General features: G+C 40.6%; 1 protein-coding gene and 1 long non-coding RNA gene across 2 annotated transcripts; one reads left to right on the top strand and one right to left on the bottom strand.

Moving 5' to 3' along the window:
• Positions 1-33,273: 33,273 nt before the first annotated feature.
• IGFBP5 (insulin like growth factor binding protein 5) lies at positions 33,274-75,664 on the bottom strand. Its single transcript, XM_034421893.3, has 4 exons — positions 75,088-75,664; positions 43,404-43,633; positions 40,465-40,584; positions 33,274-39,537 (listed from the first exon to the last, which is right to left on the bottom strand). The coding sequence occupies exons 1-4, from the start codon at positions 75,416-75,418 to the stop codon at positions 39,406-39,408; spliced, it is 813 nt and encodes a 270-aa protein (XP_034277784.1). The 5' UTR covers positions 75,419-75,664; the 3' UTR covers positions 33,274-39,405.
• On the top strand, positions 72,445-118,369 carry LOC148116554 (uncharacterized). The gene is made up of 2 exons (XR_015731097.1): positions 72,445-74,257; positions 115,600-118,369. It is a non-coding gene; the product is annotated as an uncharacterized LOC148116554 (long non-coding RNA).
• Positions 118,370-144,179: the final 25,810 nt, after the last annotated feature.

Genomic DNA, 144,179 nt, shown 5'->3' with positions numbered 1-144,179 from the left:
GACATATCCCAAGGAGGTTTTAGATCACCCCTTCCTCATTGCTCTTAAAAGATGGTAATTGTTTAAATAATAGATTCATTTTATGTTTTTTATGTTTTAATTTATTATTAAATAATTCAAGATGGCAAACGTGCCTAATATTCCTTCATCCTCCTATTTCCTTCCAGCAACAACAGTGTGAGGTGAGTTGGGTTGAAAGAGAGTGATTGGCCCAGCTGCTTTCTTGCCTAACGTGGGACTAGAACTCCCGGTCTCCTAGTTTCTAGTCTGGTGCCTTAACCACTAGAGCAAACTGACCCTTGTTTCATTATCTTAGAAAAGGGATTTCTTGATTAGGATTAGGATGGAATAAAGAAAAGGAAAGAAGAAGGCTCCTTTGAAAACAATACTACTATAGCATTTGCAAGTTTAAAGAATTAAGTCATCATTGTGCATTGATAGGGTTTAATTTTAATTACTCCTTTTTATAATATATGCAATTAATATGACCAAACTATCAATTGAACCTTGCAGATCTATTTCTTTTTATTTCCTAATATTTTAGCTTTTCCTTACTGCAATTGATCTACATATTGAATGATCTCTCCACAAGGAAACAGAACATTTTAATGAAGGAAATAAAAGCATTTTCCTTGTTCCAAATGCTACATGAAGCTGAAGTTAAGATATTAGTTATATTGAAATAGGCAGATTGATGGCTAGATCTCTCTCTCTATTTGGATCTTCTGATGGTTCTCCTTTTATTTATTTATTACTAGAACCACATACTCCACAGAATACAATAATGCTTGGGAAGTCTCCTATATATTCAGAATTAAGGTCTAAGGTGTTTCTGAGCACATGCTCATCCCAAAAACGTGTTGTTAGAACCAGAACTGTGTTCCTAGTTCTTTTAACATACGGTAGGTAGATGTATAGTAGGTTTTTCTCCAAATTTCCCTGGGGCCATTAAATCAGAGGAAGGGAAGATATAGTAGTTACTTACCCTGAGATTTAGTAGTAATTTCTAATTTAACTTCCATTTACCATGTTTCCCCCAAAATAAGACCTTGTCTTATATTTTTTTGAACCCTGAAATAAGCATTTGGCCTTATTTTCGGGGGAGGCCTTATTATTTTGGGGCACATGGAGGAAACCAGAGGAAATGACGGGGACCGGCTGCGCATGTGTTTAAATATTTTGGGGAGGGCTTATTTTCAGGGGAGGGCTTATTTTAGCGCATATGCTCAAAAGCCTGATTGTGTTTATTATCAGAGGATGTCTTATTTTAGGGGAAACAGGGTAGTACTGAAGCATTCTAAATAAAATCCCCCCCCCTTTTGAATGCTGCAAATAATTAGAAAACTCCTAATAGTGCTTTGCTTGACTTCAGATAATGAGGGATTTGAGAGCAAGCCAGGACAGGTTGCATGAAAGAGAAGTCCAAGAGTTGATGGGCTGATGGAGAACTGAAAACAAAAGTTACTTTTCAAGTGTTGGTGTGTTACTTACTAGGATAGGCATAGCTCAAAGGCATTGAGTGGGTTCTAAAAGAGACTGTTCTCCTTAAATGAATGGGGTGTGGCAGTTCTTTTCTTGTCATTCACATGAATCTGCTCTCATGTCACGGAATGCTTAACCAGTTTTTGGCTGGGCAAATGAATGAAATGAAATAAAGCACGGGAACAAAATGCAAAATTAATGTCAGCAAGCAACTTCTTCTAATTAAATAGTCTATGTCTTACTAGATGTCTGGAGAGCTGTACTGAAGGATTAGTTACAGAGCCTTGGATATCAACACATTGATAATGTTAAAAATGTTTTGAATTCTTAGTAAATTGGAGACGTTTAAAAAAAAAGGCAACAGAATCTGAAAAATAATAAAAGGTGAAGTATGGCAGCAACTGAGATCATACTTTTCTCAGTGATTGTTACTTGATGAGTTACTAAAATGAAATCAGTCAGAATCAGGAGTTAAATGTAATGCCCACATATCAGAAGCATTCTCATTAATGGATAGTTTAATTCTGCTATTATCCATTCAGTAAGGAACTCATTCATCAGGATTTTACCTGCATAGCATTTACCAAGCTATCTTATGATCCACACTGGCCCGATTAAAGCTGCTTTCTGAGATATCTATATATCTGAAAAAAGTTCTGTTAGGTTATTTCACATTGACATATGATTGAATTAAGTCTTGCAGTTGCTGCTGAAAACAAAATATTATTTTCTGTGATCAATAATTATCATATTTGTTCATTTGTTTCAGTCAAGGCATAGTGAACTGGTTAAATTGCAATAAGCAAATCTTCCAATTTCGGCTAGCACTATAATAGCGGTTACCAGTTGCATGTATGAATTTGAGTGAAATTCTAATAGCAAGAAGTTTTCCTACGGTCTTTCAGTGATGGTAAAAGACTGCACCCTCTGCAAAGCTTTTACAGATAGGCAACACAATATCCTCCAAATGATTACATTTTGGGGATTAGTAAACGCATTAAAATATAATAAACTGACTTTGCAAAGCTAAGAAATACTGTACTTTTTTAAAAAAGGCTCAAGTTAGTATATAATATATGTATGTGCCTTAATGATGATGATGATCATCATCATCATAGTGATACTATTCCTTCAGTTGTGTCCCATTCTCAGTGATTTTATGAACCAGTTCTCTCCACATTTTGCATTCTTCTACAGCTTCTTTCATTTGTTGTATGCTCTGAACGGGGTCAGCTTTGATGGTGTCAGGACACTGTATTTTTTCATGACCTCAGTTTTTTTTTTTTTTGCTGCTGATCATTCTGAGCATAACCGCCTTTTCAAATGTGTTTGACCACATGACATAGTCAAAATAAGTAAGGCAGAATTGTGGTTTTGTTTTCCAGGGATATGTCTAGTTTTGTACAACCAATATTTGCTTGTCATCTTCGCTGCCCAAGGAATGCACAACACTATAGCTTCAACACTATAAGAAATCTATTTTTCTCCTGTCTAATTTTTTCATGGTCCAACTTTCACAATCATAGGTAGCTATGGAAAACAGAATAATGTGGATTAATCTTCATTTACTTGCTAGGCTGATTTTCTTGCTTTTCCATACTTGATTCATGTGTTTCAATACTTTATTTCTAGACTGCATTCACTGCTTTGATCAATCCATGATCCTAGGAAAGTGAGTTCTTACATGCATTTGATGTCTTCATCATCAACTGCTATTTTTATATTTCCATTTTTCACAGTAGTCATGAACTTGATCTTGTTAACATTTAGGAAGAGGCCAAATTTCTCGCTTTCTTCTTTAATCTTTTATATCAGATGTTTCAGGCCTTCCTGAGAGTTATGTCATCAATGTATCAGTGATTGTGGATGTTCCCTTCTAATCTTTACTCTCATTTTTGATTCTTCAGGTTTCAGCTTCTTCATGATCACTTCATCATACAGGTTGAATAAAAAAGGTGAAATAATGCAACCCTGCCACACTCCTTTCTCTATCTTGAACCAATCAGTGTCTCCATATGGTGTTCCCACAATGGCTTCCTGATTTGGGAATAGCGACTGCACCAACTTCTACAGAGGTGTTGGCACTCCTAGCTCTTTGAGGGCTCTTCACAGCTTGTCACAATGGACAAAAGCAAAGGCTTTCTTGTAGTCAATAGAGCAGACATATACTTTATATACTTTAGATTTTTCTGTGATCCAGCATAGTTTTGGAATATGGTCATAAGTGCCACAACTGAAGCCAGTTTTAACATCTAGTAAATCCCTTTCAATGGCCAGCAACAATTGTTGTTGCAGGGACCTTGCTAATGTGAGGGATGAGAGCAAATATGCAGTAATCCTTGAAGTCACCTTTTTAAGGAATGGAATTAACACCGATTGTTTCCAATCCTGTGGCCATGTGTTTGTTTACCAAATGTTTTGACTGTGATGGTTATGGGTGGGTTCAGGCCTCAGCAACTCTGCTGGAATGGTATCAACACCTGGGGCCTTGTTCTTTGGCAGTTGGCTTATTGCTCACAAAACATCTTCCTGAAGGATGACTGGTTCTTTTTCTGCTGAGCTTCTTTGTTGCTCACAAAAAACTCTTCTGTATGTTCTTGCCATCTGTTCTTGATACCTTGCTGGTCAGATCATTCTTCAAATCCCTTTGACTTGCACAAATGCACTCCTGGTATAGTCCTTCAGGCAGTCCTCTTCTAGCTGTTTGCAATGCTGGTTCCAATAAACTTCATTGTCTTTCCTCTCTGCTCTTTGGAAATCTACATTCGATCTTATTGCTTCCTCCAATTTGACAGGTCCTTAGTGCTTTCTGAGCTTGGTTGTTTTCTTAATAGATATTTCATTACCCAAACTAGGTAACATCATCAGTACTAGCAAGAAAACATCTGCAAGAAAACAACCATGCTCAGAGAGAATCAAGGACCTCTCATTTTTTAACCCTGAGCTACAAATATTCTCCTTTATTGGCTTCCTCCAGCTTGTTTGCAGCTTTGGCTGCTTTTCTTCGCTTGGCGATTCTGATAATTGATAATTTTGATCATCTTGATGAATGTCTTATTAATGAACAACTTTTTTTGTTATAAATCCCTGAATTTTCTAAATATGAACACCAAATCATTCCTCACATCAAGTGATTATTTCCCTCCACAACAGCATGTTTTGCTTTGGGCATTGAGTACATCTTAGCAATAGCTCCTGGCAAGGAAATATTATTTGAAGTTAATTTTCCCCCCATGGTATAGATAACACAGAAACCTTTATAAATCATGGAGAAGACATAAAGCAGTGCCTTGTACAACATGAGATACTTTGGAAGCTTGTATTCTCCTGCCATAAAGAACAACATATTGTGAAAAGCAGTTAGAACCTTTCTATTTCATATATATTGATTGGCAATTTTTATAATGAAAAATAAATCATCCTAAATTTGTAGAGGTACAGTATCTAGAGCATCTAAATGAGTCCATTAGTATTCTGGTTCTTTTTTTTCTCACTCCCATTCATTCAGTTCCTGGATACTTAAAAGTTTCTGAGAACATAACATAAAATTAAACACAAAGGTTCTAACTGCTCTTCACAATATGCTGCATATTTATATATTTATATTTATTTAAAAAGCATTGCTGCTTTATTGAGCCTGCTTTTATTTAGCTGAAAGGCTGAGGCTAATAAGGAATTATCCTTCTATTTGGATTCATGGTAGAGCAATAAATGTTGTCTCTCTAAATACTTTATAGATTATCCATAAGGAAAAAAATAGGCTTGGGGGTTGGGGGAAGGTCAAAATGTGGGCTTTCTGTTGTAGAGGCATAAGAATGACACAGGAGGAAATTGGTGATGTAGTTAGGACAATGAATGCTTCAGTGAATTGTCCAATCCAATACATAGTAAATGTCTCATTTGGCAATAAAAGAAGCTTTTAAATGTCTTTCCACAATAGAGGTATTATTAACATAAAAGTATATGACATTCCAAAATTACATATAAATATAGCAGCCTAAAAAAAATAAAACACAAAGTTAGCCTATATAGTAATATGCAGCTAAACTAAACAAAACTAAATACACTAATGTTAAAAATTCAATATTGGCTTCCCATCAAAGCCCTCAGCCTTGGGCCCACTTATTAAAAATATTTTCATATTTAATATTTACACACAATATTAAAAATATTTCTTATCTACCTGATTCCTCATAGCTCAGAGACTCTAGAGGCATTGGAAAAAGCCTTTAGCCTGAAACTAAAGTATTATTTTAAAAACAATTACCATAAATCAATAAATAATATACAAGGAAGATTGGAACAGAGATTGGCCTATATTTAATAGTTTCAGGTTTTAGGGAATATTAAATTCACATCTCATGACCTCAACATCCATGTAATTCAGCAAAGAAAATCTTTAGAGTCTATTGAATCCTTCAAGGAATGTTTTTAATAAGTTGGATCTCCCCCTTTCTTTGTGGGAGAGGTAATATATTGAAGGAACTTTGGTGTATATGTATGTCCATTGATAATTCCTCATTGATTAAATATTATCATTATGGTGATCTAGTTTCTTGAAAGGCAGTTAAGGGATAAAGGTGTTTCTGTTTTCTTAAATTATCTTTCAAAAATCTAGATTTTTTCAGTTTATGACCTAAGTTATACTTTTCTAATGTTTTTTTCTTTATGTTTTTTTCTCTATATATTTAGAGCTACATATAATTAATCTTTGGGGTGTCCCCTCCCCTTTTCATCTGGAATTTTTAGTATTGATTAATTATTTAGATTTTTTTTTGGCTTTGTTTAATAAAAGTTTATCAAAGAAAAAAGTTGGCTGGCCTAAGATTTTTCTCCCTGTATAGGCATATCAACATGCGTAATTAATATTGATTAGCAGGGAAAATGATCCTAATCTGTTCAATCAGTTTGCTAACCAGGGATAAAGGTCTTCTCAGGTATGACCTACATTTGGGTCTTAAATAGCTCAAGGTACCCTAATCTTTTACATTCAGGATTGGATGGTGCCTGATGAGCTATAAATCTGATTTATTCATGGTACCTTATTTAATTTGATTCTATAACTGTATTCATTGTTTTATCTAAAGATGGCAGGACATGCTTTCCACTCTTTGCCTTTTGTTGTTGCTTTTCCAAGTTCTAACTTTATTCACTGTCTCTAGAAATAGGAGAATGACCTTAAGTGATCCAATATTCTAGAGCCAGTTTGGTGTAGCGGTTAAAGCATCAAGCTAGAAACTAGGAGACTAAGAGTTCTAGTCCCATTTTAGGAGTAAAGCCAGGAGGGCAAGTCATTCTCTCTTACCCCTATAAAGCAGGCAAGGGCAATCTACTTCCAAAATCTTGCCAAGAAATCTATAGGAACCTTGTAGGCAGTTATCAGAAGTCAAAAACTAACTCAAAGGGGGGGGGATCCACTTTCTGTGGGTTAGTAAGAAGAACAGCTTTTGATCATGTACTTCTTTGATTCTTACCTCTGACTGATGTTATTTTTCATCTATCTATTTGTTCCTGGCAGAAACAACAATAAAGTGGTCCAAATAGAAGATTCAGCAGACATTTCTGTGATAATCAAAAGAAAACAAGAATTCTTCTAAGTACATGTTGGGAGAGGGGAGATAAAGGGGGGAAATGCAGCTGTTTGGAGGTGTTCCCCTTCCCCCAATTAGGGTATGCAGCATAGGCCACAGTTCACATGAGTAGATTAGAGAATAGCTTTACTGATGAATTTAGGCTATATAACAAGCAAGGCTCTGTTCCTAAATGTTTACCCTCCATTTAAGTTGAGCCATTTGTTGCCAGGGGTTTATTTTACCATAGAAATCCTAGCATTGCAAAACAGATGTAGGCTTGTTCCTAGAGGAGGAAAAAAGTTTTTCTTTTAAAGTCATTATGATTGTACCTCCCTAAGGCATCAGATCCTGCAGCCGTCTGCAGAAAGGAGCCCTTTCAAGGCAGCATTTTCCCACAGACATCCATCCTTGATTATTTTATAGCTCTCAGCTTTGTCAATGAAGGATGAAGCAAAAACAAATGGGCACATCAAAAAGCAAGAAACAAAGAGCAGAGATCTTTTATTTTGTTCAACAACAAAAAATAAATAAATAACAAATCTGGAGAAATGGAACAGGGATTAATTTCTGACATTCTCTAATTCTCTTCCGCACCTACTATATCTTTAGAACCAGAATAGACCTTATTCTCTGCTTTCCAAATTCTGCACCTACTTTCAGTAACATTTACAGTTGACCGATTAAATGCATTTCTCTATTATGCGGCATCAACACAGGATTAGATTCCCATCTCTCCTTTTCTCTTGGGGTTCAAGGTTGCATCTGTACCACTATTGTCTCTCATTTTATCCCATACAGGCCTACATTTATTGAATAAGCTTCTGTGGTTGAAGACCTAGATCTGCATTTAGTCTCATACATTAATTTTCACTACAGAACTGATGTCAATAAGATATTTTATGGCAACAAAATTGCACCTTCCCCTTAATGCTAAACATTAAGGAGGCTATGGGTCTGAAAAAACCTGGTGCTCTCACTATTCTTTAGCTGGAATCCTGGTAGAATTGTCTACCTTGGCATGAAAGCAAGCTATTCCCCTGGTTGGTTCCTCTCACTGTCAGAAAATTTCTCCTTATTTCCAGGTTGAATCTCTCCTTGTTTAGTTTCCATCCATTATTCCTTGTCTGGCCTTCAAGTCCTTTGGAAAATAGGTTGATCCCCTCCTCTCTGTGGCATGAACATGCATGCTCAAAAGTATGGGAAAAGGACTCAAAGCAGCCAGGCCAAGCTTTTCAGAATTGTGGCTCACTTGGTAGTCCAAGTAGGGAGCTTTAAGGGGCATTTCAGTTGCCCTGCAGATTGAGCTTTAATGTAATCCAGTTACCCCTTCCCTTCCCATATAAATACACATACTTTTTACTCAAAAAAGTCACAAAATCTTGTATATAATATCATAAAATCATAACAGTTTTCTTCTGCTAATTATACTGGGCTTCTTCTTGTTCTGGAGAGAAAAATGCATCCTTCTGTTGCTCAGCCAAAGGACGGAGCAGACAATTTTACTTTGAATACATGCCTAAATCAAGAGCAAAGGTGATTATTTCATTAGGAATTTGCCTGTCTGCAATGGGGAAAATCAACAAAGGCTTCCTAGTTATTCTCTCACGTTTTAGTCTTATGTAGTGCTGTTGGATAGGAACTTTCTGAGGATGAAAGGGCAATGCAAAGATACCATATGATGAGTAAGCTCAGCCTCGTATTTTGTTTCTGGTGTATGGTGCTTATTCTGTTCCTATTATCCTTAGGGTGCAAATCTTGATATGTCTCTGTTTGAATATTTAGAATATGTTTGTTTGTTTGTTACTATGAATGCTAGCTTGCATATTCTCACAATCTGATTATGCAGGTTCTTAACATCAGAGATGGCATGTGTGAACCACCCATAGTTATGCTAATTTGCAAAACTAATTTTTAAGGAACCATAAATAATAGATATACAATTTAAACCAAGAATTGCTCTGGTGATGCTTTCAGATGTAAAACCATAACAGTAAATGAGTTATTTATATACAGACATAAAGCTATAATTGTAAATGAGTTGTTTATATTTCACTTATTTGGAAAAAAGCAGTGTTCCAACACAATGCCATTTTGGAATTGCAGCCCTGTTCTATGGATTCAGGATGGTATTTAAGTTGACTTCTGAGATCTTCTCTGTTCTCTTTCTTTTAGCCTGTCTTAGTTAGCTTGATCAAATGAAGGTTTCCTAATAAATAGTGATTCCATCATCTAATTTCAAGGGACATATTGTGGGGAAGGGTTGGGGGGAGAAAGTCAGTGGTTCCCAGCAGTTGTTGGACACAGGAGCTAAGAAGGCTCTCTGTTGATATAATAAAAGCAGAGTACATAAATCTTCCTTTCTCCGCCTCTTTCCTCCATTAGGTTTAAGTCACAGTCTTAGGAAAACACCGCCTTTTCTAATGGAGCTATTCAATCAGAAACAATGCTACTAATGTCTCTCTGGAGAAGGCAAGGCAGACACATTCCACATAAGAAGCAATTAGTTAAAAGACTACATCATCCTTCTGTCTCATCTGGGCACAAAATCAATGATAGAGCCTGATATCATAGTTGGGTAAAATGAAAAAAAAATGGGGGATGATGTCAACGATCTTTTACACCATTGTCAGCAACCAGTCAAGATTTGCCACTATAAAGAGATAAATCAATCAGCAAGAATATAACCTGTGATCAAACCATAAATAGCAATGACAATAGCACTTAGACTTATATACTGCTTCATAGTGCTTTACAGCCCTCTCTAAGTGATTTACAGAATCAGCATATTGCCCCCAGCAATCTGGGTCCTCACTTTACAACCTTGGAAGGATGGAAGGCTGAGTCAGCCTTGAGCTGGTGTGAATCGAACTGCTGGCAGTGAAAAAGAATTAGCCTGCAATACTGCATTCTAAGCACTGCACCACCATGGCTCAAATAAAAAATGTAGGATGAAGGAGTTGCATTTAGGTGAGTCTCAAAATTTCATATCGGCCGACTTTTCCTATTTCCCTGTGTTGAAGATGATGTGAGAATTGTGGGCAATGAAATGTACCGAATTGGAAGGGAAGGCTGGTATGGGACATAATGCCAGCAATTCAAAAAGGACTCAAGAGACATGGTTAAAATGCCATAAAAATACACAGCCAGACACAGTAATACTAATGCATCAGGGAAAAGTAAAATAAGAATATTCCAATCATGTATCATCAGTCAAATTGCCCCAACCTTTGACCTGTTTAAAAAGCCAACATTTCTAATTCAAGGTTTTCTAAAGGATAGCAAGGTCAGAACCAATTGATCTGAAGTGTTTGCAATCAATATTTCTCTTCATTTGGATATCAGTAAAGTAACTCTCACAATAGACCTATTACTTTATAAGTGCAAAGAAAAATTATTAAGAATATGCCCGAAACTGGAATGAAATATTCTGTGTTTAAGGAAATGATAGAATTAAGATTCTTTGGAGTATTTATAACCATACTGGTTCATGCGTGATTTTCCCATGGATATGATTTTTGCCCCAGAAACATTGTGTAGAACCAGATAAATAGTCAATGAATCTGCTACTCGCATTGCAATCTCAGACATTCAATTTGTCATTCAATATCAATGATCTATCTATCTATCTATCTATCTATCTATCTATCTATCTATCTATCTATCTATCTATCTATCTATCTATCTATCTATCCATCCATCCATCTATCCATCCATCTATCTAGCACCTATCATTTTTATATGCCACCCAAACAAGAATCTGAGTGGTGTTCAAAAAACCCCATAAAATAATAATTGCAAAAATACTAATTGCTCTAAATAAATACTCTAAAATTAAAGCATAAATATCATCATGTTTCCTCGAAAATTCTTTTAGGCCCTGAAAAAAAGCACTGGGGCTTATTTTTGGAGGTGTCCTAACTTTTTTGAGTGCCACTGCTGCGAGGTGGGGGTGTGCGGAACTGCCCAACATGCATACCGGCTTACCTCAGGGCCCTGTGACTCCACACGCCGACAACATGGTCGCAGGCTCACTTTTTCCAGCACCAGCACGGCACCAGAACAGGAGGCTGAGCTACGCAGCCAGGAGAAACACTGACTTCCCAGGCAACCCATAGGCACCCAAATACTTTTTGCCTAGATGGAGAAATGAGGGAGACTTGAAGCTTTATCTGCTTGCAAATGGGACGCTTTGAAATGGAGCATCCCATCTGCAAGCAGACGAAGCTTTGTCTCCCTCTGGGTGAAAAGTGTGCAGCAGAGCCAGGTGGAGGCTGAGACATGTGAGGGGGGGGTATGAGGCAGGCAATCCCAACACACTGCCCACTTCATCCCACTGACTCTCAGCTTACCAGGCAGGTAGACGCATGGGACATCAGGATCACCTGCCTCCTCCCTCCCCTGTGCCTCTGCCTCCACCTAGTGCGGATGGCACCACACAAGCCTCCCGCGAGCCTCCTGTGAGCCAGGCATTTGTGCAGCACATCCGGATTGCCTGTTTCCCCCCCCCCCATACCTCTGCCTCCCCCTGCTGCTAGTAACACCACACAAGCCTCCTGTGAGCCAGGCATCCACACAGCACGTCCGAATCCCCTGTCTCCCCCCTGCCTCTGCCTCAGCACTCTGACTTATGGACCACGCCAATCCCCTGGGCTTATTTTCATGGTAGGGCTTATATTAGGCTCACCCAGTGGTGAAATCTGAACCGGGTTGCTACTGGTTCACTGTCCGTGCATGCGTGCTGCACGCCAAGCATGCACTGCATGTGCACATGTGCAGTTCACACCCAAAGGAGGCTTGGGAAGGTAAGTAGAACAATGAGGGGGGGGATCAGTTGTGGCGCGCGATCTTGGGAACCTTTTTAAAAAAAAATTTAAAGCATTTTTTAAAAAATTTTTTAATTTTTTTTTATTAACATAGACAAATGTAAAACACAAATACATACAAACATATATACATTAACACAGTACTAAAACAAAAAAGAAACAAGAAGTCTATCGACTAGCTCTTAAGAAACTCTCGCATCAGTGGTTAATTTCTATTTCCCTTATTTTTCCCGTATCTTACAGTTTTCAGATTAGTTTGCTTTCACTTTGATATATTTATACATTTTGAGCTGTATCTTTCTACAGCCATGTTAACCATTTATTTATACCATCATACAACTCTTCTCGTGTGTCTAGTTCTATGTTTCTTAATTTAAGTTCTCCTAGTGTCCTATGTTGTTGGCCCTATCCTTCCCTCTAGCCATAAGTACCATCTTTGCCAATTTAAAGCATTTTTTACTACTGGTTCAGGCGAATAAGTAGTAAAAAAATGCTTTAAAAAAGTAAAAAAAAAAGGTTCCAACAATCACAGCTGTGCCACACGATCATCATTTTTAAAAAACTTTTTAAAAGCATTTTTTTACTACCTATTTGCCCAAACCAGTAGTAAAAAAATGCTTAAAAAGTAAAAAAAAACTTCCGACGAACATGTGTCGCTCAGCTGATCATCGGAACTTTTTAAAAACATTTTTTTACTACCGGTTCGGCGAACCAGTAGCATTTTTTTACTACGGGGTCAGGCGAACTGGCCCGAACTGGTAGCATTTGATCCCTGGGCCCACCCCAAAAAACCAGGCTAGGGCTTGTTTTTAGGGTTTGTCTTATTTTCAGGGAAACATGGTATTTTAATAAAAATCTAAAAACCCTAGCATATGGAAGATTGTAACTGTAAGGATAAGTAGCAAAGAATATGAATTAACAAATAACAAACATGAATAATGTTGTAATGCCTTCAAAATAAGAGAAAGAATAAGGATGCTCTGGATGGTGTGCAGATCTAATTTGTCCTACTATGTCTTATTTATTTTCTGTGCTATTTTCTGTGATACGTTTGCCCTGAAAGGGAAAAACATATTAAGTACATCCAGTAAAGACTCACAAAGTACAATTTTAGAAGAGTATTGTTGCCCTTGGACAGACTAATACTGCCACCTTCTGGGTTTTCACAATGAAATAGTCTAATTAGATTTTGTATATTAGTAATAACTTTACACAAATGTTTATAACATATAAGTTGTTCATACTTGTAATGTAAAAGTAATAATTGCTTTTGTACTGATTGTTTTGATACTGGGATTTTATTATACTCTTTTAATAATTAGTTCTATTTAATCTTAATTTCCCATTCTCTTAAAAGATGAGATAAAATTCAATATTAAAACACCTTTTTAAAAAAATAAAAACATCCTCATCTGAACTTGCCTGAATGAGTGTTCTTTAATTTTAATAATCAAACCAGTTATTACTTATATATAACATATATAATTGTATATATATATATAATATATATACTTAATATATAACTTGTTCTAAAGAAAGCATCTCTTTTCATCCTCCAAAATCAATATGGTGGAATGGTTAGATCTACCAGACTGGTTTTTTCTACTCAATTGTTACAGTCCGGAGGCCATCTGAATTTCTACAGTCCAGATCTAGTAGCAGTAGATTTCTTCTCCCACTTTTATGCAGAATCTCTCTCTTACTTTAACATTTCTCAGATGGGAACTAGTTCTTATTTCAAAACTAGGCCATGTTTCATTGTTTCGGACTGAACCTTCATGTGGGTTTCTGGAAAAGATTAAAAACATAAAAGAGGGTATTTTTTTTTTAAAAAAGTGTTTTTTTTTTAACAAACAAACATTTAATACATCAGTCACTCCTTCCGTGTGATATGTCGGTGTTGTCTCCAATCGTTCTTCTTTTTGTTACTTCTTCTGTCTTCATTCTTCTTCATTTACTTTTAGAAGAGGGTATTTGATTTGCATGGAGAAGACCCAGCTCCAGTCTCCGATTTCTTAAGTTGAAAGCATTGTGAAGATGTGGATAGGGAAGACTTCTGAAAACAGGAATAGGCAATAATTAACTGGTTGGCAGACAATCAGGTTGGTTTGACTTAATATCATTTATGAGTAATTGCTTTCCCCACCCAATGCCAAGCCAGAAAGTGAGCTCAGGAGATCAGACTATTTTACCAGTTCTGACTCTTGCATGTGTTTTGAAGAGAGAGACCATACTGGAAACCATATCTTGATCCTCCTGTCATGCTCTGAGTGGCAGTTGAGTGGTTAAGTTGGCAGAAAACAAATTATTCATTTATCTCTGTGATTTCACTTTCACTTGCAGAAGACAGTGATGCCATGAACTCAGAGGTGCCAATGAATCTCTTTGTATGGGACAAAAGCTGGGTAATGAAATGTCTGAAAGCCAGTAGTGGGTTTCAAATTCTTTCACTACCGGTTCTGTGGGCGTGGCTTGATGGGCGTGGCTGGTGGGTGTGGCAGGGGAAGTATACTGTAAAATCTCCATTCCCTCCCCACTCCAGGGGAAGGTTACTGCAAAATCCCCATTTCCTCCCGATCAGCTGGGACTTGGGAGGCAGAGAATAGATGGGGGCGGGGCCAGTCAGAATTTTTACTACCGGTTCTCCGAACTACTCAAAATTTTCACTACTGGTTCTCCAGAACTGGTCAGAACCTCCTGAAATCCACCTCTGCTGCAAGCAAACCACCAAGGTCAGAGGGCACCAAGAAGCCCACAGTACAATCTAGGGCTGCAGATGCTCTCTTGTAGTGGGAAGGCAGACTGTTTATATGAAGAGAGGTTGTTTTGCCCATGGGTTGTCCAAAGCATTTCTTCCAAATCATCTGGGAAGCATTTGCAGCTCTCATCTATAGCACAGGTCATATGTTATTTTTAAAGTGGGCTTGTTTTTCATCTACTGCAATTTTCAGACTGGCTGTTATATCCAAAGGACAATGGGTCTTCTCTAAGAATGATTGTGGCTTGTCTGTGGGCAAGTAAATCTTGTTTGTGGGTGTTCCATTTGCCAAATAAAGGAAAAATATCTCCTAGGGTTTTTTTTTTTAGTCGGTTGGTTTTTATCTTTTTTAAAAACATGATTTTTCTATTGTATTATGTTTTCTTTGAGTGAGTTTAGCTGTGGAGCGGGCTTGGTGGGGTATTTTTTTCTTCAAAATTTAAAAATATTTGGGTTGGTAGTATTTGTTTGTTTTAGATACTTGGTAAAATTCACTTAATAAATTCTTTAAATTCCACATAAAACTTGTTTTAAGCCTTCTTTTCAAGAGTTTTTCCATCTGCTATTAAAACTCTATTTTACCATTTTTATGTGTTTAGTCTAAACTGTTGTGAGTCATATTCTCCCGGTGAACAAATGTTCCTTTTAGGGGTCCTTCATGAAATACAAGTGACTGCATTTATAGCTTTTGGGACTTCAAGGCAGCATAACAGGGTGGAGTGAAATGGTGGAGATGTTTTTGCTTATTATTCTATAAAAGATCTAAGAGGTAATTTGTAACTCCAAGGTCACCCAGAGATTTATTAATTGCAATGAGTGTTCCATTCCTTTGTACAAAATCTCTCATCCCGTTTTTTCTGAAATTTAGAAAGGACCCCAACAAAAAGGGTTATTGCTGTTACAGATTTCATCACAATGTTTCCACAGATGGAATTTACTGTTCTGAAACTTGTAAGTGTATCTTGAAAAATTCCTGCAATAAATTTTATGAAATTTTATGAAATATTTTCCCCTTATAAATTTAAAGCCAGTCTCTGAACTATATCAGACTTTGCTAAAGAAACAAAAACATGGATATCTGCTTGTGTTTTTCCTCCTCTAGGAGTGCAGAGTATGGAGATCCATTTTCTGATTCCTTCCTGGGATCTAGAATCAAGTTAAATCAGATCACCTTTCAAGTCACTTCATCTGGATCAGATTAATTCTAGAGCTTCAGGTGCTATTCAAAACCAAAGAGGATATATTCCTTGATACATTTATTGATGGAATGAAACGAATTCCCAGTGTAATCTGGAAATCATGTGTGAAACATATATAATAAGAAAATGTTATTGGTTTGGGACAATTGTATTGAATGGGTTATGGATGGCTACCCCTTTGTGATTTATTTTAGATCTCGGTAATATTTGCCCCAGTAAGAATATGGCAACAATAAGAAGGGAAAAGACCTCCTCACATTAACACCAACTCCTTGATGATGATATGGATATACGGTAACTTATGTTTAATTCCAAGTAATGTAATAGAAGTGGTTTGCTATTTCTTTTTTCCTGAATGTTTTTCCCCCCATCCTCAGAATCCAACCAAGTATTATTAAGGCTGAACTATTTGGCTTTTCTACAAAATCAACCCAGGTCAATTAGTGATGCCTCCGGTCTGATAATTACCGGTATACCTCCTCAATCCCATTTGTGACTTCTAAACCTCATTGGCTTTCCATTACCATGAAAGGTGCTTTTTTTCAAGAGGCAACTGGACTTTCTGGGTTTTTTCTTTGAAGACGTTTCACTTCTCATCCAAGAAACTTCTTCAGCTCTGACTGGATGGTGAGGAATGGAAGGATGGGGAATGGAAGAAAGTCCAGTTGCCTCTTGAAAAAAGCATCTTTGGGACAACCATGACCTGGATGACTGAGAATCTCCATAGACATTACCAAGAAAGCAACTATCATTGCTCTTGGCAATTATCTACTCCTGGATTAGTGTTAATGTTGCTAGCCTATGTTACATATCTTCATGAGATAAAACTGTGTCATCCACCTGGTAGACTGTTTCAAAACTCTCTTTTAGGCATATTTAGTTGACGTTCTCCTCCAAACATGTGTTGTGACCCCGACTCCCGAGCCTGTCCTAACAGAGCAAGAGGACTCAGAAGGTGATGGGGAGGAACTGATAAGGCCTCCCTCTCCAGGACCCTCCTCTCTGGCAATGCCTCAGGTTCCATCTGAAGGCCAAGAGGAACAGCCTGGGATATGCCAGGAGGAAAGCATATCGGAACAACAACAGATAGGGAGCGAGGATGATGAATCCTGGCTTGATCCCAGGCAGCGTCAGAGGGAGAAGCATGCGCAGCAATGAAAGAGGCGTGGGAGGGCCAGAGATTGAGCTGAGGCACTGAGCCACACCCCACAAGGAATAAAAGTGGGTGTGATTGCTCTTCAGGCTTTGTGACGGTCAAAGTTAAAAACCTGAGAGTCACATCATGTTACTTGAAATCTGGCTTGTGCATATTTGAATTGGACCTTGGCTAACTCTTGCTTCATGGATTACTTTTTGCTACTGAACTGGACTGAGAATAAACTCTCTCTTGCTGACTGTGAGTGAAAACTGATTTGGCAGGCATTTCAGAGTTTACTGCCAAAACTCTTACCTGCAAGGGTTTCTAGTCCGATTGCTTAATAAAATCTTGGCAGGCGTGCCTGGTTGTGTGTTTGCCTGTGTGGATAAGGGGGACAGAACAACATGAGAATGTTGGCAAAATGAAATGTAGACCTGCTGATACCCAAGAAACCCCAAATCACTGCAGGATTTTTAAATTCACAGAGCTGCTGGAGCTGAGAGAGACTTCCAAATCAAGCCAATTGTCCAGCTTTTCTGGACTTTGAGCAGCCTGAGTCCTACTACCTGCTTCCACTCAAACATTTCTTAAGTTTGAGATGCTGAAGTATAATAACATTTGACTGTCTGTCATAATTTCTGCCATTCAAACAGAAATGATGAACCATTTCTCCCCTTTTTTGATGTAGTGGAGCTAGTTTGTGTTTTTCATGTGAAATATTGCAAAGCCATTTATTTGTTTTTCAGGCTAAATGGGTCTCACCGAGCCAACTTCTTTCTCCTTTGTGTCTCTCTGCTTTTTTCTGCCAATACACAGGAAGGCTAGAACATTGTGTTTAGAGCCTGGAATTCACTAGCCACCATTTTATGGTCTCCATCAATTAAGTATTTATGAACAATAGTTTGATTTCTATCACTTAATTAATCCAAGCTGTACAGAGGGTTTAAATGTTATTTTCCCTGTGTAATGTTATTATTATGAACACTGACTGGTCTCTTCATCACTCAAGTCTTAAAACAGTTGGGATAGGGAGGGGCAGGGCAGGGGGCAATTCTCCAAATATATGGAAAGGGATAGTGTGCCGTTTTAATGATAGCAGTCAAGTGCTAAGCTTGCCTTTTGGTTAATGGCCCCTTGATATTTCTAAAATCCCTATTGTTAGTCAACTTGGTCTCCCCTGTCAGCCAGCATGGGGCCAAGAGGCAAATAATACATGACAATCTTTTGAATATTTTGCCTCTGAATATTTTTCGTTTTTTTTTATCAAAGCCTAAAGTAACTGGATGGGAATGGAGAAACAAGCAGTTAGCTCTTTCCTTATGGGTTATTTTCCTTAATAGACTTTCCAGCCTCTAAAGGGCTTTTCATCCCTTTGAATACTAAAGTAAATGTTGGGTCATTTGTGCAAACAGAAAGGGACAGAGAAAAAGAGAAGAGTTTTCACTTGCAAAGTACTGGTAGATATTCCCAGAGAAACTGTTCTCAGCTTTTGCCATTTCTCTAGGAAGCTCCAAATGAAAGAGGAAAATGAATAATGCTTTACTGAGTACCTTGAATGAGGTACATGATTGCTACCATTGCTTCCCGCCAGTGTGGAGCCCAAGAGTGATGAGGCTTGTAATCTGACTACCTGGGAAAGGTATCAGGTTGAAGAAGAGTAGAAGAAGACTGCCTAGGTATCTTATCTTTGGAAAGCTGGGGGGGGAGGAGGGGGGACCATGAAAAACAAAAGGGTGAGCAAATGTCACATTGATGCCCTTGTGGTCAAGCTGGCACCAGGAATGGATGTCCTTTGTATCTAAGGAGTTATGCAGTCTTAAAATCCTAAACTACAGTCAGCAGAAAACTATACCTGTGAGAAAATTGCTGTCCTGTTGTCTATCTCTATGGCCTTTGTTCCTAGTCCCTTCAGGTCACCTGGTTTTCCCTCAAGATGATTGGCACCAACATTTATGGCTGGAATAAGGCAGAGGTGGATTCTACTTACCTTTACTACCGGTTTGCAACGGGATCGCTCGCTTCACTCGCGTGCGCGCCTTGCTTCTGCACATGCCCAGAAACTTCTGCACATGCCCAGATCGCCGATGATGACATCCGGGGCTGTGGGTGGGGCCTCCTGCCAGTTTTACTACCAGTTCTTGCGAACCGGTCTGAACCAGGGGCAACCCACTACTAGAATGAGGGGGAAAGAACAGCCTTAACACTGGTGTAGCTAAGGGTGGCTTATACTTGTCTTATCATAAAATGAAGGCAGTATATGGACACATGGTAGAAAAAATGCTGCCATGGTTAAGTATTATTTAGGCAAACAAGCACAGATCAATATCCCATGACATGCTCTGACTAGTGAGTTAATTAAACATGGGCTAGATGGCATGACAATTAGGTGGATATGTAGCTGGTTGAAAATTTGCTCATCAAGGGTTCTTCATGAAACAGTTGGCATCCAGTTGAGCCCTGGCATCTCTAGTTTTTACTTTTTTTGATTCATGGATGAAGAATAGAAGGAATGCTTTTCAAATGTTGATGTGATAAACTTAAAATATGAGTGTGGTTCGAACTCTGGACCCAGCTGTCATAAAAAATAAATAACTGGATTAAGTCTTAATCCATTGGGGAAAGTATCAATCATTTTGACCTGAAAACCACAAATTGTTAAATGAATAGCAGATTGATAAAAGATGTTATTCTGATTATCGCTTTCCGCTTTCTAGTGCATAACATGCTGAAATATTGTGGCCCATGCCAGGCCCCATTCCCCTCCCCCACTTTCCCAATAATTTTTCTCTTTAGATCCTGGTAACAACTAATCTATTTAATAATACAAGAAGGGTGAGACCCAAACAGGAAGAAAGTAGAATTCTTGGAAAGTACTTGCCAAAATTCTGGTTGTAAAACACTGATTTAGATGGTTGGAAATAGTTGACAAGCCAGAAATGATTGAAGAATTCTTACTTCCAGACTGTGTCCTTAGGAACGTGATGTTTTAACATTTTGAATGATCACCATGTTCTGGGAGAGAGATTTTTGGGACATTCTCAGTTTTCATTAATGGCTGTTTCCTGGATGCCTAAGGTTCTCTTTGATTACTTTTCAGAAAACATTTAACCTGTTAACATGGCCCTGCCTTCCACTTTCTTCGGGTTAATGCTAGTTGAAACCAGATAGTTTAATTAATGCTGTGTTTTAACATTTTAACATTCTCAATCTTGATTTACAGATTGGATTAAGGCATTGTGGTTTTTGGCTTTTGATTTGGATTGGTGCATGAACCTCTTGCCACTGTGATTTGAAAACCATAGCTTGTGACACGACTTTAAGTATGGCACAGACCATTATGGCTTGTTTGTTAAACTGTAACGAAAGTAAAGCATAGTTTAGGGTTATGTATTATTATCTTGCAAAAATGTTTATTTCTTACAATGAAAAATTTCATTGTAAAATTTCTTACAAGCTACTACAACATATTCAAAAAAACCAATAACATTAAATCAAAATATGGCCTGGTATGATATCTGAACCAGGGGTGGGTTCTAAATTGTTTTACTACCAGTTCTGTGGGAGTGGCTTATTTTGTGGGTGTGGCTTGGAGGTCATGTGACTAGGTGGGCGTGGCTAGCTGGTCAGAGTCATTTCTGGAAGGTCCTCACACTTACGACCAGTCCTCGCACTTACGACCTGACTCATTTGTTTGCTTTTAACACTGATTAGCTGTAGGACGGCCCTTTGAAGCAAGAGTTTAAACAGTTTTTTTCCCTCTAGTCATCAGCTGGGACTCAGGAGGCAGCAATAGATTGGGGGTGGGACCAAATAAAAGGTAAGAATAACATGGGTGGGTGGGGGGGGTGGGAGGGTGGGGGGAGGGGAGAACCAGTTCGGTGACGTCATATCGTCACTGCTACCGGCTCGGCCGAACCGGACCAAACCGGGAGGAACCCACCACTGATCTGAACCCAAAGGTGGATTTTTTTTGGAGGGGGGGGGAGAGATAAAGATTCTTATGGTTACATTGTTTTCTTGCATAGCTTTTTTATTAGTTTGCAATGGTTAGAATATGTGGCTTGAATATGGAGAGCAAACCCCCAATTAGGTGGAAAATCTTGACCCAAACAGTTCAATACCTAAGAACTGTTCAGCACAGATAGAGCTGTGGTATTTAGACCAACAGTAGAAATCTTACCTAAAGATTTGTGTTAAATTAATGGGAAGGAAAATAAACCAACTTTCCTGGTAATTGCCAGTCAGTACAAATCTAAAGCATGGTTTAGTTCACTTGGAGTTGTAGTAGTTGAGGACCTATGCCCTAGAAATGAAAACCTTTGTTGGGTGTAATTATTGTTGCTTTTACCCTGTCTTTACTTCTTTCAATTATACCTTTCAGCAATTTTGCTGAGTTACTACTTAACACAAATGAATAATTAGTTCCTACCTGATATTTTCCTAACTAAACCCAGAGTCGGGGGGTACTCCATTACAAAATCTAAGAAATAGTATGGCAACGGAGAAGAAAATAAGTTAACTCTTATTTTTTATTTTAGCTGAGTAACTGAACAGCTGAGTTGCACAGAGGGTTAAAAACAACCAATACGCTTTCTCTCCATTAATTTTATTTCATTTTTCTTAAAATCACCAAGTATTCAATTAAATCATGAGATCTAGATCAGGGCTGTCAAACTCCCGGCACGCAGGCCGGATGCATCACCCTCTGGCCACGCCCGGTTTAGCGAAGGGAAAAAAGTCCCAATACATCACATGACGCCATCGTGATGACGTGAGTTTGACACCCCTGATCTAGATAAATAAAATCTTATTTTATTTATCTCCATTCCCACCCTACTCTGGGGCCATCCAGAGGTGGTATTTGCCAGTTCTCCAAACTACTTAAAATTTCTGCTACCGGTTCTCGAGAACCTGTTAGAACTAGGGCAAAACTTTGTACATGGAAACAAAGGACATATATTTTATTTCCTGGAAAAGAGAGAGAACAATACCATTTTGTAAGTCCTAAACAAACATATGTAATTTAGCAGTAACTCTGAGGCAGGGATGAAATCCAAATTTTTTCCCTACTGGTTCTGTGGGCGTGGCTTGGTGGGCATGGCAGGGGAAGGATATTGCAAAATCTCCATTCCCATCCCACTCCAGGGGAAGGATATTGCAAAATCTCCATTCCCACCCCACTCTGGGGCCAGCCAGAGGTGGTATTTGTCGGTTCTCCAAGCTACTTAAAATTTCCGCTACCGGTTCTCCAGAACCTGTTAGAACCTGCTGGATTTCACCGCTGCTCTGAGGATCATTTTTCTACAGATGTTTTTAGTGGCAATATCTCAGTCAGTGACTCTCTTAAGAGCAGACCACTGCATGACAATCAAAGGCCTTGTAACCTTTCAGAACCAGGATGCTATGAGGTTCTCCTAGACCGTGATAGTGAACCTATGGCAAGCATGCCACAGGTGGCATGCAGTGCCCCCATTGTGGGCATGCAAGTCATCGCCCCAGTTCAGCTCTACCACACATGCGCATTTGCCTCCCACTGGCCAGCTGTTGTTCAGGTTTCTGCCATGCATGCATGTGCACTTGCATTTTGGGAGTTTGGGCATGCACGCGCATTCAGGCTCGTGCGTGCACGGTTTGGGCACTCGGTCTGGAAAAGATTAGCCATCACTCTCCTAGACTCATAGCTCCTGCTTAAGGAGCAGTTGGCAACCGCGGTCAAGATCATCTTTGCATAGCTTCATTTTGGGTACCAGTTTCACCCATTTCTAGATTGGGAGTTGCTGGTAATTATCACTCAAGTGGAAGTTGTCTCTTGTTGGATTTCTGTGATGAAATGAGGGTGTCCTTGAAGACCTTTCAGAAGCTGCAATTGGTAGAGCAGTGGAAGTAGTAATGGGTGCATTACTATATGCCCATGTAACTACACTGCAAACTACACTGGCTTCCAGCAGTGTAGCTTTCAGGTACAATTCAAGGTGCTGGTTATCATTTATAAAGCACTAAATGCTTTAGTGCATTTAGCACTAAAGCACTAAATGCACTAAAATGACACAGCAAGCTTATTTGCAGTAATGCCTATTTCCCATAGATATGTCTCTTTGAAGTTGTCCCTGCCCTCCCTGCCCTCAAAAGCCTTTTGTAAAGCCATGAAGCCATGATGGTAGATGACCCTATTCTATTTGGGAGAATGAGTGATGTTTTTATGACTACAGCTCTGATATTCTCTGGCGCCCCCCACCCTTACAAATACTAATCAGGATTAACATTACTTCTTAGCCCAGATACATTCATCTATATCCTTCAAAATTTTATGGTGGAAAATGATTTGATTTCATGAAAATAATTTCTAATATAATCCCATAGAATTTAGCACACTCCATCCCCTTAGGTCACTTTCAGACTGGGATGAAGGTATGATAAGAAACTGATACACTCACTCTGTCCCTGTTTCTGAACAGTCCCTCTTGCAGACCATATGATACTGTAGAAGAAGGCTTGCAAAAATTACGAATTCCAATCTTACCCAGGCTTTCCAGTCACTGGAAAATAGGAATTATTTGCAGTGAATGCTATTGTCTGAATGTCTGTAGAGATTCTCAGTCATCCAGGTCATGGTTGTCCCAAGGTGCTTTTTCAGGAGGCAACTGGACTTTCTTGTTTTTCCTTTTGAAGACTACAGGAACAAGGAGCACTATTTAGGTGACCCTGAGGACACAGATAAACTTCCAAGTGCTTCAATGACCCTCTAAAAGGATGCAGATAGAATAGAATTGAATAGAATAGAATAGAATAGAATAGAATTTTTTATTGGCCAAGTGTGATTGGACACACAAGCAATTTGTCTTGGAACACATGCTCTCAGTGTACATAAAAGAAAAGATACGTTCATCAAGAATCATAAAGTACAACACTTAATGATAGTCATAGGGTACAAATAAGCAATCAGGAAACAATATCAATATAAATCGTAAGGATACAAGTAACAAAATTACAGTCATACAGTCATAAGTGGAAGGAGATGGGTGGTGGGAACGATGGGAAGATTAATAGTAGTGCAGACTTAGTAAATAGTTTGACAGTGTTGAGGGAATTATTTGTTTAACGGAGTGATGGCATTCGGGAAAAAACTGTTCTTGTGTCTAGTTGTTCTGGTGTGCAGTGCTCTATAGTGTCGTTCTGAGTGAAGGAGTTGAAACAGTTTATGTCCAGGATGTGAGGAGTCTGTAAATATTTTCACAGCCCTCGTGCAGTATACAGGTCCTCAATGGAAGGCAGGTTGGTAGCAATTGTTTTTTCGGCAGCTCTAATTATCTTCTGAAGTCTGTGTCTGTCTTGTTGGGTTGCAGAGCCAAACCAGACAGTTATAGAGGTGCAGATGACAGACTCAATAATACCAGCTGGTATTATATTATATTATATAATCTGGTAATACCAGATTACCAGCTGTCTGCAAGGAATACAAATCCTTCCATTCCCCACTATCCTGTCAGAGCTGAAGAAGCTTTTTGGATTAGAAGCGAAACGTCTTCAAAAGAAAAAAAACAAGAAAGTCCAGTTGTCTCCTGTAAAAGTACCTTTGGGATATTGTCTGAATGGTTTGATTTAACTTTTCTAAGTGTTGAAGAGATGATCTGCCTTTTACTTTTTTGAAGAGTGGAAAGATGTCCGGCCACAAAACTGGCTTATGTTTGAATACTGATTGGTTGGCAATTCTTCGCTCTTTGCTGTTAGTCCAAAGGAAGTAGTACTGGAGGTTTCCTGCATGTAGGCATGCCAATCCTCAAGTTTCCAAAAAAAATAATAATCCAGAAATGGCAGAATAGTGTGGAGCAATAATAATTGGATAAATTGGAATCAGAAGTGATTGGAGACTGAAAGGCTGGTTGTTTGAAAGCTCTTTTTGCATCCATTGATTGCAAATGTTTGGACCTGCCTTCTGAGACAGGTGTATACATATACTAACCTCCTGCTATCTTTAAACGAAGTAATGGAAAAAAAAAAAAAGCTACAATCCCAAGTTTTTCTGTTCGTGATCTTTCCCCTGCCCTTCCCAGGGTTGTGGAAAATTTACTCAGCCCACTCCAAGTAATTCTTTTCCTGAATCCCAAGATTTCAGAGTTATGAAAAAACATTTTCTCCACTTCAAGACTTGGCAGACATAGAGAAATGGAATTTATCAACCGAAAATGTTTTTCAAGGGAATTTCCATTCATCTTTTTTGAGTATGTAGGGCCTAGTTTACCAAGGAATATTTCATCTTCTATTGCTTCTTGGATCCTGAAGTAGCATTTGTATTTAGAAAAAGAAAAGACAAAGAACTGGCAATTTCAATGCAATCCATTTCCATCTAAGTAGAAGATGTACTTTTTAAAGGTCACTGTGTTCCTTCCTGTGCCCTGAAGTGATGAGGGCCCAACCCGGCCCATTCAGGGAATCAGACTGTTTCTTTATCAAAAATGTCTCTGTCCCACCCATACAATGCCTTCCACAAATCAGAAGAATGTGCAATCTATACAATGCCCTGCATTGCTTATATACAGTAGTGGCCAAAATTGTGGAAACCTTTTGGGGAAAGTGTATTTTCTAAAACTAGTTAATAACACCACTTTTTTTTTGAGTAGTACCATAAAACTATATATCAATGGAAAGATAATTTAATCAAGAATGCAATGCAATAACTTCTATGAAGGATTTGCTATTAGAACAGCAGTTACAGTATAAAGAAGAAAAGCGAAACATGTAGAAAAAAAAAAGAGATATACAAAAATTATCACCATAGAAAAAAGTGATTATCATGCCAGTTAATACTTAGTTGGGTAACCTTTAGAATGAATTACGGCCTTACAATGTCTTCCCATGGAGCGAACCAAGTCTTTTAGTTCTGTGAAACCAAGATTGAATGATTGTTTCTATTAACTGGGTTTTATTGCTGAGTCACTTCTGATTAACAAGTTTCTTTAATAGGCTCCATAGATTTTCAATTGGGTTAAGGTCTGGGCTATTCCCAGGCCATTCCAGCAGTGGAATATGATTATCTTGAAACTGCCCCCCCCCAAAAGTGGTGTTATTAGCCATCAAACCTCAAAAATACAATTTTCCCAAAAGATTTCCACAATTTTGGCCACTACTGTAATGGAAGCACCAAGAAAGATACATGAAAAAAAGTACTGAGGACTTGGGGGATCTGTAGATTTATTGAAGCATTATGTAGCAACTTGAATGAACAGCCATGGATCTTCAAGACATCATGGTCAGAACTTTCATATTCTTTCTCTCCAACCCAAATATTTGAGCATTCAACAACTTTGAGTGCTGAATAATTTATTTTTATTTATTTGTTTCCATTTATATACCGCCCTTCTCCAATAGGACTCAGGGCGGTGAACAGCCGAAATAAAAACAGAACATACAAAATTTAAAAGCAGTTTAAAATGATTAAATATTTTTTGGCCGTAATTTAAAACAACCCAATTTAAAATCAATTAAAATTTAACTCAAAACTGTGGATCAAGCCATAATAAAATGCTATAGCATAATGTGCCTCTTACAAATGTTACATTAATTCCTTTTAAATAGACTGAAATATCAAAAGTACAGTTAATGGATGTCTATAGAGATTCTCAATCATCCAGGTCATGGTACTTTTCAAAAGGCAACTTAATTTTCTTGTTTTTTCCCCCCTTGGAAATGTTTTGCTTCTCATCCAAGAAGCTTCTTCAGAGATGGCTTTCAAAAGGCAACTTGACTTTATTGATTTTTTTCCTTGAAAATGCTTTGCTTCTCATCCAAGAAGCTGCTTCAGTTTCTCCAGAACTGAAGAAGCTTCTTGGATGAGAAGTGAAACATTTTTTCAAAGAAAAATAATAATAAAAAATGTCCAGTTGCCACTTAAAAAGCACCTTTGGGGGACAGTGTATGGGTTATACACAATGTGAGTGTGTCTACATAATGCAAATATAATTTTTAATCCCTTTAAATTTGGGGGATAATTACTTCCTTTTTTTCCAGATCATGTTCAGCCTGTCTGGAGGTTTACAAATGTTTTTTCTTTCACAAATAGAAAGGGCTTCAGTGCAGGGGTGAAATCCAGCAGGTTCTGACAGGTTCTGGAGAACTGGTATCAGAAATTTTGAGCAGTTCAGAGAACCGGCAAATACCACCTCTGGCTCAGAGGTGGATTTCAACAGGTTCTGACCAGTTCTGGAGAACTGGTAGCAGAAATTTTGAGTAGTTCAGAGAACCGGTAGTAAAAATTCTGACTGGCCCCGCCCCCATCTATTCTCTGCCTCCCAAGTTCCAGCTGATCGGGAGGAAATGGGGATTTTGCAGTAACCTTCTCCTGGATTGGGGAGGGAATGGAGATTTTACAGTATCCTTCCCCTGCCATGCCCACCAAGCCACACCATGCCCACCAAGCCATGCCCACAGAACCGGTAGTAAAAAAAATTGAAACCCACCACTGCTCTGGCTGGCCCCAGAGTGAGGTGGGAATGGAGATTTTGCAATATCCTTCCCCCAGGAGTGGGGTGGGAATGGAGATTTTGCAGTATCCTTCCTCCAGGAGTGGGGTGGGAATGGGGATTTTGCAGTATCCTTCCCCTGGAGTAGGGTGGGAATGGAGATTTTGTAGTATCCTTCCCCCAGGAGTGGGGAGGGAATGGAGATTTTGCAGTATCCTTCCCCTGCCATGCCCACCAAGCCATGCCCACAAAGACACGCCCACAGAACCGGTAGTAAAAAAAAAATGGATTTCAACACTGCTTCAGAGGCTACGTGTACTGTTGGGACTGAGTTTGCCTAGCTCTGTAGTCAAGGCCTTGTTGCCCTATCTCTCAACAGGGTGGAAAGTTAATTGCAATCCCTTCTGCAGTATGCAGTACAATAGTGTTTCTAGGATCAGCAGAAAAGAGGCAAAATATGTAGTCTATACTTAGCTCATTCTGCTGCTCACCATTTGGAGCCAACATAGAAACTGTGATTTATAATGAATAACAAACACACTTTGTGAAGAAAGAAGCATCGAACTTAGAAAAACCAAGTAGAGATTGGTTTAGTATTTCAATGGGAGACCAGCAGATAATCCTTGCTTATAGGCTCTATCAGTAAATGGGGACAAAATTCCAAAAGGCAACAATGGCAATGAATAACTGGATCACATCCCCATTAAAACTCTACATGGATGTGTCCAGGAAAGCTACATTCAAAAAGAGACATTTTCTTTAGTAAGTCAATCAGCAGAGTGGTAAAAGGCACAATGATATAATTGGCCAGCAATCATTTTTAGCACATTTCTCCACCCTTTAGCTAATTTCTAAAAATTTTAAGGGATGGACATACTAACTTAATTCTTTTGTAGCCTCCATGCATTGATAGCACTTAACAATAGCACTTAGACTTATAGACCGCTTCATAGTGCTTTTACAGCCCTTTAAGCGGTTTACAGAGTCAGCACATTGGCCCCCAACAATCTGAGTCCTCATTTTACCCACCTAGAAAGGATGGAAGGATGAATCAACCTTGACCCTGGTGAGATTGGATCTGCCAAACTGCAGGCAGCTGTTGATCAGCAGAAGTAGCCTGTAGTATTGCACTCTAACCACTGCGCCTCCACGGCTCGTGATCCAGTGCTGAAAGACCTGAATAGATGGGATTTCTTTAAAAAGTATCTGTTATACAACCCCATATATAGCCTGTCCAGGATTAAATATTTCTCCTTATTTTCTGTTCCCCCAACTCTATTTCGGTCAATAAATCAATCTAGATTCCTGATCACCTGTCCTCCTTAATAATTATTCCCCTTTACATATCAAGATTAATGAAATCAGAAACTCTCAGATGTCCTACTGTAGCCTTAGGGGAATATATATTGGTTTGGGGAACAACTTTCCCTGTTGGTATTATGTCCCATGTTTGGGGTGGTGTTGAGGGTGCTGAGAAAGCAAGTTGCTTTCTGTCTGACTATAAGAAGAAAATGTTCTTTTCTTGGTATTAGAATTTAACCAAAGGAACAGAGTGGGATAATGGGACACATTCTTGACATCAAAAGCAGGCATTAGAAATAAATATGCTTTGGCTAGCAACAAGATTCTTTTGGAACAAGGACCAATGAAAATATTTCAGTCTGCTGGATGCTTGAAAAAGTACCATACCATATTATTAATGTGAAACAAGTTTTGCCCTGATCCTATCTCAATGTTTGCAAATCAAGCCTGCAAATCCAGGGAAGTAAGAAAAAAGTCATAGGAACTGAAAGAGATTTTTGTGGGCAGAGATCCCACCAACACTGATTTATTGATTTATTGATTTATTGATTTATTGATTTATTGATTTATTGATTTATTGATTTATTGATTTATTGATTTATTGATTTATTGATTTATTGATTTGTTGATTTGTTGATTTGTTGATTTGTTGATTTAATGTATATTGCTGCTTATTCACCCATGGCAACTCAAGGCGGCTTACAGAATATAAAATCACATTTAAAGCAATAAAAATAATAAAAAGAATCAAATAAATTAATATACTCCCTGCTCTGGCAACAGCAGATCACACAAGCCATTTAATGGGCTCCATCCTGCTCTGGATTACCCAGGCCCGCTGGCAGAACCAGGTCTTCAGTGCCTTCCAGAAGAGTGTTAGAGTGGGGGCCATTCTAATCTCTGTGGGGATGATGTTCCAGAGAGAGGGAGCCAACACGGAGAAGGCCCTTCTTCTGGGTCCTACCAGCTGTATATCCCTCAGGGATGGGACCCACAGCATTCCCTGCCTCCCCGCTCTGATGGGTCGGGTAGATGTGACCAGCAAGTAACGGTCTCTCAGATAACCTGGTCACAAGCCATGAAGGGCTTTAAAGGTGACAACCAGCACCTTGAATTGCACCCAGAAGCAAATCAGCAGCCAGTGCAGCTCCCGCAGGAGAGGTGATACATGTGCACACCGAGATCTGCACAAAACTATGTGGGCCGGTGCATTTTGCACCAACTGGAACTTCCGGAACTTATTATCATTTTTAAAATTTATCTCAAGGATAGGATCAATTCTTTTTTTTTTTTTCTGTTTGGTGCAATTTTTTTTATTGAAAAGTTTTACAAAGAAAATCCCCCCCCAATATTCTCCCCACCCTTTTTCCCTCCCCACCACCCCCACACCCCTTCCCCCCTTCCCATCCCACCCTCCCCCCCAGACTTCCAGAGCAAAATACAGGGTATTTCTGTTTGGTGCAATTTTGATAGTTTGGTGGGCTACTGAGTTCTACTTGGCTGAGCTGCATCAATAATAGCATCTTTTGAGGCCTTTAATTGCTCTTCGTTTTAATGATCAAAAATAAATTAAGCTTAGGAGATGCTGGTGTAGGATGTGCTATCAAATCATCTCTAGGTGGCTGTACCCCCTGCCCCTTAAGAAGAGTATGAAAGATGGCAAAAGTTGCAAACACAATGAACCATAGACTAAAAACTTCAGAGAAAAAGATGTTGTGCAAATGTTGGTCTAGGACAGTGATGACGAACCTCTTCAGCACCGAGTGCCCAAACCGGAACACACGTGCATGCGTGTGCATGCGCTGGAGTGCCGGAAACCCAAAGACCAGCTGGCTAGCTTGCGCATGCCTGTTTTTTGACTGTTTTGGGGGCCATTTTCAGGCTGGTTTTGGGGATGTTTTCAGGATGTTTTTCGGGCTTTTGGGGGGATGTTTTCCGGGTTGTTTTCTGGGTGTTTTTTGGGCCGTTTTCAGCTCAAAAAACAGCCTGAAAATGACCTAAAAATGGCCCAAAAATGGCCTGATAATGGCCCGGAAAATGGCCCGGAAAACAGCCTGAAAAAGTCCTGGAAACTGCCTGGAAAACAGCCTGAAAATGGCCCCAAAAAGGTCCAAAAATGCCCCGGACTGTTTTTTGCCTGTTTTCCAGGCTGTTTTCAGGCTGATTTCTGGCGCTCTGGTGCCCGCGACGACCAGCTGGCCAGCATGCATGTGCACACCGGAAACCAGAAGAAAAGCTGATGACAGCGCGCGTGCCCACAGAGAGGGCTCTGAGTGTCATCTGTGGCACGCGTGCCATAGGTTCGCCATCATGGTCTAGGAGCTTTGTGTGTTGGGTTCTTAGCAAATCTGTAAAACAGATTGATAGCAGTGGTGGGTTGCTACTGGTTTGCCCCGGATTTGGGCAAACCGGTAGCAGCAGCGGCGGCGGTGGGAGGTTCCGCCCACCCGCCTGGACATCTCTGTACATGCGCAGAAGCATCGTGTATGCACGCACGCCCACAAGTGAACCAGTAGCGGCCAAAATTGAAACCCACTACTGATTGATAGGTATATTTCACCCCCCTCTGTAATTCTCTTAATATTTATTCAATACTTCAAACCAACCAGGGTTAGATAGATGTACCAGATAGGTATGCATGTTAAAAATAACCCCTTGCTAATGATTCTTGCCAACTCTTTAAATTCTTATGTGAACATCTGTAGATTCCCTGCCCCCCCCCCCCCCCCCGAGGATGTAAAAAGAGCTGCAGTGATAGATAGGACCAGAATTTGTGCACATTGTGTGCATTACCACGTCACATTGTTCCATTTCTCTGATAGGTATACTCTGTGGTTGTTATATTTTATGATGGAAATATAACGTAGCACTTTTATGACCATTTGTGCAGTAACTCTGTTCTCTGGGCAGTAGCTCTGTAACTCATTCTTTTTTTCACTTGTAATTTTGTATTGCCAGCTGGATACTTGGCTGGATAATCTGTGCTTCCCTCTTGTGGACAGAGGTGAAGTAGCAGACACTATGCTCCCCACCCCCACCCCACCCCCCGCCGGCCCCTTTTAAATAGTGGTGACTTATGGCACCATAGAGATTATTTTCAAGGAAAGTTTATGTCTTCCAGATTACTCAGACTTTAAGGTTCCCCAAGTCTCTTTGTTGTTATGACAGAAATGATTGTTTCACTGATTTTTTAAAAAAGGGACAGTTGAGTGTCGTGGTTAAGGTGTCGGTTTAGAACAGTGTTTCTCAACCTCAGTAGCTTGAAGATGGGTGGACTTCAACTCCCAGAATCCCCCAGCCAGCGCTGCTGGCTGGGGCATTCTGAGGGTTGAAGTCCACCCATCTTCAAGCTTCCAAGGTTGAGAAACACTGGTTTAGAAACCAGGAGATGTGCATTCTTCCTTCAAGCACAAAATTATTCTCTTTCAGCCCAGCCCACCTCATTGTTGGTGGGGAAAATAGGAGACTGGGACATTATGTATGCCATTTTTGAGTTGTACAAAATGAAGAATGAGAAGTAAACTAATCATAATAGTGGAATACAGGAGATGTATTCAAAAGCAATTGTATTCATGGGAAGAAGTGAAACTACAACTCTTTAGCTGGGTAAATGTAGTGTGCATTTTTATCTTCCGCACCATGCACATCAGAAATAGTCCAAGATTTACACTTGAGCTATGTTGACAAGAGTGGCAGCTTGATGGATGTCCTTGAATCTCCTCTATTCCAATACTAATAGGACAATGCAATTTGTTACGGATCAACAGCAAAATACCCAAGTAAGAAAAACAAGGCAATTTTTTTTTGTCATGAGGCAGAAAGCAGAAGCACACACATGTATGTGCATACATGTGCGTGTGTATGTATGTTGAATCAATTTTCCGGTCAGTTTTGACACTTGGAAATTACCTGGACCAGTCCCTGCAGTTTCTTTTGGCAAGATTTCAGAAATGATTTGGCCTTGCGTCCTTCCTATGGCTGAGAGAAAGGGACTGGCCCAAGGTTACTCAGCTGTTTTCTGTGCCTAAGGTAAGACTAGAACTCCTGGTCTCCTGGTTTCAAGCTTGATAACAATAGCAATAGCTATTTACATTCTAGCGAATTAATCAATATTCCATCTTGCAAAATGTGACTACACCAAAGAGGACAATAGAATAGAACAAATGTTTTCATGGTCTAGTTAGGAATAATTTTGATTCACAATATCTGGCCTCATCATGGTGTAGATCTGACTTTGACCTAATGATACCCTAAACTCTTTATCTTGTCTCCCATGAAAAAGCAGATGCTATTGACTCTTAGTGGAAAAGTGACGTAAAACAGTGGGGAACCCTGATGAATGAAGGATAATTCCGATGCTCAGCCCAATATCCTCCAAGACTTGTGCAATAATAGGTCTTTAATCCATCTCCATTTCTATGTAGCTCTTTTGTCCACGGCCATTAATACTTTGCTAGTTCCAAAGACTCAAAAGATTCTCCATTGTCTCGTTTAATAACTGGCTGGCCAGTTTTAATCCAGCGTATACTGAACACACAGACTTGTTTTAGGCCATGCACGCAGACTTAACTGAATGCATAACTTTATTAAATAAATGCTTTGTCATAAGAAAAGACAAAGATCAAAGAGTAACATAAATTATAAGTTGAATAAATAGTATACAGCAATCTTCACCTTTTAATAAAATGTGAGATTCTTTTTTTTTTTTAAGTACAAAATGCTAAACAGAGCATTACACTCCTCATCCATTGTCAGTTTCTTTTTTTTTTTTCACAAACTGCATTTCCCCCCCACTGGTAAGAGTATGAATATTCTTGTTTACTGCAAAGGAAAACAAAAACAAAACAGCCACAGAACTAAGGTACTGTATGTATGTATGTATGTATGTAAAGCTATTAAAAGCTACTGTAAAATGTGTAGTGAATAAATGGTGTAATGAAAAACAAAAACAAAACCAGGCAGGAATCTCGGAATCTTTTTCTGTTCACTGTGCTATCGTGGGGTGTAATCATTGCATTGGAAGGGCTTAAAGGGGGGGGGGACAAGGTTGGAAATGGAAGGACTCAAGTTTTGGGGCATTAGCCAAGCAGCTCCGAACAAGAAGCGGGGAGGGAGCTGGGAACTGGGGTGACTGGCTAACTGCGGAAGTTATCTAGGCTCTATTAAAAGTGGAAGAAGGAAGGAGAGAGGGATGAAGTGGAGAAATAGTGCAGTTTGAACTAGTGGTTTCAAAATACAACTGTCCACCACAGCACTGACAAAGGATCTCTGGCTGCAAATAGGTTTGGGCTATTCTAGAAGCTGCCTGCTTTTGAATATTATCAGCTGCAGTGTGACTCTCTAGAGAAGCCTTCTCTGACTTGGTGCTTTCCAGATGCCTTGAAACTCTAACGTCTGGCCAGGGTGGCTTAGGATTTGGAGAGTGTTAAGACACATCTGGAGAGTCCTCAGGTTGGAGAAGGCTGTTAGAGGCCTAGGTGTGCTCCTAATCCCAACTGGCTGATGATGCTCTTGGAGTTCAGAATTTACTACCTTCGGTGCCTCCAAAGCCTCCTTCGCACTTCCATTGTTTATACTTCTGAAGGGAGCGTCCCCCACTGCTTTGTCTTTTATCATTTTTCTTACCTCCTCTCATTGTGATTTGCTCCTCTAATGGGAGGAGGGTCATTTATTGTTGGGGAGGGGGAATAATCAGGGGAGCTTTCTCCCTTTGGTCAAGGATAAAGATGGGATTCAAAGCAGCAGGGTTGTTGGCCAAAGTGACTTGCTTCCCTTTTCCTCCACTTAGGGCAGGTCTGATCAAATTATTTTGGAACTTGGGCAGGAAACCTAGAAAGACCTCTCCTTTGCAGGAAAGAAAGATGATCTTTACCCAGAACCAACTGCCTGAAGCAATTTCACCTTCTTCCAAATGGCTGGATTTGAAGGTAAAGGAGTTTAGTAGGTGGAGAAAGAATAAAGGTTAATTCTCATGATAGCTGCCCTCATGGGGAAGAATATTATCCCCAAATTTGCTATATTCATCTTTCCTAGAATAATCAAAGCTTGCAGGGATGGCTTAGAAAAAGAGCTCCGTTGCATTTCTAGTGAGATTTTAGTTGGGGCAAGAAATCCAGTGAAGACTTCTATGGGTTGAAGTCTACAATGGTGACCTATCCCCAGGCTATTTAAGTCAAGATTAAATAATACAGATGCAAGGGAGATTCTACTCTAGCTAATGTACTTGGGTTGGTTTCTCTTTCTTATCTCAGTCAGCCAAATAGCAAGATGAAGGGACTATCCTTGGAGGCAATCGATGAGCTTCTGAAACAGCGGTGGCAGAAATATTGCATTGGGGCTGACAAGGGAACAATTATATGGGGAAATTATCCCCTCCCCAGTCACTTCCCTTGACAGTAGAATTTGTCTTATGTGTCTCACGGATAGGAAGACCAGTGATCTTCCTCAAGTCTGTTTATGGAGGAAGAAAAGCTGGTATTTTCTATGGGTAGGGTAATGTTTTCAAGTGTCAGGAAACAACAGATACATATCAAGAATGGTGGGTGAGGAGGAAAAGGAAATAACATGGTTTGAATTAAAACTAGGGAAGGAAGAAGCATTTGAGTTACATTCTTTCGTCTTAGGTAATTTAGGATGAATTTGTATCTCAGGCTGACACTTAACAATATTTTTTCTTTCTAAATAAACGATTATTTCTCTTTCTAGGAAACTTAGGAAATTCAGTCATATAGTAGGATTCTGGACACTCATACTTTGGAAAGAGCTAAGCAAAAATTATATATATATATTATAGTAAAGTAATAGAAACCCAGCATGACCTGTAAATTTGCCTCACTTACTTTTCTTATGTGCCTAGTGAATTTCCTCCCACTTTATGTTCTAGGCAGATGTACCTGCAGATGTATATACCTCACCTTCTCTTCTTTAATGCTAGCTCCATGTGTGCATGGAGACAAATGGTTTTGTTAAAGAATCCTTGCCCTATAGAAAATAAAGAGGCTCCAACCCATCCTTAGGCAGGGTCAGTTTCATTCAAAAGGGGACCAAAGTCAACCTCCACCATCAAATGTCAGACGTTAGCAGATATGACATATATGAGAAAGACCATTCTGTTCCTCTAGTCTACTCTACTCTAGTCTAGTTTACTCTAGTCTAGCCTAGCCTAGCCTAGCCTAGCCTAGCCTAGCCTAGTCTAGTCTAGTCATAACTGATGGAAGGCAAAGGGGTTTTCTAAATGAGCTTCCCCTGGAAATGTCAGGCCCAGAGTAAAGATAGGAATAATTACGGCAGCGATTGGTCATTTGAAGGAATTCTAAGACAAATTATTCTTTCACAATATTAGGTCATCCCGACTGGGAACACTGGCCATTTTTCCAAAGAGACCACTGACTACCATTTGGATATCATTCGAGAAGAAATTCTGTCCTCAGGGCTTGAGGAGGCTTTGTGGTTTAGCAATAATTGATGGGGATTGGATTTAACTCTTCCCAACTCCTCATAGAAGACCTGACAGAAAATCTAAATCACATACAAATCTCTTGCTTGGGCATAAGTTACCACAGAGGCTGGCAAAAAAGTGCCTCAAGTTGCCAACAGCACACATAATCTTCCTCCTTTCACCATCACATTGATATGTACTCTTTTCATGCATCATATACTTGGGACGGAGAAGTCCATTCATACAATTTCTGGATTTATTATGTAGACCAACCTTCTCCTACTTGATGCCATTGATGCCATCCTAACAGAAGAGCTTTTCCCTGGGGGTTTTGAGGATCACTGTCCCAACACTTTTGAGAGTTGCCAAGTTGGAGAAGCTGGCACAGAATTCCTAAAAGAGCTACACTGTCATTACTTAGCATTAGTGGTCTCTAGCATTTTATCTATTATAGAATTTGAAAGGAGGGTTTAGGGTTTTGACTAATTATAGAGCCAGCAGAATACTTCAGGGCTTTCTTAGAACAGAAGAGGACAGAAACAATTCAACCAGCTACCAGCCCAGTGGAGATAGTAAATTTAGGCATATTATCCTCTTCCTAAAGCAGGATGGGAACGGGGAAAGTACTTGGATCCAGCTGTCACAGTAGCAAATATTTCAATCAAAAGTTCAGTTCAACCATTTGTTTGTATGAAAGCTCATGGTAGGCTGAGCCTCAACTCTTAGAAGAATAGCTATGAAACCACTGCTGCCAAAGCCCAGGGAAGATGACAGATGGAGCACTTAGAGGTGACAATTTCTGGAAATAACAAATAATTGGATCAGATATCAAGATGTGGGACAAATGGATAGAGCTGAATTTTTCTGTTGATAGTAACCAACAACTAATCAGACTTGAAACATGTATACCTACTGAAGAAATAAATGTTTGCATCCATCCTTATAAGGAGAGGATTTTGCCCATCTACCTTCTGCTTTCATAGTGAGGCCAAATATCCCAGTTTTTTCTTGCCAATTCCCATATCCCTGCTAATGCCAGATATTCATTAGCTTTCCAATGTAGTTTTTGAACCTAGTTGAATATTAGTGGTGAAGGAGCAAAACCCACCACAGTCACTCGGATGCAATAGCCAATCCTGTCAGGAGGATTTCTCATTTCCTTTCATCTGTGTTAGCTGTGAGTATTGTGCATCATGGGTGTCCTTCTGGTTCTCCCATCAGTAGCACCCTTTCTGGATGCTGGACAGTTGTGAGTTTGTTGTTCCTGCTCCTAGGAAGCCAGCTTTTTTTCTCCATGTTTCTGATCAGTACTTGGCTTGGAAGTACTTGCAGTCAGCCCCAGCAAGATCCTCAAGTCCTTTAGAGTCCTCTCTCGGAAGGGAAATATATTCAGGACTGTCTTATATTGGCTAGTTAGATCATGGTGGGCCAATATTTCTTGCCAACTGCTATTTCAAGAATTCGTCCCACAATCAGAATGGGAGCTGTTCCTTCTTGTTGTGGCCTTGCCTTTCATTCATTGTTATGGGCATTGGGGAAAAAACAACAACTTTGTTATGGCAGCATCCATGGAAACATAACAAAGAATTAAAGCAACAATTATAATTACAAAGAAATTAAACAGCTTTAGTGGTCTGCCCAAGCCTGAATGCCAAAGCTGTTGAATCAACCACTCTGCAAGTGGTTGTATGGGTTTGGTTTCTCTTCCTTTCCTGACAGGGTCCCTAGGTTTTTCACAGTGGGGCACTGTCAAAAATTAAATAGATACAGCTTCTCCCTGGGACAAATAACACATTAGTGTAGTAGGTCAAATCTTCACTGTTAAATTTCTGTTTACTAAGCAGTTGTTAGAGATGCCGAAGTTCTGTCAGGAGAGAGAGAGGCAGGGGAAAAAAGGGATAACCTCTTTTCAGCCAGTCACTCAAATAGGCTTTGAAATAGTAGAGGCCTTTGCTGACAGAGACTTCTCTGAATGTTGTAGATATGGGGAAATGGTAAAACATTGGCCTTATTACAGATCATGTTTACATTTCTAGTATGGGTAATTTTATGAATCATCAACCAGCCTCTTGGAATTTTCATTGTAAAGGGCATTTGGGATATCGTAGTGAAGAATCAGGTGTCCTTCCAGAGTTTAAAAAAAAAACAAAAGCAAAAAAGCAAAGGGATCTTACTATTTTAGCCTGTCAAAAGATGGAAATCCACAGGTGTGTTTATAGAAGCAACAAACATTTCAGGCTTTAAGTGCCTGCAAGATGTCTGGCAAACCATGTTTCAACTTGGGCACTGTTCCTGCAAATACACCAACTCTGAACACCTTTGACTTATGCATGTAGCCCTGAGCAAGTTGCCAGGCCTTCATGCACAATTAAAATCAAAGGGCTTTGCATGTAAGGAAATGGGATTGTTCAATCGAGAACAAAGAGTAAACATCTGTGCACACATCTGTATTTACATAGGAAAGGACTGTACAAGACACTTTAAATAATCAGGTTGAACCCTTTTGCTGTCCTGGGAAAGAAACCCACTGGGAACAGTAAGTTTTTAATTCTTAATTTTGCTTCATCCCACTATAGGATTCTGTTGTCATCTGACCTTTTGCTTTTTAATAAAAGGGAAGTCATAGAGGGCAAGGGCACCAACATGCTTTTAGTCCTTGTTAGGGGAAAGAGAGAAGAGATTCCAGAAATGAACATATTTTTTTTTTAAAAAAAGAAGAAAGAAAGAAAAACATGCCCAAATAGATAATAGATAACCAGAGGCCTGCTTGTCCTAAGAGTTGTTTGTTTAAACTAAGTACTTTTTTAAACTGGAAAGGCTTTAAACTGCAATATCAAAGAAAGGAGAACAGAAATTATTATTCAAGTGCCTCTGAGAGCTTCCTAGGTCAGTGCTTCTCTGGGTGGCAGGCTAGAGTCAAGGGCAAGCATGGTGGCCTATGAGCTTCTTGATGGCCCTGTCCCATGGAGGTGGTCATCATGGTCATCTTCCTTCCTTCCTTTCTTCCTTCCTTTCTTCCTTCCCTTCCCTTCCCTTCCCTTCCGCCTTAATGGGTTGCCTTTTCTCCTTCAGTCTCTGTCATGGCCACTGAGAGAAGCTGATGACATATGCTGTAGATTCCGAGGTCCACAGTTCCTTAAATGAGATGAAAGGAATCAGTCTTTTGGGGCATCGTGAGGTGTGGGTGGGTGATGGGTGGGGGAAGGGCTCTGGCAGAGAGAGGCAACCGGGATCTTCATTCTGTGTTTCCGCTGTCAAAGTTGTGACACTGCAGGTCTCCAGCTACATAATCAGTTCCTGGCAGCTTCAATCCATACTTGTCCACACACCAACACAGGCCACGTTTTCGGCCCCGAGATGGTTTGCACTAGAGAGGGGAAGGAAAAGGATCAACAGTGAGCAGGAGGATAGCCAGGCTGCCATTTCTAACACCTGATTCATCTTGCATTAGCCAGATGGAATTAACCTGAACTTTCAACTTATCATCAAGCTATCAGGAGAGGAGGACAGAAGGTAAATCCAGCTCCTTACTTAGCTCAGCAGGGCTGATCTTACAGAATATTCCTCCAAGGTCAGAAATTCATTTATTTGGGGTTCATTTATTTGGGGTGCAGGAGAAGGCTATGCAGTGCACTCCTGAGATGGTGACTGGCCTCCCCTCTAATACAGGGGGAAAGCTGCTGTGTTTTCCCCAAAATAAGACCTCCCCTGAAAATAAGTCCTCCCCCAAAAATAAGTCCTCACCCGAAAATAAACCATCCCTCAAAAATAAGGCCTCCCCGAAAATATTTAACCGCATGCGCAGTTGGTCCCCGCTATTTCCTCTGGTTAGGATTAGGGAGACAGAGTTGGAAATCAGGTAAGATGGCAAGAGGATCCCTGTCTTGCTTCATGTGCCCCAAAATAATAAGACCTCCCTGAAAATAAGGCCAAGCACTTATTTCAGGGTTCAAAAAAATATAAGACAAGAGTCTTATTTTGGGGGAAACACAGTATCCTATCTGGAACCATGCATATACAACAATTTCAGGGATTCTGGATCTAAAATGAAGCCTTCTCCTCATTGTTTTTTGGGGTATTCTCTAGCCTTCCTACAATTGAATAAATTTAACTTCTGTCTCAGCTATGGCCTGAGATTCAAAGCTCCAAAATGGTGGTAGGGCAAGAGGTTTCCCATTGGTGGAAACTCAAATCTGGTGTCTGGATTGACAATGAAAAAAACAGGGCAAATTTTTTCCCTGCTCCTTATCTGCAAAGCATACATGTTTATTCTGAATCCAGCAGGAAATAATACCTGTTTCCTTTTATAGAAACCTTTCCTGTCACAGTTGGGAAGATGAACAGCTCGAGGAATCATTCGCTGGCTAGATTTGAGCTCCTGTAATGACGCCTCCATTTGCCGACGGCAAGGGCCCTGAAGAAAGAGAAGCAACCACAGAAAGGTTGGTTAAGGAATACCAAGAAACTCAAGGCTAGGTGTGAGTGAACACAGAGCTTCCCAGCGTGGGATCCGATTAACCAGAGTATACTCATAGGGACAGCAATCTTGACAATGGCTCAATTTATCTGAGTGTGAAGACTGATATTGTTATTTATTTAAACATATTGGACACCCAATGTCAGTGGTACAGAGCCTTGGTAGTACAGGGGTTTAAGGCACCCTGTTATTAAGCTGGTTATTAAGACCAGCTGCCTGCAATTACTGCAGGGTTCGAATCTCGCCAAGGCTCAAGGTTGACTCAGCCTTCCATCCTTTCTAAGGTAGGTGAAATGAGGACCCAGTTTGTGGGGGCAATAAGCTGACTTTGTATAAATATACAAGAGGATGAAGGCTATTGCTGAGCACATTGTAAGCCGCCCTGAGTCTTCGGAGAAGGGCGGCATATAAATCAAATTAAAAAAAAAAAAAGTGGACTCTGGGCCACTTTTTACAAAACTGAAAAACAAACAAACAAACAAACCAGCTCAAAACATAAAATCAGACAGACAAGTCAGACTAAAATGATCTGATAAACAACAAGATGAATAAAATAAAACAGAGGGCATTGAACAAATAATAAATCCCAGGCTTGGGGCCAAAATCAGGTTTTTAAAGCTTTCCAGAACCTCAGCAAAGAAGGTGCCATCTTTATCTGGGGGGACGGGAAAGGGATTCTGTTTGGGGGCTACAACAGAGAAGGCAGCTTCCTAAGTCCCACAACATGGCAATAATTAGTGATGGGGACTTGGAGTGCACTCATTCTGCTGGAACATACTTGAACGATTGGAGATAAGTTGTTTCTCAGGTATCCAAGCTCTACGCCATACAAGGCTTTATAGGTAACAACCAGCACCTTGAATTACACTTGGAAACTAACTGGCAGCTTGCATAGCAGTAGAGACACAGGGGCACATTAAGAGGTGCCCGTTAATGCTTAAAATGCCACCGCATTTTGAACCAGCTGTAACTTCCAAGTGATCTTCAACGGCAGCCCCATGTTAAGCACATTGCACTCATCCAAAGTGAGGTGACCAAGGCATGAGTAACAGTCTGAAGGGTCTCCCGATCAAATAAAAAGCACAGCTGGTACACAAGATGAACTGTGAAAGGCCCTCCTAACCGCAATATGCCAACTGTTCTTTTGCCTTCTCCAAATTTCTTGAAATATGATGATTGTTCCTTTCGGCACATAAAAGCGGCAAGAGACTCCCTCTTACTTTGACTACTGTAAACATGATCCAGAAAGCCTACTGGTTTAAGTTATGAAAACCTGAGGATCCAAACAAATTTCTCTGAATGAAATTCCAAACAGAATTCACATCTCAGCAATTTTTAGCAGGAACAAAATTACAGAAACTTTCTGATAGCGCCTGCCCAGTTCATAGAAAAGGCTACTAGAAAAAGCAAGAGAGAAAGAAAGCTCCCAAAATGGTATGGGTCTGTAAAACGGGAATTTTTATCTGAAATTCGGCAGGTCTGATAACCTCATAGAAATTGGAAAATGCATTGTTTGGTTGGAAAGCATGTGTGGTGCCAGTTAGGATCCTGGTTTGTTCCTCCGCTTAAGCCAATTGAAACAATGCAAGCAACGTGACAAAAATGAAAAAAACCCACAACACCTGTCTTTTTGTAAAAATATCAGGAGAAAATGGAATATGGCTGATTCATGTGCAGCTTGTTGTCAAGGGCCACAACCATGTCCTTCTCAGATGTTATGTTTCGAAGCTATGAGTCTCCTATCTTGTATATGCATCCTGTATTTTTTCTCTCTAAATATAATAACTTACATTTGTCCTTGTTAACAGACATCATGTTCTTCTCAGCCCAGTCTTCCCACCTAACCAAATTAGACTGAAATCTTGTTCTGACATCCGAGTATTGGCCATAATGTTACTTCTGGTAACTCCCAATGTTGTTCTCCAAATATTTGATAAGTAGCTAACCAATCCTATTGTTTATTTATTTATTTTTAATCCAACATTTATTATTTTTATAAATAACTCAAGGTATCAAATCCACACAATACCCCTTCCTCCTCCTGGGCTGAGAGAGAATGACTGGCTCAAAGTCACCCAGTTGCCTTTTATACCTAAGGCCAGACTAGAACTCACAGACCTCCCAGGAGAAACTTCTCCTCGTTATAAGCCTAGAGTCTTAACCACTAGACCAGCAGTGGGATTCAAATTTTTTTACTACCAGTTCTGTGGGTGTGGCTTGGTGGGCATGGCATGGCTTGGTGGGCAGGGTTTGGTGGGCAGGGCAGGGGAAGTTACTGCAAAATCCCCATTTCCTCCCCACTCCAGAGGAAAGTTACTGCAAAATCCCCATTTCTTCCCGATCAGCTGGGACTCGGGAGGCAGCAAATAGATTGGGGTGGGGCCAGTCAGAGGTGGTATTTACCGGTTCTTCGAACTACTCAAAATTTCCACTACCGGTTCTCCAGAACTGGTCAGAACCTGCTGAATACCACCTCTGCGCTAGACCAAACTGGCTCCTATCCAGATAATTAATAAAAATGTTGAACAATACTGCCCCCAAAACAGTTCTGATTACTGTTTTCCCACTTCATATTGAGCTTTTAATGCTGTCTCGCTGGATGTCCACCAACTCTGTCTGCCTCACAGTATTCCAGGCTCTTCTGGTTAATGGCCTCTACTCAAAATAAAGGTAGCAGGAACATGAGAGAGAGAAAAGCAAGAAAAAAAGATATAGAGAAAGGAAGACTTAGAGGTCTTTGGAAGGATGGCTCTTACCAATTCGAATTCTGGTCTTAGCTCCGGAGCAGCAACTCGAGGGTGTGCAGTATTTTCTGCCCCACCCACAATCTTAGATAAGGTCAATTTCTTCTTGCGGTCTTTCTTCAATGCCTCTACCTTTAGCTCAGAGTAGCGCCCGAGCCCCTTGTTTCTGTACATTTTGGATGAATAGGTTTCCTCAGCCATCTCAGAAGTGGTTGGTTCTTCATGCTCCCGGGATTCCCTTTCTAGATGGGAAAAACAAGAAAGAACATTTTCAATTTGTGTTTGGACTTGTCACCATGTTCACCAATGTACTGGATTCCAAATGGCGATCACATGATTTTGGAATACTGCAATTGTCATAAATATGCCGATTGCCTAGCAGTCTAATTTTGATCACACGTTTGTGGCAATGCTGTAATAATTGTAATTGTGAGGATCGGTCCATAAATCATTTTTTTTCAATGCTGCTGTAACTTCAAACAGTGTCTTTGTGACCACTGGACCTCATTCAAACCCACAGATGAAGCCTCACGGACAGAGATTTATGCACTCAGCTTTGGTAACAGAAAGTTTTGGAGATATAGTTTAGATGAATTGTTTTGACAATAGTTTAGGCAGTAATTTAGACAAACTATTTAAAATAAAGACAACTGTAAGACTCAGGACATATTATATACAGCATACCAATCTTAGCTATAGGTCTTTTCCTCCTATCCATGCACTGTGACACACTTCATTTCCATAATGCATTGTTACTGTGATGACTCATTTTGATCATCAACTCTTTGTTTCTAATTTTGCCCACTTTAGTTCTCAAAAAAAAAAAAGGGAGGGGGAAGGGATCCTTAATTTAAGGTGAACTTAAATCAGAACTTCCTTGCTAAATTTGTAATGAGGATTCTTCCATTTTAAAGGCCAATTATTGCGGCGGGGGGGGGGGGGTTGTTTCAGAGAAGAATCACTGGCAACTAACATCTGGAACTGCTGCATTTTGCACCAAGTACAATTTCTGAGTTGTCTTTAAAGGGAGCACCATATTAAAGTGTACTGCAGTATCCAAACAAATGGCAATGAGAGAGGGAATTACAACTGCATGGTCCTCCTGCTTCAGGAAGGCCTACAGCTGGTAATCTAACTGAGGTTGGCAAAGTCTATTCTGCCCCATCCAGCAGTAGCTGTGACCTTGGAAGACACCCTAGATCAGTGATGATGAACTTTTTAGGCACAGAGTCCCCAAACTGGAAAGCACGTGCACCTCAGAGTGCCAGAAACCCAACTACCAGCTGGTTGGTGCGCATGCCTTGGAAACCCAATGACCAGCTGACTGAGCTGGGGCAATGGTGCGCATGCCACGTGTGCCACAGGTTCGCCATCATGGCCCTAGATCATGGATAGGCTCCCTTCAGGATAGTGCCATCCCATCAAGAGGTCAGTCCTGGGGTGCCCATCATATTTTGGCTTCAATGGACATTCCCCAGCTGAATTTACTATTAGTGAGAGTAATGATCATTTTTATCAACATTGTCTATAAGTGTATATTCTGACAAAGGGATTAAAAAATCTGGACCATCAGAATTTTTTTAGGTCAATATTTCTTTTTTAGATCTCTCAAGACAAGCCTGAAATGAAGACAAATAGCAACATGGATCACATCTGAAAAATAGATTTCCTCTCAAATGTGTATTAGATAAAAGTATGCAAAAAAAAAAAAAAAAAAAAGAAAGAAAGAAAGAGAGAGAGAGAGAGGGAGAAGAATTTTACTACTGGAAAAATATTTGCATTTAAAAACAAATGCGTGCGCAGAAGTTCATATGTTAGGAAAAGTCTATGGAAAACTGCATTAATTTACATTTGTCTGTGTTTTTGTGTGTGAGAGAGTGTATGAGTGGGAGAGAGACAGAAAGAGAGAGGGAAAGGGAGGGAACAAGGAGGGAGGGAGGAAGGGAGGGAAAGTTAAGTAATAAAACTGTAACAAATTAACGACAGAATTACCTGCCCCTGTTCTGACGTTGGCTTACTGGCTGGCCCACGAAGTTTCAAAGCAGACAAATTGCTCATACCAGCCTCTTGCTAATCCTCAGTATTTGATCACTAAAAATACATTGCCACTTAAAAGGAATTTTACTTGTCTGAGTTTCATAGTCTAATTGGCAGTTGTTTCTTGTCCAGGTATTTGTTTTATTATATTTTTTTTCCGGAAAGCAGTTCACGTTGGTGGTTTTTCCCATGCTTTTGTGGCAGTGAATTCCAGAAGAAAAATACATCCCACCTCTTAAGTTTTCTACCTGATCCCTGCCAATATGATCTCTTTAATAGATGGTCATTTTCAGAGCTCCAGGGTGGTTTATATATAGGAGCAACTTGGTGACAGCTATACTTAGCTAACTTATGACCTTTAATATGGCTCTTAAAGCAAAAGAGGGTTATTTTTGGTTCCCAATTTAAATGAATCTTAACTCCCAGAGTCTATGGAATCCTCTACTGACCATGTCTACTACTAGAACAAGGAAGAGGGGCACAGGGAGCACAAGCTGGTAACAGGGAAGAAGAGTAGAAACATGTCTTTCTGTATCTATATACCCAAAGAGATAAGAGTTTTCTGAACACTCTCTAATCCCCAATTGGTGCCAAGCTTGCTTCTCATTTCCAAAAGAACTTTCTTTCCATGCCCACCTGACCAATGGGCATTTGATGTTTGGATCTGCCTTTCTCAGGTTGGCGCCTTCCAGATACGTGGGTATGCAACCAGTGGTGGGATTCTGCCAGTTCCCACCACTTCGGGAGAACCGGTTGTTAACTTTCTGAGCAGTTTGGCAAATTGGTTGTTGGAAGAAATCATTAGGGCAGAGAACCAGTTGTTAAATTACTTGAATCCCACCACTTGATGCAACCCCTTTCATTCTGAGGCAATAATCTCTTCAGGCAGAGAATACTGGAATTTGCAATCCCAGTTTACCTCAAAAGTGCAACCTGGGAAGTATCCAAGATGTGGAACTTGAAAATCTTTATGGAGAAGAAATGCTCTTGGTCTCAACAAGATTATCTAAGTACGTAGCGGCAGGGTAATCTGAAGCAATTAGACATTTCTTACTGTAATCTTGAGAATTCTAGGATCCTGCTGGGGAAAATCCTAGCAGGGAACAAGCCAGTTTTGAGCAGTTCAGGCTTAGCTGGTATGCCAGCTATGGCCTGCCTTGAAGAAAGGTAAACTGACCAGCATTTTTGTTATTTTCTGATAACAGTTAGCATTATAGCACATGGTCCATTAAGTAGTCTTTAGAGACACCAGTTAATTCAAAATACTGTATACTGATGGGCTAGAGGCCAGGAAAATATTTTCCTAATACCAAAAATACTTCATTGGCTTCTAATCATAAAAGGATGTTCCTTGATCATATTTGTTGTTTTTGCAGTCTGGCATTTGGGTTATTTTTCCCTTCTTGTCTAATGTTGTGCTTTTATCAGAAGCAGCTTTATATGGAAATTTAGTAGGCACTTTTATAGGCACAAAGATAAAGTGGTGAAAGAATACCTCACTTGTTCTTTCTACACAATAGGTTTCTGGTAAAGGCACAAAAGAGGGATGCGGTGGCTCAGAGGCTAAGATGCTGAGCTTGTCGATCAAAAGGTCAGCAGTTCAGCGGTTCAAATCCCTAGAGCCTTGGTAGTACAGGGGTTTAAGGCACCCTGTTATTAAGCTTATTAAGACCAGCTGCCTGCAATTACAGCAGGATTTGAATCTCGCCAAGGCTCAAGGTTGACTCAGCCTTCCATCCTTTCTAAGGTAGGTGAAATGAGGACCCAGTTTGTGGGGGCAATAAGCTCACTTTGTATAAATATACAAAAGGATGAAGGCTATTGCTGAGCACATTGTAAGCCGCCCTGAGTCTTCGGAGAAGGGCGGCATATAAATCAAATTAAAATAAATAAATAAATAAAATAAATAAAAAAATAGTGCCACGTAACGGAGTGAGCTCCTGTTCCTTTTCCCAGCTTCTGCCCAACCTAGCAGTTTGAAAGCACGTAAAAAAATGCAAGTAGAAAAATAGGGACCACCTTTGGTGGGAAGGTAACAGCGCTTCGTGCGCCTTTGGCGTTTTTAGTCGTCCTGGTCACATGACCACAGAGATGTCTTCGAACAGCACTGGCTCTTCAGCTTTGAAACAGAGATAAGCACCGCCCCCTAGAGTCGGGAACGACTAGCATATAGGTGCGAGGGCAACCTTTACCTTTAAAGGCACACAGGCAGCAAAAATAGCAACAATACATTCTAACCTCACCTAATTTTTAAAAATGCAAATTTGAGTATCCCCATCAAGGATAACACACAGTTTTTGTCTGAGTTTTGTCTGAGTTTTGTTGAGTTTTTGTTGTATCTCATCTCTTCTCCAGGAACTCAAGGAATTCTAAACACAGACCTCTCTTCATGTTACCTTCACCACAACCCTGGAAGGTAGAGGTGGGAAGTAGCTCAAAATCACCTCAAAATTCCATGATGGAGACCAGATCCGATCCTGGACCCTCTTAGTCATAGGCTTTGACAGCTATGCCACTAAACTGCTATTGGGCTCTTCCAGTACATGTGGATGCAATCAGGGGTAGGTTCTAAATGTTTTTACTACCGGTTCTGTGGGCGTGGCTTATTTTGTGGGTGTGGCTTGGAGGTCATGTGACTAGGTGGGCGTGGCTAGCTGGTCAGTCATTTCTGGAAGGTCTTCGCACTTACAACCAGTCCTCGCACTTATGACCGGACTCATTTGGTTGCTTTTAACACTGATCAGCTGTAGGACAGCCCTTTGAAGCCCCGCGGCAAGAGTTTAAACAGTTTTTTTCACTCTAGTCATCAGCTGGGACTCAGGAGGCAGCAATAGATTGGGGGTGGGGCCAAATAAAAGGTAAGAATAATGTGGGGGGGGGAGAACCGGTTCGGTGACGTCATATCATCACTGCTACTGGCTCGGCCGAACCGGACCAAACCGGGAGGAACCCACCACTGGGTGCAACTCATTTTTGTTCTTGCTGTTTTCAATCTCAGTGGTGTTTCCTGGCAACTGCCAAGACTAGTCCCTGCATTTTTCTTGGCAAGTTTTCAGAAGTGCCTGCTTTCTAGGGTTTTGAGAGAGAGAGAGAGAGAGAGAGAGAGTGACTGGTTCAAGGCCATCCAGCTGGCTTCAGGCCTAAGTTTAGACTAGAACTCACCATCTCCTAGTTTTTAGTCTGGTACCTTAATCACCTAAAATTAGTTTGGCTCCTTAAGTTCCACCACAGCTTCATGCTCCAAATATACATGCACTTGTCCAGATTTTATTTTAGAGACACAACCGAACCCAATTCAAGTTTCATCAACTATGGGCATGCATCAACAGTTTCTTTGCTTGCTTAAAATTAGTGTTTCTTTTTAGGCTCAGCCACCATTTTCTGAGATAAATCAAATGCTTAATGGAATCTCTCTCTCTCAATCTCTCCCTCTCCCTCCCTCCCTCCCTCCCTCCCTCTCTCTCTCTCTCTCTCTCTCTCTCTCTCTCTCTCTCTCTCACACACACACACACACACACACACACACGACAGTACAGTGAGAAACAGAGAAGTAGTATTTTTATGCAAAATTTCTTTCCCACGGATAGATCATTACCCTGCATCCTGAAGAGGGCACCAGAGGCATGCATAACATGCCTGAGAAATATAATCTGGTTATAAATAAACTAGGTTATAAATTACTGAAAAATAAACTAGGTTGTAAATTACTGAAAATATAAACAGTTTAAACCTGGAATCTGTCGGCAAGTCACAGCGGGGAAGCACTGGCCAACTTCTAATTCCTTTTGGGCCCTGGCATGGAGATACCAGCAGGTATCAAACTCATGGCGTTACATTGCCATCACGTGATGTTTTGCAGCGTTTCCCCCATTCCTGGAGCTGGGGTGGGCATGGCCTGTGCGTGACGCATCCAGCCAACGGGTCACCGGTTTGACACTCCTGGTTTAAGAAATCACATGGCTACAGTATTTATTTTGCTGAGATGGACATAGAATTAGTCCAGAAGATGACTTGTGGGATGTTTCATTTTTTTTTTCTGGGGAAAATAGCATCATTTAACAGGAGTTCCAGAATTCTTTCTATGAAGAAAAAAACGCTTTGGAGAAAACTGGAGATTGGAACCCCGGATTAAGTTGAGGTGTAATGACAGGGAAGCCTGAGCCGTGGTGGATCGAACCTAATCCTTAACATTTTAGTCCAAAGGGATATTTTTGCAAGTGTGTTTGTGTGTGTCAGGGAAAGGATCAATTTAATCATAACCCCACAACCGAAACACACAAAACTAATTTGCATAACATTTTTTCTATGCTGATTTATACCTACAAATGAAAGTGTAGGGACAAAAATAACCTAGTGATTTGTTTGTTCGCATAGCCCATTACTCTTAATGGCCAATTGCTAACTGCTGATACAGTAGGCTATTGAAAAACTGCCAGGCTTCATTTTTATACCAGAGAGAGAGAGGACAGGTCTTATGAGCATACAAGTCTGCTTCAAACAGCATACTATCTTAACAGATATGAGTCTGTTAGTAATGTCTTACTAACTAGGCTCTCCTGTTTGAGCAGGGGGGGGAGGGTTGGACTAGATGACCTATAAGGTCCTCTCCAACTCTGTTAATCAGACATTAATGGATAATTAAAAAACAGGCTGTAAGGGCAATGGCTATCTTTGTTTCCAGTGATGATATTCAGAAATATGCTACTGATTAACCTATAATATAATACTGTATATAGGGTGGAAAGGTTTTTTTTTTTTTTTTTTTGCTGCCTTTAAGTTAGCCTCTTACTATTGGACAAGTCCCTGGAGTTTCTTGGTTGAAAGTGTTTTGCCATTGTCTGCTTCCTAGAAAGTGACTTAGGCCGAAGGTCAACCAGTTGTGCCTAAGAGATGAGTAGAGCTCATGGTATCCCAGTTTCTAGACTGGTGCCTTAACCACTACACCAAACTAGCTCTCATTATATAACAATCACACATAAAGATATATAATCATGTGGGTATAATTATGTAGGACTGATAGGAAGGTCAGGCCAGTGACAAAATTTGGGAAGAAATAGTATAAGGAAGAGATCTAGTCTCTTAGATGAGGGTAACACTATATGCTAAATCTGGGTTAGCAATACATCAATGCTTTGTTCACATAAGATGCAGTGCCCAAACCAACCAATCATACTGGGGCATTAAGTAACTGTCTGGTTCACTTACGTTATTAAAGCAGGGATTAGGTTTCCATTTGGAAGTGGGGAGACAGAGGATGGAAGCAATCTCTGTTAAATAAAGTGTGCTTTATAGATTCTGAAATCATTGCAAACACCACTTGAAATAGGGTAACCAGGAACTTACCCTGCAACATTAGACTGGAAGTCATCTTAACATTTTTAGTTTTGTTGCTGGGCAGGTGCATATCCGTGCCTATCTGTTAGTAATCCCAAAATCAAATTTCAACTCTGATCTTTCTTTGGCAACGCTATGCCTCATTTGTCAGGGGATGGGAGAGGGAGACCGAGAAAGACAATCACTCAAAGAGGCTACATTTTGGGCTGATCTCTCTGAATAACTCTAGTCAAGCTTTGGTTTTAAAGCAAAACAAACAAACAAAAATCTGGCCAGGTGGCAGCCTTAGCAGCAAACTGGTTAGACTGGTTGAACTGCAGCCAGAGAGCAATGCTTGGTGGTCTCTTCATCTTTAGAATTCCTTTCTGCCTGTTCCAGTGAGAACAAGAGGAAGGGGTTGAAAAGCTCCCAGGCATTAAGGGTGCCTGGAACTGACAGGGTGGAATGTTAGCTGGAATTCTGAAGGGCAGGGGTCTCTCTTGCTTTCCTCCCCCTGCCAAGAAACCTGGGTTGGTCCAAGGATCATGTGTCCCCTGAGTAGAATGAAGAGGAGCTGGCTTCATCAGCTGAAACAAATGGAGGTGTTACTGATTCTACCTTGTATCATTCATTACCTTACCTGCTATTGTAGCTGGTCTGTAAAAATTGCAGTGAGAATTTTCTGTATGTCTTTGCTGTCCCCTAATGGCTGTCTGGAGTTTTGCATGTCAGATCTGATAGACTTATTCTTGATACTTAATGTTGGTTGAATTTACTTGATACAATTAGAATTCTGTACCCAAGTCAAACACACATTAATACACCTAACAATTTTAAGTGTCCTCCTCCCCTTACTGCAAGAACATGACAGAGAGGGCTGCTTGACACTTTCATTCTGAAGATATTTAGAGAAGGGGTAAGGAATTTGTCCCACTACATCTCAAAGGGAGGGACCCAGGAGACACCAAAAAAAAAAAAATGCTTCCAAACAATAGTCCTCATTCTTAAAAGTCTGGAAACATCTCTATTAAGGATAGCAGAAGATGTATCAAGGCCCCTTGTTGTCACAGGTCTTGTGCAAACAAACCACATGTGTAGCTCTGGGAAGTTGAATCCAGATAAAATAGAACATGACAATCCATCACTTCTTATATCTTAGGATTCACTACTTGGAATGAATACTCTTGAGAAGTCAATGTGCTTGCATTTTCAAAAGCATGTTAAAATGTGTGTTTTAAGTTATCATGCCAGGGGCAAGTTAACTGATCATGCTAGAAGATGAAGTATTTGCAACCTTCAGAGAATTATAAAACCAGAGGCCGTAGTAAAATATTACCCCTCTTTTGTCTCAAAACAAACATGGAAACTGAACAGGGATTTAAAAATGTATACACTATTAATATTCTTAATTGGATTCAAATCTTAGCTGGGATTATTCATGGATGCTTGACAGAGTTTTAGAATAGAAATGAGAAGTAAAAGAGAAAATATAAACATTTGGATTACATAGTCAGGTATATCTTCTACCAAAATACTTTGGGTTTTGGCTTTGATCAACCTTTTTCCATGAAAATGATGTACTAATTTAAGATGTCTTTGATTCTCCTTTAAAGACTAATCCTCTAGTAGCTATTGTTGAGCCAATAACTATGAGATAGAAAAAGCATAGCTAAATGTACAGCCTATTTCTCATGATCTGTGGCCAACCTACAAATAGCATCATCTACCAGTTGGAACACAATTTTAAGCTTTGTTTCATCTTTTACTTTCAAAGGGCAAATACTTTAGCTTATGAAGTCAGCATTTTCATCATTTTTAAAAATCAGCTTTCCAAGCGGATGGCCAAAGACTATATTGGTTGGAAATAACAACTGCTATAGTCCAAGACATCTGGAGAAGAAAATCTAATTCAAAATGTTATTCAGGATCAGGAATTTGGAACAAAAGTTCTAGAAAATGTATTTGGCCAAGAGAAGAGAAAAAAGAAACATAGTAACAAAATATTTTCCTTCTCTAATCAAGTGAACCAGTGTACAGAAGTACAAAGATGATCTTGGAGAAAATAAGATGCACCCATTAGTAGAACGTAAGCTTAGCCTGGGAAAACAGGAATGCATGAGAAAGAAACTCAAGGCTGGCTTGCCTTGAGTCTCTTTGGTATAAGAAGGAAGGAAATGGAAATATAATTAGGCTTTCAGAATTATTTTATTATAGTTTATATCAATAAAGCGGAGTTTTCTTATTTCTTATTATTCTATTTCCTGATCTGAGCTACCTCAAAATGCTGATAATAGTGTGATACAGATGGCAATTATTTTGAGGGGATGACAGATACTGGGTTAAGGATGATAATCGTTTTTGCCTGCTACCACTGGGATTAATTTTTTAAAAAGTTATAATCTTGAAATCAATGTGAATCAATGATTGATAGTAAGCATGTTACCACATACATGTTCATACTTTAAACAAGGAGTATATTTTTTGGTTCACGCTTTCCCGAAATACTTTTTATCAAGTCAGCTGTCTTGTTCATATGTTATTTCTAGGTAGCATTTTCCATCTCTTGCTTAATAGAAACAGTGGATTTGAAGATTTGTGTGGTCCAGCAGTTTAATTATTCATGAATTTCATGTCTTGGTGGTAAACTTACAGCCTCCCTCTACTTTTCTTGTTTAATACATTCCTGGCAAACTCTGAAAATATGGCCGTCAGCCCTAGAAATTCAAGATCCTACGACCTGGGAGAAAAGGTGGTGAGTGAATCAGACTTAGGCTGCAGAGTGAGCCTTTTTCCTTTTATGTAATGCGTGATACCTTATCATATGCAGGCTAAAAAAAAAGTTAAAAGCAATTACCACTGTGCATGTTTGTGTGTTCCCCCCTCATTCCACCACCACCCCCGCCAGCTGTAATTCTAGATATTTTGTGCCAAAATAAAATAATTGCTTGTGATACACTCAGGCTTGCTGGCCTCTGTAATCTAGTGCTGTGCTGCTCCGATTACAATCACTAACTCAGCAATGTGCAAATAAATTTTACATTTGTCACCAAATGGGGAGCAGCTGCTGGTGGTGATTGTATCAGGACACCAATCCCTACTGTCTCAGCAGGCTGCTTCAACCCCACCATGATTGCAAAACCAAAACAGAAGCATATCCCTTTGCTCCCCCTGCCCCCCGCCCCACAATGCATATAGATTCTCACAACATCTTTCCAGGCTTGAAACAGATGCCAGAGTCAAGGATCCCACTAGAAATGCCTCTCTCCTCACTATCAATGACTCCAGAGATGAAGGGTAGGTCGACATATTCGTTCAGAATCTTCTCCGAGTTATGGTAACAAGAGAGGGATCTTTTTGCTTCTAAGATTCTCCTTTGGGCTCCTAACCATGTGAGTGGTGAGTGAAAGCTGTTATCAGGTGACAGCTGTTGGTGCCCAGCTATCAAAGGGGATGTGGGGGGGGGGGAAGAGGGAGGTGGTGGTAGTGGTGGAAGGATTAATCAGAGTTTAGTTTCTGGAGATAAAGTATCTCTGCAAGAAACTGTATCCTTTGCTAATGCATTTTAGGTTCCTTTTTTGCCAGAAAGACCACGGACTGGAAGGTCCAGGGTACCAAGACAGAGATGCCATCTTAAGAAAATTGTCTTGCCAGGTCAAACACAAGGGCTTGAAAGTGAAATATCTGAATTCTGCTTGTGTTTTGCCATGGGCACACTATGGATTCAAAGCAGTAGTGGGCTCCACTTACCTTCGCTACAGGTTCGGAACTGTGAGCGCTTTGCTCACGCACGGCACTTCTGCGCATGCACAGAGCGTCTGTGATGACGTCTGGGCGGGTGGGCGGAGCCTCCCGCTGCCGGTTTGCCCAAACCGGTTTGCCCAAACCGGGCGAACCGATAGAAACTCACCACTGATTCAAAGCAGCCATTGCTGCTACCACAGCCTTGAGTAGTGGGGAGGGAAGCCCTGTACTGACTTAAGCAAGGTGAGGTTTGGTTAACAGTTGGGGTCTATTTGGGAATTTTGTATAGTTGTATAGTCAACATCAATCAATTGATCGCCTCAGAAAAAGACAGTGACAAAGCACTTTTCTGTTGTCCTCAAGAAAAATATCACGGAGTTGCCCATGAAATCATTAGGTATTGAACTCGGCTTAAAGGGTACTTTATCTTGATCTAATCAAATAAGGCAGAAATCATTAGAAAGAGATAGGTAGACTGGAAAACTTTTCCCTCTGTAACTATTTTGTAGCTACTTTTTAGAATATGAATTAATGGCTGAAAAGGGTGGAAATGCATACCTTGTCTATGATGCAACAGTTACGGGGCCTATAGCCTTCTGCTTAGAATAAAAAAATTGAAACTGATCCAAGGATTGAATTTGTACAATACAGACACATACAAAATCTCAGTCATGGATTGAAGTCACACAGACTTTGCTAGTCTGCAAAGCATTCAGCATTTTGGATTTTGTACTGTTAGGGACTAAGTGACTCTATCTCTATCTCTCCCTCCCTCCCTCCCCCCTCCCTCCCAGTATAAACAGAGTGTACCTAAAGTCAGGCCCCAGAGACTATTCACTATATAAATAATATTAAATATTTAAATTTATTGCCCTTTCCTTCTAAATACTTGCTTTCTTGTTTTGCACATGATTTTTCAACATTCCTAAGTACAGTAACATCTCCTCTGAAATATTTTTCTGAAAAGAAATGCTAATAAAATATATTATGATTGTCCTATGAAGTATGGAGTGTGACCTGTCCTATATGTATACGTGTGTGTTTTTGTGTGCATGTGTATATTGTATATTGTGTATGCAATAAATAAATTAGCAAAACATATTGTGATTAGCCTAGAGGCCTGATTTTTATTACATTCTATTTACACATATACATACACTCAGCGTTTTCCTAATTCGTTTATTTATATTTGAATACTGAGGGCTTCTAATAAAACTCGTGTGTGTGTGTGTGTGTGTGTGTGTGTGTGTGTGTGTAGGCATGCATGTGTGTGCATACATGCAAGCTTATATTGTATAAGGTTCTTCCAGGGCCTTTGCCAAAGGTGGACAGATCTTAACAAAGCCATATAGCTGATATCTTTTGAAGAATGAATTAACCCATAGGAATTAAGAGTAGATGACACTAACACAAAAGAAGGCACTGACATAACTACTTTTCATAAGTGGACATTTCCTTTTGCAAGGTCTGTAACCAGAATCTAAAGTGGGGAGAGTTATCCTGTCCCTTTCCAGAGAATGCCCATGAGGCAAAGTTTCTGGAATCCTTGAAATGATATGCCCCATTGGCACATCAGCCTAACAGGAAAGATACTTAAATCTTCCTTTACTGATATCTTGCCAGTCATTTCTTGACAACGTCCAACTCATAATAAACTGTTGGGCAGTTTATTCCATCACAAAATAGTTCTTAAAAGTTAAGAAATATATCTGAATGCTTACCTAAACGTTTTCCTTGTTTTCAAATTATCATAATTAGAAACAGAACTTTTTCTTTAGACCCAAAGAAAATATAAAAATAACTATGCACAAGCCTCAGAATAACATTGAGGGAACATATAGGTCTCAACCCTTCATGCCTGCTGCTTTATTGACAATAGGCAGTCTGAAAGAATAAACACTGATGTAGTAACATTAATTAATCCATTTTTTTTTACCTTTATGCACTGAGCTCTCTTAATGAGGTCCACACACTTTACCCCTTGATTTTTTCCAATTTTGACAAATCATATTTTTCAAATTTAAAAGTAAAGATGGCATTGTAAAACAACAACCCAGCCCACTTAACTCCCTTTAATTTAAGCAAGAAGGTAACCAATTTTTTTGTATATAGATTGTTGGCTTTTGCCTTTGGATTAGCCTTTCAGCTCCAGAGGGGCTAAGACATTTTTGACTCTCTAGAGGTGGCTGAAATGTAGCTCCCAATATCTTGACCATTGACCATTTTGGCTAAGATTGTGGGAGAGTCTTAGTTTAGCAGCATCTTCTCCAGGATTGTTCATCTCTGCCTCTCTCTGACATTTTAACATATGCTTTGGGTGTGGGGCTGTCTGCCTAGGTAGATTTCCTCTGCCAGTATCATGTTTGTCTGAAGGTCATGCTCCGGTCCCCCTCAAGATTTTGACAGGTTTTCTCAGTTATCAGTTCCTGGCACTGGAATTGTTTGATGAGCCATGGTGGTGCAGTGGTTAGAATGCAGTATTGCAGGCTACTTCTGCTGACCGTCGGCTGCCAGCAGTTCGGGAGTTCAATTCTCACCGGCTCAAGGTTGATTCAGCCTTCCATCCTTCCGAGGTCGGTAAAATGAGGACCCAGATTGTTGTGGGCAATATGCTGACTCTGTAAACTGCTTAGAGAGGGCTGTAAAGCCCTGAGAAGCGGTATATAAGTGCTATTGCTATGAGGTCATAATGCCCCCCTCCTCCTTCTTGTTCTTCCGAAAGAACATTAAAAACAGTTTTCAACCAAAAAGCTTCCAGTGCAAGGATTGACTGGGAATAGCTGCCAATTAAGGGTTGTTCTCTAGGGTTAAGGTAATGTTTTAGATTTGCATTTTATTGTCGTGATTGTAAGCAGTTTAGAATTGATAATGAACTCAGCAGCCTACCTGCTTATGCAATAAATGGTGCCATAATAAAATGGTACACCTCTCTTGAAGCAGATTGATGAAAAATACATTGTATTTCTGCTAATTCACTCTAGATTAGGCGTGCCATTTCCTAATGGCCAGAAAAAACTTGCATGAGAGGCTAATTTTCAACAGGTGCAGAGCTTCCTGCCTCGGGACAGACACCCCCCCCCCAGGAAAAGATGCAGCCATTGATGGCATGGTGATGGTAAGGTTATCAGCAATGACCCACTTGTGAGAACTGAAATGCAGCCAAAGAAACAAACCCCACTGTACATTTCACAGACTGGGCTGAGCTGTCCTGAGTACCCAAAGTGCTTCTGACATTTTGAAGGAGCCCATTTTTGTTTCCAATGGTCTGCTTGGATGATGCTGAGTCACTCTTGCATGACAGTTGCCAACTTTTTTTTTTTTTTAATTGGCAGGGCTTCTGAACTGACAACAGGTGTGTGACAGACAGACATTCTGGAACTGGAGCTTCTCTTTCTCCATGCTGTTTGCTTTGGAGGGGAATTATTAGTATTGCGCCTCTTTTGAGGAGAATTTATTTTGGTTTTTGCAGGCTATTTTTAACCGAGGCTAGGGAACTATTAATGTTTCCATTGCAAAGGGTTCCAAATGCATTGCAGAACAGAACAAGGTCATCCTTTGGCATCCTTTCTGAGAAGAAGAAAGCAAATGAGTCCTCCTGCTCCTTGGTCTGACCCTCCCAAATCATTTCTTTTCAATGCCCCAATTCTTTATTCTTAATACTAAAAAGAGGCAAGATAGAATATTTCCCCCAAAGGAGAAATGGAGAAAAATCTTAACGAAGGCAGAAAGCATCCCCAGTCTTCCTGCCATAGGAAAACAGCCTCAAGAAGAAGCTTGAAGAAGCTGGACTTTTGGAATGGAGATTTAGTATCCATTCGAAAAGACTGGGCCAATCTATTCATAAGCAAAGAGACTCCAAATAAGCAACACAACAGTCAAGCCAGAGCTGACAAGATTAGCTCAGGCAAACACCTAGGATTTGTATTTTCCTTTTTGCCTGTAGACCAGCCATGTCCCCTACATGAATCTGGCAACAGCCATTAAAATATTAAAGGACATATTCTTACACACGAACAGTCATTTCAATCACAAAGTCTCAAAGAATATATAAAAGCTCACCTATCCCAACCCCATTTTGTCAGCCACCCCAGAAACATGCTGTAGACACTGAAGTTTCTGACATCCAAATAAACAGAGACTTTCTGTCCTGCAGCTAGCCTCTATTTTATTTCCAGTATCTTTCTCCTGGCTTGGAATTGGACCAGATTTTTCTTCCAACACACTGAAACCCACTCCTACCTCATCAGGCTAAGTTCAAATCCTGTTGATTTTATGAGCAGATCCCTTTCATACCAACAGTCAAGAAGTGGTTTGTCGTGGACTTCTGAAATGTAAGTCCTGGCATTTCCTGGTGAATTATCACCCAGAGATCTGACTCTGCTTATGTTTTTCTATTTCAGATCAGCTAGGATCAGCTTGCTCCTGCCATCCAACTGGGCAATTTATTTTAGATTCCCACTACAACTGCACCCAAAGTACATTATTTTAAAGGGAAAAGGTGCTGGGGTCTTAAATATGGTAACCATTTCGGTTGCTTCTCTAAAATCTCTGCTTGTTAAGGCAGCTCCTGATTCAGCTATTTCATTGATAACCCAACCTCTTTTTCTCCCTCCTGTTGAAAAGGCAGACCGACTGTCTCCACCAGCAACCATGAAGCTCAAACAAATGACACAGACAGACAGGTGGGATCTCAACATAACAAAGTCTCAATCACACCCTATTCCTGAGCTCCTTCAACCCTTTTTCTGAAGTAGCTTCTCAGCACTCAGCAGGATGGACCCCGGGGCAGCTGCTTGGAGGACATACACCTGGTGACTTTGGGAAACCCATTTACCATGTATTTATCCTGCTTGTTTATACAGTGTCTTTCTGTCCCAGTGTTTTGGTTGAAAGAGGGATTTCAACAAGATCCCTGAAAGGCAAGGGCTGCAGGGTGGAGGAGTTGAGTGATAGATAGGTGGGTCCTTGAAACAGTAAGCTCTTTAAAAAGCAGGGTTTGGTCTCAAAAGAAGCATCATTATTTTCTTACATTTTGGTCCAGCCAAAGGATTGTCTTGAGAGGGAGGGGGAGGGGGGGCTAATTCCATGAAAGCCATCCAAATTTATAAACCCTCAATGGCAGGAATTGCCAAACTTAATAGTATTACTTGATTAATCAGCATAATTAAACCTATCATTAACTCAGCCCCTTTTCATTTCAACTATTGGCTGGAGTTCTAGAGCCATCTGGTCACTTTGTCAGAGTGAGACTTGAACTCCTCCAATCTCTGGAGGTGTGTGACAAGAATGTCCTCCTTGGGCATGTTGGGTACTTGTACATGACACTTAACAGTTATTTGTACTGCTAAGGAATGACTGTTTCTTTCAGATAACAGTGTAGTTACTGGTTCTCTTTGCTAGTTTCAAATTCATTCACTAAATGCCACTGACCTTAGTGGGTGAGGGCAGAGATATTTCTATGTATACTTTTATCACTGGCTTCTATCATGTGCAAAGACCTGCCAATGGAAGGATGTGTTGTTCAACGTTGGCCAAGTAAAATAGAACCAGAATATGGCTCATCTTATTTTTTGGTGTGCGTGTGTGCCTTTAAGTCAGCATTGACACCTGGTAACTACCGAGATAAGTCCTTGTAAGTCCAGGTTTCTTGAAAGTGATGTGCCTTTGCCTTCTTCCTAGAACAGAGAGCATGATTGTTTCACAGTCATCCAAAGGAAGATTAGAACTCAGTGTCCCAGGTTTTTGTCCAATGCCTTTACACCAAGCTGGCTCTCCACCTCATCTTTTCATATATATAATCATGCAAACTGCCTGCAAAGACAGCCCAAGAGAGCCAAGATGAATTGGAAAGCATACTTGAGCATCCCCTGCATTTCACTGTATGACGCCAATCAAATTGCAATTTCTAATATGGTTTGAGCCAGGGGTGAAATCCAGCAGGTTCTGACAGGTTCTGGAGAACCGGTAGTGGAAATTTTGAGTAGTTCGGAGAACCGGCAAATACCACCTGACTGGCCCCAGAGTAGGGTGGGAATGAAGATTTTGCAATATCCTTCTCCCAGGAGTGGGGAGGGAATGGGGATTTTGCAGTATCCTTCCCCTGCCATGCCCACCAAGCCACGCCCACCGAACCGGTAATAAAAAAAATTTGGATTTCACCACTGGTTTGAACTACTCAGCTTTAAACACTCTTTATTTATCTCACCTTCTACAGTACACGTCATAACAGAAGGCTGCAAAGGAGATGTGGACCTATCATAGATGTGGGTGGGAGTTATGGGTTTTCTTCATCTTAAAAGTAGAATGTGTCTGTTTTAGACCATTTCCCAGCTCAGATACTGCCCATCAGTTTTTAGACACAATCAGAGGAAGTGGAGGTGGCGCTCAAAAAATGGGGACTTGAGCGGGACATGTAGCTTTGGGATTGTAGGATACCCCTTACTAAAATAGGCTCAGATGGGATGGGCTACTTTGTTATTTAGCACTTCACAAGCCACAGTATTCTCTAACATTTCATTCCCATTGGTGCTTCCTCTTTCAGCCACTGCTGCTTCAAGTGGCTGTCTCAGTTTTAACCTCATGGTAAGGGTGACTCTACTCTGGAGGATGTTCTTAGCTTTAATGCTTGGTTCTGTTTTCATTAATTTGCATCTTATAAGAGGCTAATCCTTTCCCCTGAGACCAATGGTAACTTTACCTTTCCTAGGATGGCAGGGCACTGCCTGTTTATTCCAGCTGCCATCTGTTACATGCTATCTTCTCCTTAAGTTTCCTCCATCACATACAATAAAGGCATTGATTGCCCAAGGGGAAAAATGGAAGGAGAAGAATGAGCCTGGCTGCCTCTTTTAACAGTAGTTTGGTATGCAAAAGTCAGCAGCTGAAACTTTTCAAAGTATGGAGCTATATATTATCAAGTGTTAATTGCTGTAGATAAGACTGCTGTTAAACAGACAGGGAGTATAAGTTTACATCTTACGTTCAGTTGTAAAATGATTTGTTGGAGTTGGGCTTACCCTATAGTGAAAGCTCAGCTGATTGAGATCTATTCAATAAACCAGAGTTAAGTAAATCACAGGTTAGCTGGTTGTGTGACCCCAGCTGCAGCCTCCTGTTGCAGAGCTGGTAATTCTTTGTCTTTGAACTGCATAACACCCCATTCATCTAGTTGGGAGTACTACAGAACTGCAGTCAGCTGCTGAAGGTGATTTTAGCTAACTTCACCTAGCTGGCCTGTTTATGTTAGAGAGCCTCTAGTCTACAGAGTTTCTGCCTTTTTCTCAGGATAGATGGACTAGGTCATGAAAGTAATATAACTGGTACTGATCTAGAAACCTGTGATCATCCCTAATCCAGTAACTTTGATTGGAAAAGTAACAAATATAGCAGAAGATTATTCAGAATGTTAAGAATTCTAGAACTGCCTAGATCCCAAGAGAGAACCCTGGCCCAGGCAAAGATCTATCTTACAGATAGGACTGGAGGATATATATATATGGAAGAGGCAAGCCTTGTCACTTTTCAGTGATGAAAATAATGGTATTGAAAGTGACAGCTATAGCTGAGCTGATTGTCATTCTACAATAGTTTTAAGGTTTTCTTAAGCAGAATGTTATAAATAAATAAGTAAGTAAGTAAGTAAGTAAGTAAGTAAGTAAGTAAGTAAGAGCCTCGGTAGTGCAGCGGACTAAAGTGCTGTTAAGTGCTAGCACTTAGCTGCCAGCTGCCTGCAATTAGTACAAGTTCGAATCTCACCAGGCTCCAGGTTGACTCAGCCTTCCATCCTTTCGAGGTAGGTAAATTGAGGACCTGGATTGTGGGGGCAACAAGCCAACTTTGTATAGAACACCACCACTCGGGGGGGGCGAAAGCCCTAATAAGCAGGTATATACAAAAAAGTATCCAGGCTATTGCTATAATGCATTGTTAGCTGCCCTGAGTCTACGGAGCAGGGTGGCATATAAATTGGACTAATAAATAAATAATAAAATAAATAAATAATAAAATAAATAAATAAATAAATAACTTTATTGTCATTGTACGTGTATACACAGTACACCCCTACAACGAAATTCACTTAACACCCAAAGACCAGGTCCAACACACATAACAATGCCCAAACACACTCCCACCACCACAGTTCTCCACCCCTAAATCACCCAAACATCCACACAACAGACCAAGTAATACTGTCCAACAGCTCACTGATGGTGGCCCTTTAGTTCATTGTTGAGTGCAATTATAGCTCTGGGATAAAATCTATTCAGAAAACGTGTAATCTGAGTTTTAATTGTTCTGTATCTTCTGCCAGAAGGCAACAGTCCAAAAAGATTGTAAGCAGGATGGGAAGAGTCTCTGAGAATGTTATGCAACTTTCTCAAACAGCGAGATTCAAAGATGTCATCCAGGGCTGGTAGCTGCAGTCCGATGATATTCTGGGCAGTTTACTCTATGAATGCAGTACCTGAATGTGGTAGTTTTTAATAGATGTCCTTCGTGGAAATTTTAGGCACTACAGATCTAAATCTCAGTAACTATTCTATAGCCCAGCTCTCAGGTAAAGAAGTACAAGAAATGTTAGGGATGTACAGATGCTAGGAATATGTCTATTGTGGATCACCCATATATTGAACTTCGCTTCTTTGCCAATCCTGCCTCCATTCCTGGTCAATGCCAATCATCTCTTTTCTCTAACAATGGATGCCGAAGCCCAACATGTTAATGTATCTTGCAGCTGCTCCCAGATGGTGTTGGAATGAAACAGGAAATTCTCCTTTAACACTGATACAGCCTAGAGTGGCTTAAGCTTGTCTCACTCATGGGCTGAGGATGATCTGAACGGCAATGTTGTGGGGATGCAGCAGAAAAAAAGATGTTGCTGTGTTAAGTACAGCTGTGAAAGAGTGGGCTATAACTCACTCAATTGTTAGAATTAAGCCAGGTTGAATTCAAGTTTGCTAACTGCTAAGCAGCAAGCTAGTAGAGGAGTCTGACACAATAGAATGAGTTTTACTTTTGCAAACTGCAGGGAGCAGAAAAAGGATGTTTTGAAGACTCCTCTGCAATTTTTTTAAGGTCAGAAAGTTGAAAATGATCATAGACAGAAGCAGGCTGCAAAGAACTTTTTGATTTGCTAATGGCTGAGGTTAATTGAAATTGAACTTTCCACAAATTTGGAGACACACAGATTCCCTATCCTAGTTCTAATGGCTGTACAGGGCAGGCCTGCAGTTGGCTTTATTCTGAGTAAATTGCTTCCAGAATCTTCGGACAGTTACTTAACTGAGGTGATTATTTAAGAGACAAAACTCTCATCCCTTTGGGACTTGCTCCTTGGTAGTGTGATGAAATACAGGCAGGAGGAAGATTAACATTTCTGAGCACTTAATAAAGAGGGCGCCCTGTTCTTGCAGTCCACTCTCCAGTAACATCCATTGCAGAACTGTGAGATACTACAGGGCAGAAAAAAGCAGAGGAATACTGTCCTTGTCTCATCAGCCATTATAACAACATAATAGGCTATTGTGAAAAAGAGAATTGGTGATGTGGGAAATTGAAGAGCCATAGTAATATCCATTCCTCTTGGAAATGCAAACTAGGAAGACAGTGCTCAAGTTAAATGGAAGCAATGTGACTTCAGGCAGGCACAGAACCTCAGGAAATTCAGGAAAATGCTATGGTCTTGAGACATCTCTGGTAAAATTTCCATCTAGGTAGTCTTTCCTCCCAATGGGGGAAAAAAAAATCCACCCTGGCTTGGCATCCAAATGTAATCGTAGATAGCATGCAGTTCAGAGGTGGGTTTCAGGAGGTTCTAACCAGTTCTGGAGAACCAGTAGTGGAAATTTTGAGTAGTTCGGAGAACCGGTAGTAAAAATTCTGACTGGCCCCGCCCCCATCTATTCTCTGCCTCCCAAGTCCCAGATGATTGGGAGGAAATGGGGATTTTGCAGTAACCTTCCCCTGGATTGGGGAGGGAATGGAGATTTTACAGTATCCTTCCCCTGCCACACCCACCAAGCCACGCCCACCAAGCCATGCCATGCCCACAGAACCGGTAGTAAAAATTTTTGAAACCCACCACCGATGCAGTTGATTAGCTAATTATGTCTGTGTGCCATGCTTTTGAAAGAATGAGCACTTTGGCATCGTATGGTATTGGATGTACTGAGAATAGGCACCACCATAGACCTGTCTGCTGTCTACCAGGTTACACTGGTTTGTTGAATAACTTACTATGGACTTGGTTTGCATAATATACTCAAATTCAAGCAGGCAAACTGCATTTTGGTTTAGGATAATCTACAAACCCAGTTCCTGAACCCGCAGGAGTACCACACAGGTAATAGAACTGTAGCTGTTTGTGTGTCTTTCTTTCACAATAATATGATTTTCAGGCATTTGTGGATGAACAGATTTGTCTCCAGTGTTATCACTCAGAATCTGTCCTGCTTAAAGTCTACCATGGGAGCATCATGCTCCCACATTTTTTCTTTTGCTCATGAATGGAACAGCCTTAAGATCAGGGGTGAAATCCAGCAGGTTCTGACAGGTTCTGCAGAACCGGTAGTGGAAATTTTGAGTAGTTTAGAGAACTGGCAAATACAATCTCTGGCTGGTCCCAGAGTGGGGTGGGAATGGAGATTTTGCAATATCCTTCTCCCAGGAGTGAGGTGGGAATGGAGATTTTGCGGTATCCTTCCCCTGCCACACCCACCAAGCCACACCCACAGAACCGGTAGTAAAAAAAAATGGATTTCACCACTGCTTAAAATATATTTATATGTGCAGGCCCCACCATCTTATTCTATATTTAATTATTCTTTATAAACCTATTTACCTTGTACTTTCTGCCACCTTGGTTTCATTGTGAGTTTGCCCAGGGTCAGTCTGAAGTCAGGCAGTGCATAAATGGAATAATCAAACAAAGATATGAGTAAATAAATACTAAGCCCAGACTATCCCAGCACAAGATTAAAAGTGTATAAAATCTGTGATATTTAGTTTCTCGTATTCTTGGAAGCAAGCTTAGATGTTCTGTGCTAGATATGACCTGAGATGTACTTTGGCAGTATCAGAAGAGAGAGAGAGGGGGGTGGGTGGGAAAAGAATGGGCGCTCCCTCCCCTTGGGTCACCAGCAGGAATCTATCACAGCTATTTCTGCCTTCTCCATTAGCACTGGACTTCTTCTAGTTCTTTGCATACCTTTCACCTCCTTCCCTCTATCCATTTTTTAAACCAACTTCTTTCTAGGCTTCTAACAATCTAGGTGTGGAAATAATGGTGGCTTATTTTTTTTTAAAAAAACCATCTATTTTATTCAAGGAAAAAGAGGGACATATAGTGCAATTCAGCTTTAGTGGTGTTCAGACATGACTTCTTTGGGAGAGAAGAGTGTACTTAACATACTTCAGTGTTATTATATTCAGAAATGGTATCAGAATGTTGAACTGGGCTCTTCATGATTGTTGGTCAGTCAAACTACTGTAGAAGATTGGTGGCCCAGCACCTGGTCACTTTCACTAATTCTAGGATCCAGCTACGATACAGTACATGTCCAAAGATGGGAGGATCTGCCTCTCCGAATTTATTTTTACTCTCACGTCCTGGCCAAGTCTTCAAGCACCCCTTGATCAAGTTCTGAATGACAGAGCAGCAAAGCTAAAGGAGAACAGTTAATCTCCTTACCTATACTGACAGGTATGCTAATAAATCAGGACAACACAAACAGGAGCTAATTCACTACAGGTAATCTTCGACTTTGACTAAACAGTTTGTTTAATGACCATTCGAAGTTACAACGGCATTGAAAAAAGCAACCCCTTTATGACCGTGGTAGCATCCCCAGGGTCACATGATTTAAGCATTCGGATGCTTGACAACTGGCTCACATTTATGACGGTTGCAGTCTCCCAGGATTCGGGTGATCCCCTTTTGCTGCCTTCGGACAAGCAAAGTCAATGGGGAAATCAGATTCACTTACCAACTGGGTTAATAAGTTAAGAACGGCAGTGATTCACTTAACAAATGTGGTGAGAAAAGTCGTAAAATGGGGCAAAACTCACTTAACACATTTCTCACTTAGCAACATAAATATTGGGCTCAATTGTTGTCGTAAGTTGAGGACTACCTGTATAGCCAGGACAGGACTGGGAGCAACCTTAGTATATTTTTTGATAGCATTGTTTTGTTCAAGAAGAAGTGGACAATGCTTGGATTAAGTAATGGCGAAAAGCCCTCGGAAGTGAAAGCTCATTTTAGTGAAAGTAGCCTGGAATTTAAGAAATTGTTTGCTCCAATCTTTCCTATCCCTTCCTGCTGCTGAACTGGCAGCTCTTTAGCAGCAATAGCAATAGCAATAGCACTTAGACTTATATACCGCTTTACAATGCTTTACAGCCCTCTCTAAAAGGTTTACAGAGTCAGCATATTGTCCCCAACAATCTGGGTCCTCCTTTTACCCACCTCAGAAGGATGGAAGGCAGAGTCAACCTTGAGCCTGGTGAGATTTGAACTGCCAAATTGCAGTCAGCCTGCAGTCAGCAGAAGTAGCCTGCAGTACTGCACTCTAACCACTGCGCCACCGTGGCTCATAGGTCTTCATCTTCTATCATGTCAGGATGTTGGGCAGGTACTAAAGGTATATTTATGTAGCTGATAACAGCCATCTGAAGCAATGGTGTAAATCAGCTTCTAGTGGACATGCTGCCCACTAGTGAAGTCAGTCCAAACATTTCCTAGCATCTCCAGGAAAAATTCAGATAGAGTCCTTCTGCCCAAAATCCTGGAAAGACTCTGATTGTCAGTGCAAAATGGAGAACGCTATGCTCAAGGGACTCATTGCTCAATGCAAGTGCTAGATTTTCTTCATCAACGAACAGGTATTTATTGGGAACAGCATTTGCAGCATTGGAGGTCTCCATCTAGTCTGTGCTTGGAAATTGAATGTTTGACGAGACTCTCCCCTCATTCCCTTTTTGTGCATTGAACTAATAGAAGGGTGGGGCCGCCATTCTACCATCCAAGGAAACGCAGTCACGTTTCCTAGCTCTTCGGTTATCCCTGTCCTGCTGCGGCTGCTTCTCTGCGAAATGATCAAATAACACGAAATCATCTGCTGCAGTGGTTTTATGTTATTTGCAGAAACCTGTTCCTGTGCTAGAAATCCAGGTGATGCTTTTTTCCCCCTCTCCGTTTCTCCACAAAAGACAAGAAACTCAACTTTCCTGCTCAGACCTGATAGATTAAACTTCTCGATTCCCCCCCCTCTCATATATATCATAGCAGATTAAACAAAGGGAAAAAAAAAAAAAGAATGGAGTTTTTCCAGTTTCTTGGGGGAGCCATGGGCTTGTCGCTACCAGCCTTGGTTATTACCGTACATGGATCTGAAGCTCGTGTGGTAAGAAAGAAAAGCACCCAGCTAGAAGGCTGGTTGCATCCCAGACAGCACATTCTCAACCTTGCAGAAGGCATGCCATTTACTTGCTCCCATGACCCTTGCCCCAACCCTCACCCTGTCACCCCCCCCCAACCTTCCTTCCTCCTTTCTGACTCTGCACCTGCCCCCATGTTTCAGTCGCAGATGCTCCTTTGCTGCTGTTCTGCCTCTGGGATTGCCAGCCCAAGCAAACTCATTTGAACAGAGGCTGCAAGAGGACACACTGTCTGAGGCAAAAGAAAATAGAAGATCGGCAGCCTAAAAGGACAACCTTCCTGCTTCTTTTTGCAAATGTGAACATGTGCACAGTCACTCATGCCCTCGTCACCTCTCGCCTTGACTACTGCAACGCTCTCTACATGGGGCTCCCTTTGAGGAGCACCCGGAGGCTCCAACTGGTCCAGAACGTAGCAGCGCGGGTAGTGACGGGAGCAGCATGGTGCTCCCATGTAACACCGATCCTGCGCGAGCTGCACTGGCTCCCAGTGGTCTTCCGGGTGCGCTTCAAGGTGTTGGTTATCACCTTTAAAGCGCTCCATGGCATAGGGCCTAGCTATCTTCGAGACCGCCTGCTGCCACCGACGACCTCCCATTGACCCGTGCGCTCCCACAGAGAGGGCCTCCTCGGGGTGCCATCAGCCAAACAGTGCAGGCTGGTGACCCCCAGGGGGAGGGCCTTCTCTATGGGGGCACCTACCCTCTGGAATCAATTGCCTCCAGAGATAAGGAGAATCCAAGACCTCAGTGCCTTCCGCCGTGCCCTTAAAACCTTCCTTTTCCAGCAAGCCGGGCTGGCCTAATTTTTTAAGTGTTTTTAAGTGTTTTGTTTATTGTTTTTAATTAATGGGGCCAAATTTATATATATATATTTTAACTGTATTTTAATATTTGTACTTGATGTTTTTACTTGGCTGTTCACCGCCCTGAGTCCTCAGGGAGAAAGGCGGTATACAAATTCAAAATAAAATAAAAAATAAAATAAAATAAACATAGAAAAAACTGGGACCTTTAAAAAAAATAGTCGTAAGGCAACCTTCTTCCAAACAAAAGCTTGCCTTCACTCTCAATCTCGCGAATCAGGAGTCTACTCAAGAGACTGTCTACTTCTTCAGAAGCAAAAAAAGAAAAAAAAAGTGCAGGGGGAGGGGAAGTGAACATGGAACAGAAAATTTGGAGTTTTGAGACACCTCACCAGTAAATAATGTTGGGGGATCCAAATAAGCCACAGGTGTCAAATGTGCCGCGTCACACCATCACATGACCTATCATGACAGTTTTTCCCCTTCATGGAGTTGGGGTGGGCGTGGCCTGCACATGACGCATCCGGCCCACGGGCCGCCAGTTTGACACCCTGAAATAAGCAGCCCTCTATTTTTCTGCAGTGTTTTATAAATTTTGCCAAGTTGTGTCTCTCCGCTCAGTCGCAGTGAGCATCATGGCATACAGGCAACCAATGCATGTAGCTGAAGCTATAAATAGGTGGCAGGGATCACTAATCACTAGGCTCCTCACCTAGACAGGACAGGCAATAATTGTGGTTGGCAAGTAGCATTTATGGTTTCCCTGTGACTTGTTCAACAAATCATGGTTATTACAAACACGTTTGGCTTGATTCAAAAGTGAGCCATTTGAATCAAGATAGCCCTATTGAGCCCAGAATGGTAGTTACTTATGGATAGGAAGTAGCAATGGAAGCAGAACAGGGACTTTTCATTTCAGAGATTTGACAAAATAGGACAGGCTCTTCTGCTTTTAATAGAAGGCTAAAAGAACATTTCATCCACTGTAATGTAATTGACATATCTTGGAATTCCCTCCTTTTTGCAATATGGAAGCGGGGGGGGGACACTTCACTTTCTTCTGCACTCAGCCATCCTTATAAATTACATGCACTAACAATGTACACAGAAATAAACTCTTCTGCTGCAAACATATCTCTCTCTCACTTTTTACTGAGCAAGTTGAAAATGCAGGGTATGATAATAACTCACTGTTGTTCTTGCTTTTAAGAAGTAAACATAGGTTTGGACTACTAACTTCCTCCTCGAAAGTTAAGTTAGAGAACAGCTGGTGTGTGATGTCACAAGGCCAAAGCAAGCAGTAGAAAAAAGAAAATCCGGGACAGCAATTACAGATATTCCACAACTTACAACTATTTGTTTAGTGACTGTTCAAGGTCATAATGATATTGCAAAAATGACTGATGACCGTTTTTCACACATACGACTGTTGCAGCATTCCCTCCCCCCCCACTCCCCACGGTCACATGATCAAAATTTGGATGCTTGGCAATTGGCATGTATTTATGACAATTGCATTGTCCTGGGGTCATGCGATCACCTTTTGTAACTTTCTCACAAGCAAAGTCAGTGGGGAAGCCAGATTCACTTAACAACCCTGTTTCTAGCTTAACAAGGGCAATGGTTCATTTAACAACGGGGTCAAAAAGGTCGTAAAATGCAGCAAAGCTCACTTAACAACTGTGTTGCTTAGCAGTGGGGATTTTGGGCTCCATCGTGGTCGTACGTTGAGGACTACCTGTATAACCTGAAGGGTACTGTTTTTTTTTCTTCCACTGAGCTGCAATTGCAGCATGTGGCCACCAGGGGTTGCTTTCTGTAAGAACTGCAAGTGTGGAGGAAGCCTTTCTCTCTCAGGTGGATTAAAGGGTGTGGATGATTTTGAACAAGAGCTAACTGTTTAAAGAACCTCGTGGGGAATCCTTTCAAATGCGGACAGGGAATCAAAAATCCCCACTCAAAACCTCCCAGGGTATGAGAATTGGAGGAAAAGATTTTTAAACACACCACCTTCCTTTTTATTTTTATTTTTACATCATCATCATCATCATCATCATCATCATTATTATTATTATTATTATTATTATTATTATTATTATTATTATTATTATTATTATTATTATTATTATTATTATTAGTTCAACTTGTATGCTGTCTTTCTCCGAAGACTCAAGGTGGCTTACAATGCATTTAAAAACCATATATAAAACATTAAAAGTTAAATCATTAAAAACATGCAGGAAAAATATAAAAACCACCACAGAGGAAGAGGTATGTGGAACACACCCACATGCTGCATACCATATAGTTCTATCCCAGGAATAAAAATCCACGTGTGCTGTGTTTGCAATTAAAGGAGCATAAAGAAATGAATAGAACGGACACCATATACTGTATATGAAAGGGTTGAAAAAAATCCCCACCTTGTTGTCTTTTTACGGACAGGGATTGCTTAACCAGCAACTGTACCAGAGAAATTAAGATGTAGGGGTCAGAAAGTGCCTTAGAGATTATTTAGTCCTACCCCTAGCTCAATGCAGAACCCATAGAGCAACTTTCATACATGATCACCCAGGCTTGGTCTGAAATCTCCAGCAAAAGCAAACTCATCACTTCATGTGGCAATCTGTTTCACAGGCTCATAGCTTGAACCCTGGTTCTAATCCTGTCCCCTGGGGCAATAGAGTGTAAGTCCATTTCTCTGTGAGGGACCCTTTAGATATTTGGACATGGGAGGCTTTACTGCTCTTAGTTTTCCTGGATTGGATATTCTTCTGTGTTGCTTTAATCCCATGGATCTAATGCCAGTGAAGTTTCTAATCTCACATATTTTATATTCTGTCCAAATGGAAATCATGCACTGAAACAAAGCAATGAACAGGTGCTCGTTGTTATTTTAAAAAGTGCTTGACTCCCATTTAGACAGAGCCTTGACTTTTACCCTTTTCGTTGTTATCCAGCACAGGGCCAATTCTGATGAATAAGCCCATAGCCAGGACTCACTCCTTGAAGTCTTCTCCAACCTTGGCACAAGCTTTTGAGTTCAAGTCAAACTTTATTTCTTCCCCTTCAACAGTTGCTTAGAAACATGCCTGCAAAAAATATACTTCACAGTTCTCACATTTTGCTGTTCTGATGCTAAGAGGTTCCCTCCCAACTCTTGCCCTTGAAAAAAATCCTGCTCTTTTTTAAACACACACACACACACAGAGAGAGAGAGAGAGAGAGAGAGAGAGAGAGAGAGAGAGAGAGAGAGAGAGAGAGAGAGAGAGAGAGAGAGAGAGAGCAGACATAAATATCTGATTACATCTGAACCATCCATTCCATTCCCATCAAGCTTCTGTATTTGGGTAAAGAAATCCTTGGTGGTCCACCTCTAACATTATTGGATTAAAGTTTAACTGAGAAGCAAAACAAGGTATTTTGAAATTAATTTGCAAGATTTGGGATAGAGAACAAGGTGGCTGGCAAGCTGACAGAACTGCAAAGTATTTTTTTAAGGGAAGAGCTATTTAGAAATTAGCAGCTCCATTAAAATATTTCAAAATCCTTGAAATACGTCAGGTATCTCAAGAGATACATCAGGTATCTCATCAGGTATCTCTGGTATTGATAGGTACCTAAATATCCAACCTGAGAGGCAAAGATATGAATTGGTCTATATCCTAATTGTTTCCCTTCATTTTAATAATGGCAAGCTACCAAGGACTATCTGGTTGGTGAGGATCAAGCTCTTGATGGTTTCTGATTGTTTCCCAATTGTTTCTGATGCCTCCTAATCCAGAAGGCATCGGAAACAATTACACACCACAGATCAGCAGCCTAGAGACCTGCAAACCTCTTGCAATTCCATCCAAGGGTTTCCTGTAACTCAATAGAGGTTAATGGGGCAGTCATTTGTGCCACATTTGTTCTGTTTGTCAGTAATTACTTAATCCACAACGCCCCTGATAGACAAATTCAGACATTTCATTTATATGAAAAAAAGACAGAAAGACAAACAGGTGATTCAGATGCATTGGCCAAAGACATATGTGCTACGCCATGGATTGTCAATTACTAAATAAGCTATAATGGGCTGGTTCATAAGCCATTACCCTGGTTCACAACTCCCCTGGTTGGCTGCGAACAATACATTAAGCCCCACCACCCCCTGAATTAAATGGTTGGTAGTATAATATATATAAACCTCCGGACTCCTTTCAGTCAAGGTTGACAGTGATTTTGCCCCCTCCCCCCTCCCTCAGGAGACAGTATAAAAAGCTCTTTCAAACAGCCACAGGCAAGTGAGGGAGGTGCCATGTTTTGCTTAATCACTCTTTGGTCTTCACAAGACATGCATCAGCTTGTGGCCACTCGGCTGACACCCACCGCTTTGGAGCACCTGCTGCTCAGCTGGGACCAGAAAATGTCTGTCTGTGTGGAGTTGTGTATGTGTGTGAGGGACAGAGGGCGAGAAAGGGGCAGATAGACAAAAATGCAAGGGTGTATTCAGATTAAATCCATACTCAAAATGCTGCAGGTTTCAGCAGTCTGTAAGGGGCACTGTTGTAACTCTAAAGAGAGGAATGTGAATTGCTTCACATTGCTGTTGCTCTCCCTCTAGGTAACGATTCTGCTTGTGTTCCTGGCCAGCATTTTTGCGCGCGTACACACAAACACACACACACACACACATTTGTACTCACAATCTAAAGAAGCGCAAATAAGTGCAAGGAGGATATTTTACTTAGCTTTAGCGGAAGCAGTTCTTTGCATAGTTTTCCCCAAGTTCCAAGGCAGAAAAATCAAAATTAAATCATCTCCTCCCATCTCTTCCTCCCTCCCTCCACCCCTCCAAAGACTACAGTAGTTTGACCAAAATCTCTGGCTTTAACTTTCTTCCCTCCTCCCCCCCCCCCCAAAAAGCAGCAATTGAAGTTTGGCAAACGTGTTGATTTTTTTTTTAAAAAAGAAACTTTTGCTCTGCCAAATGAAATGACAACCAAATGGAACCAATGCTTTCAAAGAAGAGATGCGGGGTGGAGGGGGGGGTAAGGAGGTGTGTGTGTGTGTGGGGGGGGAATACAATGAATGGAACAAGATTTATTGAGGGTTAGGAAGAGGCTTATAATTGCCGTTCTTCACCGGTTAGATGCAACAAGCATTCCCTGATGCTGGATTTTGCAGAAGGGGACATCTGATAAAAGAGTGGCTTTTGTTTGGGTGTGGGGTGAGGTGGGGTGGGGTGGGGGAGAGAAGAAAACAAAGAAGCTCTCCGGAATTTTGGTATGGAGAGAGGAAGAAGAGGAAGGGGGCTGCTAATAAGCCAGTAAAAAGTAGAGTCAGGATTGGACTTGACGGTTTCTTCTTGAGGGCAAAAACGCTGACCAAGGTTTCCTTTCAAAACTCTCCCCCTCCCCTCTCCCAACTCTTTTTCATTATTCTGCTGCACCTGTTTCATTTTGATGCCACCCTGCCTTCCCCTGCAACAACCTACAGATGGAGTCAGAGGGAAACCCAGCCTGAGGATGGGAAGGGGCTACAGATACAGGTATGAAAAGTCAAGTCAAATGGGACTCACCTGGATATTGGTTGTTGCCACATTGGTGCTAAGGGTGCTATATATTGATTCACAAAGGCCTGAGAAGATAGACTGCTGCTAAGCCTGGCACTATTGGGGAAGGGTCGTGGTAACGGAGATCCAGGGGTAAGTACCAAAGGCAGTTATTTGTAGAATTGGGGCTTAATCTTAAACTCCCCCCCCCCAGCCTTCTTTCAGATGGGAATATGCATTTACTTCAAAATGGGGGAAGCTGGCACCCCTTTCTTAGGGACATTTTCCTTGCTCATTTTCCTGGGTGCCCCAAATTATCTGCCCTAAAGGTCCTTCAATTCCCAACAGATGGTGAAGGTGCTTGGCTTTAGGCTGCAGAGAGGAACATAGCAAAGATTGAAGGAGGTGGAAGGGGGTGTGGTGTTTGAAATGCAGGGAGGGAAATTCACCAGAGAGAACGAGAGAGAGAGAAACCAGGGGTAACAGTCAGGGGTAAAAGAAGTTATGCAAGATGAGAATGCGCTGGGAAGATTCAGCTGGGGGAAGGGTAAGACAGCTCTGGAGAAAGAGAAGCGGCACTGCAGAAGACAAGTGGGAAGGGAGGAGAATGCCAGAGAGGCATCAGATCTGAGCATTAATCGGATTAAGTAAAATGACCCGATGACGCCTAAACCTGCTTGAAGGAAGTAAAGAAAGATGTTCAGAGGATGCTCAGTGCACGGCAAGCAACAAATACACAGGGAAGCCTTCTCCCTCCCGCCCCCCCAACCCCCACCAGAAGAAAGTAAAGAAAGGAAGCTGAGCCAAGGGCCCAGGGCAGGACTCACCATTCTTAGCTTGCTCTCGGTAGCTCTTTTCATTGAGGCAGACCCCTCTGCCATGGAGCAGGGCGTGCAAAGGCTTCTCCTCGCCTTGACGCGGCAGGCAGCGCAAGCCTTGGGCGCATCGCTCTGTGTACACCCCACAGGACTGCCCTTCAGCCAGGGCGCATGTCATGCAGCATCCACAACCGGGCTCCTTCACCAGCTCACAGCCCACAGGGCTGGGAGGGCACATGGAGAGGGCTTTCTCGTCACAAGGTTCACAATGCACAAAGGAACCCAAGCCCTGCGAAAGCCCCAGGCACAGGGACACGAGCAGCGCCTGCATCAGGAACATCTTCAAGGCTCTTGTCAGGCGCACCGGTGCAGGAGTTGTGAAAGGCAAAACAAAGTTCTTTTTTTTTTTTTTTGGAGACCAAAAAAAGATATATATATATAAAAAAGTCTCTTCTCCTTTAAGATTCCAAAAAGAGGCTTAATCAGAATGTTGGAAAAAAGAACACCTAAGATTGTTATAAAAGAACCGGCTATCACAGGTTTGTCTGCAGCTGACAGTTGCAAGAACTACAGATGCAACAGGTTGGTAATTTCAAAAAAGGAAAAAAAAAAAAAAGTCACCGGAAAAGGGGTTTAACAAAAAAAAAAAAAAAAAATTAAAGAGCAAGAGTAGCTTTGGTGAGGCTGCACAAAGAAGTATAAAATAATCCACACGCCCCACTAAAAAGCAAAGTCTGCAAGAGGCTGGGGAGGAAGCAAAGAACTGAACAAGCTTCTTTTCGACTGTCCTGATATGATCTGCAGCAAATTTAAAAAATGTCTGGAGTAGCACTAAAGCAGGTAAAGCTGAGCTTTGTCAAGAAGAGATTTTTAGCTTGGGACTGGCTGTAGTTTTTTTTTTTTTTGGTTTTTTAAAAAAAACCCTCCTTTTCCTAGATTGGGTTAAAAACAACAAAGAGGTTTTCTGTTGAAGGGTTTTTTACAAAGTCTCTTTGACAAAGAGAGCAAAGGAGGAAAAGAGGAAAAAGAAAAGAATTCCACTTTGTAGATCTCCCAACACTTTCCCCCTGGAGAAGTTTCTAAAGAGACTGAATAGTGCCGAGCAGGCATGTCTTTTAAATAGACTGCCCCTGGCTGCCTGCCAGACCCTTGCTGCAATCTGAGATCCCAATGACACCTCAGCCTGAATTGGTGCCAGGAACCAGGGCAAGCTCAGTGCACACTCCAAGTGTGTGTGTGTTTGTGTGTGTGTGTGTGTGTGTAGGGAGGGGAGGGAGTGGGGTGGGGTGACTGTGCAGCTTTTGACTTCTAGGCTTCCAACGCACACCACCCAAAGGCATCCAATTGCCACCTTTATGCTGTGCAAGAAGAAATCAAGTGTGGTTTTTTTCTTCTTCTTTTTAAACTGCAGGAAATTTTTCCTTTTCTTTTTCAAAACGTTCAGAAGTTCGGGCTCAGCTGGTGTCATGTTTATTCTCAGTGCCCCAAATTGTAAACACGTGTAGCCACACTTTGGAGCAAATTTCATTCAACTCATTGGGATTTTATTCCGAGTAAGCTTGTGTGGGAATGGAGGAATATATCAGATTGCCAACTTTTTTTTTTTTTTGGTTAAGCACAAATTTACTTCTATAATAGCCATAATGTGCAAGAGTTTGATAGTGCCTTATCTCTATGACGTGAAAAGCTTTATCAGTGGTGTTTCTGAAAGCATAGAAGCAAACCAACCATAATTGTGGGTAGTTAGGTAGCAATGTTCATCATGAAAGTGTAACTTTGATCCAGTTACCATTACCTTGCCATCACTATATGCTCCATGCCCAAAAATGCATGCCCAAGGGCAGCATTGTTGTCAGGCAAGGATGCATTACAGCGAAGTTTGTAAACTAAGGGGGTTCCTTGCAGTTGTGGGTTGCTCCCGGTTCTGTCTGGTTCTTGCGAACCGGTAGTAAAAGCGGTGAGAGGCTCCGCCCACCCACCCGAACGTCATAATGGATGATCTGCGCATGCGCAGAAGCGTGCACGTGCTCCCATTGCAAACTAGTAGTAAAGATAAGTAGAACCCACCCCGAGTTCTTTGCAGGATCAAGTTTACACCTCCTCTGGAATCGACTGTGGCTTCATGGGTTTTCAGGTGATGGGTGTGGCTATATATGGCATGATATGGCCCTGCAAGACTAAGGCCTGCGTGGTGGATTTTGCTGATGTACAATCTGTCCTCTAAGGCTGAGCCCCTGAGGCTTCTGTTGCCACTGTGTGTTTGGATGTATGAGATAGACAGAGATAGATACACGATAGCCTCCTCCCCCTTCACCATAACTTACTTAAATTGAAAGCAGGAACTGGGGACAGAGAAGGGGCGGGGGGGGGGGGGGAAGGAGGAATCCATGGAAGTAAACCCCGTGGGGAGGGGAATCGATTACAGTGTATAACAAGGGGGAGGGGGTCGACTGGTAAGGCACATACAGTACTACAAAAGTTTTTTTTTCCTTCTTCCACCTCTCTCCTCACAAAACATTCCAAAGCATCCCACAACTTGGAAACGTTTTTGATTCTAAATGATAAGATGATCTTTGGGACATTGCTTGACCTAAGGACAGAACAATACACTGCTCTTCTTACTCACGGATGGGACGAGGAGTATTAATTGCCTTCCCAGGACCCTAAAATTCAGTAACTTGCTTAGAAAAAGTACAGTCTCCTTTCTCTCTTTTCAAGCTTTTTCTCTCTAACCCATAATATAGCCCAACCCTGCTGTAGCTTTGCCTTTTTGCCTAAAATCTGGAAGGGGGAGATGAATCATTTAAAGGAAAATGGGGGTCTGTTTGATTGAGAATCTTTTTTTTTTTTTTTTTTTTTGAGATTGCAAGGAGACTTCACCTCCTCAAGTTAGATGCCAGCCCTTTTCTTGCAGCCTGGACAGACCTGTGCCTGCATTACCTTATTTCTGCCACTAGAATGCACCCTAATCTATGATAAATCCTTGAGCCTCTCTGCAAAATGTATTTTAATACTTTTCTGCTAACCTGACTATACTTTTTTCCCTTACTGCTTGAGGACTGCCTCAAATTCTCTCTCTTTCTCTCTCTCTTGCCACTTAGATGTGATTATAGCCCTCAGAAATTAATGAAGCAATTGGAGGGGGGGGACAAGGGGAAAAGCGAGTTGCCCAAATAGCGGTCCGTTTCTTTCTCTATGTGGAATCTGGCAAATCTCCAGAAACTAATGGAATACTAGCCCCTTTGATGATTCATGAGGTGTGGCTCCGTTTTCTCTGATAGAGGCTCTGTCTTGAAATGCCAAGTGACAGGCAGAAACTCAACGGATGCAAGCCTATTCAAGTGGGAGAAAAGAATATGGAAGCAAGTGTCTGTTGCTTCTGAAACAGAGGTGGTATTCAGCAGGTTCTGACCAGTTCTGGAGAACCGGTAGCGGAAATTTTGACTAGTTCAGAGAACCAGTAAATTCCACCTCTGACTGGCCCCACCTCCATCTATTCTCTGCCTCCCGAGTCCCAGCTGATCGGGAGGAAATGGGGATTTTGCAGTATCCTTCCCCTGGAGTGGGGAGGGAATGGAGATTTATTTTTTTAAAAAAAATTTGATTTATATGCCGCCCTTCTCCGGAGACTCAGGGTGGCTTACAATGCGCTAAGCAATAGCCTTCATCCTTTTGTATATTTATACAAAGTCAGTTTATTGCCCCCACAACTGGGTCCTCAATTTACCTACCTTAGAAAGAATGGAAGGCTGAATCAACCTTGAGCCTGGCGAGATTCGACCCTGCAGTAATTGCAGGCAGCTGGTCTTAATAACAGGGTGCTTTAGACCACTGTACTACCAAGGCTCTTATTTTACAGTATCCTTCCCCTGCCACGCCCACCAAGCCACGCCCACCAAGCCACACCCACTAAGCCATGCCATGCCCACCAAGCCATGCCCACAGAACCGGTAGTAAAAATTTTTGAATCCCACCACTGTTCTGAAAGTGAGTTTTCCGATCTTCAGTGGTGGGTACATGTCCATCCCACGCTTACAACACCTTGTCTTGCTTCCTGGGCACTTTCTACCATCGATGGCATTTGACAAGTATCTTCTCGTCACAAAAAGTTTTGCTTCTGAGTCCCTCCTAGCAAAATCCAGAAAGACAATTCATATTCCATGCATTTATGGCCTGATGGATAAGAGTGATTATTTTTTTTTTCACACCAAGGAAAAGGACTTCTGAATAAACAGAGGTCTGGGTCTATTTTATACTTCTCTTACACATCTTACTTGCCAAGTGATGAAGAAGATGATCTTGGTGTAATTTATCAGCAGAAATCTACTGCTGATGCTTTTCTCAGCACAAAGATACGCATTTTCAAATCATTCCTTGAGGCAGAGAAGGTGTAGCCGCCTCCTGCATCAGCTGATCCTGCTGTCAACCTGGTTTTGATGCTGAGTGGCAGTTTGGCCATCACACTGTGATTGATAATACTGTTTGATCTGCTTTAGAAGAAGGATGTGTTTCTTTAAGCAGACATTGGAAATATGAAGCTTCCCAGATGCTTGTCTTCATTTCTCATAGTCTTTACTGAACATATTTGGTGGCAAAGATGGATGTTAGGAATCCCACTACATCTATAGAATTACATGGCAGCTTGGAGGACAGGGGAGTTCTGAAACTTTTGAATGGCATCCATGAATCTAAGTAGTGGTGAAATCTGAACCGGTTTACTACCAGTTCGCTGGCTGTGCATGCGCAGTGCGCACCACACACCAAATGTGTGTGCGCGCTGTGAGATGCAAGGCGCATGTGTTAAGTAGACCAGCGCAAGGGGGGGGTGTGATTAGCTGTGGCACGCAAACTTTTTTTTTTACTTTTAAAAGCATTGCTTTTAAAAATAAAAAAAAAAGCCTCTGATGATCGCGCTGCTCAGCTGGGATCGTCAGAGCCTTTTTTTTTTACCTTTTAAAAGCATTTTTACTACAACCTAGAGGTTGTAGAAAAAATGCTTTTAAAAGGCTCTGACGATCCCAGCTGAGTTGCCTGATCGTCAGACGCTTTTTTTTCTTTTAAAAGCATTTTTTTCTACAACCTCTCCGGCCAAAGAGGTTGTAGTAAAAATGCTTTTAAAAGTAAAAAAAAAAAGCCTCTGATGATCGTGCGGCTCAGCTGGGCATGGGGGGGGGCAGGGATTTTTATACACATTGTAAACACATACAATGATAATAAAGTTTGTTTGTTTGTTTGTTTATTTATTTATTTATTTATTTATTTATTTTTTATTTATTTTTGCTACCGGTTCTCCGAACCACCTGCTGCCATCACTATCAGATCGGGCGATCTGGTCCAGACCGGGAGCATTTCACCCCTGAATCTAAGCACCTGTATCAGCTTTGGTTAGAGTATTTGCCAATCAGTATCAAATCTGCCCATGTTCTGCACGCAGGGGTAATTTCCAGATTAAATTGCTGTGTCCTGCATTGGCTTAGTACCTCTGCATATGTTGGACTCTAACCACTATCAACTCAGGCCACACTTCCAGAAGCCAAAAGATGGGATGGGATGGTTTTGAAGAAGTTCCAGACCTCAGAATTTTTTCACCTCAGGGTACTGTCAAATTCAATCTGGTGTCCATCTCCATCTTTTAAAAGCTACAGTAGAAGTACATCAAAAGTGAAAAATGTGCAATCCATTTACCAATACCTCTTTGCAATATCAAAAGGAAGGGGCCAGGAATTCAGGATTTTCCTGGAGGATATGTTGGGTTCTTGTTCCTCCAAGTAAGATTAACTATGAGTTCTGACTCATACTCTTCTTTTGGCATATCACACAGCCCTTTATCTTGTTGGAACTCATGACGTTGCTAGCGATTCTCATTTGGAGAAAGGCCTTCTGAATTCATTAGAATTTACTTCTGAATGTATAGGATTACATTGCTAGGATGTCATTAATTGCATTATACTGACCCGCTTTCAGGAAAACCTTTTTATCGATTGGAGATAAAAGAACTTTCTTGATGGGAGTCCCATCATACATTTTAATGGGTGGGGGGAGGGATCTCATTTGTCAGAACTCAAGCAGATGCATTAATACAATCGATTTTGATCCAAGAAATAAGAAGTTATTTTTTTTTCATAACATGATCCTAAAATTGAAGCTGTTCCATATCAAAAGCTTTTTTGGCATCTAAGAAAGCAACAGTCAGTGGCTTTCAAGCTTTTTAAACTGAGTTGTTAAAATATCCACTATTAGTTTCAAGAGTGAAGTTGTTCTAATTTTAAAACCTTTAAATATTTATTTTCACTGAAACCCATTAAAAACCATTTTACATTTTTATCTCAGGTTGATCTTACTTTAAGAGCGAATGCTTCTGCTTATACAGGTGAGGTAGATGTAAATCCTATGCACCAATGCATATGCCTCAATTATTCTACAGAAATACAGAAGTGAAAACTGGACTTCTTTGGTAAAGGACTTTTGTCCTGATCTATTTCTAGTTGGAAACTGGAAAGGAGTTTCAGCATTTGTTTTTCTTTACCACTCACTGAGGCCAGATACAGTACTTGCTGTCTGGAATAATAGGACTGAATTTAGTGTTCTGTGTATTGCATGAGCCGTCAAGGTGGATAGGTCTCTAGATAGTTTGTTCATTATTGTTGCTTCTGAATACATGACTGGAGTTCAATGCGCCACTTTGTAACCTGTTTTGTAGGGTAACAAATGAAAGTTTTAGCTTTGCAAATTCAGATGAAGAGATATTGCATGTATTTGCCAGAAATTTTGAGTTGATCTGTATTCAGGGTCACGAATAAAGATAGATGACTCAAGGATAAGAATTGATCTTTTCTGAAAGGGGTGTGTATGTGTGTTACAAGGATACTTCTATAAGCAGAAGTAAAGAAATGATAATTAAAAACAAAACATGGTAAATAAAGTTTTACACACCTAAGAAAGACTGATCATGCTTTTTTTTTTTTTAAAAAAAAGCAAGGATGATGTTTCTTAGAAACTTACATGCCCCTCATCTGAAATATCAGAAGGCAATGCCAACAAGTGAGAATGAAATGAGACAATGATTAGGAGAAAATGAATAAGATTTTATTGGCTAACCAAATTCAATTAGTTGATGAAAGTGGAAAGGAAACAAACAGATTGGCATTTATTTATTTGTTTTCAGTCAGTGTGGTCCTAGATCTCACGTTACAAGGTCAAAGACAAAGCACCAGCCTCAGAAATTGAAATCCCATCCAATCCTCCTTCTGGGAATAATCTGACATTATGCATTTAAAATCCCCTACAGCCTTCCTTGTTGTTTCTTTCCAACATCAGAAAACACCCATGTTGGAAAGGCCAAAGGCAGACATGGTGGGAATTGGCCATTGCTGGATTCTACCATAGTCTCCAGTTCATTAAAATATAGTCTAGTTTTCTACTACTTTAAATGTGTTTCCTCTCATCATTTGTACTAGGAAGGATTTTTCTTAACAACAATCCCCCCAAAATATCATGAAGCATACACAATATGACCCCTCCTGGCTATCACATACAGTATCTGTTCTGTGGCTGGCAAGGTCATGGGAGGCTTAATGCTGCTGGCATGGGAGCTGTTGAATGAGTGTATCTGGATAGCTGCTGTATGAATACAAAATTGACTAAGATGTTTTAGAAGCTGGCCATCTGCCTTGTTACCAAAGAGATCAATGAAAGGATTGCATTGAATGTACTGAATCAATCAATACATTCAAAATGAGATGCATTAAAAGACATCTCATCTTTAAAGGGAACTAGGTAAAAGTAACCATTGTTTTCAAGAAATAAAGAACACAATATCTCCCTCTCCTTCTATCTTTTTCACACACCACACCACACCACACCTCTCTCTCTCTCTCTCCATGTCTCAATCATCTCATATATATGTGTGTGTGTGTGTGTGTGTGTGTGTGTGTGTGTGTATAGTTAATATTTCGGGTTTCTTCCCGTGTAATTGTGGATATATCCCTAAAAGGGTAGAAGCGACGTTTCGACAGAATCTCATCTGCCATCATCAGGCTTATGTGAGGAGTCTTTTGCAGTAACTGCCGTTACTATTTCAAATCTGGTGCTGGTAGTCTGGGATGGCTGGGATACCAGCACCAGATTTGAAATAGTAACGGCGGTTACTGCAAAAGACTCCTCACATAAGCCTGATGATGGCAGATGAGATTCTGTCGAAATGTCGCTTCTACCCTTTTAGGGATATATCCACAATTACACGGGAAGAAACCCGAAATATTAACTATACACACATATATACCCGTGAAAACTTACATAGACATATATATATATTATATATATATATATATATTATATATATATATTATATTATTATATAGTATATTATATATATATATATAATTGCTGATAAAGAAATAAAGGGAGACTAGTATAGATCTATTTCAAGCTATTTAGCTCTCATCAGTTAGCCAAACCCTTACTTCGCGTAAAATTGGAGGTTTCTTGGCAACGTTTCGATGAAGTCTCATTCGTCATCTTCAGGCTGGTGTTCTCAGCTTCGTGCTTCTAGGAGCACGAAGCCGAGAACACCAGCCTGAAGATGACGAATGAGACTTCATCAAAATGTTGCCGAGAAACCTCCAATTTTATGTGGGAGAAAACCCGAATAACCAAAGACCTACATACAAACACCCGCGAAAACCTCAGAAAACAGCTCAGTAGAATCACATCTACTCGGTTCTGGGCTTTTTTCTTTTATATATATATATATATAATCTCTCTATCATCTGTCTGTCTATCCTATCTATCTATCTATCTATCTATCTGTCTGTCTGTCTGTCTGTCTATCTGTCTGTCTGTCTGTCTGTCTGTCTATTAATCTAATCTAATCTAATCTAATCTAATCTAATCTAATCTAATCTAATCTAATCTAATCTAATCTAATCTAATCTAAAACTAGAGTCGGGAATGACTAGCACATATGTGCAAGGGGAACCTTTACCTTTTTAATCTAAAACTGTATTCTGACAGTGATTTATAGGAAGCACCCTCAGCTCTGATATGAGCATTACATCCTGCAACTGTCCCACCAAAATGAACATGTTTCTTTTTTTGGGGGGGAGGGGGGTTGGTGGGGAGAGTGATTATGGATCCTTCAATTTAAAGCTGGAAACACTCTGAAAACTTGTCAATCTGGTTTGACTAGAAGCTATAATGGAACAGGTACAGACTCAGGCACCTGTCTCAGAAATGGATATATATACTGTTAGTAATGAATGCTCATCAGTGCTGCCTCCAGGTTTTTAGGGGGAAAAAATGTCTATAATTTGGGGAGGTGATAATTCTGCCAATAGCAGCGTATTTAGAGCTGATGGAGGAATTGCAATTCCTAGATACATTTCTGAGTGACACTGGTGTGACTGCAACGGAAAGGGATATTTTTTTCCTATTCATTTGTGTTCACTTCTCAGAGGCTGCTTGAACAAGTCCCTACAGGTATTTTTTTAGCAAGGTTTTCAGGGCTGAGAAAGAGTGGATGGCCCAAAGTCACTACAGTAGTTCAAGGTCAACCAGCTGGCTTTGTGCCTAAGGTAGGACTAGAACTCACAGTCTCGCGGTTTCTAACCTAATGCTTTAACCACTGCACCAAACTGGCTCTCAGTTGGAAAGGTAGTCTGGCCTAGATGCCCTTAAAACCTGTTTTGAATTGTTCAACTGTATATAGCATTATGCAAACTCAAATAGACCATATACTCTAGCTGCCACAGCTAGTCTGGGCAGAAGATTGGAACTGTATGAGAGAAAAGAGGTCTCCTTGTTCTCCCAGCCATCCAATATAAAAACCTCTTAGAATCTTGATCTGTAAGGATCAGAATTGCACATGGAGCTGATAGGATTGCAGTGGTTCCCCACTTCGGCTGCCAGTGTCTGGAGGGCTGGGTAACTGAAATTAAAATTGGAGAACATGGGCCTCCAACAACATCCCACTTATTCCTGCCATGTCTTGGATAGGAGCTGCAGCTCTCCACATTCATTCCTAGATTTTATCTGGCATAAATCAAATGTTGGAAGTCTCTATTTGTCTGGCGCTCCAAATCCAGCATTTCGTGAGTGAATGGAATCTGCAGGAGTGATTAACATAACCTTCATTTATTTTGGGGTGGGAAAATATTTTCTGAGAGTAAGAGATTTAAAAATCCTCCTTAAATATGTGAGGAACATGAATTCATGAATTAGATAATTTACTCATACACAGAGGCACATTATTATTATTATTATTTATTTTCTTTATTTATTTATTACATCAAGCATGTATTTTATGACAGATACAAGTGTAAACATAATTATAAATACATAAAAAGGTTACGAATAAAAGAAAACATTAGGACAGGGATGATAGGCACGCTGGTGCGCTTATGCACGCTCCTTACAGACCTCTTAGGAATGGGGTGAGGTTTACAGTAGACAGTCTAAGGTTAAAGTTTTGGGGATTTGGGGAAGAAACCACAGTCAGGTAGCGCATTCCAGGCGTTGACCACTCTGTTGCTGAAGTTGTATTTTCTGCAGTCTAGTTTGGATCGGTTTACCATGAGTTTGTATCTGTTGTGTGCTCTTGTATTGTTTTGGTTGAAGCTGAAGTATTCATTGGCTGGTAGGACATTGTAGCAGATGATTTTATGTACTATGCTTAAGTCAGACCGAAGAGGGCAAAGTTCTAAGCTGTCTAAGCCCAAAATTTCGAGTCTGATGGCATAAGGTATTTTGTTGCGAGCAGAGGACTCTTGTTGTGAAATATCTCTGGACTCGTTCGATTGTATTAATGTCCAATATGCAGTGCGGGTTCCAGACAGATGAGCTGTATTCAAGAATTGGTCTGGCAAAAGTTTTGTATGCCCTAGTTTGCAGTTCAATATTACAGGAGAAGAAACTATGCAAGATTAGGCTACAACTCTTAATGCTTTTTTTAATCTTCCAAATATTCAGAATTTGGACATAATTATTTAAAGTCTGTCTTGTATTCATTAAACCTATTAACACTTGGGGGGGAAAGCGCTATATTTTATTGTGCTACAGTATTTTCCCCCCAAAGCAAGAATGTGTTGCATGATACAAGGGCTCCCTTTTCAATAAAGCAGTAGGACTAGGACTTTTGTCTGTGTTTGTTGCAATCATCATGGTCAAGGCTAGGGGGCATCTGGATTCACATCTGCTGCAGTTGGAAATGAGTTTGCATCCTGCCTCACACAATCTCCTCCTCCTCCTCCTCCTCCTCCTCCTCCTCCTCCTCCTCCTCCTCCTCCTCCTCCTCCTCCTCCTCCTCCTCCTCGCATTCTGCTATGGATCTAACCAAGTACAGCAAATGGTGATGACAGCAACAGTTATTCATAATTCATAAGTTTATTTGTCAAGCGTATATAAGATAACAGGTAAAAGTATAAATATAATTTGAATACATGAAAAGAGTAAGTAAAAAGGAATATTAGGACAGGGATGGTAGGCAAGATGGTGGACTTATGCACGCCCCTTATAGACCTCTTAGGAATGGGGTGAAGTCAACAGTAGACAGTTTAAGGTTAAAGTTTTGGGGGCTTGGGGAAGAAATTACAGAGTCAGGTAGTGCATTCCAGGCATTGACCACTCTGTTACTGAAGTCATATTTTCTGCAATTGAATTTGGAACGGTTTACCTTGAGTTTGTATCTATTATTTGCTCGTGTATTGTTGTGGTTGAAGCTGAAGAAGTCATTGACAGGAAGGACATTGTGGCAGATAATTTTATGTACTATGCTTAGGTCAGACTGAAGTCGGTGTAGTTCTAAATTGTCTAAGCCCAAAATTTGGAGTCTGTGTTTGTGCTGCTCAAGGGTCCCCCAGGAAACACTGACTACTGGTGAAGGACTTGGATCAAGGAGTTCATTTCTCAGGTAGTTGGCCAAGAGTGTTGACATTCCCAAAGATCAAATGCATGGTTATAATAAAAAAGTAGATAACCTCAATGACAACAAAAAAACACAATTGGGTTATGATTCTCTCCCCCCCCCCCCATTTTCTCCTATCTCTGTTCCTCTACTCCTTTAAAAGCATATTTCTCAACGTTTCTGCAATCATGGCTCACTAAATAAACATTTGGGAAATGTGAGGACCACCCAGTTTCAAACAAATGCTCCCCTCCCTAAGTTTCTATCTTTAAATGCATGTAAGTTCAGATTTTTTTTGGCAAATAAAATAATGACTGTGGTTGCATCTGTTGCATGATGTCCTCTCCCCCTGATTTTTAAAGGGCTTTTAAAACTATTTTTTTGGTACAAAATTTTTAAATCCCAAATTAAGTGCTTATTTACCACTTCAATCATTTTATGTACCCCATGCCATAAGAACAAGCTCTCTTAGCACAAACCTGATGATCGAGATGTTTGTCAGTAGAAATCGCTGAGTACCAAGGGCAAGTAGTCCTTCAGTCTAATTAAAAAAAATGTTTTTAGGTACTTGTCATTGTGTGTCTTATTCACTCATTTCTTCTGGAGTTGCTTGAGCAAGATCCCAGGGCTACTTAGCACAGCACATGTAGACTTACTATTAATAACTGCACTTGAGCCAGTTCACTTTGACCAGTCTTATGAACATTATTTTCCCCATTGCTACCTGCATTACCGTTAGTGAGCTTCAATGAAACAGTTTTGAGTTACTGCTCCATCTGTATGAATTAGCTTTCAGTGTGCGAGGGAGGTGGTGGAGCTGAGGAGGGAATGGGCTAAGGCAGTGGTGGCGAACCTATGGCATGCGTGCCAGAGGTGGCACTCACAGCGCCTCTCTATGGGCACACCTCAGCCCAGCTCCATTGTGTTTCTCCCATAGGGGGAAGAGAGAGAGGGAGGGAGAGAGAGAGAGAGAGGGAGGGAAAGAGAGAGAGAGGGAGGGGAAGAGAGAGGGAGGGAAAGAGAGAGAGAGAAAGAGAGGGGGAGAGAGAGAGGGAGGGAGGGGAAGAGAGAGGGAGGGGAAGAAAGAGGGAGGGAAAGAGAGAGAGAGAAAGAGAGGGAGAGAGAGAGAGGGAGGGAGGGAAAGAGAGAGGAAGGGAGGGAAAGAGAGAGAGTGTCAGCTTTGGAAGCCATATTAGGCTGGAAGCTTCTATGCTGCCACCTTCTCATGTGTGGGAAAGTAGGAGGGGGGATTTAGTAGACGGGTAAATATCAGCGTTCCAGAAAAACCCCAACTCCAAGTAAAGACTCTGAAGCAAGCATTTTTCAAAGTTCTATTTACTAGAATAGTTAAACTGGGAAAATCCGAATCTGAGAGGGAGGGGAAGAGAGAGGGGGGGAGGGGAAGAAAGAGGAGGGAGGGAAAGAGAGAGAGAGAGAAAGAGAGGGGGAAAGCAAGAGGGAGGGAGGAACAGAGGGAGGGAAAGAGAAATGATATTACAAAAGTTTTTCTTTTTTATTGTTGCTAAACGTAATATTTCAAAAGCAGAAAGAAAATGAAGGGGCATAAAAGTGCATTTATCACGTTTTTCTTAGAACATTTAGCTGAACTCTGCCTTGTTTATTATTATTTTTAGGTAGTAAAACCTCATTATTCAGGTTAAATTGCCATGTTGGCACTTTGCGATAAATACGTGGGTTTTGGGTTGCAGTTTGGGCACTCGGTCTCTAAAAGGTTCGCCATCAGTGGGCTAAGGCCTGTGAACATGGGAAGACTGAGACCAGTGTCTGCAGGCCACACTTTGAAATTCATCACCTTGGAACAGAAGATGGAAAAGTATGGCCACAATATCCATGTAAGATCTGCTTATCACATTCCTCTTTGCCAGGGAAAGTTTCTGAGAGCAAAATCATGGGTAAAATTAAACCATGTTTAATTTTAATTTAACATATGTGCTAATCATTCCTGACTCTAGGGGGCGGTGCTCATCTCTGTTTCAAAGCCGAAGAGCCAGTGCTGTCCGAAGACGTCTCCGTGGTCATGTGGCTGGCATAACTAAATGCCAAAGGTGCATGGAACGCTGTTACCTGCCCACCAAAGGTGGTCCCTATTTTTCTACTTGCATTTTTTATGTGTTTTTGAACTGGTAGGTTGGCAGAAGCTGGGACAAGTAACAGGAGCTCACCCCATTACACGGCACTAGGGATTCGAACCGCTGAACTGCCAACCTTACAATCGACAAGCTCAGTGTCTTAGCCACTGAGCCATCGCGTCCCATAAATTGCTTTATTCTACAACTAAGCATTTGTTGCTTTATTCAAATCATTTTTATAAATAAATAATAAATAAATCATTTATTAAATAAAATCATTTATTTATTATCATTTATATAATAAAATCATTTTATTAAATAAAATATTTATTTATAAAAATATTTTTTTATAAACAAATCATTTGCTGCTTTATAAAGTTGCTTTATTCCACAACAAATCATTTGTCAGCCCAGTACTATGCAGCCAAATATTGTCTATATCATGCATATATTATGCATGTAGTTTGCTGACTCTCGGTAACACTTTGGGGCCTCCAACATGGCCCGCACCAAGTGCCAAAGCCATCATTCATCAAACATTCTTCTTCCATTCTAATTTTGCTGGCTCTTTATTTACTTATTGCTAGGTTGGGAAGGAATATGTTTTCTTCTTGACCTAGTATAGAAGTTTAATGTTGTGACTGATTTGAAAGGTTGTGGGGCTTGTATGAATATCTAAGAGATAGCAAATGAATTTGAAAGAGATGGAGAAATAACAGAGATGTCCTACAACTTCTCTTTTATCCTGCATCGTCGTAAGCCTGGCACTTAGTTCTCTAATTTATGGCTTCCCCAACCGATTTCCCACTGTTCTGCAGTGCTTTAGATAGAAGTCAAACCTACAGGTAGAACCCAGAGCTGTCTCAATGCAAAACAAGTGGCTTTTGCTATTGACTTTGTCTCTTCTCTGAAAATGCATGCAGTATATCAAAGGACTAGACAAATGATAGGAGGCTGTTTTCAGACAGGAGCTAAATATGAACACTCCTGCATCTGAATCCAGCTTTCAAGCCAAGATGGTCTGGAAGTGTCTCTGCAGATGCCCCAATCTTTTATAAAACAGTGCTATTCTGCTGATAAACTTTGGATACTTTTCCATGTTATCAGAAATGCCATATGCAGAGTTTTTTTATAGTGACATGGGCACCATATAAATTTAATAAATAAAATGGCAAATAAAAGGGTGAGGGAAATCATTCTATTTTGAGGAATTTAAATATATAAAAGGCGACATGGGAGGCATTTAAATTTAATAAATAAATTAATAAATACTTTTCTTCTTTTTGGATCAACCAACAGCTGCGTAGCATAGAGTTAAATTAATAACTAAAAAGGTCAAAATAAACAATGAGTATCAAAGAACACATTAGAAAATACTGGCATCATTGAATATACACAGGGAGAGTTCTCCAAGCTAGTGACTTGCTACAGAACAGCAAAGATGAAGCAAAATGTGTAAAAAATATTTTGAAGCAATAGAGTTATTATATTTTAAACTGAAAACTAATTTATTAATAGTATGCAATCCAATTTATATTACAGGAAATAGTACAGAAGTACTATTTGATAATTTTACTATTTTGAATCAAATGTTTTCTTGGATTAGAAACTGTAAAAAAAAAATGTTAAGAGCTTATCCACTTGAATTGTTTCCCTTGAAGAATTTTTGTAAAAAGGTATTGAGCTGATCGATATAAAAATACTTGTAATGAATAAATATTTTAAAAGAAAAGAAGAAGAAGAAGAAAACACTGGCATCATGCAGTGAAAACACCAAGGGACATCAAAAAAACTCAAAACCTACTGCAAAAATAAAGCAGTTCAAAAATGTGAAAGCATTCCAAACATTTCTTTTTAAAAATTTTTTTAATAAACTTTCATAAAGGTTTTGGTACTGAACGAGCCAGGATGTAGATGTTGAGCAAGAGTTGTTTTAGGAGTAGCAAGGCCCAGTGAGGAGACACGATTGAGAAACCAAAAAAAAAAAAAAGTTTGTGTCTTCACCACATTTGACACACAAAAAAGAAGAAGATAAAGGTTTTAAGTTTCAGGAAGGTAAAAATGGGAATAAGTGCTTCTTTGGGTCACCTTTAGATCAAACCGGACTTTTAAACATTAAAAGTCAATTCATGGGATTGAGTCCAGAAATGCATTGGTAGTCAGGGCAAACGTCAAAAAGTTGACACAGTGGTTACATTACAATTGGTGTGATCCAGGAAAACATGGGGCTGTGAATCACAGCTTGCCAAACAACAACTCTCCCCCTTTAGACTATAATACCAGGAAATACATTGTATGCAACTGTGTGGGCTGAGTTGAACTTCATGGGTCACAGGCTCCAAGGTGATGAAGTGATTAGCATGATATATTAAGACTGAAGAAAAAAATCAAGTTTGACTTTGCACTAAGCCATAAAAATAATGTTATTTATTTATTTAACAATTTATATAAGCCACTCATCTATCCAGTGGAGTTCTGGGTGGCACACAGAAATAAAAACATAATACCATTTAACAGAAAAACCTAGAAAAACAAAATATTTTATCTTAGAAGGAAGTTATGTGTAACAGCCCCCCCCGTGACTTCCCTATTAGATTGTTAGAAGAATAGAATAGAATAGAATAGAATAGAATAGAATAGAATAGAATAGAATAGAATAGAATAGAATAGAATAGTTTTATTAGCCAAGTGTGATTGTCTTGGTGCATATGCTCTCAGTGTTCATAAAAAGAAAAGATACATTCGTCAAGAATCATGAGGTACAACGCTTAATAGTCATAGGGTACAAATAAGCAATCAGGAAACAACCAATATCAATATAAATCGTAAGGATACAAGCAACAAAATTACAGTCATACAGTCATAAGTGGAAGGAGATGGGTGGTGGGAACGATGAGAAAATTAATAGTAGTGCAGACTTAATAAATAGTTTGACAGTGTTGAGGGAATTATTTGTTTAGCAGAGTGATGGTATTCGGGAAAAAACTGTTCTTGTGTCTAGTTGTTCTGGTGTGCAGTGCTCTATAGCATCGTTTTGAGGGTAGGAGTTGAAACAGTTTATGTCCAGGATGTGAGGGGTCTGTAAATATTTTCGCAGCCCTCTTTTTGACTCGTGCAGTATACAGATCCTCAATGGAAGGCAGGTTGGTAGCAATTTTTTCTGCAGTTCTAATTATCCCCTGAAGTCTGTGTCTGTCTTGTTGGGTTGCAGAACCAAACCAGACAATTACAGAGGTGCAGCTGACAGACTCAATAATTCCTCTGTAGAACTGTATCAGCAGCTCCTTGGGCAGTTTGAGCTTTCTGAGTTGGCGCAGAAAGAACATTCTTTCTTATGCTTTTTTGATGATGTTTTTGATGTTAGTTGTCCATTTTAGATCTTGTGATATGGTAGAACCTAGAAATTTGAAGGTCTCTACTGTTGATACTGTGTTGTCTAGTATTGTGAGAGAAGGGTTTCTCCCAAAGTCTTCCACCATTTCTACGGTTTTGAGAGTGTTCGGTTCCAGATTGTTCCGGTCATTCCAAGGTGATGAAGGAAGATATACCTATAACAGGTAAATTATGCTTACAAGGTATGTAGGCCTGGCCAGTTACACTGATTAAAATCTCAACGTGATACTATTCAGGTAGTCAGTCACGTACAAAAACACAAAGGCTTCTATCTGCCAAGACACAACATACTCAGTTTGGTTTGTTCTAATCTTGGCTAGGGTATATTTTAACATAATGGGTGGATCCAGCCTGTTAGTTTATTGTTAGACCTAGCATGGAACCAGAAAATTTTGTAACTAGGTTCTGTTTATTGTGCCAACAGACTTGACCTTGTTCAAGTCAACCATCCCATCATCAATTAATTCACTTATATTGTATCAATCAATCAATCACCCCAGGTGATTAGATCAACCATACAGGTTAATAGTTTTTCCAGCTATTAAAAAGGAGGCTGGAAGACACTTAATTTTACCCAGTATTCTATTCTCTCCCACCTCCCAGCTTCCTATACCCTCCCACCTACCAGGAGGAAAATGTAAACAATCTATAGTAATCTGATAAGAAAGCTACAGTTACAGGCATGATAGGTGGGACCAAATACATGCCCATATTTATTACATTATTGTCCCACTTTTATTTTTCAAGCAGTGGTGGTTATTCAGCCAGTTCTATCTGGATCGCGCGATCCAGTAGTGGCGGCTGTGGGAGGCTCCGCCCACCCTCCCGGATGTCATCATGTCCCATTTTTAACACTCTGTTCATGCATTGAAGGCTCTGCACATGTGCGGAGGTGGCGCGTGTGCTCACATTTGCGAACCGGTAGCGAAGGCAAGTGGATACCACTCCTGAGCTCAAGGGTCCATACATGACAAATCCTCCTGCCTCCTATTTTCCTTCATGCCAACAAGCTCCTGAGGTGGGTTGGGCTGAAAGAAAATGACTGGTCCCAAATCACCCAGTCTGCTAGTTCTCTCCTAAGGGAGAACTAGAACTCTCAGATTCCTGATTTCTAGTCCATCATCATCATCATTAGCCTAAACTGACTGGCTGTTTCTGCCCCACTGTTTTTGTTTGTTTGTTTGTTTTTACTGCCCACAAAGACATACGTGTGGCTGCTCTAGGATTTCATCTCGGTCCTGGACCTTGAAAGAGACTATTTATTTGCCAATCAGTCATTTGCACAGCACAGGAGGAATTAATTTAATTCACAAACAAGCCCATGTCTGTTTGGGCTAAGTCTATTTAATTCTGGGTTAATTAGCTTGCCCTTTTTTAGAACAGCAAGATGTACTTACAGTACTGTGTCTCCCATTTCCTCCCCAACCCATTTAAGTGCGTTGTGTGAACAGGACTGGGGTGAAATCCAGCAGGTTCTGACAGGTTCTGCAGAACTGGTAGTGGAAATTTTGAGAAGTTCGGAGAACTGGCAAATACCACCTCTGGCTGGCCCCAGAGTGGGGTTGGAATGGAGATTTTGCAATATCCTTCCCCCAGGAGTGGGGAGGAAATGGGGATTTTGCAGTATCCTTCCCCTGCCATGCCCACCAAGCCACACCACGCCCACCAACCCCCACCCACAGAATTGGTAGTAAAAAAAATGTGGATTTCACCACTGAACAGGACCATAGAGTGGGGACATAATCATCTTCCTCCTCTTCATCTCACTTTTTCATTTGAAACTGCTCCTTTTGTCATCGGAAACAGAAATGCAGCTTGGTTTTCAACTGCAAGGTAGGGAGGGGAACGGAAGAGAAGGGTTGCCGCCATCTGCTGAAGCCACAGAAATGAGCCTCCGCTTATCATTTATTCTCCACAAGGTGAGAGAATACAAACTGGGGTTGAAACTGGCTAGGAAAAAGGGAAAGGACCAGCACCTGAAGAGCAGACAACAGCTGCATCTCATAAAAACAAGCGAAAACTGCTGTCAGCAAACAGCAAAGGATATTGATTTTTTTAAAAAAGGAAGTATAAATCCAGCATGGTCTTCTCCAAAGACAAAGACAGATGCTATAACATCGTGAGTTCTCCAGGCACTGTGTATATAATTTATTTTACCATGCAGGGGACTTAGTAAGGGCATTGCTAGGAAGCTGCTTGATCTTCCTTCCAGGTCTAAAAGAGAGTGTGAAAAGAAACTAGAGAAACAGAGAAAGTAGGTGAATGGGCCTTTTAAGGCACCTCTAGGGAATGAATAGGAACACGAATGAATAGGGATGTGGTGACTCAGTGACTAAGATGCTGAACTTGTCGATCAAAAGGTTGGCAGTTCAGCGGTTCGAATCCCTAGTGCCACGTAACAGGGTGGGCTCCCGTTACTTGTCCCAGCTTCTGCCAACCTAGCAGTTTGAAAGCACGTAAAAAATGCAAGTAGAAAAATAGGGACCACTTTGGTGGGCAGGTAACAGTGTTCCGTGAGCCTTTGGTGTTTAGTCATGCTGGTCACATGACCACGGAGATGTCTTTGGACAGTGCTGGCTCTTCGGCTTTGAAACGGAGATGAGCACCACCCCCTAGAGTCAGGAACGACTAGCACATATGTGCGAGGGGAATCTTTACCTTTACCTTTAGGGAATGAATGGAGTATTCCTGGATAAATTCTTCATTATTATTTATTTCTGTCCATGTGTGTTGCTGTTTACAGAAACAAATAATCTGGTTTTGCTATATACCTTTTTTTAAATGCATTTGTTTATATTTGCTTCCCCAGATTGCAGCAACCAGCTGCCCTTGGGTAATTTAGGAAGTTAAGCAGTGTCAACCCTGGTAAATATTTGAAAGGGAATTCACCTGGAAATCTCAGTTGAAAACATCCTATTAGAAGGTGACAACAAACTACTTCCCTATTATGCAAAGCAATTGCATGGATGCATGTATGTAAGTCATTTCAGGAAGAGGGAAGCATGATTGCTCTATGGTTAAAGACACTGAGTTTATCAGCTGGAAAGCTGACAGCTTGGGTTCCAGAGCTAAGCACTGCATGATGGGGTGAGCTCCCATTACTTGCCCTAGCTCCTGCCCACCTATCAATTGGAAGGTATGCAAGTACCGTATTTTTCGGAGTATAAGATGCATCGGAGTATAAGATGTACCTTAGTTTTTGGGGAGGAAAATAAGAAAAATGTTGATTGGTGGGTGAATCGGCCTCCTGGAATACCACCAATCAGCTGTTCCCAGAGGTGAATTTTAGAAACAGGTTCTTTGGTTGTGAGCTCTGTGCCTTGTTTTTCTTTTGCTTTTTTTTTCTGGCTCTGAAACGTCTAAAACTCCATTTCAGAAAAAACTTTTTTTCTTGTACCCTTGCCAGGTGTCCACTATTTGAGCGGACAGTCTGCTTTTTTCACATTATGTTCACTATTTTTTTTCACAAAATAGCGGACATTTTTTTTATTCAAAAGATTTATGATGAAATGGTACGTAATCTAAAGCTGTACAGTCTAAGAGAATAAGGATAGGAGAATCGCGTTTTGTCTTTTTTTTCATAAGTTAGAATGAGACAAAGATAGAATATCCATTGAACTTGATTCTCCGAAAAAATTAATGATGAGATTAAAATAAAAATATATTATAAAATTATGTACAGTTGACATTTTTAAAATGTATTGTAGCTTGTGTCGACTGACCTAAAATGGCGTCGAGTGATGAGAGTGACAGCGGCAAGATTTCAAATTCTTTAAAATGAAAGAGAGGAGTGTGCAAATACACCAAAGACTGGGAAGCTACTTTTGCATGGATTACCAACAACGAAACCGACAGAACAAATATGACGGCCTACTGTAAATTGTGTCAGAAATCATTCACAATTGAATATAATGGTATAAAAGCTGTCACACAGCATGTAAGCACAAAAAATCATTTAGATAAAGAGAAAATCGCTTCCAGCAACAAGCGAATCAATTCGTTTTTCATTGTTAAAGACTCCCCTTTCAGTGAGAAAGTGACTGTAGCTGAAATGGCTGAAATTTACCATGGGATCAAACACCATATTTCTTTCCTGGCTCAAGATTGCAGTATTAAGTTAATGAAGCAAATTTTTGATGATTCAGAAATTGTAAAAAATATGTCTTGTGGAAGAACCAAATCATCAACTATTGTCAATGAGGTTTTGTATCCTTTTTCTATGGAGTTGGTTCTCAATGATCTTAAAACTGGAATTCCATTTTCTCTCTCCACTGACACATCAAACAAAGGAAATCGCAAAATGTATCCTGTTGTTGCACAATATTTTACTTGTGAAGAAGGACTGTGTGTGAAAATTTTAGACTTTTATGAGGATTCTTTCGAAGATTCTACATCAATAAAAATCAGCTGTGTTGAGTTCTTAGTGATAACGAATTGGAAATAAATAATGTTTCAGCTTACTCAGCAGATAATGCATCGATCAATTATGGAGTGAACAAATCAGTTTACCAAAAATTATTGCTGGAAAATGACAATATTGTAGCTGCTCATTGCAATAATCACATTTTACACAACAGCGCAAAAAATGCTTTAAAGCAGTTATCTTTTGATATCGAAAATGTAGTGCTGAAGGTTTTTGCCGAATTTTCAAATTCTGCGAAGAAACGAGAAGAGTTGAAATCATTTTTTGAGTTTTGCGAGTCAGAATTCCATGAAGTTTTGCGCCATGTTCCAACACGTTGGTTAAGTTTGTTTAAAGCGGTCGAAAGACTTCTTTTAAACTGGATACCTCTAAAATCGTATTTTATTTCTCTTGGACCTGATGAGTGCCATAAGGTTATCTGGAACCTTATTTTGGATCAGGAAAATGAACTCGCAAAGGACGATGAACCTCTTCTTCATGTCAATAATGCAAGACACCCTACTGAAGCTGGAAAGCAAGAAAATTATTTCATGTGATCTTCACATTATCATGTGTAAGCTGCGTGATTCTTTGCAAAAAAAAATACGATGAGCAGTTTTTTGGAATGGAAGTTTTATTTGCCTTACGTAAAAAACATTTCCTGAGAATGCCATGCAAAAGTTCAAGAAAGAAGCCATCAACGTGTACCAAAGAGCCATTGCGTACCTAGAAAAATGGTATAATTTCACCGATTCAGTATATGAGACACTAAGTTGTTTCAATCTAATTGATCGCAATAATCCTCCAACTTTAGAAGAAATGACGAACATTTGGTTATTATCACCATGGCGAGAAGAACTTCCACCCAACACTCTCTTCGATGAAATTTCTGCCTTAGAAGAAGTTTATGTTCATCTGCAGGGCGATTCATCCCTTGATAAGTGGATGTACTTTTTCAAGAAAGAGCCAGCTCCGAGTTTACTGAAACTGTTCCAGTATTGTGCATCAATTCCGGTATCAAATGCAAACGTTGAACGAATTTTCAGCATCATGGGAAATTTGTGGGCTGACGAACGTAACCGACTGCTTGTACCATCAGTTCGAAGTGAACTTTGTATATTTTTTTAATATTTCTCAACGTTGTACTGAAATTAAAGAATTATTCCTTAAACAGAAAGAATTGATCAAAGCTGCGCAGTCAAATAAAAAATACACATGACAGCAAAGTAAAATGTAATTTAATATTTTATATATTATAATATATTTGATGTTTTGAACTTTAAGTAAAGTTTTGAAGTGATTATTTTAATACGTGTTAAAATGTTTTTAAGAAAATATATAATTTAATTGTAATTTTTTTTTACTACTTAACACCCCCCCCCACTTGTCCGCTATTTTTTGGAAGCAGACCTGGCAACCCTATTTTCTTGCCTCTGAAAGCCTCTGAAACAGAGCTTCAAAAAAAAAGCCTCTGAAGCTCTGTTTGAGGGCTTTTTTTCTGAAGCTTCGTTTCTGATGCTTTTTTCAGCCTCTGAAACCTCCATTTGAGAAGCTGGGTGGGGCTCCATTCGGAGTATAAGACGCAATCAGATTTTCACCCTCTTTTTTTGGGGAAAGAGGTCTTATATTCTGAAAAATACGGTAGATAAGTAGGTACCACTTTGGTGGGAAGGTAACAGCATTCTGTGCACCTTACCATGGAGGTGTCTTTGGACAATGCTGGCTCTCTCAGCTAAGAAACAGAGATGAGCACAACCCCTTAGAACTAGACATGACTGGACAGGGGGAATATTTATCTTTACCTTTACCTTTACCTTTAAGTCACTGGGAGCCAAGCCCAACTTGAAGACAACCTGACTTTTCATTTTTACTATTTTTTTATATGGTATGCTTTTTTATTTATCTCCACGTGGCCCATCACAACCCACTATTAGAACACTTCAAAATTGCAGTAAGGAAACAGATGTTCCTGTTCCACTCTCGATTACTTTTTAGAAGTTGGAGGGAGACAAGAAAATGAGTGAAGGAAAGAGAGAAACCTGAGAGATGAATGTGTCTTTCCTTGACTTTGGGCTTTGTTTCATTTGACAATGAGAACTAAATCACCAGAAAAAAAGAAAGATTCCTTCAGGTCAGTCTGCTCTCCAGGAAACTGAACAGGTCATTTTCTCTTTATGAATTGGTATGTGGCAAGAAGAAACATTGGAGTGTTTTGTTGCAGAATGCCTGGATTTGTCTACTCACACATTGTTTTCTTGCTGAAAACTGACAGGAATAAATATGCTGCCTTCCATGACAAGGTCCCAGCATTAAGAGGAGAACCAAAAATCTTTCCAGGCATTCAAAAATGAATGTAAGGAAAGAGGTAGCCCTACTCTCCCCTCCCCCCCATTTCTCATATTACTTCCTCCAAAGGTTACAGTGCCCCACAGTTATAGCCTGTGTATGACAAGCAACATCTGCTGTAAGTATGCCCTCTTCTATATATTTAAGAAATGTGCAGAAGCACTAATCTTGTATGTATGTGACCCGTCTTCTTACACAGAGCTGTCCACGCTGCAAAACTGAATGGCTGCCCCCAAATCATATTGATGCAAGAGGCACATCAGCTGAGTCAATATATAATAGTTAAACTATTGCTTTATTTTCAACACTCGGAAAGGATAAGATCTTCAACTGCTGGAAACTTCAAGGTAGCTTAGCTGCTGTAGGACTCATAAAAAAAGGCAACCATTTGCTGCCTGTTCCACTCCACCTAATGGCAGGACCAGCCCACCTCAACCCTTCAAGGTTATTCAAGCTCTGTAATAAAGCAATATAATAGTGTCAGTACTATAGCACATTTCCTAAAACATACCAACTCAACCACAGTATAAATCGGTATGGAATAATGATGAATGAAGTTCCCGTGCCCCCATGATATCCTGTTGCTGCTCTGCCAGCTGCAGGATTGAAGGTTAATTTTTTTTTTTTTTAACACGCTGAACCAACTCTTGACTGCAAAATGATTAGCTACTGCTGGATTATTGGAATATTGAAGGAGACGCAAATGGAATTGCTGATATCCAGTGGCAGGAAAAGAAGAGGGAGTGTCCTAACCAGGTATTGCCAATGTTCTCTGAATGTCTTTTGTCCATTCTGCTAAAGTGAAAACCTTTCTTCTTTTTCAGCTTTATGGTGTCTCTCCAGCCTACTACAGTAGTGGCCAAAATTGTGGAAACCTTTTGGGAAAAGTGTATTTTCTAAAACTAGCTAATACCACCAAATTTTGGGGGGGGAGTAGTACTATAAAATTATATATCAATGGAAAGATAATTTAATCAAGAATGTAATGCAATAACTTTTATGAAGGATTTGCTATTAGAATAGCAGTTACAGTATAAAGAAGAAAAGTGAAACACGTAGAAAAATCGAGAGATCATACAAAAATGATCACCATAGAAAAAAGTGAGATATACAAAAATTATCATACCAGTTAATACTTGGTTGGGTAACCTTTAGCATGAATTACAGTCTTACAACATCTTCCCATGGAGTGAACCAAGTCTTTTAGTTCTGCAGCTGTTATCATGTGAAACCAAGATTGAACGATTGCTTCTATTAACTGGGTTTTATTGCTGGGTCGCTTCTGACAAACAAGTTTCTTTAGTTGGCTCCATTAGTCAAGATTTTCAATTGGGTTAAGGTCTGGGCTACTCCCAGGCCATTCCAGCAGTGAAATATGATTATCTTGAAACTCACCAAAAAAGTTGTGTTATTAGCCAACAAACCTCAAAAATACACTTTTCCCAAAAGGTTTCCACACTTTTGGTCACTATTGTAGGCTACATTAACAAGCTTGCAAGTCTGATTGCGTCCCCCACCCAATCCCCTATTTTTATTCCCCATTGAATCAGAGAGAAGTCAGACTGCGTCTCTTCCTAATATTGCCTTCTTTTCAAGGATTCAAGGAATGCTTCTGCCCTTTTTGTGTTTTTGCAACAGCTCTGGATGTTTTCTCTCCCTTGCCCATCCATTCTTTCCTCCTGATTTTCACCCATCCTTTGACTTGTACATCTAGAAAGCTTTTCTTACAGATAGTCCTTGACTTATAAGCATTCATTTAGTGACTGTTTGAAGTTACAATGACACTGAAAAAAGTGACTTATGACCATTTTTTCATACATGGGACTGTTGCAGTATCCCTATGGTCACATGATCAAAATTTGGACCCTTGGCAACTGGCATCTTTTTATGATGCGTCCTGAGGTTTTGTAACCTTCCCAGCCAACTTCCAACAAGCAAAGTCAATGGGAGAAGATTTGCTTAATGATCGCATGATTCATTTAACAACTGCAATGATTAGCTTAACAACTGTGGCAAAGGCTCATAAAATGGGACAAAACTCACTTAACAACTGCCTCACTTGGCAACAGACATTTTGGACTCAATTTTTGGTAAGTTAAGGACTACCTGCATTTGGAATACTGTTTAAGTTTCCTAAATGCTCTCATAATTACGGTGTGGTGCTTGATTATTATTCATCACACTTGTCACAAATCTGGAGTGACATGAGACATAATCTAACGTAAAGGCCCCATCTTGATATCCTCTATGATCTTTCTATCATACTACATTTTTATTCATATCTCCATTTTCCTTCTGTTAGTATTCCTTAATGTACATTTATTTTATTACAGTGCTTTGTTCTCTATTGGAGAAACAGAATGTTAAACGTTACACTGGATTTTTTCCTCAAAAATAAATGAAGGAAGCAACTACTGCATGGGTCTTTGAATAATCTAAAATGTCCATTTTTTTTCTTTTTAACAACCTTGTAATCTCTTGCATTGGGGTGGAGTTGGGGCAATTGAATGGAGCTGAGCGTGTACTGACCGGATGCCCTTCCTGACACCTATGCAAAGTTCATAGCAGATATTTTCTTTTTTGCACCCAAAGAAAGAAATATTTGTCACTACCTAGAATTGAACTCGCAACCTCCTGATTGTGAGGCAACGCTTCACCTCTAGGACACCATGCTGCTTACAATCTAAAACTTATATTTTAATCAATTAATTTAAAGATGCTTCTTTTTCCAGTCAGTTGTAAAGCACTGGTTTGGTATAGAGACGTCAGTCTCATGTCAGCCCTTTTATGCACAACCTTCTTCCACCAAAGCATTTTCTGTATGGCTGGGAATTCTGGGATGTGTAGTTCCAAATAAAGTTCTAGGAAGCATGACTTTAAGGAAGGTTGATCACAACTTTACACAATTAGCCTGGATTGAGTTGGCAAGAGGCAATATAATAGGCAGCTACAAGAGGCGTAGGAAACATTAACTTGTAAAACATTTTCAGACATACTGATGGCAGAGCGGAGATGTGCAACCTGATACTTTGCATGTTTACTTAGAAGTAAATCCCAATATTTGACAACACATTGTCTCAGTTAAGTGGGCAAAGAATCACAGCTACAGGATGCTTCCAGATGGTGCTATCCATCAAAAGACGTTGTGAAGCTTTTCTGCCTTCCCCTCGTAACATATTTTTCTCATGGAAAATGATGAGAAAATATGATAGGCTTCCAAGTAGAAAACCATGTTACCTGAATCATATATGCATTCATAAAAAAAGCTGTCATTGAAGCAGGATGACAGCACAACAAATCAGGGCCTGGAAATACCCTGAAAGGAAATTCAGATTTCCATACCGATCCCTCTAGTGAAAGGTCCAGTCACCAAATACATCTTGTATCAAAGGAAACAGCTCATTTATTTAGGAATGGCTTGCTGGATCAGGGGTTCAGTGAGGAAATATTGGGAAACGAACACAGTTTTGCATGCTAATTTTGCTCCTGGAGTCCTTGTTCATGGTGCCTGGAGCCTCATATCTTTACATATGGTGCGCATAAGAGCGAGCTGCAAGGATTGTTCCCTCTCTGCTTGTCTTCATGAAGGCCAATTAGTGGATGAGTCTTTTTTCTTTCTTTCAAGGCATTTAGTCCAGTAGTAAAATTCAATTTGTTTTACTACTGGTTCTGTGGGCGTGGCTTGGTGGGCATGGTGTGGCTTGGTGGGCGTGGCAGGGGAAGGATACTGCAAAATCCCCATTCCCACCCCACTCTGGGACCAGCCAGAGGTGGTATTTGCCGGTTCTCCGAACTACTCAAAATTTCCGCTACCGGTTCTTCAGAACCTGCTGGATTTCACTCCTGATTTAGTCCCATGAATTTTAATGCTGACTCCCTTGAAAATGGAATTCAGGAAATAGGTTCATACATCCTACTAGCCAAAATGCTGCTTGTTTGGTTCCGGGTTAGCATGGGATTTGAACCTAACCCTTGTGGTTTGTAAGCCATAGTTTACAAATTAGCACATTGTACAAACCCAGGCAGTTGTGGATTATTTAATAAATCATGACTGAACAAATGAAGACTTAGCGCAATGAGCAGAATAAGGCAATATGCCCCATTTCCTATCAAACTGTCATGGCCAGAGTATGTCCCCTATCCCCGTGGCAGTAATGTGAGCCAGCAGTTTGGAAGATTCACAAGGTGCATGCAGATTTACAGAACGAAGAGGACCTGTGTGGTCATATGGTAAGTTCAAAGGTCCCTTATTCTGCTGGGCTTCTGAGGTTTGGGAATGGCTTGGCTTTGTGGAATCATAACAGCCTTCGAGACACTAGGCAGAGAGCCAGATGCCTGTAATGTCAACCTGTCATAAAACTGTTTATAGCTACAATCTTTCTTTACTGTAAACCTGCCATGAAGACTCAGCGATTTGGCAGGGTAACAAGTGTAGAGGCAGATGTGAAACATCTGGAGCTGCATGCAAGAGCATAATGTATGTGTCTGGTGTTCTGCACTTGTTGAGGAATTTGGGGAGCTGGCTTCTGGATGGACACATCTACAAGTAAATGGAGAGAGAGACGACATGATGGAAACAGAGAAAAGGCCTGGATTAAAGGAAATCTGAGCAGAGATGGCATTTAGAGTTTAGGTCAGAGGGGAACAACCCCCCCCCCAGTTTTTATCATTATTATTTTTACTTACAGCCAGCAGGAAATGGTGAATTCACAAGTGAAATTCTGGGCACAGCTGCCACAGAATGGACACATGACTTGTTACGTGGAGAGAAATATAAGGAAACTAATAGGTATAAAGGAAAAGAAAAGATATATTAACCACTGGCAGATTTAACAACTCTCTTATGTTGCTATAAATGACTAAAACAAGGTAGGCACAATTTGCAGAGCCCCTGGGTCACATGACCAGGAGGAAGGAGGGAGGAAGGAGGGGGCTTAAAAGTGGAGCAGTTGGCATCATTCCAAGCTATTGCCCATCTGCCTCTCCCAAAGCTACGGCTCTCGGGGGAAATGTTTTGTGCATTTTTTTCCCCCTCTGCAGCCCTGGGTATGATCCGGTCTGTTTTCCAACCCGATCTTTCTTTAGCCAGCTTCTCCCCACAACACCAAGTTTGGTCCTGTTCTATTCTGTTTTCAGAGACTTATCCTGCTGACAGACAAAAGGCTGAGCTCCTTTACATAGTTTCTTTCCAACATTCCATGAGATTGGAAAGAACTTCTAAAAAGTACCAGGGGTAGTAATTTTTATTTAGCATGCACTTCTGTCTAAGTGTTGCACAGTACCAGAAAGCCAGTATCTGTAATAAAACAATATAATAGCGTCAGTACAATAGCACATGTCCTTAAACATACCAACTCAACCACAGTATAAATCGGTATGGAATAATGACGAAAAAAGCTCCCGTGCCCCATGATATCCTTTTGCTGCTCTGCCTGCTGCAGGATTGAAGGTTAAACACTTTTTAAAAACACGCTGAACCAACTCTTGACTGCAAAATGATTAGCTACTGCTGGATTATTGGAATATTGAAGGAGACGCAAATGAAATTGCTGATATCCAGTGGCAGGAAAAGAAGAGGGAGTATCCTAACCAGGTATTGCCAATGTTCTCTGAATGTCTTTTGTCCATTCTGCTAAAGTGAAACCTTTCTTCTTTTTCAGCTTTATGGTGTCTCTCCAGCCTACTACAGTAGTGGCCAAAATTGTGGAAACCTTTTGGGAAAAGTGTATTTTTTAAAACTAGCTAATTCCACCAATTTTTTTGGGGGGGGAGTAGTACTATAAAATTGTATATCAGTGGAAAGATAATTTAATCAAGAATGTAATGCAATAACTTTTATGAAGGATTTGCTATTAGAATAGCAGTTACAGTATAAAGAAGAAAAGTGAAACACATCAAAAAACCGAGATATACAAAAATGATCACCATAGAAAAAATGAGATATACAAAAATTATCACCATGTCAGTTAATACTTAGTTGGGTAACCTTTAGCATGAATTACGGCCTTACAACGTCTTCCCATGGAGTGAACCAAGACTTTTAGTTCTGCAGCTGTTATCATGTGAAACCAAGATTGAATGACTGCTTCTATTAACTGGGTTTTATTGCTGGGTCGCTTCTGACTAATAAGTTTCTTTAGTCGGCTCCATAGATTTTCAATTGGGTTAAGGTCTGGGCTATTCCCAGGCCATTCCAGCAGTGGAATATGATTATCTTGAAAGTCAAAAAAAAAAAAAAGTGATGTTATTAGCCATCAAACCTCAAAAATATACTTTTCCCAAAAGGTTTCCAGAATTTTGGCCACTACTATATGTTTCCTATAGGATGTATGGAGATGAGAAAGTACAGTCACCAAGGGAGTTGAACTCTTTAGCATTAAAGGTAGCCTTTGCTTACCAACCACTCTTTCAATGACTGTTCAGAGTCACAATGGTGGTAGACGAGAAGACTTACAGCAGGTCCACAAAGTTGTGGCCATCATAGCATCCCCACAGCCACGTGATCACGATTTGAGCGCTTAGCAACCTGCATGGAATCGCAACAGTTGCAACATCCCGCAGCTATTTAATCACCATTTGTAACCTTCCTTGCTGGGTTAGTGACAGAATTCCCATTGTTAATTATGGTCATTAACTGAGGACCATCTGTCTTGTGCTTTCACAATAATGCTACCATTATAACCATACCATACATTATAACCATGTGAAAAGTGCAGACCAGCTACTAAAAATATGCATTGCATTCCAAATGAAAGAGAGTAGACGTAATGGACTGGAAATTCTAAGAAAGATACAATGAAGGAAAAAAAGCAATCCACGCTAAACAGAGGGGCAGTTTTGGAACTAGAGAGTTCCAAAACATTAACCACGTATCAAAGACCTGAGGTCTCCACCCCTCTACCCACATTACATAGTCCTATATGTAAAACATTTTCCTAAGATTTTTGAATTCTGAAGTAGTAATTTCTTGGGTGAACTGATAATTCCTAACACTGAAGGAATCAATAAAGGAGAATATTTGTAGCTCGGGGTTGACTTGAGGGGTCCTTGGTGCTCTCTGAGCTTGCTTGTTTTCTTGCAAATATTTCATTACCCAAACTAGGTAACATCATCAGTGCTAGTAAGGAGTGCTATTTGCTGTCAGTTTATATTCTGGTCTCTTGCCACACAGACGTGTGGGTGGGGCTGTCTTAGAGATTCTTTGGTTGGGCTGTTTACTGATGGTTCTTTGGCAGTTTCTTGATTGGGGTATTGCTTACTTCATTGTTGGTTGGAAGTTAACCTTGGTTAACAACATCGCCAAAAAGGCATTAAGAGTTGTAAACCTAATCTTGCGTAGCTTGTTCTCCGGTAATATCACACTATGAACAAGAGCATACAAAACAGTTGCTAGACCAGTTCTTGAATACAGCTCATCTGTCTGGAACCCGCACTACATATTGGACATTAATACAATTGAACGTGTCCAGAAATATTTCACAAGAAGAGTCCTCCACTCCTCTGCTCTCAACAAAATATTTTATGCCACCAGACTTGAAATTCTGGGCTTAGAAAACTTAGAACTATGCCCAGTGATGGGATTCAGCCAGTTCGCACCACTTTGGGAGAACCGGTTGTTAACTTTCTGAGCAGTTTGGTGAACTGGTTGTTGGAAGAAATCATTAGGGCAGAGAACCGGTTGTTAAATTATTTGAATCCCACCTCTGACTACGCCGCCTTTGGTATAACCTAAGCGTAGCTCATAAAATTATCTGCTACAATGTCCTACCTGTCAATGACTACGTCAGCTTCAACCACAACAATACACGAACACACAATAAATATAAACTTAAAGTGAACCGCTCCAAACTCGATTGCAGAAAATATGACTTCAGCAACAGAGTGGTCAATGCCTGGAATGCACTACCTGACTTTGTGGTTTCTTCCCAAAACCCCCAAAATTTTAACCTAAGACTGTCTACTGTTGACCTTACCCCATTCCTAAGTGGTCTGTAATGGGCATGCATAAGAGCACCAGCACGCCTACTGTCCCTGTCCTAATGTTTCCTCTATTTGTATCTATTTTATGTATCCAATCTATGTTTATACTTATTACCCAATACGTTCTTGACAAATAATAATAATAAAAAAAACCTGGCAGCAAACAGCACTCCTTTACTAGCACTGATGATGTTACCTACCGGTAGTTAGGGTAATGAAACGTTTGCAAGAAAACAAGCAAGCTCAGAGAGCACCAAGGACCCCGCACTGAAAGAATCAGAACAGAACAGAATATGTAGAATCTATAGTAATGTGTAGGCAAAATCTCTAGGCGAAAGCAACCGCTTTTCATATGTTTGAATAAGAAAGTTCTGCATCTGTGACTTTCCTTTTTTTTTTTTGGTTTTGTTATGCTATGGCAGGGTAATTTTGCTACTAGGAGCAGCAGTTGCAAAGCTTTAGAAAAGTGGATGTGTTGGAACGTGCCTCACAGCAGACTATTTACTAGTTGTGCTTAAATCTTAGCTTTCCTCCAGGGGCTCATTGGTCTCCCTCAACCATATATTATCCTTACAACCCTGGAAGGTAAGTTAACCCCAGAGATAGTGGCTGCCCCAAAGTCACCAGGTGAGTTTCACATCTGAGGGGAAGGGAGAATTTAAATATGGTCTTTCCGGCTTTAGTTCAACACTCGAACCACTACATCACACTGGACAATTTTCTGCTGGTGTGCTTTGCATTAACTGCAGGGGAAACAGCTTGCCATGTAATGAAGTTATAATGTCCAGATGCTGAAGAGAATGGAGAGGAAGGAAGGGGGGGGGGCATCAGTATGACAGAAGAGGGAGCCTCCAAGGTGCACTGAAAATGTGTACTTTATTAGGCTCCGTAGATTTGGAGCACAGACTTTTTGTTCAGGATACCACACGTTCTATAGTCTTACAGTGACTTTGCAATTAAGGGCGCCCTGACAAGTAGTCTTCCTTCAAACCACTCATTTCCAATGCGCCCCCCCCCTTGGGGACTTCCTTTGTTGCAGATGCAAAGCATCTGTAAAACCATCCCTGCAGACGAGGGAGGTTTGGCTAATGGAACTTACAGTCCAGGAGGATGCTGCTTCTTAGGCAAACAAAAACAAGACACCAGCTTTTTTCTACATAAAGAAGTCTTATGGGCAGGATTGGCAAAAATTGAACCTGTGGCATTACTAAAGATATAAAGTTAGGGTGTTTTCTTGCATGTTTGGTTATTTATTTATTTTTATTTGTCAACTCTCCTTAAGTCATCCACTTAACCTTTTAATCAGGCTTAATGAAAAGGCTAAATAGATTTGTTTTAAATATAAGCCCAGCTATTAGAGTGCCCTTTGGACAAATGTAAAGTGTGTCCCTTTTCAGATTTCTTGCATCCATGATGGCAGTTGTATCTTTATTGTATGATGAGGAGTCAGCTGACACGTTCCCATTTACTACAAATGATTTTTTTTTTTTAAAAAAAAGGACGGGGTAACTGGCCAAAGATGAGAAGTACAATATCAGTCCGTTCATACAACTAAGGTAAAGGTAAAGATTGCCCTCGCACCTATGTGCTAGTCGTTCCCGACTCTAGGGGGCAGTGCTCATCTCCGTTTCAAAGCCGAAGAGCCAGCGTTGTCTGAAGACGTCTCCGTGGTCATGTGGCCGGCATGACTAAACGCCAAAGGTGCATGGAACGCTGTTACCTTCCCACCAAAGGTGGTCCCTATTTTTCTATTTGCATTTTTTACGTGCTTTCGAACTGCTAGGTTGGGAGAAGCTGGAAAAAGTAATGGGAGCTCACCTTGTTACACGGCACTAGGGATTCAAACTGCTGAACTGCCGAGCTTCCGATCAACAAGCTCAGCGTCTTAGCCACTGATTGATGAACACATTGATGAACAACTAGTTCATCCCAAATGATAGATTCAGTGAATGCTACAGCTGAGGGAATGCACGAAAAACCTCTATAATCTTGTGTACCAAAAGATTGGCAAAAGGTTTGCTTTCTCACGCTTTGTGTTCCTCTGAAAAAGAAAGTTCTGTTTGATATTTATTCTCGGGCTACTTGAGAATTGTTTTCAGTTTTTCTTGGTGTGATTCTCTAATGCCTATTTTAAGATCAGTCTGCAGCTTCCTTGGCTGTTTCCCTTTTCCAAACCTTGGATTTTCACTGAAGTGGGGGAAGCCAGAGAGACAGCAGAGGACATGATTGTATAATTATTATAGCATTAGCAATAGCCCTTAGACAGTGGTGAAATGTAAAATTTGTTACTACTGGTTCTGTGGGCGTGGCTTGGTGGGGGGGGTTAATGTGACGGTGGGTGTAGCCAACTTTTTTTTTTTATTTTTAAAAGCATTTTTTCTACAACCTTAAGAGGTTGCAGAAAAAAATGCTTTTAAAAGCCTCTGACGATCAGGCAACTCAGCTGGGATCGCCAGAGGCTTTTAAAGGCATTTTTTTCCCCTACAACCCGTTCGGCTGAAGAGGTTGCAGAAAAAATGCTTTTAAAAGCCTCTGATGATCCCAACTGAGCCGCGGGATCATCAGAGGCTTTTTTTTTACTTTTAAAAGCATTTTTTCCACCGAAGAGGTTGTAGAAAAAATGCTTTTAAAAGTAAAAAAAAAAAAAGCCTCTGATGATCACATGGCTCAGCTGGGCATAGGGGGGTGCAGGATTTTTGCTACCGGTTCTCCGAACCACCCACCACCATCGCTACCAGATCGGGCAATCCGGTCTGAACCGGGAGCATTTCACCCCTGCCCTTAGACTTATATATTGCTTCACAGTGCTTTACAGACCTCTCTAAGCCGTTTACTGAGTCAGCGTATTGCCCCCAGCAATCTGGGTCCTCATTTTACCGACCTTGGAAGGATGGAAGGCTGAGTCAATCTTGAGCCTGGTGAGATTCGATCTGCCAAACTGCTGGCAGCCAGTGATCAGCAGAAGTAGCCTGTAGTATTGCACTCTAACCACTGCGCCACCACAGCTCTTATACAATGAAAAGCAGAACAATCACATGTCCCCGCGGTCCTTCTGTTGCTAAATTAGTGCAGAGACATTCCATTTTACCCATGAGAGCCTCTTTACCCAAGAGAAAAGAGAAAAGTTCTCTTTTCTTCTAAAAGAAAATTCAAAATTCTTTTTCATGACATTGAATGGAAATTGAAAGGAAAAAAAAAAAGAAAGGACACAATTTTTCTGCAGAGCATTAATTTCTGCACTCAGATTGCTGCTGTTTGAGACATGATGAGATGATGTGATGTGTTCAAAAGAAGACCGAGCTAAGACTGAGCTAACTAGAAAGTGGACGTGCAAAATCCAATCTGGGACAGTCACTGGGATCAGAGGTTTAGTCTTCTGAGTTTTCATATTGGAGTTCATCAGAGGTGGGTTTCAGCAGGTTCTGACCAGTTCTGGAGAACCAGTTGCAGAAATTTTGAATAGTTTGGAGAACCGGTAGTAAAAATTCTGACTGCCCCCTCCCCCCCATCTATTCTCTGCCTCCCAAGTCCCAGTTGATCAGGAGGAAATGGGGATTTTGCAGTAACCTTCCCCTGGATTGGGGTGGGAATGGAGATTTTACAGTATCCTTCCCCTGCCATGCCCACCAAGCTATGCCCACTAAGCCATGCCATGCCACGCCCACTAAGCCACACCCACAGAACTGGTAGTAAAATTTTTTGAAACCCACCACTGGAGTTCATCCTCAGGGAATTTCTCTACCGGAATATGTGCTTTGGGCTATTCTATGCTTCGTATTTATGTGGTGCCTTCCTATTGGTAGATTGGCGTGTTGATGGCCAGCGATTGGCTGTTGTTTCTTCGTGCTGCCATTCCTTGGCTCATGCAACCATTTTGTTAGAGTCACATACCGTGGTCGTATTGTACTAAAAGCTGAGATGTGATTCAGCCTTGACAGTTTAACATGAGGTTGGCAAACTCAGGGTGGGGTTAAGGAGAGGGGAAAGAAAGACTTTCTGTGCCTGGAGGAAGAAAGAACAATATAAGATGTTTGTCACAATGGATTAGTGATGAAGGAAAAATTATGTGCTGAAACCGGTATCATGCGTTTGCTTTATAATACATCATGTTCATAGAGATGGCATAACACTGTCCCAAATTAATGAAATATATTGAATCAGTTGAATGCTTCCGTGATGTGCACTTTGTGTTTTGGGATCACTGTCATTTCATAGGGGTATCATAGGAACCGATGACACAATACAATGAGTCCCATCAAAATGAGAAACTCACGAGGAGTTAAGAAAAGAATGTAGGTGTATTTCTTTCCGCCAGAGGATAGTTTAACAAGATTAAGGTGATGGAAGGATAAATTCTTTCTGATGTTGAAAACAATCTACTACATATAATACGGCAGAGTTTAAGGGACAAGGGACAGAGTTGCCACTAATTGAACAAAAGACATTTTGTCCTACACCTCAAACCCAGAAATTTCCTTCAGGGCTTCTTTTCCTGGCATAGAGTTAAGGTTTTACCAGATAGAACATTATTAAGACCAGACAGTGTGAACAATGACATGATGTGTTTATTTTAATGAAAAGCATGAACAGGAATGGGGTAATCTGGACCAGGACTGCAACATTAACTCTTTGGCCTGTTCACAGTTCTCCTGAAAACTGGCATATTTCACACTTGTAGTGCTAGGGATGTGCCTCTATCCGCCCACATACACAGTCAACTAAGGATGCTTGGAAAAAAAGGTGTATACCAGTGGTGAAATTCAAATTCTTTTACTACCGGTTCTGTGGGAGTGGCTTGGTGGGCATGGTGTGGGAAGGATACTGCAAAATCTCCATTCCCACCCCACTCCAGGGGAAGGATATTGCAAAATCTCCATTCCGACTCCACTCTGGGGCCATCCAGAGGTGGTATTTGCTGGTTCTCCAAACTACTCAAAATTTCCATTACCAGTTTTCCAGAACTGTCAGAACCTGCTGGATTTCACTCCTGGTATAGACTTTGATCATCATTTTCTAAGAGAAGCCACTATCAGGAAAGTAACAAACATAGTGAATTCCTGGAACATTTCATTTTTTCCCCTTGATTTCATTGTTTACTATCCACCTGCCTCTTCGCCATGGATATAAATACAATATATTCCTATTTTTGGGTGGTAATTCTGCATCTGATGAAATGACAAAATGTGTTCATTGTTAACATGTAACAAATGATTGTTTGGTTTTATATAAGAGGGGAAATATCCTATTGCCAAGGCTCACGTTCTCTTTCTTGGTATATTGCATGCAGTGATAATATATATACCAGCATAGTAAAGGGTGCTGTTTCTTAGGCAGCACTGTTGTCTCAGAAGCTGGATGCCTTCCTTCTTCACAGGATACATCAGAAACAAAGAAATTGGTCTCCTTCTCCCAAAAAGATGTTGAGATTTTGGAAAAAGTTTAGAAAAGAGCAACTAAGATGATCAAAAGTCCGGAGACTAAAACATATGAAGAAAAGTTGCAGGATTTGGGTTTGGCTACTCTAGAGAAAAGAAGAACTAGGGGTGATATGATAGCAGTATTCCAGTATTTGAGGGGCTGCCACAAAGAAGAGGGGATCAAATTATTCTCCAAAGCACCAGAGGGCAGGACAAGAAACAATGGTTGGAAACCAATCAAGGAGAGAAGCAACCTGGAATTAAGAAGAAACTTCTTAGCAGTGAAAACAATTAACCAGTAGAACAGCTTGCCTCCAGAAATCCTGAGCGCTTCATCACTGGAGGTTTTTAAGAAGAGATTGGACAGTTACTTGTCTGAAATAGTATAGGCCAGGGTCTCCTGCTTTGAGCAGGGGGCTGGACTAGAAGACCTCCAAGGTCCCTTCCAGCTCTATTCTATTCTATTCTATTCTATTCTATTCTATTCTATTCTATTCTATTCTATTCTATTCTGATGGAAGCTGTTAATAAGCCAACCACCCTCTTTAGTACAGGAATCCAAATTATAGCAACTCTAGTAATTTGCCAGCCAGCCTTTGCTGGTGTAAATCCAACCCAGAGAAGCCAATGACATCTCTGAACAACTGGTTCCAATAATGAATTGGTTTTACTGGTAAGAAACATTTTTAACATTTAATTAGAATGTCCCTTCTTGTGCATTTATTCTCTGAATTGGAATCTAGAATGATAGAGAACAAGTCTCGATATTCTTTCACGTATTTCAAGAGTGCTGTTATAGCTTCCCTGATTTCTCTCCGCATGGCTAAACATACTCAGCTCCTACAATCTCTCCTCATTGTTTCTGGTCTCTTCGGTGTTCTTATTACTCTTCTCTAAATCTGTTCCAGTTTGTTTAAATCTGTCTTTAAAATGTGATCTATTGAATTTGACACAGTATCCTAGAAAGGCTTGACTAATACAGAAGAAAGCAGACAAATTACATTCTGTGATTTGAAAACTATATTTCTGTTGATGCAGACTCCAACCGAATTGATCTTTTTTTCATCTACATCACAATATCACCTGATATTCAGTTATTAAACAACCACTCTTCCAAGATTGTTTTCACAAATGCTATTGTTAAGAGTTTTGCATTTAGTTTTACAATGTCATTACAGTATTTATTTCTCAATCTTTTTTTCTAATTCTAGTAAAATCATTTTAGATTAGTTCTGACTTTTAGTATAGACCAATTCTCAGCCAATCCGTTGTTCTAAATATTTGATAAGTATTCCCTCCACCTCCTGAATCATTGGAAATCTTGAACAATCCATATTAGTACGGCTGTTGTTTCCAGGGCTATTTAGAGAGGAGGGAGGGAAAATCCCTTCTCTTGTGTAATATCAACAGCCTCACTCAGAATGGCTGCCCTTGCCACAGCACACATAACTATTAAATCACTAGAGAGGAAAGTCATGCATTCATTGAATCCAGATCTTCAGCACATATACTGTAATTTGCTACATATCCAATTTGCCCTGTAATTCATCATTTGATTCAGTTGGACTATCATTGCGTGTGTATGTGAATGTGAAGCAAGCTCTGGGTAAGAATGTGGTTTTGATGGAGAGCTTAATAGATGAGGTTGTTCAAAACCATTAGACAAGAGGCCTGAGTCAACACAGAGACACAAATACCTTAAGGTACGCTAACAAAAAAAAAGAAAAAAAAAAGGGCCACTTGATTTTCTAGTGACTTGTTTTAGCCTGCTCTTGTATGCTGTTCTCTTTTCACTGATTTTGGAATTGCTTTTAATCACATATTTATTCTATGGATTTGTTTTATATGCTGGGCAGCATATCTATAGAAAGTGGGGGAGAAGTGATTGAATGAGTAAGCACGGCAAAACTATTTCAGCCTTGTAGGTTTGCTTTCTTTTATAAGGTAGGATGGGTTAGTTAGTGTACGTAAAACCTTGCAGCATATGAGTTGCATTATTGCACAATTTGAAGGTAAGGAATCCTCTTTTCCTGACCAGACCGACCTGTCCATTTTTACTTAGCTTTCCTTTTGCAGGGATTTAAGAACAGGTGGAAAATCTCTCCCATTGACTTTTAAAACTAGAGACAGCAATGCTGGAGCTTGGGCCATCCTTCCATGCAACCAGCCCTTCGTCTGTGAGATTCCCCCTCCTAAAGCCAAATGGTATGTTTGGGAGAGCCAAAGCATCTCACCTAAACGTATAATAAAAAAGAGCTGTGCAAAACTGCTGCGAACAGCCCTGGAAGGCGAGATGACCTCTATACCTCATTAGCTCTAACTGTTGTTATATGCACACACACTCATGTGAAAGAAACTTTTACCCAAAGACATGGAACTTTGAGGGTTTTTTAAAAAATCCACTTTTTACCACAACCTTCCCATTTGAGAGATGAAAATGACAACATCCCCAAAAGCAAAAGTAACTCCTCCAGCCCCCCCTCCCTTCTCAATGAACGTCTTGGTTCACAGAGTTCAAGACATCAGCTCACTCCTCAGAGTTAAGGCAGTTTCAGATAAGTTCATTGCCATCTGCTCGGCTCCATAGAGTGGCTTTAAATATTTCTAATGATATGGGGTGCCAGACTCACTGGAGCCAGCTTTTCCAGAAAAATCCTGTTGCATACAGGCTGCATGAACTATATAATTTGCTACTAGCCTTTTAAAATCTGAAGTCAATATCTATAAAGGCAGTGGTGGCGTGGGGAGGGGTGGGGAGAAACCCCGTTGGAGTCAGGGTGATACCATCACACTCCCTCTGCAAGGAACCGATTTCCAAAGAACGAGAAGAGGAAAAATAGCGCTGATGTTCAGAATGACCCTGGCTTCCGATCTCTGAATCATTTTATGGCAGTTGGATGCCTTTTAAAGTGGGTATATTTATGTGGGTTTCATTTATGCTGCTTTTTTTCCTCCTCCTGGATACTTAAACTTCTTCTTCTTCTTTTTTTAAAGCAGGAAAATAATATGGCAGTTGCAAAACCATTGCTATGTTGGCTCCAAAAGTGTGCTGGATCCATACAGTCCTAGAAGAACCACAGAAATTGACTTGAAACCATGACTCTTGGGGAAATGCATGGCATCTTTCCAGAGTGTTGTCCTTCTAGATTATAGCACTTGGAATAGCCACCTTAACACAGCATGGCTCATGTGCCAAAGAAAAAGTTCCTGACTTACACTCAAAGCAAAGCAAAAGACAGCATTTCTGTTTTAAATAGCCACATAACAAGACAGGGTTTTCTTGTAATTGGGGCAGGAAGGATTTGAATGAAACGTGGGCACGGTCTTTCCATTAAATTCTACTTTCCAGTTTCTTAGATGTGTTTTCCTTTGTGAAGAGGCTTCTATTTATCCCCTTCTTAAGGTGTTTGGAATTTCAGTCAGCTTTTCTTGTGTATTTTCAAGCTTGTCGGAGATGACAGTGAGCACAACTGTTGCTGGTTTTTATTATACATCTTCTCACACTGAAGCTTCTCTGGCTTTCCACAATTCCTTCTGGAAATGTCCCATCGAGGGAATTTCCTTATGTTGTCTTTTTTTTTTTAAGCTTTTAATTAAAGTGTGGGCAGCCAGTGAGGCTGCAAATCATTAGAATGATGGATGGATATATAATGGGAGATGCCCTCACATACCTCCTATTTCATAATATGTACACTGTGCTGAAATTTCAACCAAATTCTATTTTTCTTTGAAAAAAAAAAAGTCAAACGCATTACAAATCCAGGGTAGTTGTTCTGATAGCCTTATTTTACATGCTTTCAAGCATCTGCAGAAGAAGAAGATCTAAGAATCAGGAGATTTCTATGTCACTAGTGAATATATATCACAAATCAAACAATGAGGCTATGCAAAGATGGGGACTAAGTCAGGGTGGGTTCCATTTACCTTTGCTACCAGTTTGCAACGGGGACCGCGCACTTTCATGCTCTTGCTTTCCTTGTGCGTGATGCTTCTGTGCATGAGCAGAAACTTCTGCGCATGCACAGAATGTCTGTGATGAGGTCTGGAGCGGGTGGGCAGAGTCTTCCACCACCGCTACTACCGGTTTGCAAGATCCGGAGTGAACCGGTAGCAACCCACCACTGGACCAATCACAGGCACCAATACAGCTCTGGTTTTGAGCAAAGAAGAACCTAAAGTGATTGCGATGAATAAAATTGCTTCAGCTTCACCTATGGAACACTTTTGAAGATGATGTGTACAGTTGGTTTAAAATTTAAAATGTTGTATTTTTTGGGGAGGAGGGTCCAGTCATGCAAAGCCTAGCATTTCCCAAATCAACATTCTAAACTACTGAATTCAATGGATAAATCAACAATATGAATTGACAACAAATTTGATCTGCACACCGCTATTTTTTCAAGGTTCCTATGGCAATGAGAACTGAAATGCTGTCTGCCATATGCCTTTATATGCATTTGTCAGGCTTACCTGTTAAAGAGAGGATACCAAATTCAGAGGAATCAGGGCTGAAGCATATTTCAAAATGCTTGAATCATGCTATCAACATATATGTTTCTGGAGTTTTGTCCTATCCTGCTCATGATCTTTTAAGACTTTTAGATCTTCAATGTGCACTACAAATAGCGGTTTAGAAGAGGGGTGTTAAACTCAAGGCCCGGGGACTAGAACAGGCCTGCGGAGTGCTTACCCCTGGCCACAGGGCCGCCATGGAAACAGTGAAAGACCAGCCCATGGTGCCTCTGCCAGGAAAAACAGAGCTCAGAAGGGCTTCATGCAGCCCTTCTGGACTTTGTTTTTACTGGCAGAGGGTTGCCGGAGGCCATCGCAGCCAGAAATGGAGCTTGGGAACCCGTTTTCACTGGCAGAGCACTCGGGTTGCCTGACATGAGTGACATCAAGCTGGCCATGCCCACCCTGACCCCCTGATGTCAAACACAACCCTGATGCAGCCCTCAATGAAATCGAGTTTGATACCCCTGGTTTAGAAGGAGAGAAGGAAGTCTGCCTTTCTGATATAGATACCAGAGACTTAAGAGTTAAAAACCTGTGGATTACACTCCAGTTCTCCTGTGCATGTGCTATTACATCATTTGCCATTCCAACCTGAAAATGACCTCTAACCAAAATAACATTAGTTCATTTGTTTCTATTGTGAGCAAGGCAGATCTGTATTTTGAACGGGTTAATTATGAGTTTTGTCAACACGGATAGTCCAAATATACATTTCCATTTATCTCAATATGGTATATAGCAGGGCCCTTCCTTTCTTGCTGAATTAGGTGGGTCTTCATCACAAGTAGATTACAAAAACATTATTAAAAAAAATAATAATTTGGGCAGCTTTCTTCAAACTGCAAAGCCATCTAATTCCATTACTGGGGTTTTCTAGAAAAAAAGAAAAGCCAAAATCAAAAATAAAGAGCTTTTGCTCCCTTATTCATGCTATCAATGAAGTCTTTAGCAAAGTATCCCTTAAAGGCTGCTTCACGAAAGAAAACAACCTGACTACTGACAAGCTGAAGCAAACTCATTGCTTCACTTCACCTGCTCTGACACCCAATTTCCTCTTTGCATACAGATTCAATACCCATTGCATGTATCTACACTGACAACAGCTACACCCCTAGGGATACAAGTACATATACAAATTCCTGTAGAGGCACGTGGACAATCTCTCCCAAACGTCATATGCAACATATATTTGGGTTTTTTTTTGGATATCACTTCTGGATTTTGTGCTTGTGATGAAAAAAAAATAAAACTTTGACTTTGGTTTCACGGATTAGATAGATTTGTTGTTATAGAAATGGCTAGTTATAAACTACTGTGTAAAAGTACAAAATTGTAATGTTGTTATCTTGCACTGTGCTAAAAAGAGTCGGACATCAACGCCTTTTTCTTTCTTCCCTTGTCCCTCATATTTTCTTTCCCCCTTTCTTCCCCACCACCTTAATTTTCTATTTTTATTTTTCTTTGTGTTTTATACATCGATAAAACAATAAAAGTTATAGAGTCTACAAGCTTCTCCTCTGACAGACATAGACCTGCATGTCAGAGGTGGGTTTCAGCAGGTTCTGACCAGTTCTGGAGAACCAGTAGCGGAAATTTTGAGTAGTTCAGAGAACCGGTAAATTCCACCTCTGACTGGCCCCACCCCCATCTATTCTCTGCCTCCCGAGTCCCAGCTGATTGGGAGAAAATGGGATTTTTGCAGTAACCTTCTCCTGGAGTGGGAAGGGAATGGAGATTTTACAGTATCCTTCCCCTGCCATGTCCACCAAGCCACGCTCACAGAACTGATAGTAAAAATTTTTTGAATCCCACCACTGCTGCATGTGCACTCCCACAGAACATAGAGGCACAACGATTTTGAGCCACTTTCCTGTGAAAAAGTGGTAACCTGAAAGACTTCTTCTTTTCTTCCAGGTGGCAGAGGAAAAGAAACTGGCTTCAGGGCTGCCTGCAAACTTGTTTCTGGGGGGAAAGTGCATTGGGGAAGCTTCCTCTTTGCAGCTAGTAAAATGATATGTGTGCAGAGGTCTGGAAAGCATAGAGCAGTGTCGCCCAGCCAGATTTCCCTATATTTTTACATTGCCACACTGCTGGTGGGCACATGGGCTTTAGTTGTAAAGACAACCATTGCCTCTCAAGACAACCACAGGGGATCTTTACTAGAACTTCATTTCAAGGAACTTTATCCTGATTTTTCTCCAAGTTTTTCTCCAATATTTTCCAAGTTACAACCAGGGGTGGGATTCAGCCTATTCAGACCGGTTCGGGCAAACTGGTAGCTCTGACAATCAGCTGAGAGTGAACCGGTTTGCTCCGATGATCAGGTGGGCCCGCCCTGTCCGCCCCTGTGTTCTACTGACCTATATTTCCTTTGTTTGAAGCCCAGCTGATAGGCATGGCAGAATGGATTGCTGCGCCTCAGCTGTTTTACTCACCGGGGCTGCAGCAGAAGGTAAGTTTTAGAGCTGTTTTCAAATGCACTGCGCGTGTGCAAAACACATGCTCAGCAAACTGGTTGTTACACCGATTGAATCCCACAACTGGTTACAACCTGTAAAAAAAAAGTGCTTTAAATCTATGAAATAATTCCAAGAATTTGGAATATATTTTCAGAAAGGTAATCAGGAAATAATATTGCATTATAAGACCCTGGCCTCTTTTACACATAAATGAAAAAAAAAAGTTGATGGTGAATGGTTCAAATGAAATAAATTCCTTTCCATGGCCATAACTGAGCTGAGGAAGCTCATATTTTCAAAACTATGTTCCAGACATCATGCTGTGTGATATAACTTAATATTTAGCAGCCTTGTTTGGGCCATAGGTAAACTAATTTTGCAGAGTGGGAATATAAATGGTTTAGCTAGAACAACACCAAAATTAGAATAAGCTACCTAAGACTTATATCCTCTGTCACTGTTGCTGGTGCAGGCTGTGTATTTGTTAATAATATTGATGTTGGCAAGAGCAGAGAAGACGCCCTTGTGAAACAAAAAAAATGATGTGGCTGGAGTTTTGCACCTGGGACGGGAAGATGTCGTCACAGTTAGATAACCTTGTGCTTTCAAAACCCAGCCTTCTGAAAGCCAGCTAAACACATCCTCCGGGCAATTTAAATGTTCCTGGAAAGTTCTCCCAATAATAATCACATCATCCAGATAAACCCAACATGTGGCCCGCTGAATATCTGCCAAAATCAAAGCCTTTGAAAAGTGCAGGGGAATAGCAGAGACTGAAAGGCGTCATGCTGAACTGGCGGAATGAGATGAGGAATCTTCGGACGATGCTCTGGATGCCGTTCCGCTTTCCCAGAAGCCAACAAATATGTCGGTGGTAAAATAGCTGTTCGGTTGTAGAGGAGAGCTTCTTAGGTCTGTTAGCAGAGGCTGAGATTCTTTGATATGTGCCAGGGCTGCAAGGAAATGGCTCCTGCATTGAGGATATCTGTATGTATCTGCCCTGCTTTTTATATATATTTTGAATATATAATTTCATATATTCATTCTCCAGAGAGGGGTACTTGCAGATAATATTAAACGATGCCCTGGTGGAAAAAACAGAGCAGATACATACAGATCCTCAACGCAGGAGCCATTTCCTTGAAGCCCTGTCACACATCAAAGAATCTCAGCCTCTGCTAACAGATTTAAGAAGCTCTCTGGAGAATGAATATATGAATATATATATATATATATATATATATATATATATATATATATATATATATATATATATATATATATATATATATATATATATATGAATATATATATATATATATATATATATGAATATATATATATATATATGAATATATATATGTGTGTGTGTGTGTGTGTGTGTGTGTGTGTGTGTGTGTATAGTTAATATTTCAGGTTTCTTCCTGTGTAGTTGTGGATATATCCCTAAAAGGGTAAATCTCATTCACAAGCTTCTGGGCTTTTTTTCTGTTGACAAACTGCAACTCTGTGTTGCTCTCTGGGAGACTCAGATAGCTATTTCTGCCTTTTAAGGCGTCGTCAGTGAGCCACACCCACTTCTCAGATATCCTCCCTGTAAAGGTACAATGTGTCTTTTTAGTTTACGTAGGTAAAACCTGGCTAGAAAGAATATGCACATAAAAGCCTACGAAAAAGAAAAAGACACATTGTACCTTTACAGGGAGGATATCTGAGAAGTGGGTGTGGCTCACTGACGATGCCTTAAAAGGCAGAAATAGCTATCTGAGTCTCCCAGAGAGCAACACAGAGTTGCAGTTTGTCAACAGAAAAAAAGCCCAGAAGCTTGTGAATGAAATTTCACAGAACCAGGGCTGCAGAACAACTTAGTTTACGTAGGTAAAACCTGGCTAGAAAGAATATGCATATATATATATATATATATATATATATATATATATATATATATATATATATATATAAGACCTACCCAAAATAAGATTTTTAGCATGCTCCTAATATAATCCCTACCCCAAAAATAAGCCCTAGTTAAGGTCATCAGCAGGGTGTGTGGCCAGCACCAGAGGTAGCAAGGTTGCGGGGGCCAGTGGTGTCTGGCAGAAGCTGCAGCCTGCGCAGTGCAGGAGAGTTGATTACCTGTCCACAGCAGGCAGAGGCAGGGAGAGGCACACAATCTGGACACAATGCATGGGATGCAGGAAAGCCGAGAGTCGGTGAGCCAAAGCAGGTGGGCTGCCATGGGAGGCTTGTCTTCACATGGCAGCACCGGCAGCAGACGGAGGCAGAGGTGCAAGGGGGAAGGCAGGCAATCCCGACATGCCATCTGGGCTGTGGGAAAGCCGAGAGCTACAAAGATGAGCCTCCAGTGCCCACCCACCCACTCTGTCCCACCGTCTCTTGGCTTACCTGCTCTGTTGCGGCTGCGAGCAAGCAGAAGAATTGGGCTGGAGGCCATGTGGGGTCCTGCTGGATGGGGCTGCCAGAGCCACTGTCGTGAGGTGAGGCAGGTGTCGGGACATGGATGGCCTGGCTGTAGGGCCCTGAGGTAAGCCAACGAATTAACATTACTGCTAGAGTCTGGTAAAAGTGATTATCACAGCAAAAACCACTGCCTGTTTTGCATCCCCATTCCACACCTTCGCAAATGAGAATTTATTATGAATTTGAACTTTCAGTGAAGCTATCTTATTCCACTTTCTCACATGTAGGAAAGTATTACATGGAAAAGGCATTCCTTATCTTAGATGGGAATGTTTGGAGTACCCATGGTGGCCCTTAGATGATGCAACCCAAACTCAGGAAGGAGAGCAGTATAGCTGCCTGATCTTGCTTCCTTCTTTAAACATTACTTTTCAAAGGAATCATCAGCACAAACAAAAGCTGTCAATCATGTGAGTGACTCATGCACGACCAAACAAATCTTGCTCACAATATCCCAGGGCTGGGTGTTTTTTCTCAGTCCACGTTTTGTAGCTAGAATCCCAAGCACTGATTGGCTGTAGTAAGCATCGCCTTTCCCTTCCTATGCGGCAAACAGATGGGCTGTAAGGAAGAAACTCATTGCTCACAGAGCAGGTGGCCTATTTTCTGGTTATAGTTGGAGAAGAGTTTCCCCTCAATCTTAATCTCTGGCTTGCTTGTTGGTTGGTTTATTTAATAAGACCAATGCCTCACCCCTCCAATCTTTTTAAAACAAACCCAGATCAGATTTTATGCCCGGTCTGCCAGATTTTATGTCTTGTGACTCAGGCCCAAGTAAGTAGTATTAGATGCAAACAGTTCCAAAACAAACAGACTTTATTAGAACAGCTGAGAATTAACTCATTCTCAGCGTAGTCCAAACTAAATTAAAACAAACTCTTCATAACACAAATTCTTCAGTCTAATCACCAACCTTGGTATAATTAGGCAAACTGCCAAAGGCTTCTCTTGGCAAAAGTTCAGAAGCAGAAGACCCCGACCAGATATAAGTGCAGCAAGACAAGAACAAGTCTATCAACATTGTTTTCCGACAAAGAGCCCAAGAGCCGTTGCTCTTTTAAGCCTCATGGGAGGGGCCAATAATCTCTTGGCCCTACTCCCAAGCTATCCTCTTTGCTGTAGCTGCTCTTGCCTTCTGGCAGCTCTTCTCATATGTGCACTAGGAACAGGCTCCTCCTGTTCCTCTACTGTCAGCCTCTGGAGGCTTCGGAGTCTGCACATCACTCCCCGATTGCCCTGGCCCCATCTCTGCCTCTGATGCAGAGCCCTCATCTGGGCCTTCCCTAGCCTCATCGCTGTCTGACTCCGCTACCAGCTCCGCAGGATGCTGGAGGACCACAACATTATGGTTGAAATATGGGGACCATTTTCCTAATGTTAAATGCACCATGTTACAGTTCCTCATCTGGTATTATTGAAATTAATATCACGAGAGAGAGGTAGATATAAAGTTGCATCAAGTTTCACTTTAGACACAAGTGAGGGATATTGTATTGCCAAGTAACTTTCCCCCCTTCTCTTTATTACATAAATGTGAGATGGAAGGGTAATGCAATTTCTATATTCTTAGATGATAAGCCTACTTATGGTCCTCCATGAAAGTAAGCAAATGCAGCCAGTCCATTTTGTGAGTCTGTTTGAGGAAGGGGTTTGGTGCTGAAATGAATTCTTTACAACCTTATTTGTATATCACAGAACCCCATAACTTCTTTCTTCCAGACTTGGAATATGTTTTCCCTGAAATGAGATATAGACATGGAGAAGGACTGTGGTGCTTACTTAGGAGTAAAAGATACTTTGCACATAATTAGGACCAGAACTGGGAATCAATACAGAACAATCTTTTTATGGAAATTGATCTGGAACTATAGCATCATTCATTAAAACCCAAGGCAGCAGAGATGATTTCTGTAATACTCTACATCAGGGCTGTCAAACTTCCAGCCCGCGGACCAGATGTGTCACGTGCTGGCCACGCCCACACCCAGTTTACTCCCGATACGTCATGTGACGCCTCCATGATGATGTGAATTTGACACCCCTGTTCTAGGGGTTTACTGTTCTTCCTACTTTCCTCTCACAATAGCTCAAAGTTAATTGGGCTTTTAAACACCTGATTACACAAAGCTGAGTCAAGTTGGGTGGCCTGTAAGATATTGGGTTGAGATTATTCAACAGCATATGAAAGTAGTGCACAGTTCCCTTGGACTTCAGCTACGTTTCAACCCCATGCAAGTTATTAAAAAAAGACACTGGGAGAGTCCTAACCTTTTAAGGGGGAGATTGCAGTCATGAAAGGTTACATAATGGAAGACATAACCCAATAAAAGTCATCTCTTGTTATCTTGGCTTTTTGTAGCAATAATTTGGATGCTTTCATTTTTTTTTTGCAGTAGATCCCCCAAACAATCACCCCCCCCCGAAAGATCCAAATATAGATACACACCTGACAGTTCTCTGAAATAACTTACCTGATAAAAATCTCTTTCTGCTGCCAGTTTGTCAGGCTTTCAAGCTCTACGGAATGTTGGCAGAACTAAAAATGGATAAAATGTCATTTCTCCCAACAGGCTCCCTCTTTCCGTCTGTCCCTTCCACGTCGTTTCTAATGTCTGCCAATGCAAGGAAGCTGGTTTCGGAGAAAATTAAGCACTCCTCTTTGCCAGTCACTGACAGAGAGAGGAGCCATGATTAAACATGGGCAAGGAAATTTTTGACAGCAGCCTCAAAACTGGTTCCAATGCAGATTGCATGTGGCTGTTTCAGGTTTCAAGGCAAGAGTGGGACATTCTGTTCAGTACACCCAAGGCTTGATCTTCAGAGGTGGTGAGCTCTCGTCATACCTTGAGAGAGTTTCACATCTTAAATGTACTGTATTTTCTTTTTCGAAGTTTTGTCTTTATCAACAAGGGCACCACCGTATCTTCAGATCCCCATTCAGTTTAATGTTCAGCTCTTCCATCTACTGTGATCCTCAAATTTATCAAGATTTAAATTTAAGTCTTTCATTTCTTTTACAAAAAATATTAAACAAATGATTGTGTGTTAAAATTACATTAAAACTAAATTCACTAAACTAAGCTTAAATTTATCCAGAGATGTAACACTGAAGAAAACTAGTTCAATAGACCAAATCTAACTCTCTATGCTTATTCCTTTACTGCATTTTTACTCTTTTCTTTAGTTTTTTTTCCCGAATGCTATCACTCTGCTAAACAAATAATTCCCTCAATACTGTCAAACTATTTACTAAGTCTGCACTATTATTAATCTTCTCATCGTTCCCACCACCCATCTCCTTCACTTATGACTGTATGTCTGTAACTTTGTTGCTTGTATCCTTATGATTTCTATTGATACTGATTGTTTCCTGATTGCTTATTTGTACCCTATGACTATCATTAACCGTTGTACCTTATGATTCTTGATGAATGTATCTTTTCTTTTTATGAACACAGAGAGCATATGCACCAAGACAATCACACTTGGCCAATAAAAAAATTCTATTCTATTCTATTCTATTCTATTCTATTCTATTCTATTCTATTCTATTCTACTCTACTCTACTCTACTCTACTCTACTCTACTCTACTCTACTCATTACGATGGCTCCCAGTGTTGTTCTCATATTCTGCAAGGTTATGACAGATTTATGATACCACTTTGCACATTATTATAGGAGAAAATGGTGAATGTCTAGCATGATGCCATACACCCATGATAGCGAACCTATGGCACACATGCCACAGGTGGCATGCAGAGCCCTGTCTGTGGGCACATGCACCATTGCCCCAGCTCAGCTCTCCGTGGCATTTCTTTCATGAGCTTCTGTTTCTCTGCAAATGACAAAACAGAAGCTCACGAAAGAAAAAGAACTCACCTCTGGCAGAGCTGCCAGATGCCCTGCCTCCCACCAGCCAGCTTGTCTTTGGGCCTCTGCTGTGCATGTGAGCATGTTCACGCATGTGCTTTGCAGTTTGGGCATGTGTGCGCGCACCTTGCAGTTTGGGCACTCGGTGCCGAAAAGGTTCACCATCACTGCCATACACCATTAGAAGAAAATTGGCATAAATTGGCCAGGAAATTGGCATAAATGCATGACAGTAGTGTGTGCATATTCTTCACAGACATCAACTCCATTGCTATGAAGATTGTATAATAAACTCTTAATTATCTTTTTACATCAAACAAGCCAAAGTACTATTCTGTTACTTGTTGGCCCTTTTGGTTAAATTTTTGGAGGATCTACTGTCTAGCATCCAGTAGTTCAATAGTGTCTGAAACTGATACTTTCTGCATTGGCTTTGAGTTAACCTATATGGTTTGTATAAATGTGAGAGAAACACAAACAACTGCCCCAAGAAAAAAGTTAATTCTATAACTGAGAATGAGGCATGCCTAATGAATGGTGAATGGCAGGCCTGATGAAATTGATTAAAAGAAACAGGATGGAATCTGAGCTGAGGAAATTGCAATTCCTATCCTATCCTATCCTATCCTATCCTATCCTATCCTATCCTATCCTATCCTATCCTATCCTATCCCATCCCATCCCATCCCATCCCATCCCATCCCATCCCATCCCATCCCATCCCATCCTAATCCTTTTCTCCTTTCACCTATGATCATTACTATAGCAGTGTTAATGCTACATGTCTGTCGTGACTTTGGATGGGAAGACATTGAAGCTCTTCATGGATATATTAAAACACTATTCTCCCATCCTTGAGTCAGTACAAAGCATGTTGGCATGAACTGCACTGTCCCAATAGCCGAGCTCTATTCTCCCTCAGTAACCAGACCAGCAAGTGATAGTGCCCATGATGGTGATACATTTCCATGAAGAACCTCACAGAATTATCTGATATATTCAGATAGGATTAGAAAGTCCACATATGTAGATAGATATAAGTAGTCTTTGATTTACAGCCATGACTGGGCCCAGACTTTGGGTCATAAATCAGGGCAGTTGCTAAGTGTGTCACCACATAACCTGACTCAATTTTATGACTATCTTTACAATAGTTGTAAAGGGAATCACCATGGTTAAATGAACCATGTTTTTATTGAATGAATTCAGCATATCCAGTGGGCTATAAAAAATTGTGGTCATGTGACTGTGGGATGCTGCCCTGGTCATAAATATAAGTTGGTTGCGAAGCACCTGAAATGCAGTGGCACAACAGGCTGCAAAGCATCCTTTCCAAGGCGGTTGCAATGTTAAATTGTCACTAAGCAGCGAGTTGTTAAAAGAGGACTACCTGTATTGTCAGCTAGATGGACCAAGCATACAATTTGGAATCAAACAAATTAATCTCAAACAGAGAAATAAATCTGCAGACAATCTGGCAGAGACTAATTCATCAGAATGAACCTTAAGATGAGAGTCATAATGAATATGAAGTTCTTGGCTACTTAAATTAATTTGTTTATTTTTGGAACTTCAGAATTTCCAGTCTCTGCTACTCATAGCTGAATGGAAGTATAATTCATATAATACACAAGATAGCCAATGGTTTAGTTGACGGGATAATCATCAATCAAATGAGTGGAAGTGAGCATCAGCTGTGGGAAGCTGTTGAGATATGTTTTGGGATTTTTGCCAATCTATGCACTGTGGAGTCCTTGATGGTCTCTGGGCTTGGTTGTTTGTGTGAACTCCACAATTCAACCCTTACCTACAGTTATTCCCTTCCATTGGAATTTAATCACTGTCACACTGTCACACTGCTTCTTCTTCCTATACAATCTGGATTGTTGCGGTGGTTGGAGATATAAGACTTCATTTTGTTTCAATGCATTTCTAAGTGACTCAGCGTGAGGCTTTGCCAGAAAACGCCTGTGGCATGATGAGATGTTGCAAATAAGCCCTTTCAAGTATGTGAGTTATTCACATTCTTCCTTCTTTTAAAAACCCAGGAGAGAATATCCACAATCCATTCCAGCAGCCAAGAATTATGGTTTAGGCCTCTCACAGCTAAAGCATGTGCCTGCTTCCTTAATCTAGATTAATATTACATAATATGCCCCCTCCAAAGGCTATGATAAATGAGAAGTTTTTAAAATATTGCTTCTAATTTGTTTTATCCTTGATGTAATGTGTCAGCTGATCATTATCACATTTCAAATGTCTGCTCTGAAAGGAAGACACTTAGGGTATTCTATAGGGGTAATAACACCAGGGAAGTTGGAAGGCCTTAATCCTTTCACCCTTCATTTTTCTATCTGATTTGTCATTCTTTTTAGCACCATATTAAAACATCAGCATGATATCAATGGGGCAGCTTCCAGAGAATGTTTAACAGTTAATTATGTTGTACTTGAACATACCAGAATTTGATATGGTTGGTTCTACTACATTTTCAGAAATGTGAAACAGAAACAGAAGAAGAGGAAACTATAATATCTGTATAAGCATTTCCCACCCTGTTGCCCTCCAGATGTGATAGATCTCCAACTTCCCAACTTCCCAGGCTAGTCAATCTTAGCCAGGCTGACTAGTACTGCTAAAAGGTCCCCTCCCAATACCCTTCATGACCAGTGGTGAAATCCTACCGGTTCGCACCAGTTCGGGTGAACCGGTAGTGATAAAAACTACTGGTTTGGCGAACCAGTAGTAAAAAAATGCTACCGGTTGGTCTGAGCTGGTATTTCCGACGAACTGTTCCCCCCCCCCCCCGCTCGCTGTTCTACTTACCTTGTTAAGTGTCCTTTTTCTGCGCGAGGCACACATTTGGTGTGCACAGTGCATGCACGCGCGTGCACCCTGCATTTGATGCACATTGTGCATGTGTGAGTGTGCAGCATGCATTTGGCACACTGTGCATGCACGTCCATGCAGCATGCATTTGGCATGCACCGTGCATCCATGGGCAGTGAACTGGTGGCAAACCATGGAGGATTTCACCACTGCTCTTGACTCAGGAGTCTATGAAACAATGCTTGAGCCATAAAGTGAACTTATATACAGTAGACCATGGGTGTCAAACTCGCAGCCCGCTGGCCGGATGTGTCACATACTGGCCATGCCCATCCCCATTTTAGCAAAGGGGGAAAAAGTCATGATACATCACGTGATGGCACTGTGATGATGCGAGTTTGACACCACTGCAGTAGACAGACAGGATGAACTGGAAGGAAGGATCAGGGCAATTATAGTATCTCTACTACTGGTTTTTGGATATCCTGTTTTTAGTCTGTATTAACTTGCAGAACCTATTTCCAATTCTTTGAATAGCAGTTTCTATTACTCTACATATTCTGCAGTTGTAGTTTCCTTTTTTAAAGTAAGCACCTTTTTGTTTTAACAAAACATTATACCCTGGATCTATTGTCATACCGAAATCATTGTTGCTTTGTTTATATTTGAATATGACAAGAGGAAATTAATGCATGAAGTCTTATGCTGTAAACCAGTGGTGGCGAACCTATGGCATGCGTGCCAGAGGTGGCACTCACAGCGCTCTATATGGGCACACCCCAGCCCAGCTCCATCGTGTTTCTCCTATAGGGGGAAGAGAGAGAGGGAGGGAGGGAGAGAGAGGGAGGGAAAGAGAGAGAGAGAAAGAGGGGGAGAGAGAGAGAGGGAGGGAGGGGAAGAGAGAGGGAGGGGAAGAGAGAGAGAGAAAGAGAGGGGGGAGGGAGGGAGGGAGGGAAAGAGACAGGAAGGGAGGGAAAGAGAGAGAGTGTGTCAGCTTTGGAAGCCATATTAGGCCGGAAGCTTCCATGCTGCCACCTTCTCCTGTGGGAAAGTAGGAGGGGGGATTTAGTAGATGGGTTAATATCAGCGTTCCAGAAAAACCCCAACTCCAAGTAAAGACTCTGAAGCAAGCATTTTTCAAAGTTCTATTTACTAGAATAGTTAAACTGGGAAAACCCGAATCTGAGAGGGAGGGGAAGAGAGGGGGGGGAGGGGAAGAAAGAGGGAGGGAGGGAAAGAGAGAGAGAGAGAAAGAGAAAGAGAGGGGAAAGCGAGAGGGAGGGAGGGACAGAGGGAGAGAAAGAGAGAGGGAAGGAAAGAGAAATGATATTACAAAAGTTTTTCTTTTTTATTGTTGCTAAACATAATATTTCAAAAGCAGAAAGAAAATGAAGGGGCATAAAAGTGCATTTATCACATTTTTCTTAGAACATTTAGCTGAACTCTGCCTTGTTTATTATTATTTTTAGGTAGTAAAACCTCATTATTCAGGTTAAATTGCCATGTTGGCACTTGGCGACAAATACGTGGGTTTTGGGTTGCAGTTTGGGCACTCGGTCTCTAAAAGGTTTGCCATCACTGCTGTAAACTGTTTGATTTTAATCCCACCTAACATGGACTGTAAGAGGAAACGCTTAATTCCAAGAACAGAAAAACCAAATTCCATTATTAATTAAGGTCATTTATAGATGTATATCTGAATATACTTATAAACATTTCTGATGATTTAAACATTTTATTAGGTTATAAGATAAAATAGAAAGGTAAATAGAAAGACACAGTGGGGGGAAAAGGGGAAAAGAAAGGTGAGGAGGGACTGGGGAAAAGAAAAGAAGAAACATTGACTTCTGACTCCTTCTGTTGCAGTAAAATAAAGCATTAACATCGAACCACATAACCATAATATAAACTAGCCATTTCTATAAAAACATATCAATCTAATCTAATCAATCTAATCAAAGTCAATGTTTCATTTTTTCCCACTTCAAGCACACAGTTCAGAAGTGATTTCCATATGGAAACAAAGGTACTTATGTTCTTTTCTTTAACCAAAACTGTCAATTTAGCCATTTCTGCCAATTCCATCAGCTTCTGTAGCCATTCGACCATAGTGGAAATCGAAATGTCCTTCCATTCTTGTGCATACAATAGTCTTGTTGCTGTCAACATATATAAAATCAAAGTTCCAATTTTTTTCTCCAAGTCTCCAAGTCAGAACCTGCTGGATTTCACTCCTGTTCTATTGCCAAATAAATGAAAGCAAACTACAAACAGTGTTAGAAGATGTAAAACTGTATGTCAGCCTCATTTTATTCTTTCTCCAGATTTCGTTGCTGTAATATTGACATGAAAATAAGTTCTGTAGAAACCTTCCTTCCTTCCTTCCTTCCTTCCTTCCTTCCTTCCTTCCTTCCTTCCTTCCTTCCTTCCTTCCTTCCTTCCTCCCACCCTCCCTCCCTCCCTTCACAAGAAATTGGCACATAATGTTTTCAAATCATGCTGCCAATATATGTGACTGACTGAGACCACGCACACTTATTTGGATATCCATGACATTTACTTTCACATAAATGCTGCCAAGGATCAAATTATTAAAGTAGATCACAATATTTGGAATTTAGATACAGCCATCCAACTGGCGAAGGCCTGAGATAATTTTCCAGCCATTCCCAAAGCTTCTCCCCTCTTCCTATCTTATGACGTCTATAGACTTATGGATTTTTACATGGCTCATTAAGAATCTGTTAGCTTTTGGAAACCTATTGTGATGATTGGGGGGGAATGTTGGCTTTTCGGCAGGAGAATCAAATGGAAAATAAGGGTGTACTGCAGTTTTACAAGTCTCTTGGAAATTTCAGCTAAAAAGATCAAGGGAAGCTGAAATTGCTTTTTTTTTTCTTACGGAAAAGTGTAAAACCATTTCAGTTTTCTCTCTTTAGAAGGGAAACAAAATAAACTAAAGATGGACACAGGGTAAAGATAACTGGAAGTATCAGCAGCATGAGAAGTTAGGGAACAATAAAATGATTGGTGCATGCTAGTCTAAAATTCATTGTCATTTTGTAGGTATGTTGCTTTATGGACCCACACCTGCCACTTATATCTGTGTAGTGCAAACTCATGCTCCTAGCAGATTGTTTACAAATACAGAAAGCGCCGGTGCCAGACCAAGCATATATGGCTTTTCCATCCAATTATTTTTTCTTCTAATGGGATAATGATTGGGTAGGAAAAACAAATGCAGGGCTAGCCCCATAGAACCCCTAAGTTAAGTATTTGCTTGGAATAGCAGTGGTTTTATAGGCATCCTTAAAGTACCATCAGAGATCTACTCAAGTTTCTTGTATATTTCAATGCATGCCAGGGTATTCTTTAGTCAGGCATTGTTGTGCATTTTCCAAGAATGATGCTCCAACTTCCCCTTTGACATTTAAAGGGACCTTGAGTTGAACTTCTCAAATTGCATTGCACAACTGTTTGGAGCAATGGGATGCCAATAGCCAGTCCTGGACAGATCAGTTCCCACTCAGTTGGTAATGGAATTCACACAGTAGTATTGTAGCCCTGTAGGATCAAATCATGGAAGAAAGTATGTTAATTTTTACTGTATTTTTTTTAAAGAAAGAGGAAAAGAATGGATAATTGTAGCTACCTATGACTCTGCATTCAGATATCTGAAGTGCAAATTTTGGTTTACAGAGGCAACAGATTCTTGGCAAATAATTGGATGAAAAAAATATAAGAGGACTATTCTATCTCATTATCCAGTTTATTATTCTGGAAAGCTAATTTCTGGGTTGCATAAACCTTTGGATCAGGATGTCCAACCTTGGCAACTTTAAGATTTGTGGACATCAACTTCCAGAATTCCCCAGCCAGCATACATGGCTGAGGAATTTTGGGAGTTGAAGTCCACCAGTCTTAAAGTTGCCAAGGTTGGACAGTCCTGCTTTAAATATAATCCAAAATTCCTTCTGTCATAAAGTTATCTTCTTTCTAGAGACTTTCACTACCCAAATAGAAATAATGTGTAAATGGCCTTTTTCTCAGTGGAACTAAGACTATAACACAGCTTTCCTAATGTCATCCATATATGTGGCCACTTTGGTTACCAACATTCCAATCATTATGTTGCCCAGGCTTATACCTGTCTGATTTAACACATATGGAAGGCACCAACCTGGTGAGGACTGCTGTAATATATTTCTTTCAAGCCTCTGTTTTGTGAACCAGGTACATGATTCTTGAGCAGCCAGCTAGAAAGAACCAGGGGTGTGAAGAAAAAGAAAGCGCAATGCTTGTTCAATAAAAAAATAACTCAAAATAAAAGAAAAACAAAGAGGTGGAATGTAAAGAGAGCTGACTGAATAGGCTCAAACTGACATCATGGATTCCTTTGTTCAAATGCTTTGTTCCCAATGGATACATTAATTACAAAGACTTTACTCCACTGGTGTTATGTCCTAATTAAAAGTAGGCTGTGTATGTCATTGTTTCTGAGAATCTTTGGCCTCATGACTGGAATAAAGCTCCAAATGTTTGCAATACAATGGAAAGTAGTGAGGTGGTCAGATTTTGGCAGGCAAGAAAAGAGAAGGAGGCAGGGAAAAAAAGGACATTGTAGCCTGCAGAGAGTTTGGAGCTCAGTTTTGGGATATATAAAAATCCTCCAGCCAGTATGTTGTCAGCATAGACAATTCATGGCATGTGACAACTGATGCTTAACTCAGCCAAACTCCATATTTATTTGTTTCGGGAAAAGAGAGTAGAGGGTTCTATTATTATTTTTTTATGCTTTCCTGATTTTGGCTCATCAGTTTTTATGTTCTCCTTCCCATTGCTGTCTATGGCACCTGTCTCTGTAATAAATTAAGTGTCCAGCCGCCTTTAACGAACCCCAGGGGAAGGAGCTGGAAAGTTATTGCAGGATGACATGTCCTTTTGACAACAGATATGCCCAGGAAACACGCACTCATTAAAATCTGTTAGTTTTATGATAGGAGCTGATCCATGACTCAGCCAGTGGGTTTAAAAATATTTGCATTTAACAAACACAGACACACTTAATGGGTGGGGAGAATGATGATTAACTCTGACATCACAGGAGCAAGTTGCTAAAATATGTACTTGGATGAATTGGAGGGAAAAGATTACTCTAGATTTCTGTGAATTTTTCTCTGGATGCTACCTTATGAGGCATTTTGTTAGCTATTGTTTGTAATGGAATAAGCAGTCACTCACCCAGACTTCAGCTGGACCAGGCAGAAATAGATTTTGTTCAAAAATGAACAAGAAACTCAGTTCAGGCAGGTGACTTCTTGTATGCTTTCCCAAATACCTTCAGTGGTGCCCTTTGAGACCAACCCCATGCTGTGGTTGCGCCATGCCATTTTACAAAACGGGAATCTTTTTGGTAAATAAATAGTGAGTGTAGGTTTTGACCATAGAACAGCCTCTTTTGCAGAACCCTGCAAACCTCAAGCCACATTTTGAGTGTCTGTTTTTGAAAGGTGGAGCTTCCCAGGAGTTTTGGGGCAGGAGGCACAGAGAAGCTGGGAAGAGAAGGGATAAAAGGAACGTGCAGTTCGGCTCAGTCTCCATGGCTTTGCGTGGAAACAATTCCTGCACGTTTGCAACTTTGTTGTTCTCAGAAAGCCACACTTTGCCCGTTTCTATTAATCCTGTAATTCTGAGAAATGCGTGCGGTTCGTTCCAATCTTGCCCATAGTGACAAAATGGCTGAAAGCAAGAAGAGATGTTTCTCTCTCTCCCCCACTCCCCGTTCTTTTGTAACCTTTCTCTCTTTTTACTGGATCCATTCTCAGTGTGGTTTAAACTTTACACTCGCTTCCCTGTTGTTCTGGAGTGTTTGCATGAACTCCATGAACCTCATCACGTGTGCTGGTGTTTATGTTGACACAGGCAGCTTTGCAAGCCTTCTGTTTGTCTTGCCACCACATCTATATGGTTTGGCAGGAGACCCACAGCTTGGTTTCGACTGCTTATAAATCAGCCTTCCCCCCACCCCACCCCCCATCCCCCATGCATACACTTTAGCACCATTTTTTTTTTAATGTATTCAAGGCTGGGCTTCCTTCTCTGCCATGGCTCATATGGACTTGCAGTTGCAGTTTTGCTGGGAGTCTGTTCTGCAGGTAGTTGGCTTAATTAATTGCTTCTCCCCCACCCAATTATCTTCCAGTTCTGCATCTTCCAACATGCTCCTTATTATTTCAGTTAGGGAACAATTCTTCATCTCTGTCATCCCCTATTTTTCTGGGGTCAGGTTACTGTGGTTTCATGCACAGTCCCTTGCTCTTTTTTTTAAGGTACATTGGGACCTGGTATATATTTTCCCCCATTGATTATGTGCAATACTTGAGCATTATCTGAAAGTACCACACATCCTTTTGAAAGTCTCTAACACTTGATTCTTTAGACTGAGCAACAGCAAAAGGCGAATCTTGCATAACCATCTGTGGATGTGAAGAAAATAGTTGTTTCCACCCAGCGGCATCTGAGGAAGTGGAGCAAAGCCAGTGTTGGTAGAATGATAGACTGAACACTGCATTGCAAGCTGTATTGTTTATGGACATGGGAATGACACATCGATGCATGTACAAAAGGGGTGGAGTTTGCAATATCATGCTCCATCTACCATCATGTTGATTGTGATCCCTCCAGAGAGTGCTGCTATTTGTGGCCCATAGAAGCCATTGGGTACTGGCTCTAGGCCAAGGGTGTCAAACTCGCGGCCCATGGGCCAGATGCGTCACGTGACGATAATGTGCTGCCGCGGGTTTGACACCCCTGCTCTAGGCCTTTCACTTTTATACTTTATGCACACCTGGACTGACTTATACATGGCAAAATGTTCTTTGGTTAAAGCTTTCAAATTACAAATAGCATCTCTGTGTCTCTGGAGGAGCTTGTTGCTGGCATCAGAATGATGAAAGCATCACACCACAAATTCCACCACTTTTTGACATCACATTGCATGTACAAAAGAGGTGGCCCCTTTTCTCAGGATGCATTCATGATTGTATCTTCCTTTCCCCTTTTACAGTCACCACTGTCTTTGCCCCCTTTCCCAGTGCTATAAATGCATTTTTGTGACTGCAGCATTTTATTGCTTGCATAACAATGGCTGCCATTAAATCTCACTCTCATTTCATCCTTTCTCTGTGATATAGTTTACTGAGAACAGACTAGACACCAGATCTGTTAAACTGAGCGCCTTTTGTCTAACATGCAGTGGAATCTTACAGAACCTCTCTCAGCTGAAGACATTTTGTCCATTTGTCAAGTAAATGATAAATTTATGTTAATTTAGTTCAACAGAACTTTCTTTCTCTTTAATACAATTAGAGGTTGCTGCAGAATTAAAACAGATGCCATGGATGACCCATGTGCAATTCATTACTCTTATCTATCTTCTTTCTGGCCTATTTTTGGCCAGATATACTGGCTGATATGACTCACTTCTTTTGGAATGCATTGTAGCAGGTTTGCTCTCTCCTTTTCTTAGGACAATTGGTTTGCAAATTACCAAAATCGTTTGCATTTCTTCTCCCCCACCACCAAACAAATTTTGAACACATCTTGCTGTTCTGGGCCATGCAGATTATAGCTTTCCTTATACCTCTTCCATTTTCTGCTGCATGTATCACAGCTTGTTAACTTCTAGGCAATGAATTCAAAATGAAAACAAATAGCAAATGTTAGCTGCTCAAATAAACTTGCAATATTCTTTATATGAGTTACATGAAGATTTAGACACTCTCCCCTTCTCTTCCAGATGGTTATTGAATAGCTTTTACAAATACCCATTTTAAAGCCTGGATATTTTCTCATATAAGTCTGAGAGGATTTTTCAAATGTTTTTGGCTCGGATCTAAATTCTTTAAATGCACAATAGCAGAGTCACCACCAAGCAAATCACCTCAGCTCTTCTATTGTTGGAAGAAATATCCATCTGGTTCAGTTCCAAGTGGGGAGAAAGACACTGGAAACATGGAGGCTGATTGGAAAGATGGTTTATTGATGGACAGGAGGTCTTGGGCAGCTGAAGACATGGAGTGGAGAGGGAGAGGTATTTATACCCTCTCTTGGACTTTGAACTTCAGCTTCCTGTTCCTGTGGCAAGAGCATGTATTCTATTGGCTGTAGTCAGACTCCCACGTGGAATCATGTTTGTCTGAATCAAGTTTGGTTGAACCTTGGGCTGATGTAATGTCCCCAGGTGATTTCACAATGCAGTGAGCCCTGCTGCTAGATGGGTAGAGGGCTAATCCTATAATGTCCTGGAGGGTCATGTCTTAATTCCATCACCCTGGAGCTGAAGATCTAATTGTCTTGTAGACAATGGGCCAAATAACTGCTGGGGGAGATGCTGGGCCAAATATCTGCTGGGGGAGATGCTGGGAGCGTTTCTCCTTTTTTCATCCAGGGAAATATTCTGGCTTTTTAAAATTTCCTAGAATATTTCATTCTTCTAGGAGAGGGGTGGGTCCTAACTTTCTATACTACCATTTATAATGTCCCTGGCTCTTTTCTTCTATGGGTTTCTCCTATCTAGCACAAAGGCAATTCTTTGAGACTTCAGGATCACTAAATGATCAGAGGGAGAATTCTGGTCTTTCCAGCTGCTCCATAAGTGAACATTCCCTGATTCCATTTTTGAAATTTGTCTGCTTTCACTTCTATGGTTTCCTTGAGCTGCTTGGTAGACTCACAATTTCTCTATTCTGCAACAAAATTCATTGCACATGTACTACAGCTATTGTAGCCCATAATTCTATAGGTCATTGACATGTTCTCTCTCTGTGTGTGTGTATGTTCCTGAGAGTGAGAATTTAATGACAGCTAGGATTAGTGAAGCAGATTTTTTTTTTTTTTTATTGAAAAGGTTTTCAAATACAAATTTTTCCCCCTTTTTCCCCCCCCTCCCCCCCCTCCCTAACCCCCCCTCCCCACCCTTCCCCCCCTGTGACTTCTTCGTAACAAAAAAAAACCCTAATTCATAACAGATTACTTACTCCCTCCTCAAAATACTGACCTTTACTTACTAAAAGTATTATAAATCCCCCTTTATCCATACATTTCAGAAAAGAAGAAGAGAAAAAAAAAACAAAAAAAAACAAACACATTATACTATAACTATTATAAAATAACTTCTAATTTAGCATAATAGTGTTTTATATCTATGCATTATTGCAACAATTCAAAACCACCTTCCACTTTAAAACTATACGATAAGTCCTACTTTAATAACATTTCAAAGCGGGCTCCCCATAAAATCTAATTTAACATTTATTCCACTCTATCCATTTCCTCCACTCCCCTAAATGTATCACTTAAAAATCCCTTTTCTTAAACTAATCAGTCTGTAGCTAGCTTATTCACCCACTGTCTTACAAATTTACCATACACAACAATTCTTGATATCTTTAATTCACTGCCCACACTACTTAAAAATATATATATATATATATTCCATTATATCTAAATAAAAAAAGAAAAGACAATAACTTTAAATTTATAGTCCATATAATATCTTCTTGAAGTCTTTCCACTGGATTGTTAAAACCAACATCCATAATAGGGTGACATAGCTTGCGGATGCAACAGTTTATTCAAGATCTCCAATCATATCTGCCCCCATCAGTAGTAAACATCTTCTTATATATATAAAAGTAAAAACAACCACCCGAGTGACATTATAATTGTATTCCATATAATAATAATTGTGGGTTTCATCAGGATTATTAATTTCCATCATCGTATTGGGTAACAACCCGATCTTCTGCATGTCCCAATGTGATTCTCTTGCCTTATAATTCAAGATAATTATAATATATTTATCAACACAAAAAGAAGTTTCAGAGTAGATAATTCAAAACCATCAATTTGAGGCTCTTTCCATGTCCCAAAATTACGGCAATGCAGAGATCTGCCACTATCCTCAGGATGATATTGACCAATATGTCGCCTCCTCTATGTTTTCACATAATCATTCATATTTTAAAATCACTGGCTTCACTGTTGCTTGGGTTAGAAATTTCTATTTTTGTACAACCTATTTCTTTTTTTGTTTTCTTTTTGTGGGTTTGGCCTCCATCCTAATTTTTTGTGTCTCGCATTTCTTTTTTATCCCTTGTATATCCTCTAATTGGTTTCCATGCTTGTCCTTGCCTTGATAAGTCATCACATTAAAATCAGATGGCACTTCTCTCAAATTTGTAGATAATCCAGCTGGGGTATCCGATAAATCCAAAGGCAATTTATCTGGTACAGTCTCTGTCTTTAGTTCCAGCTCCTTCTGCTTATCCTGTATTATATCTGAAGACGTTAAATTCATTTTCAACCTATTTTGATAAAATTCTTCCGCTCTTTCAACAGTATTTAACTGGTATCTTTCTCCTTGATATCTCAATATAATACCAACTGGGACGTCCCACCGGAATTGAATATTTCTCCTTTTTAACTCAGACACCAGAAAGCCAAATTTCTTCCTTTCCATTAATATCTTAGGTGGGAGTTCCTTGTAAATCCAAATCTTTCTTCCATACAATTGCAAATTAGAATTGAAGGAATTTTGCACAATTTTATTCCTAATTTCTTTATCTGAAAAATAGATTACCACATCTCTAGGCAATTGCCTTTGCTTGGCAGTCCAGGAGTTTATTCGATAAGCTCTGTCAATCCTACAAAACACTTCCTCAGGTTGAATCTTTAAAATCCCAGCTAGAAATTCAGAAGATATTTTCCTTAAGTCATCTCTGTTATTTTCCTGCAAACCTCTAAGTCTTATTGCATATTCTGTGAAATTATATTGTATCTTTAGAACCTCTTTTTGAATCCTCTGTTGCAGATATTCTACATTACCAGACTTTTGGTCAGCATCCATTTTAAATTTTTCTTCTGAACTATAATCCTGAATATTTAACAAATCATTTTCAATTTTTTGAATTCTATTGTCCAATTTATCTTGAATTTCATCCATTTTTGACTCTAGTAAATTAGTATTTGTATCCAACCGAATCATGAATTCTGACACTTTTAAAAATTTTTGCTGCAAAAAGTCAAACTTGGATTTCACCAATTCCTTAGTTTCCTGCTTAAATTTTTCAAGTTGCTGATTCACAATCTCATCCCTTCTTTCAATCTCCTCTAAGAGAAATTCTATTATATTAAAATCAGGTTTCTGGGACTGAAGAGTTAAAACTTGTTCCTTTAAATTCTTAGTGGGGGAATCCCCCCCACCTATTTGTTTGTCTAACTTCACAAGCCTCAGTGCCATGTTTCCGCCTAAGCAGGCTTTGTTAGAAGAAGAAAAAAAAAAAAAACAAGACAAAAGACTTCCAGCCAGCAACACTCAAGCCTCCAGGGAAAAAAGAGAAAAACAAAAACAGGAGCGGAGTTTTGTCTACAAATGTAGCCAGTGGTATTTATTCCGCTACATTGTAATAATAAAAAACGGAAGAACTTTCCCTCTCAAACTCTTCTCCAGCCGCGGAAGACGCCATTTTAAAAAGAAACTTTTTTCCTCTTTCTCTTCCTCTATTCTCTTAAATAATTTTTAAAAGATAAGTAAAATACTTGCGCTTCAGTATTACAGGTCCAGCTCACATTTTCTTTGAGTAATCTGTCAAATTCGCAGGCTTGCTTTTGACGCCTGGCTCTGCATTAGCAGAGGTCTCCCAAAGCCCGGAGCAGCGGCTGGGGATGCGGGGCATCTCATCCGCTCCGTCCCAAAAGTAAAAGAAAAACTTTTGGGACTCTGCAGAGAGTTCTACCCACCCCTGCCGGCTCTATCTCCGTTTCCTCATGGGAACGGAGTTTTTTCGAGCCGCCGTTCCGTTGTGAAGGCGGCTCTAACAGGCAGTGGAAGCTGACGATCCCAAAGGAACGTCTGGCGGCGGCCAGCAGCAAACAGGAAGTCAGTGAAGCAGATTTTTTAACGATAAAATCTTCCAGTTCGTATTCAGGCCTGATTATGGGACAGAAATGGCATTGGTCATGCTTGTTGATAATCTTCGGTGAGAGAGGGATGGGGGTAGTGTACTCATCCTTGCTCTGCTTGACCTCTTAATGGCCTTCAATACCACTGATCATGGCATCCTTTTGGGCTGGCTATGTGGACTGGGGCTCGGTGGTATAGTCTCAGGCTGGTTCAGTTCCTTTCTCCAAGGCCAGTTCCAATTGGGAGTAAGAGGTTCAGCTCGGCTAGTATCTTGTGGCCTGCTATAGGGCTCAGTATTCTCTCCACTCCTTTTAAACATCTAGGTGAGGCCTCAGGGTGAGATCATCTGTCACCGTAGGTTGAGGTGTCAACAGTATGCTGATGGTAGTCAGCTTTATATCTCCATCCCTGGTGATCCAAATGATGCTGTGGCTGCCCTTTTGCAGTGCCTGGAGGTTGGGGGGAGGGTCTGGATAAAAACAGCAGGCTTTGACTGAACCCTGGCAAGACCGAAAGGCTTTGAGTGCATGGGCTGCCAAGATCTGGAACTTTGTCATCTTTAATTCTGGATGGAGTTGCACTACCCCAGATGGATCCAGTTAGCAATTTGGGGGTTCCTTGAACTTGCGACTCCTGCTTGAAGAGCAGGTGACTGTAGTGGCTAGGACAGCTTTTGCACAACTTTGGGTGGATGCCAATTGTGGCCATTCCTGGATTGGGAGTCCCTGTGTTCAGTCATTCAGGCCCAAGTCATCTCTCGACTGAACCACTGCATGGGGCTACCCTTGAAGAACATTCAGAAGTTGCAAAGTGCTGGGGTCAGTTCCTGGGGTCTCAAGAATGGTCCATGTAACACCACTGCTCCACGAGCTGCATTGGTTGCCGGTCTGCTTCCGTGTGCATTTCAAGATGTTATAGTATAGCCTTTATTGTCATTGTACATCTTATATACAATGAAATTGGTTTAGCCTCTCTAGTGCAATCCATAACAGAAAATACAAAACAACATAAATAGTATAGAGAATAATCCCTATACAAGTAATTGGGGAAAAAAGACTAATTGTAAGTTTCTGTACATGCGTGGAGTTATTGTGATTGTGTTTAAGAGTCTGACAGCCCATGGGTAGAAGCTGTTTTTAAACCTGTTTGTCCGGCTGGCTATGCTTTGATGTCTTCTGCCTGATGGTAGAAGTGTGAAGAGACTCTGAGTATCTTTCTTAGTCTGCTAAAGCAGAGACACCTGGCAATGTCATCTAGTGGTGTTAGAGAGCAACCAATGGTTTCTTGTGCCGAATTGATCACTCTGTGTAGTGCCTTCCTGTCCGCGACTATTAGACCAGCATACCATACTGTTATATAGTATGTGAGGACACTTTCTATCATAGACTGATAGAAAGAAGTCACCAGCCGTTGTTCCACCTGATTTTTCCCAGGACTCTAAGGAAATGAAGTCTCTGTTGAGCCTTACTAACCACAGGGACGTGTTGTTTTTCCAGGTGAGATCTTGACTAATGATCACTCCCAAGAATTTAAAAGAGGAAACCCTCTCCACACTGCCCCCCTCAATATACAGTGGGGCAGGTTCCTCTCTGTGCTTCCAGAAATCTAGCACCATCTCCTTTGTCTTGCTAGTATTTAGATGTAAGTTGTTTTTTGAACACCATATGGATACCTTCCCTGTATGCTGATTCATCCCCTCCAGTTATAAGCCCCAACACCAATGTGTCATCTGCAAACTTTATTATGGTGTTAGATGGATTCGAGAATATGCAGTCATATGTATACAGCGAGTACAGGAAGGAGCTGAGCACGTAGCCCTGAGGGGAGTCTGTGCTGAGCTTCAGGGTGGAAGATGTCAGAGACTCAACCCTTACTGTTTGTGGATGGTCTGTCAGGAAGTCTTTGACCCAGTCACAAATGAAGGGAGGGAAATTCAGGTCAGTCAGTTTTTCAATGAGAATGCCTGGTAAGATGGTATTAAATGCCGAGCTATAGTCCATAAAAACCATTCTGACATAGTTCCCAGATTTCTCGAGGTGTCTCAATGCAGTATGTAAAGCAGTGGTGATGGCGTCTTCGGTCGACCTGTTGCTTCTATAAGAAAACTGGTGTTGATCAAAATTTAATGGAAGACAGGACCTGAGGTGTTGTAAAACCACTCTCTCAAAGCACTTCATCACTGTAGATGTCAGTGCAATGGGTCTATAGTCATTCAGGCTGTTTATGGCTGCTTTCTTCAGAACTGGAATGATTGTGGCTGCTTTCAAGTAAGATGGAACTCTAGCCAATTACAGGGAGATGTTAAAAAAATCATCATTGGTCATCATTTTTAAAGCCCTTCGTGGCATAGGTTCAGTTTACTTGAGGAATTGTCTAATGGATTGTGTTCTGGTAAAAAAGGCATGCTGCTGACCCCATCAGCCCAATTATTCCAGCTGGTGGGATCCAGAAGGGACTTCTCTGCCTTTGCTCCTGTCCTGTGGAACATCTTTCCCTGCAGTATGAGGTCAGCCCTGACCTTCCTGATTTTCTGGAAGAGCCTAAAAAGCTGGTTCTGCCAGTTAGCTTCGGGCTCTAATGGGGGAGTATCAGGAGTGGGTTCTATTTACCTTTACTATTGGTTTGCAATGGGAGCACACACACCTCTGCGCATGGGCAGATCGTACCTTATGACATCCGGGCAGGTGGCCAGAGCCTCCCGCTGCTTTTAGTACCGGTTCACAAGAACCGGACAGAACCAGGGGCAACCTACCATTGGGGAGTATCACAGTGGAAGTGGTTGATCAATTTATTTTATTTATTTATTTATTTTATTTAAATTTGTATACCGCCCTTCTCCTGGTGGACTCAGGGTGGTGCACAGCCAAGTAAAAAACATCCAATACAAAATTTAAAAATTTAAAAGAATTATACCCTTTGGGTATAACAGATCCCACCTCTCTCCCATCCTGCTTCACTCCCCCATCTTTTAATTGGGCCACGAATTTCTGGATTTTTATACTAACTTATTTATGTTTTTAGTTTATATAGTTTTTATTTTTCAATGATTGTAAGCCACAGAGTGTCCTAGTGGTAAGATGGGTGGCCTATGCATTTTATAAATAAATAATAGAAAGGGGATTTATTCACAGGAAATCCATTGCAGAGAAAAAGCTTAGCACCTAACTGTCTACATCCTACTAGAAAGAGAGTCACAGCATGTTATGCAAGGATGCCTGTGAAGAAAGGCAAACGTAAATGATTTCAAAGTAGCAATCTTGTAAAACGGCAGGCAGAGTAACAGACAAATAGGGTTACAGAATATATAATTAATATTCTATGCACACCCTGATATTCCTTTATGGTCAGTACAGTAGTGGCCAAAATTGTGCAAACCTTTTGGGAAAAGCATATTTTTGAGGTTTGATGGCTAATAACACTTTATTTTGGAGTTTCAAGATAATCATATTCCATT

The sequence above is a fragment of the Pantherophis guttatus genome, chromosome 1, assembly GCF_059756535.1.
Source record: "Pantherophis guttatus breed Tessera chromosome 1, ASM5975653v1, whole genome shotgun sequence".
Taxonomy (NCBI): Eukaryota; Metazoa; Chordata; class Lepidosauria; order Squamata; family Colubridae; genus Pantherophis; species Pantherophis guttatus.
This window is presented reverse-complemented; position numbering and strand designations above follow the sequence as displayed.

What these genes read in the sequence shown, in the direction of transcription:
- IGFBP5 (XM_034421893.3), bottom strand. Translation starts at nt 75,418, where the DNA reads ATGTTCCTGATGCAGGCGCTGCTCGTGTCCCTGTGCCTGGGGCTTTCG. An exon ending in CCGAGAGCAAGCTAAGAATG is followed by an intron (nt 43,634 to 75,087) that starts GTGAGTCCTGCC and finishes TTTCCCATCTAG; the next exon opens with AAAGGGAATCCCGGGAGCAT. An exon ending in GTTTCTATAAAAGGAAACAG is followed by an intron (nt 39,538 to 40,464) that starts GTATTATTTCCT and finishes TCCCCTCTCTAG; the next exon opens with TGCAAACCATCTCGGGGCCG.